Consider the following 121,896-nt stretch of genomic DNA (forward strand, 5'->3'; position numbering starts at 1 on the left):
GCTTCCAAAAGGAATTCACCATTCCAGGAGCAGCTCAGGGCTGCAAGCACCACCTTGAAAGGCACATTTTGGCCGAGGTGATGAGGGAATTCTGCAGAGCTGTGAGTTGGCCTTCAAGGGTGGCTAGTACCTTGAGGGTAGATGAACCACAATTCAGAAAGCCAAAGCGCTTTGAAAGCCGAGTTTTTTATAGACCTGGTGGCAGCCTCATGGGGCAGCAAAACCTTTTTTGTCATTTTTCCTATACAAGGTCACTGAGAATCCTGCATTTTGTCATGTGACAATCAAAAGACATTGAACACAGCATTGTGGGGACAACACATATGTCAGAAAGTGACTTGGGGGCGGGGGAGACAGAAGCCAGAAATGGGTATCAGGGTGCCCCAGGAGGAGGGGCCCCAGTGAGGGGCTCCAGGAGAGCAGAAGTGAAGGGAGGAGGGGACGCCGAGGCCCATCAAGTGCCGCCTACCTTGGAGGCCGCAGGCGCTGCACATGGCAGCAAACACCGAGGACTCCATCTCAATGTTGCGGACGCCGGCTGCATAGGCTGCCTCCAGATACGCCTGCTTGTCCTTCTCCGTGTAGGAGCAGAGAGCCCCATCCAGACGGCCTTGCCCTGAGGCACACATGGAGACATGAGAACCACATGCATGTGAGAAGCTCCTACAACACATCAGCGCCACTGATGCCCAGAAGGACACAGGGACAAGCAAGACCCAGCCAGGTCCTGCCTAGGTCCACTCAAACTGGTCATTACAACCACTCTGGGAGAAGTGCAACTGAGACAGCAGCCTGGCAAGTGGAAACGCCAGCCCACAGTGAGAAGGCAGGCTCAGGGGACGGACCAGGGTTCCCTGGCTGAAAGATGCCTCCTGGTATCCGCTGCCTCACCTTCATAGAAGTCCAAGGTGCACATGGTGTTCCCCACCACTGTGGTGAACTCGCTCAGCTCTGCAGAACACAGCAACAGCTCCTGCACCAGCTTCTTGTTAAGGTCCGTTTTCCGGATGACCCGCTTCCCCAGGACAATCTGCTCAAACTCTGCCTTGAAGCAGGTATCCACTGCCTGCTCTGTTATGACCACAGTGCCGGGCTCCAGACCTGAGGAAAAAAGCAGACATCGAGATATGCAGGGTGTAAAACGAAGTAAAATAAAAGCAGGGCAGTCAGGGAGCACACAGCAGAGCATATAGAAGAAAGAAGCAGATCCACCCACACATCCAAACACGAAGCATCCAGTACTGTTCTCAAATACACAGTGACCCATTTTCCCATTCAAGCTATGAAAGTAATTAATGCATGATCATTATGGACACTATGGAAGAGAAAGGCACAAAAAACAAAATAGAGGGCTGGGTGCAGTGGCCCACACCTGTAATCCCAAGCACTTTGGGAGGCCAAGATGAGCAGATCACCTGAGGTCAGGAGTTCAAGACCAGCCTGGCCAACATGGTGAGACCTCCATCTCTACTAAAAATACAAAAATTAGCCAGGCATTGTGCCGGGTGTCTGTAATCCCAGCTACTTGGGAGGCTGAGGTGGGAGAATCACTTGAACCCAGGAGGCGGAGGTTGCAGTGAGCCAAGATCACGCCACTGCACTCCAGCATGGGCAAAAAGAGCAAACTCCATTTCCAAAAAAAAAAGAATAAAATAAAAATGGCCAGGAACCTTCAAGTACTTTGTCCCATATTTCTTGCTTCCATTCACTGCGATTTCCCACTGTCATCTGTCACTGAACCATATACCATGATGTGTTTCATTGATCCCTGTTTCATACCTTGTTAATATTAAGATTTCAGGCAAATACTTGAAAAGTAAACCAGCAAAAGGCAGACTAGAACAGTATAATGAAGACCCACACCCTAAACCCAGGTGAGCTATGACCAACTCCTGACCTACCTGGCCTTCCTCTCAGATTGATGCATTATTAGGGTCCAGTTTCTATGTTCTGGGCGTGCCTTCCTGGAGTAGTTTCCTGTTTGTGGGGACATTACTCTGCTCCTTATTCTTTGTGTTATAATAATTTTAGATGGGATTTGACCATTGTTACGGACCTAGACTGAATGCTGCTTTCCCCCTCAAAATTCATAGGCGATTTTGAAATCCTAACCCCAAAGGTGATGGTTTTAGGCAGCAGGGCCTTTGGGAGGTGATTAGGTCATGAGGGTGGAGCCTGCATGAGTGGGATTAGTGCCCTTATAAAAGGGACCCCGGAGAGCTGCCTGCCCCTTCTGCCATGTGAGGACACAGGGAGAAAACAGAGCTCTATGAATCCGAAAGTTAGCCCTCACCAGACACCAAGTTTGCTGACTCCTTGAGCTTGGACTTCACAGCCTCCAGACTATGAGATAAATTCCTATTGTTTATAAGCCACCCAGTCAATGGCATCTTGTCTATCAACCTGCAGGGACTAAGATAACTATGATCCATTTCTGATACTTATTTTAATGCAAAATTGGTTTTCCTAAACATGTGGGAGGGAACAAGAAGTCAGATCTTTTCCAGAGCTCCCAAGTCAGTTGTTTTCATGAAACATTAAAAAACATGGCCGATTGCAAAGACCTTTGCTTTGCTCCCCACATGTATCTGAACTCCTCTTTCCATTGCAACTCCTGCGGCTGTTCTGGGCAATTCAGAGTCTCCTTGCAGCAGCTTCTCCCAGCACTGGGGCTGGAGCTAGAGGAGAGCTTGGCTGATGCCTTGGTGAACCCACAGGGCCTGGAGTGTTCCAGCCCCTTGGAATTCCAGCATCACTCACATTGGGATGCACAGGCCCCCTCCAGTGTCAGCTGCCATCTTCACCATGTCCCCCTGCACCTTCCTAGGAGTGCCTGGGACTCTTGTTTTCAGGTCTGTCCATCGCCTTGAGCTTCCCCCGAGCAGCTGCCAACACAACCAGATCCTGAGGCTTTTTGTCTCCATCCATTCATACTTTGGGGTTTGTGAGGATAGCGCATCACCTTTTATTATCAACTGTGTCCAGGGGTTTTTGGTTTTGCACCCTAGTTGCTCTTTCCATTTTTATAGAGCAATTGAGGAAAATTCAAAATCTATACTACTCCCTCCAGAATTATCTGATCATTGTTTTAAAAATCACTCCAGAGCAAGAACTCAAGAACCATTCACTAGAGTTCCTGGCAGAGGCCAGCATGCTATGCACAGCTGTGAGTGTCAGGTGGGCAGCAGTGGAGACTAAGCCTGCAGGACCGAGACAGCTCATGGCCGTTGGTGTGTTGTCCTACGGACAATTTCGCTAAACTTGGAATTGCGGTCAAACAAACACAGAGTTTATGCATCAATCTCTCTATATAACAAAAATAAAAGAGACAAGATAACATATTCAAAAGATTTGGGTCTAAAGCAAGGCCCCTTTCAAGATCAGGACACTTAAATTCTAGAATTGCTATAAATCGTAGATAGTCCAGGCCCTAGACAGCCCGGAACAAGTACACACGGGCCTGGCCAGCAGCGTCAAAGCTCAACTTTTTCTGGGGCACATGCAGGCTTCTTCCCTGAGCTCTGAACACCTCGGTGGGGGCAGGAATCACTAGAACCCAGTTTTTAGCAGAAAGAATGGCACAGAGTTGGAACCCCAGAGAGCAAGACCACGTATTTAAAACAAACCTGCCTAACAGACTTTGGCTTACAATTCAACAATTTGTTAGCTTTTGCTTTCTCATTAAATCTCATTCTTTCTTTGCCATGTTTGTGGGGGTTTCTGTTTGTTTGCTTGTTGTTGTTGTTGTTGAGATGGAGTCTCGCTCTGTTGCCAGGCTGGAGTGCAGTGGCGCGATCTTGGCTCACTGCAACCTCCGCCTCCCGGGTTCAAGCGATTCTCCTGCCTCAGCCTCCAGAGCAGCTGGGACTACAGACGCACACTACCACGCCCAGCTAATCTTTGGTATTTTAGTAGAGACGGGGTTTCACCATGTTGGCCAGGATGATCTTGTGATCCACCCGCCTCGGCCTCCCAACGTGCTGGGATTACAGGTGTGAGCCACCACGCCCGGCCAACCATCTTTGTTTTTTAAACACAAAAAAAAATGTCCCTGTTGAGGACAGGGATATTTTAAGCTAATTTAAGGACACTTATCTGAGTTTCATACTGCGCCTCTCTCTTCCCCCCTTTGATTTTCCTGTGGCTTTTCTCATAAGGTGCTTCAAATCCCTGCAGGATTAGGGAGGAGGAAAAGTAAGCAAAGGAAAGAAGAGAATGAAGAAGAAGGGGGATTAGAAAGAATAAGAGAGAATCAAGCAGACAAGAAGGCACAAATTGTGTAACCACAAAAGGATGAGTTTCCCCCATATGCATGGTGTGGTGCCCTTCTGCTGCCTAGCTCTAGGGTGCGGGTTGGGAGAACAGGTTGGACAAAAACAACAAAACAAGCTTCTTTTCACACCTCCTGTTAACAAGCTTCCCTTGAACAAAGCCAAGAAAGGAACTCTTCGTCTCTAATCCCACACCATGTAGAAGCTGCCTCGGCATGCCCCAGTCCCTCATCCATTCATAGGGCAAGAGGCCCCTCTGCAGACCTTACCTATCCCACCAGAAGTGCCAATGCGGATGATAGTGACGTTGGAGCACCGGGCATAGTACAGCAGCTTTATGAGCTCATGCAACATGATTGAGATAGAAGGAATGCCCATACCGTGCTGGAACCAGGGAGAAACACCCGTGTTAAGCCAAGGTTGTGACTTTGTCAATGTTGTGGTTGATGTTTCATGTGATGTAATTCAATCTAACATGCCCATTGACATAGTGATGAAAGATAAACTTTTTAAATATAAACTTAAGAAGTAGTAACACTTTGGGAAACTTTAAAGTGTATGCAAAGCTGTCAAAGACAAAATCCCATTTGATCGACACAATTTGTCAAATAGGTAACAGCTGAGGACCCAGGGGCTCAGCAGGGAAGCAGCAGTCTGCTATTGCCAGGTAACAAACAGCTCCTTCTAGCATTTGAAGCCCTGCATAAATACCCACCCTATTCTCCAACACCCCACCACAGGTTAAAGTTTTATCTCCTTTCTCTTTTCTCCCTACACCCTCTGCTTCAGACAAACTAAGTAATCAGCTGGTTCCTCAGCCCACTGGACAGAGGATGCCTTGCTGATCTTGTCTGCCGGTGCCTTTTCCTCTCTTTGCGGTCTCTGCATACCTCCTTCTCCTGCTCTCCTCTTCAGAGCACCCCCGCTACTGTCACAACTTCCATGATGCCTCTCCCTGGATGGACTCAGCACTTTCCAGGGGCTGTTCCTGTGGCAGAGCCATACAGTGGAGGCATCCCTACTAGAATCGGTCACGGAGCCTTACACATAGGAAAGCCTTGCACAAATTATCAGTAACTGAATAATGTCTTGGCTCCCCGATGTGTTCTAGTTGGTTGACATAGCTAGAGTCATCAGCTGACTGGAGAGGTAGGGGTGCACATCTCAACAAAAGGGGTTCCCTTTCCTTACTCTGCAGCTGTTCATTTATATTGCTCCTGACAAAATCAAAACGGAAAAATGAAAAGAATTCTATGGTAGAATCTAGAGATTTCTGTGTTCACCATGCTCATTGCTAAATCAAAATGTGTTTTGAAGTAACTCACTGTGAGATGGCAGAGGGGATTAGAGGCCTGGTACTTTGAGGCTCTCCTTCCATCCTGCTCCAGGCAGGGCACCCCCTACTGTCCCTCCTCTATACCCCAAGCACCCTAACTCCCTGCACCTGCCACCCTCACACTGTGTAGACAGACAGCGGTGTATATGCATTTGTGTACTTAGTCGCCCCTGGAGACTGAGCGTCAAGGACGATAGCCTGGGTTCAATAATCTCTGAATCCCAGCTACTGTGGGCTCACCCTGCTCCCAACCATTTACAGTAAACAGGTGTTAGGGGACCAGCTGTCTGTGTGTGCAGAGGGGTGGGGCACAGGGGGTTGCAAAGCCTAGAGAATGAGCACGAGGGAAGGCAGGTACTCACACTGACAGACAGCACCGGTCCTACTTTATACATGGCATAGCGGTCAGTTCCCGCACAGATGTTGGGATAGTCTCTACCTGGGCAGTCAAGGCCCAGCTCTGCACCAACACACCTGATGAAGGCTTTCATCCGGGAGGGGCTTCCACCAACACACACAAACTGCAGCCAGAGAAGAGAGACCCCCATTAGTGCACTGTCTATAGCAGAGGTCCTCAAGTGGGGCCCCTAGACCAGCAACATCAGTATTACCAACGAACTTGCTAAAAATGTAAGTTCACTGGCCTCACCAGGACCTGCTGAATCTAAGGGGCCCAGTAATCTGCTTTAACAAGGCCCCCTGGTGAGTGCTCAGGGTGGGTGGCCAAGCATCATAAGGCAGTCAGCTCCACAAACGCAGGAATCCAGACCGTTGCTCTCTCTGAGGAGGTAATTCCTGTGCATCCTCGGCCTCCCTCCGTCATGTAGAAGGCGGCTTGTGGAGACAGCCTGGGTTTGAAACAGAGGGAGCAACTCCTCACTGTCCCTCTGTGTTACCAGGGCCCCACAAAATGGGCTACTGATCGCTCTCTCGCCTGGTTACTTGAGTGCCAAACAGCCAATGCTTGAGAAGAGCCAGCCGAAGCCTAGAGGAGGCTCAGGTAGTGATAGCTATTCTGGGTGGGTCTCTCTCAGAGAAGTAAAAACTTTAATTTGCAGAACATCCTGTAAGAAAATGTTGGTTTTGAAAAAAAAAAAAATTTTTTAAGTGAGTAAGTTTTTAAAGAGTTTGAAGATGGCTGGGCACAGTGGCTCACGCCTGTAATCCCAGCACTTTGGGAGTGGGCAGGCAGATCACCTGAGGTCAGGAGTTCCAGACCAGCCTGCCCAACATGGTAAAACCCCATCTCTACTAAAAAATACAAAAATTAGCTAGGCATGGTGGCAGGAGCCTACAATCCCAACTACTCAGGAGGCTGAGGCAGGAGAATCGCTTGAACCCGGGAGGGGGAGGTTGCAGTGAGCTGAGATCACACCACTGTACTCCAGCCTGGGCAGTGAGACTCCAGCTCAAAAAATTTAAAAAAAGAGTTTGAAGATAAAAGAAAAGAATTATTAATTATTCTCTAAACATAAAACAGAAAATTCTACAGCCTGGAATAAAAATCACTATGGATTAACTTAGTAGGATGAATGAAATTTTAATGAATTAAAAGCACATGGAAAGTTGTCCACAGTTTGAAACCAACACTATCAAAGAACAGGATGATTGATAAGACATAACACTATTGTTTAATTATGATCCCATGTAGCAGCACTGGATTCTAGCGTCCTGGTATATTTTGATTTTTAATTCTATATGTCAGTTCATCTTTATCCATTAGACATTTCAAAGTCCTATGTTAAGATAAATCAGAACTAAGGGACTTAAGACTTTGTAGAAAAAATTAACTGGAAGCTGCATGAAGCAAAATAAGACATTAAAGGCAATTAACTAAACAGAATATCAATATGTATCTTATATTACAAACAAGATACAATGACCTTTATTTACTACCCTTTGCTTCCCTAGGAAATTTTTACATCTTTCTCTTCTCTCAATGAAGCATTAGGAAGTTTATTTTACATATAGTTTCAAATACATAGTCATGCCCCATGTAACGATGTTTTGGTAAGCAAGGAATCACATATACACAACAGTGGTCCCAGAAAATTATATAATATCATGATTTTACTGTAGTTTTTCTATGTTTAGATATGTATAGATACACAAATGCTTATCACTGTGTTACAACTGCCTACAGTATTCAGGACACTCACATGCTATAGAGGTTTGTAGCCTAGAGGCATATGGCCCAGGCAAGCAGTAGGCTCTACCACCTAGGTTTGTGTGGTTACGCTCTATGTTGTCCACACAATGATGAAATACCTAAGGCTGCATTTCTCGGACCGTATTTCCAGCATTAGGCAATGCATGACTGCACTAAATTTGCAAAAGATGAATTAGGGAACAATTTGGCACTACTTAGTATAGTTTTACTTGCTAGTTCACATACTTGAAAGTTAAAAATTTGCAAAAACTTGATAAACATTATGTCTTCATAAACCTGTCAGCTGTGGCCTCTCAAGCATTTGTGGGTTGGTCTACCTGCATAATATAGGGGGAGGCTGATCTTCAGACAAATTCCAAGGTGTCAACACCTGGCCTCTTACCTTCACATCTCCAAACAAGGCTGGGAAATTGTGTCTGCTAGTGGTGAGATTGAAATGATAGAGGATATCTTCTTTCATTTTTGCTATGTTTGGATTTAAAAGTCTGACGGGGCAATCACTGTTAAAAAACAAGAAAGTGGAAGGCTTATAGAACATCAGTGCCCGATAGCCGGCGTTATCACAGAAGTGCCCTATGTCAGACACGAGGCTCATGGTGGGAGAAAGACAGCGCCAGATCCCAGAGATAAGACAACCCCAACATTGCCAAGGTCCCCACTTGCCTCCCCTTGTTCTTCCCCCTCTTAACCCCTGTTGCTCCCATGGCTCTGTTTGGAGGGCAATAGGGATGAAATCAGAAGAGCACACAAAAGTACGCAGAGGGAAATGTTCGATCTACCCATACAAGGAGTAGGGAGTATAGCCAGTTGCTCCTCTAATCGAGTTCATTCAATGTATAAACTTGAATTTATTTTAAAACTACTACGTTTACCATAGAAAACATGAACAGAAATAGAAGGAAAAACAACCTCTAATCCTACCTCCCAGAGATAACCTTTCCAATCTGCATACCTTCAATTTGTTTTTGTTTTTGTTACACTAGCTACCACTTCTCCAGCACAATATCCAATAGGAGTGACAAGATAAGACATCTGTTTATCTGCTAGAAAATGTGCTCGTGGCGCATGCTGGTCTAGAGCAAGCATCAGCAAACTTTTCTTCATGAAAGGCCAGATAATAAATACATGTGGTTTTGCAGGCTGCATGATTTCCGCTACTTCTCAAGTCCACGGTAGGCATGTGAAAGCAACTACAGACAGCACACAAATGAGTGAGTGCGGCTGTGTTCCAATAAAACCTTCCTTACAAAACAAATGCCCCAGGTCTAGATGAGTCCCTCAAGCCTGTCAAAGTCCCTTAGAGCCAGCCTCAAACATAGCTCCTTCAACAATGTATGCCTTCTGAGTCCTAGAGATGGGTGGGCTCGCTTACAGGAAACAGAGGCAGACATGGGACGCTGATGTCAGAGCAATTGGGGACTTCTTTTTCTTCCTTCTGAGTCTGACTTTCTGCCCTGAACCCCCTGGTCATGTCTCCTCCTCAATCCAACTCATGAGAAAAGAAAAAGGTACAAGAAAGGCAGGGTCTCAGCTGCCACGGATTTGGAAATAACTGTTAAATAAGGGATGCACCCCCTTCACAGACATTGTCCATTCTCTCCCTACACGATGCTTGTTACACCTTATCTATATTTTAATACTGATATACATAATTAATGTAATAACTTTATCTCCAGCAACAAAAATTTCTGGAGGCCATGACCACATCTTATGTGTCTCTGAATCCCACGTAACACACCACAGACAAGAAAAATAAGGTTGAGATGGTCCCAGCCTGTTTTATATTTATTTTATCTATCAAATCCCTATTTCTAGCTGGCACTCATCAACAGCAGACACCCAGGCTCCAAACACACTGATGGCCTATACCTGACTGCTTCCTCCTTTCATGCCTGTCAAATGTTCCTTCCCGTCAATTCCCCTAGAGTGGGGCCCAGGTGAGCTCACACCTGAACATTTCAGAAAGGCTGACACAGAAAACATAAGTACAAAGGGTTATACACAGAGACAGGGAGATCTTTGTATAAGGGGACAGGGGGCTAGGTGACTGTCTCCTGTATGGGCAGGCAGGGACTGTGCTGACTACACTAGTGAATCTGCTGAAAACCCTGCTCAGGAAGGCATAGCAGTCTGCCTGAAGTACAGAGCCACACCCGCCTGCCCCTAAGCCCACCTCTTCCTGACAAGCTATGGGGGGGGTCTCCAGAATCAGGGTTCATTCTACTCTGGGATGTGGGGCAAGGCCATTTTTCAAGGGACCAAATCTAGAATCACGTGTGGTAGGGACCATCCTTGAACTTTTCTCAGAAAGCCTTTTTGATCTCTAGGCCAATCTGAAATTCTGATGATCTGCACACCCCACAGTATTTTAGGATCCTTCAGTGACAACTATTTTTCACGTAAGTAACATTTCCATTCTCCTCCTTCAGGACGTTACAAATACACAGAGTACAACATAGAAGGGCTAAGAGTCATGCTTCAAAATAACAAAACAGGATGTGATTAAGACAACTTTGTCACATATTTCAAAATAAAATACTTGTCTTTTCTCCTTGATTCTGAGAAATGAAGAAGAAGGAAATAGGGTGTAACCGTGAAGACAGGCAATGATTTTAAAACATGAAAATTTGGCCAGGTGCAGTGGCTCACTCCTGTAATCCCAGTACTTTAGGAGGCCAACGCGGGCGGATCACTTGAGCCCAGGAGTTCAAGACCAGCCAGGGCAACATGGTGAAACCCTGACTCTACAGAAAATGCAAAAATTAGCCAGGCATGGTGGCATGCACCTGTAGTCCCACCTCCCTGGGAGGCTGATGTGGGAGGATCACCTGAGCCCAGGAGGTTGAGGCTGCAGTGAGCCCTGATCACACCACTGCACTCCAGCCTAGGTAACAGAGTTAGACTGTCTAAAAATAAAAAATAAAGTAAAATTTAAAAAGTAAATTTAACATGTACCATAATGAACCAGTAGATGCCCCAATTTATTTTTTGAAGGATTTTAAAATAACAAGTCAGACATACTACTTGGAAAAAAATATTTCTCTAGTCTACACATAATTTCAAGTGACTTTATTCTGCTTTATTCTATCACTTTATTCATCTAGTAAATATTCATTGAGCATCTACTATGTAAAAGAAATATATGAAATGAAAGAAATGAAAACTGTCTGGGTGCGGTGGCTCATGCCTTTAATCCCAGCAGTTTGGGAGGCTGAGGCGGGTAGATCACTTGAGCCCAGAAGTTTGAGATCAGCTTGGACAACATAGTGAAACCCTGTCTCTATGAAAAATACAAAAATTAGCCAGGTGTGGTGGTGCATGCCTGTAGTCCCAGCTACTCAGGAGGCTGAGGTGAGAGGATCACTTGAGCCCAGGAGGCGGAGGTTGCAGTGAGCTGAGATCACACCTTGGCACTCCAGCCTGGGTAACAGGGAGAAACCCTGTCTCAATAAAAGAAAAAAAGGAAAAAAAAGAAAGAAATGAAAACTGGCTTCTGATTCCAGGAGTTTATCAGCAGGGAAGAGAAAGTAGTATCAACCTTTATATAAACTTGCCCAAATAGCTTAGGACCAGCACATGTGGAGACAAGAAGAGATTGAGATGGGTGAGACACGGGGGCCTGAGGTACTGGGGAAGGGGAAGTGGGAGGGCTCCAGAAAATGCTGGCTGAATCTCGCACCAGCCAAGCATCCTGTGCTGGGTGTACTGAACATAAAGATGAGTAAGATCCAGTTCCACTCATGGAAGGCTTTCGACTTGGGGTAGAAATGAAATTATTAATAGCTAGCACATATCAATTCATTTAATACTCTCAGTATAAACTAAGTATCATCAGTAACCCCATTCAAAGTCCAATGTCACATCCTTCCTAAGAGACTGTACTCCTGAGCTCTACACCTGACTGCCTTTCAGCAAGTGGAACATGATTAGCAAATAGCTGACGATAAAACAAGGGAGGGTAAAATAATTACTGAAGAGAGGAAAGGGGAGGAAGCCCTCACTGAGTTGCCTGGCACTTGGTGTGCCGGCCCTGTTTTCTCCAGCCTTCATTTCCACCACTCCCCTCCACCCCCACCAGCCTCCTACTGGGCCTCAACCTCAAGCCATGGCAGGAGGAGGAAGGAGGGGAGCTCCAGAAACTGGGGACAAGGCATTTTGGCTGTCAATGACTGAAAATACCAGGAATACTATTAGTTCAACATGTCCTAAGAATCAAGAGCTGAGACTCCAGCGCCCGACCCCGGAGGTCTTTAACCATCTAATTTACGAACCTCCTGAGTCATTAATCCCTCCAGGCTTCAGTCTCTTTCACAAGCATCAAATGTGTTAATATATGTCAAGTCCTTAGAAAAATGTGTGGCACAACATATGCTCTATAAAAACCCAACCCCACCCAACCCAACCTGGAATGAAATGGAGCCTTACTTGTGACTTTCAGGTTTCTCTGCATTGGCTCCTGTGGCCGCCATTCCGTCAACTGAGGCAGGACCCTAAGGAAAAAAAATCACAGAATGGAGTGAATCCACTCAGTAGAAACCAAGGTCGCACAGAGCCCCACTAGTATGTAGAAAGTCAGTGCAATGAAGTGGAATTCCTTACACACCTGATGTAAGTGTGTGAATTGTGTGAGAAATAGAGAGAGAGGAGAGTGTGTATGTGTGTTTATAGCATTGCTAGTTTCAGAGAGGAGGTGCTGAAAATGTGCCAAAAGCCTAAGTGGACAGGCACCTCACACCTCCAGAGAACCTGTCCCCTTTATGCCTATAAACCCAGCACTTTGGGAGGCCAAGGCAGGTGGAGATCATGAGTTCAAGATCAGCCTGTCCAATACAGTGAAACACCATCTCTTCTAAAAATACAAAAATTAGCCAGGTGTGGTGGCAGGCGCCTGTAATCCCAGCTACTCTCAGGAGGCTAAGGGAGGACAGTCGCTTGAACCTGGGAGGCAGAGGTTGCAGAGTGACACTCCGTCTCAAAAAACAAAACAAAACAAAACAAGAACCTGTCCCTTATTTCCAGTTTCCCAGCCCAGCAAGTCAAGACTCACTGACCCAACACACCACACCTCTCTGCCTCCCTTTTCTTTTTTTAATAGAGACGGAGTCTCACTCTGTCACCCAGGCTGGAGTGCAGTGGTGCCATCTCAGCTCACTGCAACCTCCGCCTCCCAGGTTCAAGCAATTCTTCTGCCTCAGCCTCCCGAGTAGCTGAGACTACAGACACACGCCACCACGTTCAGCTAATTTTTGTATTTTTAATAGAAACGGGGTTTCACCATGTTGGCCAGGCTGTTCTCGAACTGCTGACCTCAGGTGATCCACCCGCCTCGGCCTCCCAAAGTGCTGGGATTACAGGTGTGAGCCACCGCGCCCGGCCTCTGCCTCACTTTTCTAGAATCTCAGATACTCTTCTCCCCGGGAAGAATTGGGTCAAAGATGGGGAAAAGGTATCAGCTCCAGGGGGAGCAGCGGGGACAGGGGACCACCATAGGAGGGAGACGGACTGAGGCTGACCTGAGTCAGCCCACGGCCCCACCTCCACTGCAAAGCCCCATGAAGGAAAACGTGGCGAACCTGCAGTTATTCTACTAGGGGTCAGTAGTCAGAAACCCCCAAGACCACTTCTCTGTGTGGAGAAGGGCAGGGTTTTGCCAGAGCTCTTTGAAGGAGGGTGAGACTCACGTTTTGAACTCAGTTAATAAAGCAACAAATCCCCGAATGCCCTGTAATGGCCAGGCCCCAACTCCCTGGAAAGTCTTGTAGAGTGGGCAGGATTCATGCTGAGAGGAGGAGAGTGAAGCACTGTGTCTATGGGATGATCCAAGGCTCATAAAGACATCAGTAGGAGTCTGTGAAGTGGAGCTGCTTTCCTGAGGTCAAGCCAGTTGTTTCCACACGGTTCTCACCTTCATAACTCAGCAGTCTCTTGTCACCAAGCTAAAACCCAAAAGGTCCCTTTTTTGGAGAATGGGATTTATTATTACCATAATATAGTGATCATTTCCATCAAATTTTGAATGCCAGGGAAAACTACAGTTGTTGGGTGTGGAGAAAAATGTTCCCTCCAGTTGCTGCCTTAAATCTCTCCACCAGGCTTTCATTCTCCCTTAGCATTTACACAACACTTCTTTGGAAATCTCAGCCTACTGCAGTCCAGCTAAGGAGAGCTAAGAAGGGGAATAAGGTGTGGTGTTGTTGACTTTTTTTTTTTAATTCAACACTTTATTTTTCATTTTTTAGAAACAGGGGGCCATGCACAGTGGCCCACGCCCCTAATCTCAGTACTTTGGGAGGCCAAGGAGGCCAGATCACTTGAGGTCAGGAGTTCAAGACCAGCCTGGCCAACATGGTGAAACTCCATCTCTACTAAAAATGCAAAAAAGTAGCTGGATGTGGTGGCGCATGCCTGGAATCCCAGCTAATCAGGAGGCTGAGGCTGGAGAATCGCTGGAACCCAGGAGATGAAGGTTGCAGTGAGTTGAGATCATGCCACTGCACTCCAGCCTGGGTGAAAGAGCAAGACTCTGTCTCAAAAAAAAAAAAAAAAAAAGAAACGGGGTCTCACTCTGTTACCCAGGCTGGAGTGAAGTGGTGCGATCACAGCTCACTGTCGCCTCAAATTACTGGGCTCAAGTGATCCTTCCACCTCAGCCTCCGAGTAGCTGGAATTATAGGCATGAGTCACAACACCAGTGTGAAGGGAATGAGTTTTAAAAGAGGTATCACACCTTGGCCCCCAGTTCACCAGGGGCCAAATGAAGGACAGTGTAGGGATGAAGCTTCATGAATAGGCAGAGCTACCTCTCCCTACACATGTGGAAGCAGGAGAGAGAAGCCAGGGCAGTGCTTCTCATCAAAAGGCACTACAGGAGGATCCTGGGGCGTTGGCATCTGGTCATGATTTCAGGCCTTCTTCAGGATCCATTAAGCAGACCTACCGACTGAGGGAAGGAGGGTTTAGGGTCAGGCAGAGTCCTGATCCCCAGGGCCAGTTTCTGTCGGGCAGGAACATTCCCCCATAAGAGTGGCTCCTCTGAACAATGTGCCCTCTTACAACCTCCCCTAAAACTCTGCCCCCTCCAGGCTGCTATTTTTGTCTTTAGAGGTAGGGAGCTAATGGGAGGGAATAGCCCCCCAAGTGAACTGGGCAGGGGAAGAGCTAAGAGGTGAGCTCCCTTGGGCCAGCAGCTGAGAACATCCCACTGAATCAGAGACTGCTGAGTGGCCCCCGGAAAGCTCTCCAGAGAGAATCCAACCCCATTTGTAGAAAAGGAAACCAAGCCAAAGACAGAACTTCCCGTCTGGCCTTGTAGAGTAAGGATGTTTCTCTCTAGGTTTGGTTGCTTTTCTTTACTCTGAACCAGAGAAACCAAGGCCACATCAGCAGAGAAATCAGTTCCCTTGTCCAGTCACTGCCTTCCGCTGGCTCCTTCCTAGTGGGCTCCAGGACCAGCCTCACTCTCTCTTTCCCTTTGCAATCTTAGTACCTGCAGGATCCCCCCTCCTGGGTGTGAGTGTCCCAAGAACTAACTTCTCTCCACTTTTCAGCCCTGCACTCAGGGAGGCTCTATTTAACCACACCCATGTAGGCAGAGAAAGTTGCAGATGTCTGCAGTGCTCCAGTGGAAAAGACCCTGGTGTTGAGGAAGATGTCAGACTGCGCTGATTTTAGAAAACCTTTCTCCTAACATTGTACCACAATGTTCTGCAACTTCTGTAAGGAAATGAAATTCAGTCTCTCAACAAGTCTTCTCTCACCTCTCTAGAAAGCCATGCTCTTCGCTCCCCTCCCCACATAACAGGAGAGTTTTGCTGGTTTCACCTGGGCTACAAATTCTACCTCCCAGGGAAATCCTAAACCTGGCTTAGGATTTGGCTCCCCAAGGAAGAGCCTTTTTGGTGATCACCTGGGGCTCCCTACCTATTACCAGCCAGATCCATCTTACTTAAAAAAAAAAAAAAAAACTGAAGATGTTTTTGATTTTTTTTTTTAGTTTTAACCCGTTAAACTCAGATTGGTAAGTTACTTGCATAAAAGCTTAGCTTGTAAACATTTAAAATACTTTTTTGAATGAACATATTTCAAAAGCAAATGTGTGTGAGAGAGAGGAGATGGAAGAAGAATGTTTGTTGTTTATCTTTAGGGAAGAGGAAAACCTAGAAGTTTCATTTTCTGTTATATATTTGATTTTTGGTTTTTGGGTTTTTTTGTTTGTTTGTTTTTACAATAAGTTTGCATTAATTTTAAGATCAGTAAAGTCAACAAAATTCCACTTTGACAAAAAGCCCATGTAAAGAAACACTAATTTATCCTTCTTAAATGAAACATGAATGGCCCACCAGTGCTAAAAGTATTGGAACCAAGAATATAATTTGTGCTCGATAAACCTGTGCTGAATTAAAACGGTCTGCTGTGATGAGGTTTAATGCAGAAGACTAGAAGGTCAGGGTAGCCTCTGAAAAAAGAAATAATGTAAGAGCAGCTGAGAAGTGGGGAAAGCTTGGGCCAAAATGCAGATGGGCAAACAAACTGAAAGGCGGGAGAGACAAAGGCCTGCCCTGGGAATGGCTCAGCAGCACTTGTAGAAATCCAGAGTAAGACATTCTTTCTATTCAAGGAAGTCACAAAGTTTTTTAAAGACCCGCGGTGACAGCCAATGAATGGAACCAATGGTCTTTTTAACCAGAAGACCCCAGGAAGGTAGAAAATGAGCCAAGGAAAGGCCAGGCAGGGGACAGTGGGGAAAGGAAACAGGGATGGAGAATCAGAGAGGGAAGTGCAGAGACAGGTCACCCAGGCGCCTGGAAACTGCCTCTATGGCCTTCACGGGAAACGGCCTCTTTCTACTCCGGATCCCAGACTGTGTTTCTTTGAAACTGACCGTCAGAGGAGAGCGGCTGGAGGCGGACAGACGTCTGCAGTGGGAGGCGCTCCAGGCGTTCCAGGCAGGGGCAGGAAGGCTGCCGGCGAGTCACCCGCGACCGCGAGTCACCTCACCAAGCCCTGAATTGGGACAGGAGACGAGACGTGTCGACGAGCTGCGGAGTTCCTCGCTTCTCTGGGCCCTACCAGGTCCAAGAACAGGTTGCCATATAAAAGAATCGTAAAGGAACCCCCTTCCCCCTGCAAATTATGTCATATAACGCATATGCCTGTTAAGTTTCTCTGCGGAGCTGCCAGATAACTCGATGTCAATATTTTATGCGGTAACATTTTGTTAAATGTTGACTCGATGGCCACTTGACTCCATCTGAACTCTGAAAGCTCGCGTAACAATCATCCTCCAAATGAAATTTTACCCCCTTCTCCCTTTAAAAGGCGGTGGGGACAAAACATCACTTCGTCACTGAAGCCACCAACTCCTTCCTCTTATCTGGGGCTCCCAGCATAGTTCTAGGGGTTCCCGCACTCCCCGCCCGGGATTGGGCTGCGAGAAGCGCCCGCCTGCGCCCTGCGGGACCTGACCCTGCCGGCTCTGCCTCCACCCTTGCTGCCCCTCGGCCCGGTGGGCTCCCCGCCCGGAGCCCCGCGCGCTCCGTCGCCGGGACGTGGGAGAGGTAGGCACGGGTGGACCCGAGGAAGCACATCCCGCCCGCGCGCTTCCCCCCACGCCCACCTCGCTCCGCACACACCAGCCCCAGAACCTCCCGGCCGCGCGCCCGCCGGGCCGCTCTCTGCTCCTTCCCTGAAGCTGACAGCCAAGGTGCACCAGAGCCTCCGTCACCGCCCCTACAAGTAAATGGGCACGTGGCCAAGGCAGGGGACGGGCTAGCCTCCTGGGAAGAGAGAACGGCGGGAGCCCGGCCCCGGGCGACTCACCACTCGGCCTGCGCAGAGACCCGCTACACCCGCGGCGCCATCCTCGCACTGCGACACCGGCGACAAACACAATGCTCCAGGGCCGGACGAAGGGACGGCTCTCGGGAGGCTCGCGGGACGGCGGGGAGCGGATCTCTGCGCCGGACCACTCGAATGGGAACCACTTGCGAGGTGAATCTCATAGGGAGACTGCGAGCGGCCCCACCCTGCCCGGGGGTTACCGCTTGGCTCCCGCCCCGCCTGCCCTGGGCCGGCGAACTCAGCTGACCGCATCCTGGGCCATCCCGCAGACAAGCCCCGCCCGCCCCCACCTTCCTCTGCCCCTCTGGCCCCGCCTCCCCCACCGCCCTCCCCTCCCCCCTCCCGCGAAGGTCCCGGGAGCCTCCGCCCGCAATTGCTTCTTCCCTCTGCAGAGCAGTTGGGCAATTGTTAAGAACCAGCAGCCAGTTCTGTTACTCATTAAACAGCCCCTACTACAGAGGAAATCTCCTTACCCACGTGGTCCTAGTCTGGGGCGGAGGAAACCGGGCTAGAAGCGGCTCTAGGACTAACCCAAGGTCACGCCGCCGGGCAGGATCCCCGGTCTGTCTGTCTGGAGGTGGCCCCGCGGCTGGGACCAGCGGAGAGAAATGACAACGTGGAACCAGCCCTGGCCCAGTGGTCGGGAATGTGGAGCTGGCACTGTCACTGTGTGTACCCTGGAACTCTCTGGACGGCCTCGGCTTCCCCCCTGGGGAGTTTCTCTGGGACCTTCCTGATCCTGGGAGTTCCCGCTTGCTGTGGCAAAGCCAGGAGCTCGCCCGAGGAGGGGAAGTGACTCATTCATTTAGAGTCGCAGCTAAGTGGCAGAACTGCCTCAAACCGGCGCTGCACTCTGACCCCCAGCGGCCAGACCTGCCTGCCCCCGACCGGTGCTCACTCTCCGTCTCAGGCGTCTTTCCTGGTCCTCTCCCTGCTTCCCGAACGCGCACTCTGGTGAGAGCACAGAGCCTGGGAAAGAAGACGACCTAGCGGCCCGGGCAGCCCAGCACTTCTGTTACTTGCTTCCTAAAGGGAACTCCAGTTCCTGAGAAAACATGGGGTTGGGCTGGGAGTGGTGGGTCACGCCTGTAATCCCAGCACTTTGGAAGGCCGAGGCGGAAGGATCACCTGAGGTCAGGAGTTCAAGACCAGCCTGCCCAACGTGGTGAAACCCCGTCTCTACTAAAAATGCAAAAAATTAGCTGGACGTGGTGTCGCGTGCCTGTAATCCCAGCTACTAGGCAGGCTGAGGCAGGATAATTGCTTGAACCCAGCGGAGGATGCAGTGAGCCGAGATCGCGCCATTGCACTCCATACTGGGTGACAAGAGTGAAACACACAAACAAATCAAGGAAGGAATGAAGGGTTTTGTTGAAAATGAAAGTACGGCCAGGTGCAGTGGCTCACACCTGTAATCCCAGCACTTTGGGAGGCCGAGGCGGGTGGATTACAAAGTCAGGAGTTCAAGACCAGCCTGACCAAGATGGTGAAACCCCGTCTCTACTAAAAGTAAAAAAAAAAAAAAAAAAACCTAGCCAGGCACAGTGGCAGGTGCCTGTAATTCCAGCTACTTGGGAGGCTGAGGCAGGAGAACCACTTGAACCTGGGCAGCAGAGGTTGCAGTGAGCTGAGATTGTGCCACTGCATTCCAGCCTTGGTGACACGGTGACATGCCATCTCAAAAAAAAAAAAAGTAAATGAAAGTACACTCCACAGTGTGGGAGCGGGCCTGAGCGTAGGGGCTCAAAGTCCCCATTCCAGAATTTTGGGGAGTTTCAATATCCTCTGCTTGGGGCACACGCTATGTAAATGAAAGGGATGATGCAAAGTTACAAAGTCATTTACCTGGCCTACGCAGAGGCTATTTCCTGTCATAGCTAAAGTGTGAATCGGCCTTATGTTCCCTGCCTCCAGACCCTATTTTCCTGCCTCAGACTGAAGACTGAAACTGGCCTGGTTAGGAAGTTGGCTCTTCTCTCTCTCTGAAGGTAGATTAACAACTTAGTTTTAGTTTTGTTACCAGAAAAGGGTCCCAATCCAGACCCCAAGAGAATGTTCTTGGATCTTGCGCAAGAAAGAATTTGGGGCCAGGGTGAGTCCACAGAGTAAAGTGAAAGAAGCAAGCTTATTGAGAAAGTAAAGGAATAAAAGAATGGCAATTCCACGGGCAGGGCAGCCTCTAGGGCTGCTGGTTGGCTATTTTTATGGTTATTTCTTGATCATATACTAAATAAGGGTGGATTATTCATGAGTTTTCTAGGAATTCTTCCTTTTAGAACATATAGGGTAACTTCTAAATGTTGCCATTCTATTTATAAACTGTCATGGTGCTGGTAGGAGTGTCGTTTAGCATGAGAATGCATTGTAATTAGCGAATAATGAGCAATGAGGATGACCAGAGGTAGTTTTCCTCACCTTGCTAGTTTTTGGCAGGTTTTGGCCAGTTTTGGCTGGCTTCTTTACTGCATCCTGTTTCATCAGCAAAGTCTTTGTAACCTGTATCTTGTGACACCAGCCTGCCAACCTCCTATTTCATCCTGTGACTAAGGATGCCTAACCTCCTGGGAATGCACTCCAGCAGATCTCAGCCTCATTTTACCCAACTCCTATTCAAGATGAAGAGTCTGTGAGTCGACCCCTTCTGACATATTTCCTGACTCTACAACTCTTAGGATTAAGTGTTCCATTGTAAAAGGGAAGGGGGAATAACCAAATAACTCACCCCTTTCTTGGAAAACTCAGGAATAATCCACCCCTTGCTTAGCACATATTCAAGAATAATCATAAAAAGTACCCACCAGTAGCCCTTGGGGATGCTCGGCCTATGAAGTAGCCACTCTTTTATTCCCTTCCTTTCTTAATAAACTTGCTTTTACTTTTCTTTGTGGACTCACCCCAAATTCTTTCTTGTACAAGATCCAAGAACTTTCTCTAGGGGTCAGGATCAGGACCCCTTTCCAGTAAGTTTGGTGACCTGGAACTTTAGCATGGGTGACTTTATTTTTATTTTTATTTTTAGTCTTGTCTTTTGGGGCCTAGGGCAAGAGCTTAGTCCAAAACAATGGCCTCCTATAATTTGTGTTTAACATTTGTCAGGTTAAAACCTTGTCAGTGTGACAAACTGGAAACAAAATTGTGTTGGGCCACTACTAAACCACACCCAAAATACCTGTGTCATCAATGTTTGCAAGCAGAGAGCAAATGCAGCCCACCAATGGCCACCTGGACCAGCAGCTGCTAGAGGCAGGAAAGTCTGGAAGAGACCCAGGGCTTGCAGGCTCAGCCAGGATTCCCCTGCTCCTCAACAGGGTCTTTGGGCTCTTTCAGAGATGCAGTTGGCCCTGAGCTCTGAGAGGTGGGGAGGGAAGGGGCTGAGAGGCTGAAGGCCAGGCCACACCAGGTAGTGACACCCCACTGCCCTTCAGGTTTCCCAAATCTAAATAACTTCAAACTATCTGAAATTCTCCCAAAGCTAATGTGTCTACCTAAAAGAAAGATGAGACAAAATTAACATAGAGAGTTTATTTGTGCCCAGGTTGAGGACTGTAGCCCAGGACACACTTCCAAGTTGCCGTGGGGAGTGCTCCAAGAACAAAAAGGAGGCTCAAGTTTTTAAAGAAAAAAGAACAACTCAGGAGATGGGGCGATTGCAGAGTTGTCAGGAATCCTCATTGGTTTACAGAAATAACATTGGTTAGTGATTGGCTACACAGTGTTGAACTATAGGGTGGATGGCATCTTATGGCTAATTGGCCTCAGTTAGTCTAGAGCCACAAAGCAAGTGGCTTCAAGAGGTAACCATTTAGCTGAAAGGAGAGTGAGCCATGACTGCTGTTCCGTTCTAAATGTTCTCTGGGCCTGATAATTTAAAGGCTCACCTTCCTCAGGAAAAGAAATGTGTTTGTTGTTTGTTTGTTTGTTTTCTTTCTCAGATGATATTTTAGAGATAGTAGCTGAGGCTTCTTCTCTGTTTGTCCTCACTTCCCAATTGCTCATGCAATTGCTCTTTTCTTTCCAACCCAGCAGCCATACAGATTTCTAGAACACCCCTCAGAGAGGGCAGAAATTGAGCCGCAGTGTTTTCTAAACAGCTGCCTGGTCCATTCGTGGGTCATGAAACCCATGTGGTGGGTCACAGGTAGCATTTTCATTGTCGGTGAGACAGAATGGAGTGGAAAAGCCTCTGCCTGCTTTCCACACCGGAGCACGTACTTTTGTCGCACGAACTATGACTCAGACACCACAAACCCAGACCAGGCCCCCAGGTCAGAAGTTGACTCCCCTGAGGCCTGTGGTGAGACTACAGCATTACTCAGACCCCTGAGATCTCAAATTCTTGCCAAAATACAAAAAGTGAGATTCTTCCCGCCAACTCTCACTCATCATATAGAGCTACTCAGTCCACTGACCCACCCCCAGCTCAGAGAGGCTCACAGTGGCAGGCCCACTCCCCTGGCAGCCGAGTCCAGTCTGATGAGCCATCACTTTCCCAGGTTGCTGGCCCTAGTTGTCAACAAAGAGAGTCAAACTCTGTAAAATATTTGAAGAGATTTATTCTAAGCCAAATGTGAGTGACCATGGCCCGTGACACAGCCCTCAGGAGGTTCTAAGGACATGTGCCTAAGGCGGTCAGGGTGCAGCTTGGTTTTATACGTTTTAGGGATGCATGAGACAGCAATCAAATACATTTAAGAAATACATTGGTTTGGTCCAGAAAGGCGGGACAACTCAAAGCGGGGTAGGGGGCAGGGTTCAAGGCTATAGGTAAATTTAGACATTTTCTGGTTTACAATTGGTTGAGTTTGTCTAAAGACCTGGATTGATAGAAAGGAAATGTCCAGGTTAAAACAAAAGATTGTGGAGACCAAGGTTCTTTGAAGTCTTATAGTGGCTGCCCTTAGAGACAATAGATGACAAATGTTTCCTATTCAGATCTTTAATAAAAGGTGCTAGACACTTAGTTAATCTCTCTTTTTTTTTTTTTTTTTTTGAGATGGAGTCTCACACTCTTGCCCCGGCTGGAGTGCAGTGGCGCGATCTCGGCTCACTGAAAGCTCTGCCTCCCAGGTTCACGCCATTCTCCTGCCTCAGCCTCCCGAGTAGCTGGGACTACAGGCACCCGCCACCACACCCGGCTAATTTGTGTATTTTTAGTAGGGACAGGGTTTCACCGTGTTAGCCAGGATGGTCTCGATCTCCTGACCTTGTGATCCACCCGCCTCGGCCTCCCAAAGTGCTGGGATTACAGGCGTGAGCCACCCCGCCCGGCCAGTTAATCTCTTTAAAATCGGGAGAGCCTGGAAGAAAAAGCTCTAGCTATGTTAATAGAGATTTTTTACAGATGCAAATTTCCCCCACAAAGGACAGCTTTGCAGGGCCATTTCAAGATATGGCAAAGAAACATGTTTTGGGATAAAATATTTTTATTTTCTTCCCTGTCTCGTAATGTTATGCCAGAGTCAGGTTGGAAAGTAAGTCACGATATATAGGGTTAAATAAATCCCATCTCATGAGAATTCATCGTTTATAGGGCATGACTCCCCAGACCCCTTAGATAAGAATTTGGGCAAGATAAAAAAAATGTCAGAGCTTAGTCCTCACAGTCAATGGCTAGCCTCCAAGGAAGTGGAGGATTCCCACAGGATTCCAGCTGCCCGGAGGCTTCACAGGCATATCCATGTTTACAGAAAAGATACAGGCCATGAGATATTTATACAAAACACTTAGGAGTCACAGCCAGCTACCCAACGGATGCCAATGGCTGACTGGTTCTTGCCCTCTCAGTCTTCACCTTTAGGAGAGGTGGTGCTGGCAGGATGTGGCATTTCTCATGCAGGGCCTCTGGAACCATCTAATCTAGGAAACACCCTTGTCTCATGCCTTGCTGCCACACAGCTCCATTTGCTCTCCAGTTTTCCAGAAAGGCTTCTACCTGACTGGTTTTGCTCTAAACCACTATCTCGGACTGAAATTCTTCACAAATTCCACCCAGGAATAATAAGGGTTCATTTCTGAACTGGACTCAGCATGCCATATGACCCATGGAGATATTTTCCTCATGAGATTTGACACAGGGGTCATTGGCCATGCCGCAACCTAGCTGATGACTGGGCAAGTTACCAAAAACCATCTGAGCCAGCCTCCTCGTCTACCCAAGGGAATAATATGGTTCTGCAGGATGGTTGGGGTCAGGGAAAAATGTATTCAAATTAGCAAATTCTTGCCAAAATATAAAAAGTGAGATTCTTCCCGCCAACTCTCACTCATCATATAGAACTACTCAGTGCCGCATGTGTACATATGTAACAAACCTGCATGTTGTGCACATGTACCCTAAAACTTAAAGTATAATAATAATAAAATTAAAAAAAAAAAAGAAGGCTTTTCTGGTTCATTGTTCTGTTTGTTATTCTGCTGCTTATGTTTAGAAAACATGCAGAGAGCTAGGAGGAGGCATTCTTGGAGCCGCCTTGTTAGAAAAATGAAGTCTGATGCCTTGCTTTCACAATGGCTGGTAAGCGTATAGTTTTAATCTACTATTGTTTCCTTATGCTTGCTATGTCACATGCCAGGTAAAGCTATTTGCTCCCTCTTCTCACTGTATCCCATTTGTACCCCTAGGTAGGAGAATGTGGTCGGAAAATGAGGTGCCACTGGTGATCAGACATCATCACTTTTCTAGTGACTGTCAGTTTAGTTTTGCCCTACAGTTGTCTTGATTTCCGGCTAGGTAATGAGTGTGACATATCTTTAAGGTTTGGGTGTGTCAATGTACTGGAGACAGAAAATTGACTCACTAATTAAACCGTAGCCTGAAACTTGTGTGTTCAATACAGGCCTGCAATTTCCTTTACCTAGGCTTCGTCTCAGGTATTCTTCATCGTAAAGGTGATATTGCTATTGTATCACTATGATTCATGGTGTTAGGACACCAAATTCCTCATTACGTCTTTATTTTAAACTTCTAAACTAGTATAGCTCCTAGGATTAAAAGGATTGCAGATTTTTAATTTTTTTAAAAAGAGGCAGTATTTATGTGTACCCGGTAGGGGAGAGAACAAGCATAAGGAAAAATGAATAAATTGGGGCTGTACTGTTACCAGCCATTTTGAAGACAAGGTAAAGCTTTTTCATTTTTCTGATGAGGCAGCTCTGGGAATGCATTATCTTGGTTCCCTGCATGTTTTCTGGGCATGGGAAGCAGCATAACAAACAGAACAAAGGAGCAGAAAGCTTTCTATTTCTTACCCCATGCAATTGTTTGATTTTGAGATTTGAGCTAGGTATTTCAAGGACTGCCATTAACCAGCTATGTAACCTGGTGTTAACTGTTAAGTTTTGCTCACTTCAAATTTGCTTTTGTTTCTCCAAAACGTTTTGCACATTTATAAGATAAATAAAAATCAGCATTTTTAGAAGGCAGCTGTGATCACCACTCTACCACCAACGCCACTAAAATCAGTATTCTTGATTACCTGCTGGAAATAAAAATGTAATTGCTAAAATACTCAGTATAAGTTAAGTGATACATTACAAGTAAAGACCTAGCATGTGTTAAGTTTCAAGTTTCACTTAATGTTCTTAATAAAATAATGGTAATTTGAATTCTCTACAAATATGTTCAGCCTATAATATTCTAATTTACAGATGCTTGAGAACACATAATATTTTTGATTAACTTAATGTCAAACTATTATCCTACCTTGTAAATAGCATAGAAATTTTAACTATAGTCTTTAAAAAATCAAATTTCATTGGTAGGGAAGTGTAAATGTATGGTTTTTTTTAAAACACAACATTAAAAGGTTGAGGTTATAACTTTCATAAAGATGAAATCACTATTTAAAGGCTGCACATACACTGATTATTATTGTTTGTTTGTCTTAGAAGATGTATCTTTAAATTGCTGGAAGACATCATGAATATTTTCATTGCTAATTATTGGTAAAGTCTTTAGTATATGTCAGTTCTGTTTGTGTGGGTGTGGTTGCTGTAGTGCGGCTTAAAAAAAAACAATGCTTCATATCAGTGAAAGCTCTTCTTTGGTTTAATTTGGGTTGTGGTTATATTGCCTTTTCATATCATGTGAGCTGATTGCAAGGGGTTAACCCAAAATGAGCCACTTCACTTAAAATTATTCTATATGTTAGTTTGTGAATTCTGTTGTTGGTATTTAAACGTATATCACAGTTTAATCATATCACATAAAGTTGTGATTTCAGGAATACTTTATATTTCTCTTGCTGTTTTTGCTTGTGACAATTGACTAGTCCACCACATAGAATTTCTTAGTCTTTCTAACACTAGGTGAACATTTGAACTGACCAGATGATTTTATGGAAAGAGCATGAGACAACGGAAGTCAAATCTCTATTCTATACCTTGCTTTGCCCCTTTCTGGCTACAGGAGCCTCAGAAGTCATTCAGAGATGCAGCAAAGTGCAGGGGATCCAACCATTGATTGCTGAATTTGAGTCTTACTTTTGTCATTTATTATTAGCTGTGTGACAGCTGGTAAATTAACTTAATCTGTCTGTCTCTGTGTTTTCATTTGTAAATGGTATTAATATTAGTGCCTCTCCCCCAGGGTTCTTAAGAAGATTAAAGCAGTTGATATTTGTAAAGTACTTAGAATATTGCCTGTTCAGCTAATTATTTAATAACATTTTAAAGTGATGTGACCTCATTACATCTGATGTCTACAAACAGTACTTTGAGTTTGAGAATTGTTATCATTTTAAGTGTTTTCTGCCTTTGTTCTCAATACATCTTGAAATTATTAAACTTCGACTGGTGAAAAAAAAAAAGAACTATTCAGTGCCCTGAGATACCTTCTATATTGCTGCTTTTTTAAAAACTTCAGGTTGGTTAAATCTTACATCTATGTTGTCATAGATCAGCAGTCCTCAATTTTTTTGGCAGATATTTTTTCTACAGACGTGGGGGTATGGGGGCAATGGTTTCAGGGTGATTCAAGCACAGTTCATTTATTGCTAATTTATTTCTATTACATTGTAATATATAATGAAATATTAAATAATTATGCAATCCATTATCATGTAGAATCAATGGGAGCCCTGAGCTTGTTTTCCTGCAACTAGACAGTCCCATCTGGGGGTGATGGGAGATAGTGACAGATCATCAGGCATTAGATTTTCATAAGGAGTGTACAACCTAGATCCCTCACATGCACGGTTCACAATAGGGTTCATGCTCCTATGAGAATCTAATGCTGCCCCTGATCTGACAGAAGGCAGAGCTTGGGTGATAACATGAGCAATGAAAAGTGGCCATAAATACACACGAACCTTTGCTCATTCACCCCCTGCTCACCTCCTGGTGTGCAGCCCAGTTCCTAACAGGCCATGCACTGGTTCTGGTCCATGGCCCAGGGATTGGGGACCCCTGGCAGAGATGACCCTTAAAGGCGTGGTGATATAAATTACTAAGGGGTTCACTGTTCATTTTCTGGAAGTGCTGGAATCCAACTTAGGAAGCCAAAAAGCATGTGGTGTGGAAATGTCCAGGAGTCTGTGAGAGGACAAGTGCTGTCAGATCATCCAGGTGCCTTGAGCTGTCCCCACGGGTTCCTTTCCTGCTCTCTGAACATGTCCTGCTGCTGCTCCACGCCTTTCCACTCAGTGTTCACTCACCTTGCAGGCATCTTCTCTTCCTTCCTCATTTAGGTCTCAACGTAAAGGTCATCTCCCAGATAGCCTTCCCTGAACCCCAGTTCTTCTAGAGCCCTATTCCTGAAATTCTAGCCCATTGACCCCTGCATTTTTTAAATTGCATTTTAATTGATTATGAAGTTTTAAGGAATAACACAGAGGGATCCCTTGTAGTCCTTACCTGGTTTCCCTCAAAGGTAATGTCTTGAAAAACTATAGGAGGGTGTCACACCCAGGATATGGCATTAACATAATCCACCAATCTTCAGATTTCCTGTTTTTCTTGTACTCATTTTTTGCTAGATTTAGTTCTATACAATTCTGTCACAGTGAGGCCAGGCATGGTGGCTCACACCTGTAATCCCAGCACTTTGGGAGGCGAAGGCAGGCAGATCACAAGGTCAGGAGATCAAGACCATCTTGGCTAACACGGTGAAACCCTGTCTCTACTAAAAATACAAAAAAAAAATTAGCCAGACGTGATGGTGGGTGCCTGTAGTCCCAGCTACTCGGGAGGCTGAGGCAGGAGAATGGCCTGAACCCAGAAGGCAGAGCTTGCAGTGAGCCGAGATCACGCCACTGTACTCCAGTCTGGATGACAGAGCGAGACTCTGTCTCAAGGAAAAAAAAAAAAAAAATTCTGTCACAGTGTGATACCATCGCAGTCAAGATCCTCAGCAGTTTCAGGATTTCTCATTTGGTATTTTATAGCTCACCCATCTCACCCCCAATTCCCCTTCACCCACTCCAACCCTAAGCCTGGCATCCACTAATCTGTCTTCCATTCCTAAAATTTTACCATTTCATGAATGTTACATACATGGAAACATACAGTGTGTAACCTTTTGGAATTGGCTTTTTTCACTCCATATAACTCCTCAGACATTCACCCATGTTATGTGTATCGGTAGTTCATTCCTTTTTATTGCTGAGCCATATTCCATGGTGTGATGTGCCATAGTTTAACGACTCACTTGTTGAAAGACATCCAGGCTGTTTTCAGTGTTAGGCTATTAAGAATAAAGCTGGCAAGAAATTTCATGTATGCAATTACCATACAACTCAGCAACAACTTTTCTTCCCTCTTGGATAAATGCCCAGAGTGCACTTGCTGAGTGGTATGGTAATTGCATGTTTAGTTCTATAAGAAGTTGCCCAACTATTTTTCAGAGTGGCTATAATGTTTTATATCTGTTATCTAACTGAAATAGAGTCCACTCCCCTGGCATGGGAAGACCAGTTATCCACACTGAGGTTTGTAGGCACCAAGTAAGGAGCATCAGCCAGCTCACACTTAAGTCCTGAGCTCCCTCATGCCTGTCAGCTAAGGGTTTTGTTTTGTTTTGTTTTGTTTTGCTTTGCTTTGTTTTGTTTTGTTTTGTTTTTGTTTTGAGACAGTCTTGCTTTGTCACCCAGGCTGGAGTGATGGCTCAATCTCAGCTAACTGCAGCCTCCGCCTCCTGGGTTCAAGCAATTCTCCTGCCTCATCCTCCAGAGTAGCTGGGACTACAGGTGCCCACCACCATGCGGGGCTAATTTTTGTATTTTTAGTAGAGACAGGGTTTCACCATGTTGGACAGGCTGGCCTCAAACTCCTGACCTCAGGTGATCTGCCCGCTTTGGCCTCCCAAAGTGCTAGGATTACAAGCCACCACACCCGGCCAGGTAAGGGGTTTTTAAGGTAGGGGTAATTTCAGGAAAGCACACGCTGCAGGAAAAATTTTAAATCAATACATGGAGGTCACACATTGGTTTTGGCCTAAAGGATGGGCTATGAAATGGGGGCTTTCCGGTCACAGGTTAATTCAGAGATATTCTGATTTCCAACTGGCTAGAGAAGAGAAGCTTTGTTTTAAAATTTGGGGTCAGCAAAGAATGTTACTTCTGGCTCATGGCTGTGACTTCCTCCAGACCCCTCAGTAAGAAATTTAGAATGAAGAATGATAGTCAAGAGTTCAGTCCCCAGTTCCCCTTATCTGAGGTCTATGTGCTAGCAGATCCATTTGGTAGGGGTCTGGGTTCCTGAAAAACAACTCAGGGACATATGTGAAGCTATTATCTTTACCTTCTATAGGGGAACCAAACATCCTGTGATTCTAGCTTCCTCGGCTATTGTTCTAAGCTACTATTACCTTCTTGCTTATCAGGTTGCTTATGTACTTCTCAGGGCTAGCTACGTGCCTAGAATTTCCCTTGAAGAAACTCAGGATTTTCCTTTATTGCTATGCTTGAAGGGTGGGAGACCTGCAGGTCCCTAAGAGTGGTATCCTTGGTCCATCTCACATTCCCACAAGCAATTTATGAGAGATCCAGGTTCTTTGCATCCTCACCAGTATTTAATGTTGTCATTTTTTTAAATTTTAGAGATTCTGATAGATGTGCAGTGATGTTTCAATGTCTCCTTGTGGTCTTAATTTGCCTTTACTGGTGGCTAATGATGTTGAGCTTTTTTTTTTGAGATGGAGTCTCACTCTGTCATCCAGGCTGGAGTGCAGTGGCGAGATCTCAGCTCACTGCAAGCTCTGCCTCCCAGGTTCATGCCATTCTCCTGCCACAGCCTCCTGAGTAGCTGGGACTATAGGCGCCCACCACCATGCCTGGCTAATTTTTTGTATTTTTAGTAGAGACAGGGTTTCACCATGTTAGCCAGGATGGTCTCGATCTCCTGACCTCGTGATCCGCCTGCCTCAGCCTCCCAAACTGCTGGTATTACAGGCGTAAGCCATTGCGCCTAGCCGATATTGAGCATCTTTTGATGCTTATTGACATCTGTATATCTGTTGTGGTGAAATATTTGTTCATGTCTTTTCCCCATTTTCTAATTGAATGGTTTGGGTTTTCTGTTGATGTTGTTGTTGTTATTCTTGTTGAGATTTGAGAGTTCTTTGTATATTCTACATATCAGTCTTTTGTTGAGTATATGTTTGCAAATATTTTTTCCCTGTTTTAGTTTGTCATTTTATCCTCTTCATATATTTGAGCTGTCATAGAGCATTTTTTAAAATTTTCAATTTTTTTTTTTTGAGACAAAGTTACTGTGTTGCCCAGGCTGGAGTACAGTGGCGTGATCTTAGCTCACTGCAACCTCCGCCTCCTGGGTTCTAGCTATTCTCCTGCCCCAGCCTCCAGAGTAACTAAGAATACAGGTGCCCGCCACCATGCCTGGCTAATTTTTATATTTTTAGTAGAATCAGTGTTTCACCATGTTGGCCAGGCTGGTCTTGAACTCCTGACCTCAAGTGATCCACCTGCCTTGGCCTCCCAAAGTGCTGGAATTACAGGCGTGAGCCACTGTGCCTGGCCTTAATTTTCAATTTGATTTTAATTTTTAATTCATATATCATCCCTTTTGTGAATTGTGCTTTTGTTGTCAAGACTCTCTTCCCAGCCCTAGATCCTGAAAATTTCATTTTATGTTTTTTTCTAAAAGTTTAATAGTTTTCTACTTTACAGTTAAGTTTATGGTCTGTTTTTAGGTGTGATGGTTGGGTGAAGATTATTTTTATTTTATTTTTTTTTGCCTGTGTATATCCAGTTGCTATAGGACCATTCATTTAAAAGGCTATCCTTCTCCATTGAATTGCTTTGGCATTTTGTCAGAGTTTAGTTGAGCTTATTTGTGTGGGTCTGTTTCTGGGTTTTCTATTCTGTTCCAGTCGTGTATGTGTCTGTCCCTCTTCTGTCGATATTGTACTCTTTTCTTCACCGTACTAGGCTTTAATATAGAGTAGAGTGATTTTCCTGTTAGATTCTTCTTTGTTAAGATGTTAAGCTATTCCAAGGCCTATCCCTTTCCATATGCTTTTTTTTTTTTTTGAGACAGGGTCTTGCTCTGTCTTCCAGACTGGAGTACAGCGGTGTGATCATGGCTCACTGCAGCCTTCACTTCCTGGGCTTAAGTAATCCATCTGCTTCAGGCTCACATGTAGCTGGGACCACAGGTGTGTGCCACCATGCCCAGCTAATTTTTTAATTTTTTTATACAGACAGGATTTCACCATGTTTCTCAGACTGGTCTCAAACTCCTGGGCTCAAGTGATCCTCCCATCTCAGCCTCTCAAAGTGCTGGGATTACAGGTGTGAGCCACTACACCCAGCTCGTACAAATTTTAGAACACACACATCTATGTCTGCGAAAAAATAAAATAAAACAAAACATACTGGGATTCTGATAGAGATTGTATTAAGCCTATAGATCAATTTGGGTAGTGACTAAGCCTCTCTTTTTTTGACCAAGCTTGAGTCAGATTCCTCTGAGTCCCCTTTCTGACTAGAACCTGATCTGTCCTTAGTCCCTAGTCTATGTCCACTTAGTTGAGTTTTAGCAATAATCCTGCTGAGTTAATTTAGCAAAAGTCCCCTATGCTTGATATCTGATCAGATTTCTAATTCTTTGCCCTAGATACCTTATCACCTTGCCTTGTCTTCAGCAAGTAGGTTGATTCAGTTTAGCCAGAATCCCCTTAGCCTAGATGTTTCCTCTTAGTAATTTTCTATCTACTGACCCTGTACAGCTCCTTGGCTGTAAATTCCCACTTATCCTTGTATTAGGAGTTGAACCCAGCTGTAACACCTGATGGGTTCGTCCCAGCTGTTGCACAGACAAAACCAGTTCACTGAGACCACGGTATTGCAGTAAAGAAAGAGTTTAATTAAAGCAAGGCAGCTGAGCAGAAGGACTGGGGTTATCACTCAAATCAGTCTGAAAACTCAGAGATGAGTTTTTATAGATAACTTGGTGGGCAGGGGGCTAGGGAATCGGTGCTGCTGATTGAAAAATTGAGCCAGCCTCTGGGTGTGGGCTACATGCCTGGTAGAGCCATGAGTCATGGCTCCAGATGAAGTCAGCTGGTTGCCAGAAGGCAAAAATCTGAAAACCATCTCAAAAGACCAATCTTAGGTTCTACAATAGTGATGTTATCTACAGGAGCAATTGGTGAAGTCACCAATCTTGTGACCTCTGGCCACATGACTCCTGGGAAGTAAAGAATTATAGAAACGGTGCCTACATTTTAGCAGATTTCAGGTCCCTCCCATGATCCTAATTCCATGGCATTTCACTAATTTTGAGTCCCTGAGCAAGGAGGGGCTTAGTTTTAGGGAAGTGCTATTGTTATCCTTGTTTCCAGCTTACACTATAAACTAAATTCCTCCTGTGGTTAGCTTGGCCTATGTGCAGGAATGAGTGAAGACAGTCAGCCTGTGAGACTAGAAGCAAGATGTTGTCAGCCATATTAGATTTCTCTCACTGTCATATTTGTTTGCAAATATGCTTTCACAATCTCTCTCTCCTACTGTAAAAACCCATCACAGTGGTGCCTATATCTATTGCAAAAGTCCTGAATAAAACCTCTCTACTATCTTTAATAAGTGTCATGAATAATATTTTTCTTTAACAGTAGAAAAGACATGTTTACTATGATGCACCTTCTAATCCACACAGTATGTCTCTCTATATATGTAAGTCTTTTAAAAACTTTTTCATCAGCATTTTGTAATTTTCAACAGGCAGGTCCTGTACACATAATGTTAAGTGTATACCTAAGCAGTCCATTATCTTTGGAGTGATCATAAATGGCATTGTGTTTTAAATTTTCAATTCTTATATCTTCATTGTTGTATATAGAAGAGTGATTTATTTGTATGTCTGGGTTTTTTAAACTGCAACATTACTGGACTCACTTATTAGTTCTAAGGGTGTTTCTGTAGATTCTTTGGGAATTCTTACATAGACAGTCATCTCATTTACAAATAGAGACAGTTTTATTTCTTCCTTTCCCACCTGTATGGCTTTTATTTTGTTTTTTTCCCTTGCTTCAATGGCTAGGCCTTCCAGTACTGTGATGAATAAGAAGGGTGAGAGTGGACATCCTTGCTTTGTTTCTGGTCATTGGAGGAAAGCAGCATTTCATCTTTCACTATTAAATATGTTAACTGTAGGGTTTTTTGTGGATGTTCTTTATCAAATTGAGGTAGTCCCTCTTGATTCCTAATTTGCTAAGAGCTTTTATCATACATAGATGCTGAATTTTGCCAAATGATCTGTGTGAATTTATAGAATCATGTGATTTTTCTCTTTAGCATATTTACATGGCAAACTACACTAAACTAACTGGTTTTTGAACGTTGAACCACCTTGCATACCTGTAATAGATTTCACTTGGTAATTGGATATAATTATTTTTACACATTCTTGAATTCTGTTTGCTAATATTTTCTTGAAGATTTTAAAATCTAAATTTATAAGAAATATTGGTCTGCAGTCTTCCTCTTCTATGCTGTGCTCATCTCATTTGGGCGTCAAGATAATACTGGCCTCATGAAATAAGTTGAAAACGGTTCTCTCCTCTTTTAATTTCTAAAAGAAATTGTGTAAAATTGGCGTTAATTCTTGAAACATTTGGTTGAATTTCCCATTGAAACCATGTGGAAAACCTCCAAGTTGTGAGGAATTATGAATTCAATTTTTTGAATAGGTATAGAACAATTCAAGCAGTGTATTTCATCTTGGTTGAGTTTTGGTAGTTTGTGATTTTTGAAGAATTCATTTATTTCTTATAAATCACTAGGTTTATGAAGGTAAAATTGGTCCTAGTGTTTTTTTCTACCATCTTTTTAATGGCTGTGATGTCTATTGTGGTATTCCCTATTTCATTATTGATATTGGTGTTCGTATCTTCTTTCTTTTTATTCTTATCAGTCTTGCTAGAGGTTTGTTGATTTTATTGATTTTTTTCAAGAACAAACTTTTGTTTCATTGATTTCCTCTATTGTTTTTCTATTTTCAACTTTATTGATTTCTGCTCTGAGCTTTATTGTTTCTTTTCTTCTGCTTTCTCTGGGCTTAGTTTGCTACTTTGTATAGTTTGTATACTTTGTATAGTTTGTATAGTTTTTTGAGGTGACAACCTAGAATATTGATTTGAAGCCTGTCTTCAATTCTAATATGGGCATAAATTTTCCTCTCAGCATTGCTTTAGCTGCATCACACAAATTTTGATGTAGAGTTATTCCTCAATTAGCGCTGGAGATACATTCTGAGAAATGCACCATTAGACAATTAGACAATTTCCTCATTGTAAAAACAGCACAGAGCGTACTTCTACAAACCTAGATGGTATACCTAACATATCTAGGCTGGGTTATATGGTATATCCTATTGTTCCTAGGCTACAATCCTGTACAGCATAGTGCTATGCTGAATAGCACAGTCAGTTGTAACACAATGGTAAGTATTAGTGTATCTAAACATATAATACACTGAAAATGTAATTAAAAATACAGTATTGTAGTCTTATAGGACCACAGTTGTATATGAGCTCTGTCATTGACAGAAACATTATTACATGGTACATGACCATTTTGTATTTTCATGTGTTGTAAGTGAAGTGAGTTTCTTATAAACAGCATATAGTTGGGTTGTAGTTTTCTGGTTTTTTGTGTGTTTTTTGTTTTGTTTGTTTGTTTGTTTTTTGAGATGGAGTCTCGCTCTGTCACCCAGGCTGGAGTGCAGTGGCACGAGGGAAAGTGCGTGCCTTTCTACTGCACATTGCACACCTTTGCACATGTAATATACACGGTGTAATATGTAATATACACTGTGCATTGTAATATGCACTGAGTAATATACAATAATATACACTGTGTAATATATTATACACTGTGTGTATGTAATGTAATATGTAATATACACTGTGATATACAGTTATGTAATATACTGTGCATTGCTATGTAATATACACTGTGCACTGTAATATACACTGTGCACTGTAATATACACTGTGCACTGTAATATACACTGTGCATTGTATGCTATGTAATATACACTGTGCATTGCCAAGCAGTTCGGACATTTATTCTTTTCTGCTTACTTCTCCCCTGTTGCCTTCTGTGTCCCACACCACCTCACCCCATGGCAGATGGCTGCCCAAAGCAGGTCTATCTCAAAAGAAATGATGGTGTTAGCTTTCCCTTGCACAACCTTGAGATATCAGAAAGCCTTTCTAGGTAACATCCTAAGTGGAGAGCTTGGTGTCCTTGTCCTGTAAACTACTTCAGCCCCAGGTCTGAGTGAGTGGAAAGAATAAGTGTTTTATACTCCACTGGCAAAGCACAAATACTGCACCAAATGAAAATAAAATTCTTTAAGTAAGGGTTTTCAAAAGGTGGCATCCAATTTGCATGTATCATATGGGGTAATGCAAAGGCTGGAACACAGTAAACCAAGAAAGGAAAGCGCATAAAGGTCCAGAGGTGGACAGACATCTGTCTGACACATGCTATGTGATAGCAGGGAAGTCACTTAACCTCTCTTGAGTTGCTGTAACTCAGCAGACCTCCAACATTTTGGTCTCAGGACCCCTTTACACTCTTAAGAATCACTGAAGACTTCAAAGAAATGTGTATGTAGGTATTTAGCTATTGATATTTATTATATTAGAAATTAAAACGAATATATTTAGCCTATTTACTTATTAATTTATTTTAAAGTAACAATAATTAACCCATTATATTAGTGTAAATGACATGTATATGAAACATAACTATATCTTTACAAAACAAAAAAACTGTGAGGAGTGGCATAATTCTGCATTTTTGCCAATTCCTTCACGATCCAGCTTAATAGAGACAGTTGAATTCTCAGGTCTGCTTCTGCATTTAATCTGAAATAGAATCATATGTCATATAGTACAGTAAACACTGCTGAATATAGGGAGAAAATAAGAGAAAGAGATAAATACAGTTTTTAAATTATTATGAAAATTGTTCTGACCTAGCAGACTCCTGAACAGGTCTTGGGTATTCCCAAGTACCCTTGGGAACATGCTCTGAGAACCGCTGTTTTATCTAAAAAGTGGATCTGAATCCTACTTTCCCTTGAAGGGTTGCAGGTAGCTCACACTCCAGATGGCACCTGGTGTCTTAACTCGCGGTCGCCATCGTGTACAGATTAAACTCTCACCAGGGCGTTTAGACTGGGATGGCAGAGACCCAAGTGTCAAGTTTCATGAATTTTGACTCCCTTTTCTCAGAACTGGAAGAAGACCTAGCAATGCTGTTGTCCTTCCCACTTGACTGAGAGATGGGGAGCTTGCAGCTGTAGCCTGGCCCCACATAACTGATGACGTGCTTCTCAGTGTCCATGCTGAGTATTGCTTGTGTATGGTGTGAAGTACGGATCGAATTTTCTTTTTCTCTTTTTATCTATCGAAATGGCTGTATACTTGTCCCATGTATTAAAAACTTTATTTTCTCGGTCGATATGCGATGCCACCTTCATTATACACATATTTACCTATGTCTGTAGTTGTATTATTTTTTCATCTTTTCCACTGATCTGTTTGTCATTCATGTGCCAGAACCACACTGTTTTATTATGAAGGCTTTTTGGTATGTTTTACTTTTTAGTAGGCCTAGTAGATTTTCCTTTTTAACTGTTTTCATAGATTTAACTGTTTCATAGATTTAACTGTTTTAGTAGATTTTCCTTTTTAACTGTTTAGTAGATTTTCCTTTTTAACTGTTTTCATTCTATTCTTGCATATTTTCTTTTATGTAGGGATTTTTTTTTTTTTTTTTTTTTTTTTGACAGGGAGTCTCACTCTCTCGCCCAGGCTGGAGTGCAATGGCACGATCTCTGCTCACTGCAACCTCCTTCCAGGTTCAAGCGATTCTCCTGCCTCAGCCTCCTGAGTAGCTGGGATTACAGGCGCCTGCCACTATGCCTGGCTAATTTTTGTACTTTTAGTAGAGACGGGGTTTCATCATGTTAATCAGGCTGGTCTCGAACTCCTGACCTTAGGTGATCCACCCACCTTGGCCTCCCAAAGTGCTGGGATTATAGGTGTGAGCCACCAAGCCTGGCCTCTGTAGGGATTTTAGTATTGACTTTAAAAGGGTTATTCATATTTTTATTGGGATTGTGTTAAATTTATAAATTAACTGGCATCCTTATAATGTTGCTATCCTGGCTAAAGCAAGGGATGTCTAGTTCAAGACTACTTTTGTGTCTTCTGGAGTGTTTTAAAATTTTTTCTCATGTAGATTTTGCTTGTTGATAAATTTATTCCCAAATATTTAGTCTACTTTTTTGTTACTGTAAATGGAATTTTCTCTACCATTTTATCATCTAAATGGTCATTGTTTGTGTATACAAAACTTGCATTATGTTGCATACCATAAATATATATGATTTTGTCAATTAAAAAATTTATATTGCAGATTTCTGCATATTGATCTTATATGCCAATAACACTGGTTTATCTTACAGTCTGAGTTAGTTTTGTTATTTATTTTTTAGGGTTTTCCAGATATACTGTGTTATAATTTTTAAAAGATACTCGGGTTTTTTCTTCGGTTTTTGGCACACAACTTCTAAAAACTGTGGAATCTCCAGAGTGAAAAAGAGTGTCATTTATACGATAATGAGATGCCTTTTTTGGTTAGGAGCCCTTAGATTAGCTTCAGGATTAGGAAAAACCAAGGTACAGTTAAAGGGTTAGAACTTCAGACTATTCTTTCACCATGAATGGTTTTGACACCCTTGTTTAAAATCAACTGACTATAGGCATATGGCGTTATTTCTGGATGCTCAGTTCTATGCCATTGGTGTATATGTCTCTCCTTAAGCCAGTACCACTCTGCCTCCATTAGTATAGCATTAAGTGTGTAGATTGTTTGGAGGAGTGTTGCCATCTTAATATTAAGTCTTCCAATCCATGACCCCAGATGTCTCTGGATTTACTCTGTATTCTTCAATTTCTTTTAGTAACGTTTTGTAGTTTTCAGTGTATAAGTCTCCTCCTCGTTTAAATTTATTTCTAAGTATTTTATTCTTTTTGATACTATTGAAAATGGAAATGTTTTCTTAATTTCCTTTTCAGATTGTGCATTGTTGGAGTATAGAAATGCAAGTGATTTTTGTGCATTGATTTTGTATGCTGCAACTTTGCTGAATTCATTTATTGGCCATAGGCCATATAATAGGTGTGTGTGTCTGTGTGTGTATGTGTATTCTTTAGGATTTTCTGTATACTGCACTGTATAAGATCATTCCATCTGTCTCAGTTTGTTCCTGCTGCTATAACAAAATACCTTAGACTTCTTAATTAATAAACAACAGAAATTTATTGCTCACTATTCTGGAAGTTGGGAAGTCCAAGATCAAGGGGCCAGCAGATTCAGTGTCTGGTGAGGAGTCACTGTCTGCTTCAAATATGGTGGCTTCTTGCTTCATCTTCAAATGGCAGAAGCGGCAAACAGGTTCTCTCAAGCCTCTTCTATAAGGGCACTAATCTCATTTATGAGGACTCTGCCCTCATGACCTAATGACTTCCTGAAGTCCCCACCTCTAAATACTGTCTTAATTGGGAATTTGGAGTAGGGAGACACCAACACTCAAACTGTAGAACCATTTGGAAATAGAGATGATTCTACTTACTTCTTTATTTCCAGTTGGTATGCCTTTTTTTTTTCCTTCCCTAATTGCAGTGCATTGTTGAAATAGAAGTGACAAAAGCAGGCTTTTTTTTTTTTTTTTTTTTTTTTGAGATGTGGTCTCGCTCTGTCCCCAGGCTGGAGTGCAGTGGGCGATCTCATCTTACTGCAACCTCCACCTTCCGAGTTCAAGCAAGTCTCCTGCCTCAGCCTCCCAAGTAGCTTGGACTACAGGCGCCCAGCCACCATGCCTGGCTAATTTTTTATTATTTTTAGTAGAGATGGGTTTCACCGTGTTGCCCAGGCTGGTTTCAAACTCCTGAGCTTAGGCAACCCACTCTCCTCAGCCTCCCAAAGTGCTAGGATTACGGGCGTGAGCCACAGCACCCAGCCAAAAGCAGGCATTTTTATCTGGTTCTTGATCTTAGAAGGAAAGCTTTCAGCCTTTCATCATTGATTTTGATATTAACTGCAGGTTTTTCATAAATGTCCTTTATCAGGTTAAGGAAGTGCCCTTCAATTCCTGGTATGTTGAGTGTTTACCATGATATTGGATATATTGCGGATGTATGCTATATATACATTTCTGGATGAATTTAGATGATTATGTTTTTTTTTTCCTTTCATTCCCTCAATGTGGTTGATTAATTTAGCGAGCCTTGCATTCTTAGGATACATCCCACTTGGTCATGATATTTAATTATTTTAATATGCTAGTGGATTCAGTTTGACAGTATTTTGTTAAAGATTTTTGCATCTATATTCATAAGGAATATTGGATAGTAATTTTCTTTTTTTGCAATGTCCTTTATCTGACTTTGGGATGAAAGTAATGCTGGCCTCATGTGTTAGGAAGTACTCCTTCCTTTACGATTTTTAGAAGAGCTGGAGAAAGATTGTTGTTCATAACTGGTAATTAGTGAAGACTACTTCCTTTATTGGGAAGTTTTTGATTACTGGGTCAGTATCTTTAATTTTTATAGATCTGTTCATATTTTCTTATTTCTTCTTGAGTCACTTTTTGTAATATGAGTGTTCTAAGAATTTGCCCATTCATCTTGGTTATCTAATTCTATTGGAGTACGGTTGTTCATAGTGTTATAATCCTTTTTAATTTCTTTAATGTTGGTAGCAATGTCTTTACTTTCATTTCTTTTTTTTGGTAATATGAATTTTCTCTCTTTCTTTCTTCATCATTCTAGCTAACAGTTTGTCAGCTTTGTTAATCTATTCGCAGAACCAACTTTGGTTTCACTGAGTCTGTATTTTTTCCTATTCTCTATTTTGTTGACTTCTGCTTTAATCTTCATCATTCCCTTCCTTCTGCTAGCTTTGGGTTCAGTTTGTTCTTATTATAGTTCCTCAAAATGTAAAGGTAGCTTACTGATTTGAGATCTTTATTCTTTTTTCATGTATTTGTTTACATTAAAAAAATACAACATATAAAAACTTTAAAAAAAAACTTACGGGATGCAGTGAAAGCAGTGGTCAGGAGTTATGAATTTCTAAATTTATAATGAAAATTTCTAAATTGTCTAAATTTATAATGAAAATTTCTAAATTGTCTAAATTTATAATGAAAATTTCTAAATTGTCTAAATTTATAATTTCTGACCATTGCTTTCACTGCATCCCATAAGTGTTTTTTTGTTTTTTGTTTTTGTTTTCTGTTTTCTTTTTGTCTGTCACCCAGGTTGGAGTGCAGTGGCGCAATCTCGGCTCACTGCAACCTCTGCCTCCTGGGTTCAAGCGATTCTCTTGCCTCAGCCTCCGCAGTAGTTGGTATTACAGGCATGCACTGCCGTGCCCAGCTGATTTTTGTATTCTTAGTAGGGATTTTACCATGTTGGCCAGGCTTGCCTTAACTCCTGATCTCAGGTGATCCACCCACTTCGGCTTCTCAAAGTGCTGGGATTAAGGCATGAGCCACTGAGCCTGGCCCCCATAAGTTTTTATATCCTGTGCTCTTGTTTCATTCATCTCAAACTATTTCCTAATTTCCCTGTGATGTCTTCTTTGACCAACTGGTCACTTACATATGTGCTGTTTAATTTCCACATATTTGTGAAATTTCCAGTTTTTCTGTTATTAATTTCTGGTTTCAGTCCATTGTGGCTGGAGAAGATACGTTGTATGATGTCCATCTTGCTAGATTTCTTGAGGCTTATTTTGTTGCCTAATGTATGCTCTGTCCTGAAGAATGTTCCAAGTACACATGAGAAGAATTTGCATTCTGCTGTAGTTAGGTGTAGTGCTCTGTATATATGTGTTAGGTCTAGTTCTCATAGGTCCTTACTAGGAGTATTTTTATTATATTTATTTTTAGAAATTTTGTAATTTAGGTTAGTACTTTCTCTTTCATCAAGGGCATTAAATATAAGTTGTGCAGGTTTTCAAAAATTTCCTGGTGGGAATTTTTTTAAGTTTATTGATTTTGTGATTAATTTCCAGATTTATTGAGCTGTGGTCAGAGTAGTATTTGCACATTTCTACATTGTTGTGTCCCAGTATAACAACTATTTATGTGAATATTCTGTGCATGCATTTGAAGGTATACATTCTATTATCGCATCTTAACTTTTGATATATATCCGTAAGACTTATCATATTGATTACACTGCTTAGGCCTTCTATAACCTTTCTTAACTTTTTCTGGTTGATCTGAATTGCACTGAGAGTGATGTGTTAAAGTATCCTATTAGTAGTTGACTCCTTGCATTTCCTGTAGTTCCTGCCTCATAAAAGTGGTCTCTGTTATACTTGATACTTAGATATTCATAACTGTACTGTCTTTTCCGTGACTTTGGCTTTTAGTATTAAAAAGTTCTTTATTTGTCTCATGTAATGTTTATTGCTTGAATTTTACTTTGTATGACATAAATATTGCTACCTGAGTTTTCTATTATTTCTATTTTCCTGGTATGCCTTTGCTCATCATTTCATTTTTAGCCTTTCTGAATCCTTTGTTTCAGCTGTGTCTCATGTCTCCAGCATATGACATTTGTGTCTTGCTTTGTAAACCAAAATGAAAATATTTTAACAGATGCGTTAAGCTCGTTTACATTTATTGATATGACTTACAGGTGTAGTCTTAATTTAGTCACATTATTGTAATTATTATGAGTATTATATTTACTATTTTTCTTTCTGTAATGTTTTATTTGTTTTTATTTTTTTAACTTATGTCTTTCTTAGTGCCCTTATTTCTGTTTTATTTTATTTATTTTATTTTATTTATTTATTTCTTATTTAATTTTTTACTATCTGTTTTGTGAGTTTCTAATGGTATTCTTTGAGTACTGTGTATGATGTATCCACCAAAGGGTTTATTTTAGATTTATCTTCTCCTTTTCTAAAATTTTAGTTATGTTATTTCTGGTTTGTCAGAACATAGAACATTTATATATTACTCTCTCATGTTTTCCCCGCTTTTATTTTAGTTTTAGGTCCATAATTAACTATATTAAGTGCTCATCAGTGGTCCTTTTGCTGAATTTTCTTCAGTCATTTTTAGCTGAGTCAGTCTCATCCTCTAGCTGCTGCTTCAGAAAAGGCTCATTCTTACAAGTTTGAAACTGTTCTACTATAGCCTTGATACTTGAGGGACAGTTTGGCTTGGTTGATATGTTCTTTCACTGAATTTCTTGAAAATGCTACTTCAGTGTTGCCTTGCATGTTGCTTTTGAGAAATCTTATGCTGGATAATTTTGCTTGACCTTGTAAATTATTAGATCTTTAGAGACCTGGGGATATTTTATTTACAATAAAATCTTACAATTTATTAGGGTATGTCTTGACATTGTTACAGATAAGTTTTCCTGGTACATTGTGGATCTTTCCAATAGGTGGATTCAAGTATTATTTCTGAAATATTTTCTTGAGTTACAGTTATAAATATTAGTTCTGTTCCATTGTGTATAGCTTTTTCCTTCTTCAGAAAATCCAATTGTACATATGTTTAATCTTCTTTCATTGTCTTCCATTTCAACAAATTTCCCACTAATCCTATTTCATCACATTTTCACTCTCTTCGCTCTTTTCTTTCTTTTCTTCAATGACCCATGTTACATTTTTATTGGAATCTGTTCTCCTTGGGGCATCTTACAGTATTTATTTCTGATAGAATTTTTCTTTTGATTCTTTTTCTTCTTGAAATTAAATAAACTCACATTTTATTTGTTCTTTTTTTTTACAGGATGGAATTAATTTCTGTTCTTAGTTTTTAAATTTCCAAGCCAGAGTATATGTTTGTTGTTATTGTCTATACATTTTTAAAATCTCTAAATGCTTGCTTGAGAAGTGTTGCAATAGAGGTGTTTCACTGTTAACTTCTTGGAGAAAATTTTTATCAGCCGAAATATTTTTATTCTCAGTTTTTGCCTTTGTCTTATTGTACTCTTAATAGATAAAGACTTCTAATATATTTTATTTTGTGAATAGAGTTGGCTATTGGGATGATTTATACAATTCAAATGTGCCATCTTCTATCAGTAGTGAGATGTAAAGATTTTTTTCTTGAGTGGCTGTTTTCATAGGTACAGGGGAGGGATGGTGCGTCCTTCCATTTTTTTTTTGGCTTACTGTTGTTTGATAGAATCTTCCATTTTCTCCACTTCGATTTCCCCTTCACCATGCATTTTTACTATGTTCCCACATAATTGGGACTTTTCCTTCTGCAAGTAGTTTTACCTCCACCCTCGCTTCTCCTTCTGGAGTCTTTCTGGGTCCTCCCTCATCTTCAGTAAAGTGTGTGGTGGGAGCTATAGAAATGACTCTGCTGGAAGTTTATGTTTGTCTATTTACAGGTCATTTTAAGCTTATGGTGTCCTTCCTTTTCTAATTGTGCTGAAGAAATGGGCCATTGGTGGTTGTCTTTATATTATAGATGTACAAAGATTGGTACATCTGCTCAATTTGATTAATTGATCTGCTCAATTTTTAAATGATGTGTGGGGAGATTTAGCTTAGATGGTTATAATTATCTAAACTACTAGAAAGTCCCCAAGATGCAGTTTTAAAATAATTGTACATCTATAGTTCATGAGGAAAGGAATAGCTACATATTAATACATAATGGATAGTTTCAAAGAAATTAGGATATTCTTGGGTAGAAAAGTTGTACTTTATTGCAAATCTTTTAGTAACCCCATAAAAACATGGCACATTCAAAACAAAATCTTTTAATTCAAAATTGCATTGACCCAGGTTATAGGGCAGTATGTCTCAAAGGAGGGTTCATGTCTTACCACCTGAAGAGCTTGCTACTGAATCAGAATTTCTGTGGCACATTATTGTACTTGTTAAAACTGCACAGACAGCCTCTTTATTGTTTCACAAAGAGCTCCCACATGCAATCTAAACTAAGAGTGTGAGAGCCTGTCAAAGCTGCTGAGCTTTGCTCTCTAAGGACAAAAAGACTTGAAAATATTTTTTCCTCCTTATTTTCATTTTTAGTATAAGTGCTGCTGAGGTGAGCACCCTTATTTTCATTTTTAAATGTTACTAATGCTGATTTGTCCTTTAGACCTAAGTTGATCTGTTGTTTTTTAATCTTTAACTCAAGGGATGTGATATAACCACTTGTATATCCCATCATTTAGCACTGCAGACAGCAAACCCAACACTTTCTGCTTTATAAAAGTATTTGTTTATTTATTTATTTATTTATGAGACAGGGTCTCGCTATGCTGCTCAGGCTGGACTTGAACTCCTGGGCTCAAGCAATAGTCTCTACTCAGCCTCTATCTAGCTGGGACTATAGGCATGTGCCACTATGCCCAACCTGCTTTTTTTACACTGTAATTTTTATTTTTTTTATGACATGTAGGGCATTATCTTATTTATTTTTTTTTTATTTTTAATAGACTTTTTGGGTCAGTTTTAGGATCACGGCAAAATTGAGCAGAAAGAAGAGAGTTCCCATATTCCTTTTCCTCTCAGCACTCACAGCCTGTCCTACCATCAACACCTGGAACAGCAGTGATACATTTGTTACAACTGATGAACCCATATTGAGACACCATTATCACCCAAAGTTCATAGTTTATAGTAAGGCTTACTCTTGGTGTTATAAATTCTGTGGGTTTGGACAAATTTATAATGATATATTTCCACCGTTGTAGCATTATATAGAGAGTAGTTTAACTGGCCTAAAATTCCTCTGTGCTGTATCTATTCGTTCCTCCTCCCTAATCTCCGTCTATCAGTGATAGTTTTACTGCAGCCATAGTTTTACCATTCCCACCATGCCATATAGTTGGAATTGCACAGAATAGCAAAAGCTATCACAAAAGACTCTATAAAACTGCAACCTTGAACAAAGGGTATTGCAACCATACGTTAAAAAAATACTTCTGTGAGGACATCTGTTCAGCCACTGCCTGTTCAAACCTGGACTGGCATCACCCTCATTATTGATCATTATAGTCAACGATAATTATGTCAAAACAATTATGTAATTCTCCCTATTTTTGTCTTCCTTGACCTCCACGAATATGTGCGCAGTTTACTATATGTGCATGGTTTACTATATTTCCATTGAATTGCCTCATTCCCAGATAAATACCATTTGCTTTCAGACAGCCTCTCTGCTTGTTGTTTAGGTCGACACTGGCTACTGTAGGTGGAGCCTAAATTTGATCACTGATCCTTACTCCAAATTTTGTCCCCATTTTTCCTAAACCACAGGTTTCTGTTACTATAATAATCTAAACAGAGAATTGAAGCGTTCTACACTATTGATATCTGTTCCTGATGACTTTTTTTTAAGGTGGGGGTGTCTGGGAATGAGGTAAGGAAGGAAGAGAATATAGAGAAAGGAAGAGAATAGGAAAGGGAAAAAACAAACTTCTTACTATAATTGTATATTATTTTTATTCAATGCATACAGCCATTTGCATTTTTTACACATTGCATACATTCTCCCGTAGCATATCAGTTTGATCAATGAATACAAATATATATGCTCGATTAAGTATCTCATATAGAGAACTAATTTGAAACTTAAATTTTAGGTAAGCAAATGCATGATAAGTTTATTCTGGGAAAGAAGCTAAAATATCTGTGGCTTTATTTGGCTTTTTGAAAACATTCCCACATAAAATTATTATTTTACTAATCAATTAATGTAGAAAACATAGAACTATATTTTTAAGCTAATTACTTAAATATAAACAATTTAACATTTATAAAACAAGGTAATTCAGTTTGAGTATTAAAAAGTTTTTGTTAATTCTACTAAATTAAATATTAAAACAGCATATTTTTACTTAAACGTTTATACAAAATAACAAATGTTTAATATTTTGAATATCAGTTTGTGAAAAAATAGCAAAAATTTAAAAACAGCAAATGTTACAATGTTTTCTATTAAATGTTTATAAATTCATGGCATAATAAATTAAAATATTTTTCTTAACATAAACTGTATCACCATATTCTGGAATTAAATTTTTTTGTCACTCGAAATGATTTCTATGAAGACTACAATACCAAATATTGGAAAAGGCTTAACGCCTGTTCTGTAAGTTTTCTCTAGTTAAGAATCCAGTAGCAATGCCCGCTAAGAGTGGTTCATACAGTAGGAGGAGCAAGTGATTGGTTCTGAGACACTGGGACATCACCAGGCCAGCAGGGCAGAGGGTACCAGAGGCCTTAGCTGTGTTTGTTAGCCATGTGTTTCACATCCCAGAGAAATGCAAGAAACAAAAACCAACACCTGCCCCTTCTATGCAGCAATGTCAATCTGCTGCAAGGTAAATTATTCAATGAGAGTCTATATTAATAAAATGCAAAAAGAGCCTCAGAAATATAGCTATAATACAGTCATGTCATACTTGGCCATTTAAAAATTATCCTAAATACATACTGCATCAGGATTTATTTGAGCTCTGCTGGTGTTGATGCAGATACAGATTCTTCTGGGCCTATAACACAAAGTAAATAAATGAGTAGACAAAGATGACATTTTCTGTAAATTAAAAAATATTAATTTTAAATACAAGAAAACACATAGTTCTGTACCTATTAATAAGGATTATTTCTGAGTCTACATAAAAATTGAGCTTATGATCCTGGCATAAATCTTACATTGGAAACACAAGACTACAACTTTTGCACTGGTAGACTAGAAGAGAATGCCCCATTGGAAACAGTTCAATTCATGAGTTTTGCCTGTGTATGGTGGAAGGTTTCTGCTGACATAAGCACACTGATAAGAATTATTAAATAAATAGTATGAGCACAGCCTGGGCAAGGCAAGTAGGGAAGAGGGGCAACTCAGGCTGTCTGTCAGCCTCGGCATGGCACGTGTCCCTGCTCCCAGGCCTTTTGCAATCTTCATTAATGTTGACCCTCTCAAAGTACAGTAGTGTACCAGTTTCCTAATGCCCAGCTTTAGGGCATGTCAAAACATCTAGGACAGCTGAAAAAAATTGCAATAAAGAAATAATAATAATCTTGTGTCTCATGGAGGGAAAGAAATATTAAGAAGAAGCCTTAGGCTGGGCGTGGTGGCTCACACCTATAAACCCAACACTGTGGGAGGCTGAAGTGGGTGGATTGCTTGAGCTTGGGAGTTCAAGACCAGCCTGGGCAACATTGTGAAACCTCGTCCCTAAAAAAATACAAAAATTAGCCAGGCATAGTAGCATGCACCTGTAGTCCCAGCTGCTCGGGAGGCTGAGGCAGAAGGATCACTTGAACCCAGGATGTCAAGGCTGTAGTGAGCCATGCTTGCACCACTACACTCCAGGCCCGGCAACAGAGCAAGACCCTGTCTCAAAAAAATAAAATAAAATAAAATAAGAAGCCTTGACAAGATTAGTCTCCAGAAAGTTATAGCAACACACTCTAAGTGGAGAGATGTCTAGTTGGAAGGAAAAAAGGCACTTTCTAAATTGCCTATTGCTTATAAAGTTAAAACCATGATGGACAGCAGGGGAAATAGGAAAAAAGAAGAGGAAATGAAATACAGGAAGGAAAATAGTGGTCAGACTGACAGTGGAGAGGGTGTGGTTGTCAAAAACTCTAGCACTAGCCTTGGCATCAGAGATACTGAGAGGTGGGAGCAGGCATTTCATAGTGACCCCCGCCTCAGCTATCCAGAAACTAAGCAGAGCAGATCCTCTTCTCCACATGACGATTCTTCCAGCTCTTAGGGGCTATGCTGCTTATTTAGGCTTTCATTAATTTGAAACGTTAAAAGGTTTCTTCAAAATTAAACAGATCTTGCTGATAATATAAACACAAAGATTACATCACACCTGCAATATAAAGTTTATACATTTATATGAATGCCAAACGATCGTCCCTTGATCAGGTAATATGTAATATTTTGTCAATGGTGAAGTAAATTCTATCTTCTTAAGACAATGCAGAATAATAAATGCTTATCATATCTTATGAAGGTGATCTTCTGTACCTGCTGCATTTGTATATTCAACTTGAGGTCCTAAAGAAGAATAATCTAAGCCCAAGGTTAGCAGAAGGAAAGACAGAAAAGATAAAAAATGTAAGAGTAGTATTTTTATTGTAAACAAAATTGACAAATATTTAGCTAGACTAAGAGAGAAAAAAAAGAAAAGACTGAAAAAAATAAGAAAAGAAAGGAGACCTTGCAACTGATACTGCAAAACACAAAGGATCACAAAGGACGACTGTGAAGGATTATACACCAATGCATTGGATAGTCTAGAGGAAATGGATACATTCCTAGAATCATACAATCCACCAAAGCTGAATCATGGAGAAATAGAAAATTTGAACAGTCTAAGAATGAGTATGGAGATTTAATCAGTTAAAAAAAAAAAAAAAACAAAAAACTCTCCCATCAAAGAAAAGCCCAGGACATAATGGCTTCACTGGTGAATTCTACCAAACATGTAAAGGAAGAACTCATACTAACCCTTCTCAAGCTGTTCCAAAAAAATTGAAAAGGAAGGAACACTTCCAAACTCATTTTATGAGGCCAGCATTACCCTGATACCAAAGTCAGACAAGGACACTATAAGAAAAAAAAATTATAGGCCAATTCCCCTGATAAAAATAGATGCAAAAATTCACAACAAAATACTAGCAAACCAAATTCAATAGCACATTAAAAAGATCATAAACCATGATCATGTGGAATTTATCCCTGCTAAGCAAGGATGGTTCAACATATGCAAATCATTAAATGTGATATACCACATTAACAGAATGAAGGACAAAAACCATATGATCACCGTAATAGATGCAGGAAAAGTGCTTGACAAAGTTCAACATACTTTTATGATAAAAACTCTCAACAAATTAAGCATAGAGGAAACGTACCTCAACACAATAAAGACCATACATGAGAAGCCCACAGCTAATATGATATTCACCAGTGAAAGCGGAAGGCTTTTTTTCTAAGATCAGGAGAAATACAAGGGTGCTCACTATCACCATTTCTATTTGACTAAGTACCTGAAGTCTTAGCCAGAGCAATTAGGCATGAAAAATAAATAGAAATCATTCAGATTATAAAGAGACAAGTGAAATATTCTGTTTGGTGACAATGTGATCTTATATATAGAAAGCCCTAAAGACTCCACCAAAAAATTGTGAAAACTGATAAACAAATTCAGTAAAGTTGCAGGCTACAAAATCAACAGACAAAAATTGGTAGCATTCTATATACTAACAACAAATGATCTGAAAAAGAAAGTAAGGAAACAATCCCATTCTCAATAGCATTAAAAAATACTTGGGAGTAAATTTAGCCAAGGAGGTGAAAGACTTGTACACTGAAAACTATAAAACATGGATGAAATAAATTGAAGAAGACACAAATAAATGGAAACATAGCCTACGTACATGGATCAGAATAATTAATACTGTCAAAATGTCCATACTATCCAAAACAATCTACAGATTCAATGCAATCCCTATCAAAATTCCAATGACATTTTCACATATTTTCTAGAAAATAAATCCTAGAATTTGTAGGGAACCACAAAAGGCTCTGAATAGCCAAACCAATCTTGAGCAAACAGAAAAAAAAAAAATAACAGATATATGGAATCATGCTATCTGATTTCAAAATATATTGCAAAGCTAGAGTAAGCAAAACAGCATGATACTGGCATAAAAATGGAAGTATAGATCAATGGATAGAGCCAAGAAATAAACCCACACATTAACAGTCAATTAATTTTCAACAAAGGTGCCAAGAACACACAATGAGGGAAACGACAGTTTCTTCAATAAATGATGCTGGGTAAACTGAATATCCACATGCAGAGAAATAAAATTGGATCTTCATTTCATTTAATATACTAAAATCAACTCAAAATAGATGAAGACTTAAACAAAAGGCCAGAAACTGTAAAACTGCTATAGGTTGAGTATCCTTTATCTGAAATCCTTGGGACCAGAAGTGTTTGGGATTTCAATTATTTTTAAATTTTGAAATATTTGCATACTTACTGGTTGAGCATCCCAAACCCAAAAATCCAAAATCCGAAATGTTCCAATGAGTATTTCCTTTGATTTCAGATTTTCAGATTTGGGATGCTAAACCTATAGAAAAAATATAGGGAAAAAGCTCCCCAGCATTGGTCTGGGCAATGATTTTTTGGACAGAACACCAAAAGCCTAGGTAACAAAAGGAAAAATAAGTGGGACTACCTTAAAAAGTTTCTGCAAGCAAAAGAAACAAACAACAAAATGAAAAGACAAGGCACAGAGCAGGAAAAAATATCTGGAAACCATACATCTGATAAGGGGTTAATATCCAAAATGTATAAGGAACTCAACTCACTAGCAAAAAAACAAATAATCCAATTTAAAAATGGGCAAAGGACTTGCATAGACATTTCTCAAAAGAAGACATGTAAATGGCCAACAGGTATATATAAAAAAGCTCAACATCACTATCATCAGGGAAATGCAATGAGATAGGGAAAACCACAATGAGATATCATCTCACACCTGTCAAAATGGCTATTACCAAAAAGATGAAAAGCAAGTGTTGATGATAATGTGGAGAAAAGGGATCCCTTACATACTGAAGGTGAAATGTAAATTAGAATAGCCATAATGGAAAACATTATGGAGTTTCCTTAAAAAACTAAAAATCGAATTCTCGTATGATATAGCAATCCCACTGCTGGGCATATATCAAAGGAAATGGAATCAGTGTGTCACAAAGCTACATCTGTGCTCCCAAATTTTCTGCAGCATTATTCACAATAGCCAAGCTATGGAATCAACCTCACTGTCCATGAACAGATGAATAAGGAAAAAAATGTGGTATACACACGATGGAACACTATTCAGCCTCTAAAAAAGAAGTAAATTCTGTCATTTGTGACAACATGGATGAACCTGGAGTACATTAGTCTAAGTAAAATAAGCCAGGTACAGAAAGACAAATACTGTATAATTGCACCATATATGGAATCTAAAACATTGAACTCATAGAAGTAGAATAGAATGTGTTACCAGGTGCTGGGGATGGGGCAGTAGTTGATGGGGTAAGAGGAGAAGTTGGTCAAAGGGTGCCAAGTTTCCCTTAGACAGGAGGAGTTAAGTTTTAATTATCTATTTCACAGCAAGGTGAATAAAGTTAATAATAATATATTGTATATTTCAAAATCATTAAAAGAACAGATTTTAAGTGTGATCACCACAAAAAAAGGATAAGTATTTGAGGTAATGGATATTTTAGTTACCTTGATTTAATGATGCCACAACTTCTACATATATCAAAACATCGCATTGTACCCCATAGTTATATACAATTATTATTTGTCAATTAAAAATAAAATAAAAAGTAAACTAAAAAATAAATTGGAGTCTCCGATGGCTTCTTACTTATCTTTTCCAGTATGACTCTCACATGAGGAGTAATGCAATGTGTGTCTATGAACTAAAGTATGTTTTTGCTTGTGTAACATGAATAAAAGAATAATAGGCCAGGCGCGGTAGCTCACGCCTGTAATCTCAGCACTTTGGGAGGCCGAGGCAGGCAGATCACGAGGTCAGGAGATCGAGACCATCCGGCTAAGGCGGTGAAACCCCGTCTCTACTAAAAATACAAAAAATTAGCCGGGCATGGTGGCGGGCGCCTGCAGTCCCAGCTACTCGGGAGGCTGAGGCACGAGAATGGCGTGAACCTGGGAGGCGGAGCTTGCAGTGAGCCGAGATCGCGCCACTTGCACTCCAGCCTGGGCGACAGAGCGAGACTCCGTCTCAAAAAAAAAAAAGAATAATAATCCTGTTGTAATTGTGTAAGTGATCCTCTTTTTGCTCTCCTTAAGTTTCTGGAACTCTGATTTTTTTAAAGCATACATGGCACAGGCTTTGTAGTCAGAATGCATGCAGTTTGGAGAAGGATATTCCAGGCTGCCTAGAGGCTGTAGTCTCAGATTGCAGGACTATGTCCATCGATTTTTTTGTGTAAGACTTTTTGTGTTTTGGTGCAGGTTGCTTTATAAATACTCACTTTGAGAAGACTCTGTAATAAAAAGTCCATTCGATGTTCAGGTTAATGAAACAGATCAAGTATTAAAAGAAGTCATAATTACTTAAAGATTTAATAATAATTCTGTATTACTTAAAACAGCAATAAGTCATAAAACACTCTTGACATTGTAAAGTTCAATAGGGCACTTTTTTTTTTTTTTTTTTGAGACAGAGTTTCCCTCTTGTTGCCCAGGCTGGAGTGCAATGGCACGATCACGGCTCACCGCAACCTCCGCCTCCTGGGCTCAAGTGATTGTCCTGCCTCAGCCTCCCGAGTAGCTGGGATTACAGGCATGTGCCACCACTCCCAGATAATTTTGCATTTTTAGTACAGACGGGGTTTCTCCATGTTGGTCAGGCTGGTCTCGAACTCCTGACCTCAGGTAATCTGCCTGCCTTGGCCTCCCAAAGTGCTGGGATTACAGGCATGAGCCACAGTGCTCAGCCAATAGGGCGCTTTTTAACAACACTGAATATGAACTTGTCACCGCCTCATCCTCCAGGATAATAAAGGAGAGAGTTGGCCAATAAGTGGCAGATCTTGCTCAACAAATACAGTAAGGAACAGGGTGTGGAATGGCAAGCGGTGACCTCACTTACAAATAACCACACCAAACACTTCAAATGTCTGAAGAGGTATAACACGCCATCTTTCCTCTTAATCAAAGAGCTCAAGCCTCAAGAGTAAAAACAGGTTTCCCAGAAGCAAATGGTCAATAATTAATAGAGCTATGGATACTGAACATAATGCTCAATAGGCTTTAAGATAGATGTGTTGAAAAAATAAGATGAATTATTTCTGTACTATTAAAAATAAAAATGAATGGCTGTGCACAGTGGCTCACACCTGTAATCTCAGTACTTTGCAAGGCAGAGGCAAAAGAATTGTTTGAGCCCGGGAGTTTGAGGCCAGCCAGGGCAATATAGTGAGGCCTTGTCTTTATGAAAAATAAAAAAATAGCTGGGTGTAGTGGTGCATGCCTATAGTCCCAGCTACTTGGGAGGCTGAGATGGGAGGATCGCTTGAGCCCAGGAGGTCGAGGCTACAGTCATCTGTGATTGTGCCACTTCACTCCAGCCAGGACAACAGAGTAAGACTCTGTCTCAAAAAATACATAAATAAAATAAAATATTATAATAAATAAAAACTAATATAGTACTTTGAACATCTAATTGTGGAGAAAGTTCTAAATTATTCAAAGCTTAAGACATGCCAATAATGGAGTAATTTTAAGTTTGAATTTTGACTTATTTTCAAAGCTTTTTAAGAAGTGATCTCAAAAAGTACCGGCTGCTTATGCAAAAGTCCTTTTAGCGTCAACATTTTTTGGATCTGGAAGATTAAAAGTTGATATTATTTGGTATATTATTTGTTTGTTATATCAAATGGACTATCAAAATTTTTGACAAATAAAAGAAAATGTAAAACCCCAAAAGTCATGACTTCCGCTATTCGTTTGAATAAAGAGGAAAGAGCGAAACATGTATTACTCTCTTGCTTATCTGTAACCTTAGTACTTCTGTGGGCGTTTTCACATGGTTTTTGGGTTACTCATTTCTCATTATGAGACGCATCATGTGATAAGAACGTCAGCTGCTGCATCACAATTAACCAAGCCTCCAGTAAACGCAGATGGCCACCTGTGCCTCACCTGGGGCGTCCTCAGGACCTTCAGGAGCCTCTGCGTCCTGGAGCCTGGCTGCATCCTGGGGACCTTCCAGGTCTCGTGGGGACTGAGACGACACTGATGCCCTGGAGGTCTTCGGGGTCCTCTTGTCTGTGTCAGCTCGCTGCTGCTGCAACCACTCATCCTTATATCCATTGCTAATGAGTTTGGAAAAATTGGTAGGTGAACTGTTTTTTTGACCAGGCCTTAAAAAGAGTAAAAGTAATGTGAAACTTAAGTACAAGGGTTAATGATAAAGCAGAAGCAGTATTCCATGAACACACCAAATAGGAGGTGTCACTGTCCCTTTAAACCTAACAAACCTCTCTCTCTCTGTCTCTCCCTCTCTCTTTCTCCTTCTACCTCTCTGCCCCTTTGTCTCTCCCTCTGCGTCTCTGTCTCACTGTCTCCATTTTTAAGCATAGCAAGTGCATGTCAAAGTATCCCTTGTACAGGGATGACAGCATGTTTAGTTCAGCTTCCAAAATCTTTCTTTGTGATAGTCAATTAAGAATTAGTAATAATTCTAGTATTTCACAGGGAAGCCTTCCTAAGAAAACACCATATCCTTCCTCATAGTAATGGATTGCTCAGAACTACCTTTAAAAACAAAACAAAACAACAACAACAACAACAAAAAGCCTGCTAGGTGCGGTGGCTCACGCCTATAATCCTAGCACTTTGGGAGGCCGAGGCAGGCAGCCATGAGGTCAAGAGATCGAAGCCATCCTGGCCATCCTGACCAACCTGGTGAAACCCTGTCTCTATGAAAAATACAAAAATTAGCTGGGCATGATGGCACACACCCGTAGTCCCAGCTACTTGGGAGGCGGAGGCAGGAGAATCACTTGAACCTGGGAGGAGGAGGTTGCAGTGAGCCAAGATCGCACCACTGCACTCCAGTCTGGGCAACAGAGTGAGACTCCGTCTCAAAAAAAAAAAAGAAAAAAGAGAAAAGAAAGAAAAGAGAGAGAGAAAGAAAAGAAAGAAAGAAATAAGAAAGAAAAGAAAAGAAAGAAAGAAGAAAGAAAAGGAAAAGAAAGAAAGGAAGAAAGAAAAGAAAGAAAGAAAGAAAGAAAAAGAAAGAAAAAAGAAAGAGGGAGAGAAAGAAAGAAAGAAAAAGAGAGAGAAAGAAAGGAAAGGAAAGGAAAGGAAGGAAGGAAGGAATGGAGGGAGTTGAGCACAGTAGCTCACACCTGTAATCCCAGCACTTTGGGAGGCCGAGGCAGGCAGATCACTTGAGGTCAGGAATTTGAGACCACTCTGGCCAACATGGTGAAATCCCATCTCTACTAAAAATACAAAAAATTAGCCAGGCATGGTGGCGGACACCTGTAGTCCCAGCTACTCAGGAGGCTGAGGCAGGAGAATGGTGTGAACCCAGGAGGTGGAGCTTGCAGCGAGTCAAGATTGTGCCACTGCATTCCAGCCTGGGCGACAGAGTGAGACTCTGTCTCAAAAAAAAAAAAAAAAAAAAAAATAGCCAGCTGTGGTGGCAGGCACCTATAGTCCTGCTGCTTGGGAGGCTGAGGCAGGAGAATCACTTGAACCTGAGAGATGGAGGCTGCTGTGAGCTGAGTTCGTACACCTGCACTCCAGCCTAGGCAACAGAGCAAGACTCCATCTCCAAAAAAGAGAAATGATTACTTTCTTACTCATTCTTTCTTGTTCTTATCAATGATTATCTGCTGCTATTTTACTCTCTTACACAGGTTTGTCTCCAGTCATTTCTTGATGTTAGCTTAGCCTTTCACCATCTACTGTGTCTTCACATATCTTATCCTGACCCACACTGAAGAGTGACAGGGCAGTTTGACGTGGTAGATGTAGTGTGAGCTTTCAGCTCGAGCAGTAGGAGCCCACCACCCGTTCTCTCTGAGCCTCCATCTCAGCACTTTGAGAGACAGAGGCAGGAGGATTGTTTGAGTGCAGGAGTTTGATACCAGCCTGGGTAACATAATGAGACCTTGTCTCTACAAAAAATAAAAAATTAGCTGGGTGTGGTGGTGCATGCATATAGCCCCAGCTACTTGGGAGGCTGAGGTGGGAGGATTTCTTGCACCCAGGAGGGGTTCAATCACTTTGTTATCAAGGCCATTCCTAATGCTTCATTTTCTCTCTCTCTTGCACATCTATAAATACATGTCTAGGTATACATATATACTTACATATATAAAAACACATATGAATACATGTATATTTCCCTCTCTATCAGTCTGAGCTTGGTGCTCTCATGGCATTTGTCACAATGCAATGTATCTGATTATTTTTTCCCCATTAGACAAGAAGCTGTTTGAAGAATTAGTCAGGTAATTAATAACATTTATCCTAGCATTAAACTTGGATTCTGGGAGAGTAAGAAAACACCTAAGGCCTCAGGGATTTCACTCTCCCAACTGGAGCATCAGCAAATGTCAGTGTGCCTGCTATATCTTCCAACTGGAAACAGAGCCAGCATGCTTACAAGGTGCGGACACCTCAGTTCAGGCCTTGGACACAGAAACGTCAGGACCTGGTGGCCCCTACATGCAGGACAAGCAGCCCCCGTGAACTGTGGTGAGGGTGGTATCTTGGGGGGGGTGGTGCTTCAGGCAGGGCACAGCCTGATGGAGAAGCAGAGCCTCCACACTGCCAACCTGCAGCAAGCGTGACCTGGAAAGGCAGATGTGTTCAATAGGGGCAAAATGACATTAGGAAGGAACAGAAACCACAGTGAAGAGGCGACAGGCACAGCCAGGCCAGGCCGCAGACAGGGCTTCGGGAAGTTGTGTGGATTCTGTCACTGGCGCAGTCATCACCCGATGAAAGACGGAAGGCCAAACCCAAACCCAGTCCAGACAGCGCGGGCGTAGCTCAAGTACTTACATGGGGGGGAAGGAGAGTCTACTTCCTGCAGGGTCCTTAGGGCCAAGTGGGGTGCCTGCTTTGCTCAGATACTTTGAGTCAATGGCTGGTAGCTTCAGCTGTGTGAGGAAATACACAAAACCCTGAGTTAGTGGAAAGCATTCAACAGCTAGAGAAGAAAACTCACTAAAGGTAGCAAAGGTACAAAGCTTGTAGACTGGACTTTCAATGTGGTCATTGTAAATGGTCACAATAAAATATAATTCAGCAATAATCTCATTCAACAAAATAGTTATGTAAAAGGGACTATCACTAACTCAAAAGCAGTTGCTATATTTGAGTAAAGATGCCATCTGCTCAGGAGGAAAAACAATGAACAACTAAGAGCCTGGTCCTGAAAGAACTTCCCACACCCAGATGAAAAGCACCTGTACGCTTTTGTAATAATCACCCAGAACTGGAAACAACCCAGATGTCCACCAACAAACGAATGGATAAACAAATTGTGTCATGATCAACCAATGAAACTCAGCAACAGAAACGAATGAACTACTGATACTCAGAACAGCACGGCCATGCGTAAGTAATGTAGATGCATAATGTAAATGCATTACACCACATGGGAGAAGCCAAGCAGGAAAGATGTCACGCCGTATGATTCCATTGATTTCACATTCTGGAAAAGGAAGTGTAAGAATTAAAGAAAGAGGAAAGAAACACGAAATGCGGCTTGGCAGTCAAAGACAGGTTTTCTTTAGTTAAAACCTGAGAGGTGCTCCTGGCCTATTGTGGTCAGGAGCACTTTCTCTTACAGACTAAAAGTATATATCAGTTTTGGGGTGAGGGGGCTTATCAGAAGCTTGGAATGTTTATGTGTGTGGAGAAGTTCATGGCTGGGTTGGAATCTCTCTGGGAGGAGGGGAGGCTATCTTGGGGCAGGTATCTTTCAGCCTGGAGGGGGGTTAACTCGGGCCTGGCATCTTCTTGGCTGGAGGGAGCTTATTTAGGGGCTGCCATGTCTCTGGTCAGGGAGGAGTTTGGAATGTTTCTGGTTGAAGATGTTACCTGTGGTTCATGGTCGTGTTGACCTTAGCCATTAGGCTGATGCCCCTTGGATTTAGGCAGTTTTTATTAAGGTGAACTTTTAGAATGAGAGGCTTGTCCAAGATGGTGATGCTCCTGCTCTGTCCGGAAGAACTATAAAGACTGAAAACAGATCGGGGCTTGCAAGGGGCAGGAGAGGGGCTGACTACAAAGAGGGGTAGAAATGCTGGGGGCAACAGAACTGCTATATGTTCCTTGATGGCTGTGGTGGTACACAAGGGACGCCTTAGTCAAAACCTGGAGAGCAGTTCTCTATAAAAGGTGGGTTTCGCTCTATGTAAATTATATCTTATTAAAAGAAATAGAAATACATGCTATGGGAAAACTGGAAAAAACAAAACCAAGCAAACAAAATCCACGGAGGTATTGCTAACAATTATAGGAAGAAAAGATGGCTATTCAAAAAAAGGAAAGAAGATCCCCCGATCACCCTGTAGGTGAGCAAGACCCCCCATGAATGCTGGTAACCAACAGGAAACACATGTGCCCTAAGTCTTGTCAAGTGTCCACCATGTGTCCCGTGTGGGGCCAGGGCACAGCTGAGGAAGCGCTTTGTCAGCTGGCCCACGCCCATGATGTGATCATCACTCATAGGTGACCTTCATACCAAAGTGGTGATGGTGTTGTCTTATTAGGGAAATCAGAGCCCATCCCGATGTGGTGCTCATCCCCTGCACCTTACCCGACACCATGTCCCTCTACCTGTTAAATACTCAGCAAGTGTGTCTTTAACCACCACCCCTTGTCATCCTATCTCCTTCCCCATAGTGAGGGGCTGGCTTCAGGAACTTTGTGCAGCCCCTAGCACACCTTTTGTAAATGGGTACTAACTTAAAAACCCCACTTGATTTGAGAGTGATACAGCATTTAGCATTTTAAGATTTCTGTAGATACGAGCTGTAGCCATGGTTAATATCCAAAGGTTCATTTATCACTAGAGATTGTAGCTCAGTGTAATTGGTCACTTGCACAACACTAAGAGATAGATCTGATTCTTAACATGGTCCATTTTGGCTGAGTGTCTATGGTAGTATGCACCTGTAGACCTAGCTACTCGGGAGGCTGTGGCAGGAGGAGCCCTTGAGCCCAGGAGTTCGAGGGTGTAGTGAGCTATGATAATGCTGCTGCACTTCAGCCTGGGTGACAGAGCGAGAACTTCTCTCTAAATAAAAAATAAAAATAAAAAACAAAAACAAAAAAACAACAATAAAAGTTCCAATGCCTTTGCACGGATCACGGAAACAACCCAAAATCTGAATCACAGCTGGACATGGAGATCTTAAAGAAAAAGCATGTGGCCCATTGCAGCCAGTTGACATTCCACTTGGTGTTCAGCTACTCAAGTCCCCAAAATAAACTGAGGGGTTTCCCTTCAAACCAAGATGTTGAGGCAACAGCCTAGGAATCAGGCATAAATAGTTCGCAACAACTTCCACCTACGCTGAGACACATCCAGTCTCTTCATTGTTCAAAATGATCACCCATCAGGTGACAACGGTGTTCACTCTTATTCTTAGTATCAAACACTATTGTTATTTGTAATGTGGACTTCACCGTTTCACTCACAAACCCCAACGTTGGAAGAACTGAGACTAATCTGAGACCTGGTGCTGATGCCCCGGGCAACACTGAGCCCTTGGCAGAGCTGAAGGCCTGGCTCTTGTTCCTTCCAGCACCAAGGAAAGGGGATAGAAGGGCCTCCTATCAAGACTTCTCAACAACAGAGCTGCCAATTCAAGATTGCTTCCAACTTTCTCCATTGCATTCTTAAAATACACATCCTCTGAAAAGGCTTCACTGCACGGCCAGTCACTCCTTTGTGATCAAATACACCACTGGGACTTCATACAGAAGAAGAGAATTCATCTTCTCTTCCTTTATTATCAACAAAGAGTATTCCAGAAAACTCTTAATACTTAAATAAATGAAAATATTCAGAAATGGGATGACTAAATATAAAATTCCTTTTCTATATTTGCCAGATAAGAAGTGTTATGCCAGTTTTCCTCTAGATAAGCATTAACTATCTATAAATCATTTAGCAAAAAAGAATCTTACCTCTTAAAGACATTATTCATAAAAAGAAAAAGAAAGACCATAGTATGGTGGCTGCTTGCCTTTTAGTAGATCCAAACTTAAAATACAGAGCACGTGGCCGATGCCACAAGCAACATAAGACACCACCAGCAGCTAACATCACAGCACTTAATTACTCGGGACCACAGAAGCAAAGCGGATGCAGTTGCCGTCTATTTATGGGCTCCCGTCACCTTTTTTTTCTCCTTTTCAAGTTCCTCAGCCTCTCTTTGCCAAACTGTTTTCATGTCGAAGTCGAAGGGCCCTCTTCTGGATGCATAGCTACCGTTGGCTTGATCGGGGTTAAATTCTTCATGAACCATGTAATCCGGCATGGAGACAGCCCGCACTCTGCAGGGACAGACAGCAGTTACAGCCTGGTGCTCAGAGCCATTTCCACTCCCTCCCTTCCTTCCATCTCCATCGCTGGCTCTCCCTTTCCCTCTCTCCTTCTGTCTCCCTCCCTCTCTCACTGTCTCCCTTCTTTCCTTTCTCCTCTCTCTCTCCCTCTCTCTCCCTCTCTTGCTCTCTTTCTCTCTTTTCCTCTTCTTCTTTCCCTCTCTTTCTCTCCCTCCCTTATTCTTTTCTCTTCCGTCTCTCTTGACATCAGCACTACCCATCTTCCTTGAAAACACAGATGGGCCCTTCCCTCCTGTGCCTGCTAAACAACACACCAACCCGTCCAGGGCCTGCATCCCAGGATCAGGAGGCCCACTCAGAAATCACAAGTTCTCAACGTTAGTAAAACGAGATGTACTAAAATATGAATTTATAAAACATACCTTATAAAATAATTATTTCTTTTAGAAAGCATCTACCACTTTGACCCCTTAAAATAGCTAAACACCCCTAAACATTTACCATTTAACATGTTCATTTAAAATAATAATAGCATGCTCTGTTTCCTGTTGGATGGTCATTTTTAATGTGGGTATTTAAACTAGCAACCAGTCTTCCCATACACACAGCGCATACAGGAGGGGCATCCAAAGGCACTGGAATGCTTCAGCCTTTCGATCCCTGAAGGTACCATCTGTACACATAACCAGGTTTGAACAGGGAAGAACACTGGATTCAAATTTGACGCGGCAGCACAAACCCCCCATGCAGTGTCTGAGGGGCTGCAGGGGCACCCCCATGTTCTGCTCCTCACTTGTACTTGTTCAGGGCCCCCGGATGCTGAAAAAAGGCCCCAGCTGCAAAGTGGGCATCAAGGGCAAGGTCGAGGAGTGAGGTCCTGGGCACCACTGCAGCAAAGCACCTGAAGGAGGTAGCTGGGGGCCTCTGAGAGAGCGAGTGAAGAGGCCAGGGAGCAGCGGTCAGAGGCTGGAAATGCAGGCTTAGAAGGTGGCCGCAGATACCCAGTAAGAGAAGCCACAAGCGTGGCTGAGCTTCTCAGGGAGCACAGGTGTGAGAAGCGGCACCTCTCCCCAGGCCTCCCACTTCTGATATGGTCTCGGCAGGAAAAAGCCCACAGAGACAGATAAGCGTTGAAAATAACAAAGGGAGGGACAATTAAAAAAAAAAGCGTGTTAAGTTGTAGCTCCTGGGTTCCCAGATTTTCAGTGAAGGAAGGATTTCTCCTGAGCTTCCCACTCTTCACATCCTCTGCCTGTCCCAGGATCTGGAGCAGGTGGTCTGTGGTCCAGAGGAGGACAAGTTCCCAGGAGGATGGAAAACACTGAAGGTCCCAGAAGTAGATCATCACTAGAAGGCTTGGACAATTGATAAGGACATATGGGGTGAGAGGAGACAGCAAAGGGACAGGGGTACCAACAGTCTGGAAGAAAAAAGCAGAAGGAAGGGAAGAAAAAGTCCATGTGGCAGTGTGGGTATGGGAGGAAGGGGCATGCCTGAGGTAAGGCTCTCCAGGAGCACCCCAGAGACATGAAGTGCCCCCACCTCCCCCCAGAATTAACCGTTGGCTCGGGGCACCCAGCTAGAGCAGGAGCCGCTCTCAGCTGCAAGAAGGTGCACAGCTGCTTAGAGTCCAGTAGCCGCAGGACTACTGGGCACCCCTCAGTCAGAGCTCAGGGTCAAGGGTGCTCAGGAAACCCATCCCTCCACATCTGCCTGGGGTACTCGGGCTCTACTCTCACCTGAGGCTACCTGCCCTGCTCTGTTCTTGCAAGCACAGGCAGCATTGCAAGAGTGCCCCCAGTCTCCTGCTTCCCCTTCTAAGACTTTCTCTTCTTGCTCAGTTCATCGACTTTGATGTAACCTCTGTTAGCACAGAGTATTCTTTTTTTTTTTTTTTTTTTTTTTTGAGATAGTCTTGCTCTGTCGCCGAGGCTGGAGTGCAGCGGTGCAATCTTAGCTCACTGCAACCTCCGCCTCCTGGGTTCAAGCAATTCTCCAGTCTCAGCCTCCCAAGTAGCTGGGACTACTGGCGTATACCACCACACCTGGCTAATTTTTGTATTTTTAGTAGAGATGGGGTTTCACCATATTGGTGAGGCTGGTCTCGAACTCCTGACCTCAAGTGATCCACCCACCTCGGTGTGAGCCACCCTGCATATTCATTTTAAACAACAGAGGGAACCAATCCTGAAGACAAAAGCTGCATTGTGACCATGGCAGAACATTCAATAACACCAGATAACCACTTGGAAATATATCTATGGTAGTCCTATTTTCACGCCAAAAAATGGGGAAATGGCCTGAAATGATTTTTCATTTTACCTCTCAATCCAAGAGAGGCGGTTTTGGAGATAAAGTTTGCATGTCCACAAATAGAAATTTCTTAGACATTTCAAATATTATGGGAACGATGGCTCCCCATAACTCAATATTGAACATAGAAATTTAGGATTTCATGTATTTCTAGCTTTACCTAGTGCCTTTTGTCTTTAATGAGAATCCCTTGGGATAGGCTGCTATTTCTACATCAGGAGGATGTGGTCAGTCCTACTGAGAGACAGGACTAGCTGGATTTCCTAGGCCGGCTAAGAATTCCTAAGCCTAGCTGGGGAAGGTGACCGCACCCACCTTTAAATATGGGGCTTGTAACTCAGCTCACACCCGACCAATCAGGTAGTAAAGAGAGCTCACTAAAATACCAACTAGGCTAAAAGTGGGAGGTAAAGAAATAGTCAATCGTCTATTGCCTGAGAGCACAGGGGGAGGGACAATGATCGGGATATAAACCCAGGCATTTGAGCCGGCAGTGGCAAACCCCTTTGGGTCCCCTCCCATTGTATGGGAGCTCTGTTTTCACTCTATTAAATCTTGCAGCTGCACACTCTTCTGGTCTGTGTTTCTTCCAGCTTGAGCTGAGCTTTTGCTCACCGTCCACCACTGCTGATCGCCTCCGTTGCAGACCCGTGGCTAATTTCCACCTCTCTGGATCCAGCACAGTGTCCGCTGCACTTCTGATCCAGCAAGGCACCCATTGACGCTCCCGATAGGGCTAGAGGCTCGCCATTGTTCCTGCGCAGCTAAGTGCCCGGGTTCTTCCTAATGGAGCTGAATACTACTCGCTGGGTTCCAAGGGTCTCTTCCGTGACCCACAGCTTCTAATAGAGCTACAACACTCACGCATGGCCCAAGGTTCCATTCTTTGGAATCCATGAGGCCAAGAACCCGAGGTCAGAGAACAAAAGGCTTGCCACCATCTTGAGAGCAGCTCACCACCATCTTGGCAGCAGCCGGCCACCATCTTGGGAGCTCTAAGAACAAAGACCCGCCAGTAACACTGCAGTGCAGTTTACCGAAAAGGATCCCAAAGACACACGACTCTAGGGTGGCACAAAATGCCACAGGTTTCCAGAACTCTGGTTTTCTGACAACTTAGGCTACATCCCTCAAAGAGCAGGCTATTGTAAAAGAGAACCCAAAGTTGTCATATCACATGCTTGCTATCAGTATTAGACATTTGTATTTTTAAAATCAAAATTGGGCTATTTTTTTCCTGTAAAGATAAACAAAAATGTGAGTGCTTTAAGATACTTACTCTTGCTGGCTGGCTGTCGGTGGCTTGCTGTGGTGGATATACCAGTCTGGCAGGGAGTAGGCCACCGGAGAGCCTTTCCTGGTCCCAGGGGCAAAGTGCTTCAACAAATCTCAAAGAGAAAATGACATGGCTGTGAGACACCCTGCCGCCCCTACACAGACGCACAGCATTGCCAGTGATAGGCTCAATTTACAAGGGGAACTGTAGGTCTCCCTGGGGTTGCCTCTGGGATCCAGGGGCTAACAGAGCATCTCTGATCCTCACTTGTCTCTGCACAGGCTGACAGGTGGGTGTCCTGCTTTGTGCTCAGGCAGGGACATCCTGTATGCCTCCCCACATCTCACTCTTTGCAGATCTGGACAGAGCTCCTGGTCTTGAGCTGCATCTATGCAGGCCAGCATCTACCAGTTCTGGGAGGGGGCCCATCCCTCCACTGCTCAGGTCTCCAGGGGCTGCACATGCTGGCTCCCTCATCCTCAGCTACCCCCACACCATTCTCCTAGCATAGGACAGTCTGACTGTCCTCTGCCACTGTGGAGCTGTCCCTAACCCCACCCCCACCATTTCCAGGAGAAGCCACACCTCCAGGTTTCCAGATGGGAAGTAGGATACAAGCCCCTAAAAGGTACCTGGGAGATTTCACAGTCACCTTGGAGCCAACCCTGAGAGGCACAGAGAGCACAGGCTCCTTCTCAGAGGCCCAGGCCAGCTCCAGACTCACCCACTTGTTTTCTAGCTCCCCACACTTCCCTCCCCTGGTTTCAAAAGGCAGGGAGTGGGAAGAACTTACTTTCCTGATCATAAGGAGAGTAAAATGATAACAGTGCCCGTGGCAGTAGCAGACAACTTTGGTTGACCTATTACTATCAGTAAGAAAAGTTTAACTTTTTTTTTTCTTTACTTTTAAAGCACTTTTCGTTGTTAAATGTTTCAGACTTACAGAAACATTGCAAGAATAGTATGAGTTCCCCTATTCCCTGACCTAGGCTCCCCAAACGATATTCTGCCACATTTGCTTTATGTTTTCTCTCTTTGTCTATCCCTGTCTCTCATTATTATTTTTGTTGTCATTATTGTTTTCAGAATCACTGGGTAGCGCGTTGCAGACACAATGCCCAGTCCTCCCCCTATACCTCAGCAGACGTTGTCAAAAGACATTCCTGACATAATCATGGCCACAATGATCACACTCAGGAAACTACTAGTGATGCAGTTCTTTTATCTGATTTACAGACATTCAGAGTTTGTCCCCTTAATGTTCTTTTAACCAACAGCAGGAGGAGGTGAATCTAAGAAAAAATGTCTAGGTCTTGTTCTCTGAGCGTCACACCTAGTCCCTCAAATTGTTTGGTCCAGGCTTTTTAATATTAAAGCAATGATGTCGCCATTTTGCTTCCCATTTTCTCTCTGACAATCCCCACAGGGGTAACAGCAGCTAAAGGGAAAAAAAGGTTAGTGTCTCTCCAAGCCACTGACCACAAGGCTGGCTCTGAGACATTTTAGATGTGGTCTTCCAACACTCTGATCAGTAATTTCTATTGAGCTCAAACAACTTAGTTTTTAGTATAGTTAAGCAGTACTTTCTCAATTAAATCATGTATCAAAATTTGGTCCTCATCAGCATCACACTGAAACTCATCTATGGTCTTCATTTTCTAAAACGTTTTCATACAAAGAACAAGCCGCAATGAGAATAAACAACAAAACCTTTTCACAAATTAGACAAGAATTGGTAGCGTGCAAAGAGAGATTCTCTCTTGGAGGCAACTTCCTGAGATTCTCTTTGTAATGAGAATATAAAGTGGGTGAGGGAAGGGTTGAATCATCACAAAGGCATTACTCAGAAGAAATATCCTACACAGGAAATTCTGTGGATTCGGCCTATTTATTCTAGCATCATAAAAATTAGCTCATCCCTGGAGATCATGCCCATCCCTACACCTAATTAACCTAGCTTTCCAAAGGCCCTAAGCTAAACATACAGGCTCTATAGTAATATTTTTATATGGAAGAAATTAGGAACAAACACCCCCCTCACCGCCCGCGAGGCTGCCACACTGAACAGGGCAGGAGGGGGCTCACCGGGCCTGCCACCTTGTTTCGCGAGTTTCACATATTCCGAATCTGTTTCTTTTATCCAGTATCTCCGAGTCCCAGGCAGGTTCTCGCTGTGCGAGTCTCCCAAATTGCTGAGACCTGGGATCTGGGACCCTGGTGGGGCATCCACGGCCTTCTCAGAGCGCTTCACTGGGACATGGTAATACCAATCTATAGAGGAGAGAGGCGGAGGGCCATGCTGTTGCTGTGTGTCAGGGTGGCCTCTAGGCCTCTACCAGAGTGTCTCTATGTAGACAACACCATCAGGCGGGGCAGTGCAAGCCACAGAGCCCATTAGCAAGGAAGAAAATGCCCTCTTCTGGGTTACTGACGTGAGTCATAACACCAGCCATGCAATCCAGTCTCTACTGCCCACCAAGATGCCACCACTGGCACCAATCGAGGGGAAAGCTGCTAGGGCTCAGCCTCTTTCATGGGTGCTTTCACTTCCCAGGGAGGTACTCAAGCCCCATGATGTCTCTGTCTCTCTCTCCTAATCCTCCATAAAAATAAGACAACTGTATTTCTGGTTATGTTGGGGAATATACATTCCTGAAAAATCCCAAATCACTTAAAACGTTATAGGTAAGCCTGTGGAATACATGGCTAAATGTTGACCAAGATTTGCTAAATTCAGTATGTTAAAAATACTGAAATCTAAGTTCTGTCACAGAAGTAACAGCCTGTTTGAACACATTTACCAATAGCACAAGAGTGAGAAGAGGCAGGACTGGGGAGTGGTCAAAGAGGCCTGTCCACCGAGCAGTGGCGCTCGAATCAGCTCAGCAGCCTCTCTCCATATGAGCGAGTACAGTGTGAGTTCCCCCATTCTCTCCACCCAGACTCCCCACGTGAGAGTTCATCTCACCTTGTCACTCTCTGTCTCCCTCTCTCCTTGTCCCTTTCATTATTATTAATATGTAATTACTGTTTTCAATCATAATGGCTTTGCTTATGCCTGAGGCCAAACAGGGCAGTGAAAGGTGACCAGAGGTCTAGGTGGTTTCCTGAAAAGTGGTGGAAACAGGTGACTTATGTGTCATGGAAAAACATCTCAGCTGGAGATTCAGAGATTCCTGAGGTGACTGGGTTTGGCTCCCTTGAGAAAGATCAAGTTGAAACACAGTGAGTGTAGATTGTGTGATTTCTATTGTCAAAGGTCCCACGAAGAAGCCAGGCACAATCAAGTGGAGGAAGAGAGCGGTTCTCTGTCCATCCTTCCTTCCTGATTGGAGCCCATGCAGAAAGGTGCTGTGGACAGAGGAGCTGAACATGGGCCTGGTGAAGCCATGAGGCTCCCTAAGGCCTTGAGCTGAGGGTATCCAGGACAGGCCCTGCAGGCTGGCTTGGGACCACCCAGGAGACTCCCTGGAGTCCTACTGGGAGTTTCTGTCAAGTGAGTTGGCAAAATCCCAGGGACCTGGAGTTATCAGTGTTTATTGATGACCCCACAGAGAGAAGAGATGTGGGGCACTCAGACAACTGAGGTTCTAGGTAACTATTTGAATCTGAAATTGATTAACCAGATGCCCAAATATAAGAAAAAAAAATCACACCTGATTGAAAACTTTAGAAACAAAACCCAGGAAGAATGTCAGATACAAAAGATGCAATTAACGTGACACAAGTGACTGGGTGTATTCAATAGCACTTATCAGAACGTACTGTCACAGGGGCAGTATGTTCAGAGTCTAACACAATATCCTCTTCTTGGGTAGGTATAATGTCTAATTTTATGTGTCAATTTGGCTGGACCATGGTACTCAGATATTGGTAAAGCATTATTTTAGCTGTGTCTATGAAGTTTTTTAGATGAAAATAACATTAAAAACAGTAGAATTTGAGTGAAGTAGACTGTCCTTTATAATGTGGGTGGGCTTCCTCCAATCAGAGTAAACCAAAAATAAAATTCTAAGCCCCCCCCGCCCCCCCACCCCCAGACAGCTGACTGAATGAATCCCCCCACTCAGCCAAGAGCGTTCCAAAGTAAACCTGAAAAATTAGTTCAGGCCATAACGGGAAGGCAGGCTGGACGTGCCTCCTTATACCCTCCTTCCTTTGGAATTCAGGCACAGCAGACCAGCATTATCATTAAAACAGAGATCTTAAGACTGAAAAAACAGACTCTTTGTGGCAGTCAGAGACCAAATTGCAACCTGACTCTAGTATAGCATCACATGACAGATAGCAAGTCCTGAAAGAAATTGAAATATTTTACCCCAATATAGATTTCTTTGACATAGTTTGAAATGGTCCTACAAAGCTGTCTCTTGTGGGGAAAATCTACATTCTGTAGAGAATCCCCTTCCTTTTCCAGCTCTTTTCCTGATCCAGGAGAGAATTAACTGAGCCTGACACTTTTTTAGGTCTGATAAGAGATGGTCACATCTACTCTCTCTGAAGTTGGCTACCTGGAGACTTCATCTGCATGACGAAAACCTTAGTCTCCACAACCCCTTATCTTAACCCAGTCACTCCTTTCTATCGATTCCGTGTCTTTGGATAATAACTTGCAACCAATTACCGATCAGAAAATCTTTAAATCCACCTATGACCTGGAACCACCCCCCGCCCACATACACACACACATACTTGGAGTTATCCCACCTTTTCAAACTGAATCAATGTATACCTTACATGTATTGATTGATGTCTTCCTATAACTTCTGTCCCCCCAAAATGTATAAAATCATGCTGTGACTCAACCATCTTGGGCACATATTCTCAAGACCTCCAGGGGCTGTGTCACAGGCCTTGGGCATTCATATTTGGCTTAGAATAAACCTCTTTAAATATTTTACAGAGTTTGACTCTTTTTGTGGGCAGTTAATTGAAAGTCTTTAGAGAAAAGAATGAGATTCCCCAGAAAGAGGAAATTCTTCCTCCAGACCACTCTGAAACTCAAACTGCAACATCAGCTCTTCCCTGGATCTCCAGCCTGCTGGTCTGCACTGCAAATTTCGAACCTTCCAGCCTCCACAATTATGTGAGCCAATTCCTTAAAACAAATCTCTCTCTCCCTATCTATCTATCTATCTATCTATCTATCTATCTATCTATCTATATGTATATAGAAAGATAGACATGGATATGCTGTTGGTTATGTTGGTTTGGAGAATGCTGACTAATACAGTAGATGCACAGGAAAATAGTACTGAATAAATTGATTCATGTAAGCACAGAGAAATAAGAAGTAACCATCCTTTAAAGCTAAAAGCTTAGACGTTGAATTTTTAATGGATGGTATTTAATACAGACAATCTTTTAAGTATGTAAAAGACATTAAATAGCTGAATCAACACTATATGGTTTTGAAAAGTAAAGAAAAAAATTGGAAAACGTTTAAAGAATTGCACAAAAGATCACAGAGAATCAATTTAAGAATGAATAAGAGAATTTAGCAGCTTCATACTCTGATCATATTCAGTTTAAATATTTTCTTTTTGAGAGAAGGCATTTGATTGTTGAATTATTTTTCTGCTCTGTGTTTTGATTACTAATTAATCCACAGAGAACAGTGTGTTTTCTACCTTCTTCTCATTACTGGAAGCTGTGGACAGGCACTGAACTCGAATCTGGTTGGCCATTTGTAAATGCATACAAAGGAGGCACTCAGAGAACAAGGGCCCCAATCAGTAAGAACCAACTGTGATCACCTCATGCACATGCACACGCACACACACACACACACACACACACACACACACAGAGGGTTAAAGGGACTAAGAGTTATCTCAGCTTTTATCATGCAAAAAATTGTTGGCACTTGTACGATATCAGTCATTTACTATCCTATAGATTTTTTGTATATATATAGCCTTCCCTGCCTTCTCGTTTGCCAAATATTAGTACTCTTATTTCATCAGTGAGGAAACACAGTCTGTGACAGTCTATGAGATGAACTGAAGATCCCCCAGCTCTTCTGGTCTCTAAGGCACAAGGCAGTGTGTTATATGTTCACATACCCGCAGGGGCACAGGCTCCTGCTTTAGGCTGCTGTGGCCTCACAGAACAGCTATGGAGCCACTTACGAAGTGTGTGACCTTAGGCAAATTACTCCAAACTCTATAAAATGGGGGTAATGTTACCTTGTAGGGTTGTTATGAGGTTAAATGAGTTAGTGTATATTAATATAAAGCACTTAGAACAGTGCCTGGCAGTTGTTAGTGTTCCTTAGTGCTGTTCATACAGACAAGGTCACTAGAAGGCACCCAGAAGTCACGTAAAGGCTCCAGAGCCCACTGGGAAAAGGCAAATCAGCCAGGCCTTCTGTGCCGTCCCCTTTCCAATCCCCAGCATGTCCACACTATCTTCAATAGTGATCACAAGGTAGAGCTCTGGGCTAGCAGCATGTTTAGAGTATGAAGAAGGGCCACATTTGGTTCACTTCTGAGCAGATGTGCTGGCTCCAGGGTGCTGGCTCCAGGGTGCCAACCAGCTGCAACTCGGCTGTCCCAGCTGATCCCCAGGACCCTCTTCTCTACCCTCTTACAGCCTTTCACAAATAATAAAGCAACAGCAAGAGAAAAAACAAAAAAAAACCCAGAAGACAGAATCTCAAGACTTCTTCCTTCCCCTCTCCTCCACTTCAAACCCTGGCACATAAGAAGACATGAACCTCACTGAATTCCTTTTCCTGAATCCAGACACTAAAACCAGAATGCATATTTAACTTGCTTGGGGTCTAAAGTAGGAGCAAGGGCTAGGGATTCAGTGAAATACCTAGGGGATTCTGCTAGAAAAGAAACTTCCCAGGTCAACATTCAGGAACGCAGTTGTGAGAGTTGTGTAGGGTTGAACTATGACAAAGAAAACTTCCAAGGGATCCTGTTGCTCCAGATTGAACCAAGATAGGTAGCCTTGGTTCTCTCTTGTTGAAAATAAAGAAAAACAAGACTCCCCCCACTCATATTTAAGTCTTGATTTCACACTCAGGCACAGGAGCAGTTTGTGGCTTTCTTTGACTTGTTAGTTTTATCACTTGGTCCTCCATAGTTCACACCCCCCTCCCGCCCACATAGAGGACGATGGGTCCACAGCGTGTCTAGCAAGCAGAGTGCACGCACCCAACTCTTTCTGGCCGGGACGCGCTCAGGGCGCACTCACCGCAGGGAGCGTAGCGGTGCGTGGCGCCCTGAAGTTCCTTGCTTGTGTTCCTCATGGTCAGGCGCTGCACGCTGCGGGAAAAGACAGATGCTGCCGGACCTGGTGTTCGCGGGTGCGCTGGACGCTGCCTGCTTGACCACCTGCCAGGAGCTGCAGCTGCAAAAGCAAAATCCGCGCGCCCCCTCTGGGTCGGTCTGTACGCCTCGACCTGACACGCCTGCAGGCGCCTTACAATTGCCTAGCGCTTGGCACGTCCATGCAGGGTATACAGCAGGGGGCATGTCCACGCCAGGTAAGCAGAAGGGAGCACATCACGCCGGTATACAGCAGGAACACACGCACGCCGGGTAGACGGTAGGGCACATCCACACAAGGTACACAGCAGGGACGTACGCACTCCGGGTACACAGGTGGGGCACATTCACGCGGGGTATTTAGCAGAGACACGTGCGAGCGGGACACACAGAGCGGGGGCACGTCACGCCGGGTATCCAGTACAGGCACGTCCACGCCAGGGACACAGCAAGTACAGAGAGGATAAACAACAGGTAACCAAGGGGCCGCGGGACTTGGGCCGGCTGGGAGATCCCGCCCTGTGCTCATCCCAACCCGGCGACAAGGTGGTCCCCTCCCTCCAGCCCCGACGCGCACTGCGCGCACTGCCCGCACTGCGAGCTCCGCACAATGGACAAGGCCGGGACCCCAGTGAGCGCCCCCATTGTCCTCCAGCCCGCTCAGGCTCACCAGCTCCCCGCGGGTCTCCGTGGGCGCTGCCCGCGGCGCCCGGCGTTGGAGTTTTTACACGGCTGGCGGGCTGCAGCCAACCAAACCCAAACTCCCAGAGCGCCGCGGAACCGCAACATCGGCGTCGCCAGGGCAACGGCTGAACGGCCAACCGGCGGGCGCGGCGGGAGCACTGGCAGCCAATAGGGGAAGCCTGAGGGGCAGCGGTGGGCCAATCAGGGCCGGAAGCGGAGCGCGGGCGCCGCCTGTCAACTGCCCATAGTCCAGAGCCGGACCAGGGCAGGGCAGCGCAGCGATGCCACGGGGAACCGGGCGGGACGCAGCGGGGGTGGGAGCAGGGCCTTACTGTTGCAGGGGTGTGGGGACGTGGGGGCGTGGGGGCGTGGGGACGTGGGGACGTGGGCGCAGGGCGAGAGTCAGGCCTCAGTCCTCCTCATGCCGCTCTGGCTGGGAACCACAGTTCCTGTAGAGCGGTCCAGAAAAATTGGGGACATGCATCATGTTTTCCAAATAAGTATAACTGTCTCACCCTAAAAACACAACAAAACAAAACACCCCACCAGTATACGAAAATAAAACAAAAATAATTTACTAATGAGATGCAGGAGTAATGATTCACTTAGTAAAGGAATCCTTAATTTTAGACAAATTTGCTTGCAAATTTCTCATCTAATGCATTTTTTTCAAGACTAATAAGTATTTGGAAATTGTGTGTCGATAATAAAATTATCATGTGAACATTCTTCCTTATATCTTATTTTTCGGGAATATTTCTGTTTTATAAGTTGAGAGACTTTTTTTAAAGCTCTTAATCATATTTATATGGAATCGTGTTTAGAACTCCAAACGCTTGGCTTAAGTGTGAACTTGTTGCCTGCCTGGATTTTGAGATCTACAGAAAGTACAATGAATATATTACCAATGGTGCTTCATGGGAATGAAGATTATCTATCTGGCATATGCTTGGTGAGGCCAATAGACACCAACAGCTATGGCACAGTTCAGTAGGAGACACTTTTGATACCCAGAAAGCCCTATACCACCCTGGCAAAAATAATAAGGGCTAATTGCCCAGTAGTAACCCCTTGTGAGAGTTTGAGAGGATAAGTTGATACAGAGAACATTCAAAGAAATTCTCTTGTTCCAACGACTGCAGCAACAGCTAGCAGCCTTGGTTTTCTCTTGTTAAAAATTTTTTTAAAAATCAAGACTTTTCATGATGGTGGGTATTTGACAACTTGAACTGAACATGAGTCTGTTTCTGTTACAAGAGTACAGCCTTAGAAATCTAGCAGGAGACAGATAATATCAGAATTGATTAAAGAGAAGATAGTTTTTGTGCAGGAATTAACTCTAATTCTGTGGTTTATCCTGCTCTAATATAATATCATAATGAATTCCAAGCATCTTCAGTGGTCCAGTCATGAGTAATCAAGACTTCATACTGCAATGTCAAATGTTTGTTCCACTGCATATACAGGCTCTTAGGTTATTGCCAAGCATGACAAATGCTTTTGTTTGTGCAAGTCACAGCATCCTCTAGCTACAGGATTGTATGGTCAAGAGAAGGTTATTTATTTAGAGACAGAGCCTTGCTCTGTCACCCAGGCTGGAGTGCAGTGGGGCGATCTTGGCTCACTGCAACCTCCACCTCCTAGGTTCAAGCAATTCTCCTTTCTCAGCCTCCGGTGTAGCTGGGATTACAGGCACGTGCTACCACGCCTGCCTAATTTTTGTATTTTTAGTACACATGGGGTTTCACCATGTTGGCCAGGCTGGTCTCATACTCCTGACCTCGTGATCCACCTGCCTCGGCCTCACAAAGTGCTGGGATTACAGGCATGGGCCACCATGCCTGGTCAAGAAGGTTATTCTTTTTTTAAAAAAAATTGATCATAATAACTGGAGCTGTCATGACCAAAGAGCATCTCTATTCTCCGTTGGATTAATGAAAGAGTACAGCATTCATCCAAGTTGATAACCTTCTTGACTGGCTGAAATCATAAGTTCAGTGATAATAAAGTGTTATCATTCCTTAGAAGAAACTTTTTATTTTATTTTATTTTATTTTATTTTATTTTTTTTTTTGAGACAGGATATTGCTCTGTCATCCAGGCTGAAAGGCATTAGTGTGATCATGGCTCAGTGAAGCTTTGAACTCTTAATCTCAAGAGATCCTCCCACCTTAGCTTCCTGAGTAATTAGGACTCCAGGCCCACACCACCACATCTAGCTAATTTTTAAATTTTTTGTAGAGACAATGGTCTTGCTATGTTGCCCAGGCTGGTCTCCAATTCCTGGCCTCAAGAGATGTTCCTGCCTCAGCCTCCCAAAGCACTGGGGCTCTAGGCATGAGCCACCACACCTGGCCAACTTTTGACTTTTGCAGTGTGATCGAAATTACAAATATTTGCAAACCAGATCAGATAAGAATGTAGGTAATGATGCCATGCAAATTAAAACATGATACAAGAATAATTTATTTATAATAAGAATATCTCAATGTCTTTATTTTCTATACTTTACGACATAATCATCTTTCTACCACATAATGGCCCTCAGTATTTAGAAAGATCCAACATTCTCTGACATATATTTTCACTTTATGCGTAATTTTTTCACTTTACTTGTAGATATGCAGATAATCTGCTTATGAGCATTTTGAGAAGAGGAAAAATGTATTTGAGTACAAATTCTGATTTTTCAAAGCCCTCTGGCCCTTCCTTCCTGCCTGGCCTCTGTTGGTTTACCCATGTTGTTGGCTGAAGCTAGTTTATTTAAACTTTCAGGACACATCTTCCGTTTGTGCTTTTCCATCTCTCCACTTCTGCCCTGCCTTGTTACTGTCTGTTCCAATCTCAAGCAGCTGAAAGCCCTTGTATAATTCCCCTCTCCAACCTTCACCTCTGTGAGCTCAGTCTTTCCCTCTAGAACATACAACATACTCTCACCAGAGTTCCACCAACTGGAAGGGCTTTTACATTTTGTGCTTTTTTCTGATAATCTGAGTAATTTAAAGACAAGCTTTCCTTTTTTGATATATATTTATGTATTTCAATGTTATATAGCAGTTTGGGTTTTCAGCCTCGTTGGAGAAACAAGATCATCTTCTCTTCTTCACACAGGAAAGAGACTGGATTTCTTTGACTCTGCAGTGCTCTGCATGTTAAAATAATGGCCTTTTTCTTTGGTTGAAATTTTTAATGCACATTTTGGATTTTTTCCAACTTTATTGAGATATAATTAACAAACAAAACTTCTATGTTTCAGTTGTACATGTTAGTTTTATACACATGTACGTTGTGAAATAATTACTACAATCAAGCTAATTGACATATTCATCATCTCACTTAGTTACCTTTGTGTATGCGTATGTGGGGTAAGAACACTTGAGATCTACTCTCAACACATTTCAAGTATACAATACAATATTGCTAACTGTAGTCAGCATGCTGTACATTAGATCCCCAGAATGTATTCCTCTCGTAACTGAAACTGCACCTTTTGACCAACATCTCCCCATTCCCACTCCCTCTGCCCATCAGCCACTGGCAACTCCCATTCTACTCTTTGCTTCTACAAATTTGACTTTTTAGGCTCCACATATAAATTAGGTCATACAGTATTCACCTATCTGTGTCTGATTTATTTCACTTAGCATAATGTCCTCCAGGCTCATTCATGTGGACACAAATGACACAATTTCCTACTTTTTATGGCTGAATAATATTCCATTCTCTTTCTCTCCCCCCACCACCACCACCCACCCACCATGTGTGTGTGTGCGTGTGTGTGTGTGTGCATAAATCACATTCACTCATCCATCAATAAACACTTGGGTTGTTTTTATATCTTGACTTGTAAATAGTGATACAATGAACATGGAAGTGCAAATAATCTCTTCAACACACTGATTTTATTTCCTTTGGATATATATACCCGGAAGTGGGATTGCTGAATCATAAGGTAGTTCTATTTTTAATTTTTTAAGGTACTTCCATTCTGTTTTTCATAATGAGTATACCAATTTACATCCCACCAACAGTATACAAGGGTTACATTTTCTCTGCATTCTTGCCTACACTTATCTTTATATATTTTTGTTTGTTTGTTTGTTTTAAGATTAACAATTTCTTTAAAATATGGGGTCTGGCTATGTTGCCCAGGCTGGTCTCAAACTCCTGAGCTCAAGCAGTGCTCCTGCCTCAGCCTCCCGAGTAGCTGGGATTACAGGCGTGTACCACTTTGTGCAACACCAGCTGTTTATCTTTTTTATAATAGCCATCCTAACAGCTGTGAGGTGATATCTCATTGTTGTTTTGATTTACATTTCCCTGATGATTAATGATGTTGAGTAGCTTTTCATATGCCTGTTGGCAATGTGTATGTCTTCTTTGGAAAAAAATGTCTATTTAGGACCTTTGCCAACTTCTAAATTCAGTTATTTGTTTTCTTCCTATTAAGTTCCTTTGCTGTGCAAAAGCTTTTTGGTTTTTGGTTTGATGGAGTTCCACTTATTTATTTTTGCATGTGCTTTTGATGTCATATTTAAAAAGTCATTGTCAAGACCAATGTCAAGGAGATTTTTCCTGGTTTTCTTCTAGGAATTTTATGGTTAGAAGTCTTATGTTTAAGTCTTTTATCTATTTCAAGGTAATATTTGGGTATGGTGTAAGATAACTGTCCAATTTAATTCTTTTGCATGTGAATATCTACTTTTCTCAGCACCATTCATTGAAGAGACTACAGTGTCCTTTCCTTATTGTGTACACCTGACAAACTTATCAATGATTACTTGGCTGTATATGTGCAGATTTATTCTTGAAAAATACACATAGACTTTGACCCAGAAGTTCCTCCTCTGGGTATATATCCTTAAAGACATATTCACACATATGGATAATAACTTCAATACAAGATTACTATTGCACATTATTTTAAATATCAAACTGCCCATCAATATGAGACAGGCTAAATAGCCTATGGCCCATTCACCCAGTGAAACACTATTCAATCATAAATGAATGAGGAAGATTATCTCAAACAATCAAAAAAACTTCCAAGATACATGTTTAAGGGAAAGAAGCAAGATGCAGAGCACAGTTTATAGTAAGCTACCATTAGGAATGTGGAGAGATAAATATACATATAAAATATTACATATATAAGACAATGTCACATACTGCACATGTGTATCACATCTTTGAAAGGAAATACTATAAATGGTAGCATAGATGCTAGGAGAGAGGGGAACCAATAGCTAGAAGGCAGATGCCGGGTGGAAAGGCCATATTTGCTGTGTACCATTTTGTAACTTTCAAATTTTGGACCAGTAGGTAAAAAAGTAGAAACTTGGGGGTTTCTTGGTATAAATCTAAGCTTTCAGAAAATAAATAGTAAATTGAAAAATAACACTTACAAATTCACCCAGAAATCAGCATAAGTAAAAAGAGAAAAAAGCAAAAACAAATATGAAGGAGCAGTTGAATTATATGGAAGGCAAAAGGGAGACACAAGTGTCAATAGGTGGACCATTCTAAGAAAATTGAGGCAGTGGCAGAGAAGCAATATTTGAAGCTCCGATGGCTGAAAAATAGTCCAGAACTAAAAAAACACACAAGTGCCCAAACTGAAAAGACTCTCTGAGTTATAAGTGAGGAAAAACAAAAACTAGTATCAAACCTGGAAACACTAAACTACAACTGGAAAATATGGATAAACAGAAAGTCTTAAAAACTACCTGAGAAATTGCCAAAAAAAAAAGAGAAATGAAGATCAGACAGAATTCTCATCAGCAACAATCAATCCACAAGGCCATGGAGTAGTATCTCCAAAGTGCTGAGAGTGAAATGACTGTCATCGTAGAATTTATGCCCCAAATAAACCAGCTCATCCTTCCACCTAACTATTCCGTTTCTAGGTGTATGTTTAGAAAAACCTTGTGATGTGCATATAACAACATGCAATGAGCATTATTCCTTGCCAAAAAAAACTGAAAACAACCTAAGTATACATTTACAGAAGGATGGGTAAATGAATTGTGATGTATGTATAATGAAATACCATAGAGCAATTAAAATAAGTGGAGTTAATATCTCAAGATAAATAATGTTGTAAGAAAACCTAGAGTGGCATAACATTTAGTTTATGTTTTAAGCATGAAAACAGTATTATTTATAGATACAGATTTACATAGTAAAGTATCAACAATAATGAGAATAGAGTACATCAATTTTCAGGTTGTAGTTATCTGTGGAAAATAAGAGTGCTGAGATTCAGGGATACTTGGGGGTCTACTATTATATTTCTGATATTTTCTTTATTAGAAAAGCACTGAAGCAAACACAGCAGAACATCCAGATTTGCTATAGAAAAGCAGTAGGTACATGGGGGGGCCTTTGTATTATTCAGTGGGTTTGACATATGGTACAATTAGGCCCTTGAAGCAGAAAGGTGGATGCGTGTCCTTGCCCTGGCTGGGTGTGGTGGCCATCTGCATTATGAGGTGTCACGGAGGATGATGCAACAGAAGACTCAGAAGCTTTTCAAAATTCCCTCTTCAAGAAAAAACACCCGTGGAGGAAGAAGACATTAAACAAAACAAATTTAAAAACTGTATGTATAGCTTCACGTTTTTCATAAAATAGAAATGAGGACAAATGTTGCTCTTCATCCTACCAGCTGTTTATTCTTTGGTAGGGGATCATGAGTGGAAAAACAAAGGCAAGAAGGGCTGCCATGTTGTTTAGACGTTGCTCTGAAGACGCCAGCCGTAGCGCCAGTGGCAATGCTTTGTTATCAGAGGACGAAAACCCTGATGCGAATGGGTAGGTAAACATGGCAGAACGGTGTGCCTGAAATCGTAGGTTTTATGTGTCACATCTGTCACTTGTGTCTGTTCATCTGTTACCTGTTACCCGACAGACAGTGTTTTCCCCCTTTATAGAGAAAATCATTTTCAACAGTTTCCTTTGAAGGTTTCTCTTGATCACAGTCTTACACTTGATCACAATACTTCTATGTCAACAGTATCTGGATTAATAACAGCAGACTGGGGAGAAGGATTAAGAAAGGAGAGCCACCCTCTTTAAAAGAATGAGCCACAGCAGCAGGAACTTAAAACCTTCCAGATAATTCACTTTTTTTTTTTTTTTTTTTTTTGTCATTGGGCTAGCTTGTATAGTCTTGGTGGCATGCAGAGCTTAGCACCGGGCTCAGGACTCTGGGAACAGACTGGCATTTATTACATTCTTGGGTGATAATTGACTAAAGACTCGGGTAGGGGATGCACATTTTGAGTGAATCACCCTGTTTCCTCTAGTGAGAACATATGTGGGGATTATTATAGCAGGGAATCCGAAGACCCTAAACCTATTTACAAACGCCCTGCCCATGTGCTGCCTGCTGGGAAAACAAAAACTACAAGTAATGAAATAACCTTCCTATTGGTAACAATGAAGCACTTGCACAGAACAAAACTGTCAATAAAAATAAAAGGAATGCTACAAAGTTATTAGTACAAGTAGAGCAGCATTTCAAAATCACAGTAATAATAAAATATGCTTGCCCCAAATGGCAGAATCCCACTGGCTGGGCAAAGGCACCGAAGGAATTTTGCAATGCAGAGCCTGGCAGCCAGTTTTCTAGTGGAAAACAAAAAACAAAAAACACTGGAGTTAATCTTTGGTAAATATGGTAATGTGATAATTTTCACTTAATGCAGCCCACCAAAAGAGCTCTTGCAGACCATAATTGACCTATGAACAACTTTTTTTATACAGTGGACCCCCTACCACTCTCCACATCTCCAATAATAGTTAAAAGGAAGAGGTTCCAGAATACACTTCCCTGGAGGGGAAGAGAGTTAAGAAAATTCTCTTCTTAGTTGGTTTCCACACTGTCACACTCTTGGATGGCTAATAGGCATGACTGCTTTATGTAGGGGAGATAAGCTACTTAAAGATTCTGTACTGGGAGAATTAGGTGGCCCACTCTAGTGAATACAGTTAATGAACGGTCCATCTTAATGTGATTTTTCTTATGTTTTAAGTAGAAATTTTTAGTTTGCCAACTTGTAATACTTTATCCAGAAGTTTATAGCCTTCACGTTAGATTAATGTGATCATTTTAGCTTCCCTCCCCATCCACACTTTAGGGCTTTTTAAAAGGTTAGATGTGAAAAGGTTGTCATTACAACCACTTTGTAAAACTGAGCAAAATCTACTGCAACAGATTATGCATGTATCCTATGACCCAGCAATGTCTCTCTTGAAAATATACTTAAATAAAATACATACTTGTCTTCATCAGAAACCATGTACAAGAATGTTCATAGCTGCATTGCTTGTAGTAATATTTATAACTGCATTGTTTATCATAGCCCCAAACACCCATCAATGTTAGGATAGATACCCACATGATATATTCACACAATGAAATACTATACAGTTGTAAGAATGAATGAACCACAACTATACACAACAGCACAGTTGACTCTCACAGACTTAAGACTGGGAACAGGAGGCAGACAGATAGAGCCCATACCCGCATGGGTCCATTTATAGATGGTTCAAACCCAGACAAACCTACTTAATGGGGATAGAGCCCAGGAGAGCAGGTACCTTCGGAGGTGGGAGGTATAGGGTTGATGAGGGCATAAGATGGGCTTCTGATGGGCTTGGTATATTCATCTGCTCAGGCTGCAATAATAAATACCACAGACTGGGTGGCTGAAACAACAGAAATTTATTTTCTCACAGTTTTGGAGGCTGGGAAGTCCAAGGTTCCAGCTGATTTGGTCTCTAGTGAGGGCTCTCTTCCTGGACTGCCTTCTCACTGTGTCCCCATGTGACCTTTCTTCTGACTGCACAAAGAGAGAAAAAGTTCTGGTCTCTCTTCCACCTCTTCTAAGGACAACAATCCTGCTAGTTTAGAGTCTCACTCATAACCTCTTTTACCCTTAATTAGCAATTAAAGACCCTATCTCTGAATACAGTAACAATGAGGGTAGAGCTTCAACAAATGAATGTGTGTGTGTGTGTGTGTGTGTGTGTGTGTGTGTGTGTGTGTGTGTGTGTGTGTTGGGGGATGGGGTGCAATTCAGTCCACAGAACTGAGTATGCTCAATTTCCAGTCCTGGGGTGAGGTTTCATGGACGTGTTCATTCTGTGAGGCATCACTGGGCTGTACAATTATACAGAAAAGAGCACAAATCATATTTGTATAGCATACTGTAGTTCAACACAGAGTAGGAAAAAAGGTCATGGTGACTTTAAAGAATTTTATCAGATATTTGTTAACTGTCATAGTTCTTTAGCTTAGTACAGAATTTCCATAAAATAAGAACCTGATTTTTCTTTTTTTTTCTATTTTCGTAGCTAGTTCTACATTTGAGACCTCCAGAAAACTGCCTTTGTTTTTTTCTTATAAGTATTTTAAGAATATAAATAGACATATACTAGCATAAGCATTGCATATGTGAAAGTAAGAGGCATGACTATATGTATGTGCACTCATATATGCTGGTGAGTGTGTATCATCACTAAAATGATCTTCTCTCAATTTAAAAAATAGTGGATTGGAAATTAAAGTAATTCATAGACTCAACCTAGATTAAGCAAGAATGAAAATAAGTAAGTTTGTTGACTGGAGTGTAGTGGCCAAAGTCCAAGTTAAATGCATGATGTTGTTAAATTCTTTTTCTAATCATTGTTTTTATTCTTTTAGGGTAACTCGATCATGGAAGATTATTCTAAGTACAATGCTCACACTGACTTTTCTTCTTGTAGGTAAGTCTTCCTAAGTAATGATCCTTAAAACCATTCCACAGGATATGTCTGCCTGGTGAGAGAGATCTCAACGGAATGACTCATATTTGTAAATAAATGCCACGGAAAGTGCTGGAGGTGACCTGCACATTCTCAAAGCTTTTTCATTTGTTTTTTATTTCTGATTGTAAAGGTAATATTGGCTTTTTAATAGAAAATTTAGAAAGGACCTTTTTCTTTTAGAATTGTGGTTTGCTTTTTGCAAATTTTTTAGTCACAGATGTTGCTTTAAAGTTAAGAATTTCTAATATATTTATTGCAAACATACATTTTACGTTTTCTAAATTTAGGTGACTTCACTTGGGAGGTTTTGACAACCAGAGACTCTTGCTCATCACACAGTTCCCAAATAAATTACTGCAGAATGTGCAGTTTGTAGTTTCATATCGGGAAACATCACCATCCACCACCCCCAGCACACTGGAAAATTGTTCTTTAATATATTCACAACTTAAGGCATGGATCTCCCATTAAAATAAGTTTCAACCCAGTTATTGTTATAAAAAAGATCATATAGCATGTGATCTTTCTTATCTGCCTTCTTTCACTTAGGATAATGTTTTTAAGGTTCATCCATATCCTAGCATGTGTCAGTTCCTCATTCCTTTTTGTAGCTAAATAATATTTCATTGTATGTATATACCTCATTTTGCTTATCCATTTATCTATTCATGGACATTTAGAGTGCTTTTATCTTTTGGCTATTGTGAATAGTGATGCTGTGCGTAAGTGTGTATGTGTGCTTATTTGAACACCTGTTCTCAATTCTTTCAAGTATATACATAGGAATGAGATCTCTGGGGAGGAACCACCAGACTGTTTTCCTCAATGGCTGCACTATTTTACATTCCCACAAGCAGTGTAGGAGGACTGCTATAGTTTGGATATCTGTCCTCCCAAACCTCATGTTGAAATTTGACCCCCAATGTTGCAGGTGGGGGCCTAATGGAAGGCATTTGGGTCATGAGGGCAGATTCCTCATGAATCACTCGGTTCCATCCTTAAAGTAATGAGTTGTCACTCTATTAGTTCCTGTGGGAGCTAATTGTTAAAAAGAACCTGACTTCTCCCAGCTCTCTCTTGCTCCCTCTCTCACCATGTGATCTCTGCACATGCCGGCTCCTCTTTGCCTTCCACTATGAGTGGAAGCAGCCAGAGACCCTCACCAGCTGTAGATGCTGGTGCCATGCTTTTTGTACAGCCTATGGAACTGTGAGCCAAATAAACCTCTTTTCTTTATAAATTTCCCAACCTCAGATATTCCTTTACAGCAACACAAATGGATTAAAACAAGAAGTCCAATTTCTCTACATTTCCACTATCATTTTTTTCCTTGTTTTTTTATTACAGCCACCTGATGGATGAAAAGTCGTGTTTCATCATGGTTTCATCATGATTTCTCTAATGACTAATGATGTCAAGCATCTTTTTATGTGTTTATTGACCATTTGTATGTGTTCCTTGGAGACATGTCCATTAAAGTCTTTTGCTCATTTTTGATTGGTTGTTTGTCCTTTTGTTGTTGAGTTGGAAGAGTTTTTTTTATATATTCTAGATACCAAACCCTTCTCAGATATATCACTTGAAAACATTTCTTTCATTCTAGGTTGTATTTGCACTTTCTTTGATACACAAATGTTTGTAATTTTGAGGGTGTCATATCGAAGAATCCATTGCCGAATCTTTTTTAAAGAGTTTTGTGGTTTTAGCTCTTATAATATTTAGGTAACTGACCCATTTTGAGTTCATTTTTGTATATGATGCAAGGGATCCCACTTCATTTTTCGGCATGTGGAAAGCCTGTTGTCCCAGGACCATTTGCTAAAAATATTACTCTTTCCCTACAGGAATCTTTGAATGTCTTGTCCTCTGTTCCAAAAAGTGAATTGGCTGTAGTTGAATGGGTTTATTTCTGGATATTCTAGCCCATTAGTCTGTATGTCTATCATTATCCAGTATCATGCTGTTGGGATTTTGACAAAGATTACTTTGAATCTGTGGACAGCTTTAGGTAGTGTTGCCATCTTAGCAGTAGTAAATCTTCCAATTCATGAACACAAGTTGTCCTTCCATTTATTTAGGTCTTCTTTAATTTCTTTCAGCCATGTTTTATAAATTTCAGTTTTGATTCTAAAGTAAATCTCTTGTAAGCAGCATATAGTTGAATCATGTTTTTAAATTCATTCTGCCATCCTCTGCCTTTTGATTGGAAAGTTTAATCCATTTTCATTTACATTAATTACTAATAAGGAATGATTTACTTCTGCCATTTTTCTATTTTTTGGAAAATCTATATCTTATACCTTTTTTGTTCTTTATTTCCTTCTTTACTGCCTTCTTTTCTGTTTAATTGCTTTGTTGTAGAGCACTGTTTTGATTCTGTTCTGTTTCATTTTGTGTATGTTTTTTAGATATTTTCTTAGTGGTTACCATGGGGATTTCAACTAAGACCCTACATTTATAACAATATAGTTTAAATTTATACCAAATTAACTTTAATAGAATACACATACTCTGCTCCTATTCAGCTCTGCTCCTCTTTTTCTTCCTCCTTATGATCTGTATTCACTGGGATTTACTCCTCTTTATGTTGTCAAAAATTACATCTTTACACATTGGGTACCCATAAACATAGATTTATAATTATGCTTTATAAATTTGTCTTTTAAATTATGAAAGAAATAAAAGAAGGAGTTACAAACCCAAAACAATAATACTGGTTTCATATTTACCTCTCTGTTACCTTTACTGGAGATTTTGATTGCTTCATGTGGTCTTGAGTTACTCTCTAATGTCCTTTCACTGCAGCCTAAAGGAATCCCTTTAGCACTTCCTGAAGGGCTGGTCTAGTCATAGAGACACCATGAGCTTTTCTTTATCTTGGAATATGTTAATTTTTTCTTCAGTTGGGAGAATAGTTTTCTCATATAGAGAATTCTTTTCTTTCAGCACTTTAAATATGTCATCCCACTGTCTTCTGGCCTCCATAGTTTCTGAAGAAAAAATCAGGTGATAATCCAACAAAGACTTCCTTCTATATAACAAGGCATTGCTCTCTTTCTGCTTTCAAGATTATCTCTGTGTTTTTGTCTTTCAACAGTTTGATTATAATAGGTTTCAGCATGAGTCTTTTTAAGTTTGTCTTACTTGAAGTTTGTTGAGTTTCTTGGATGTGTAGATTCATGGCTTTTTATCAACTTTGGAACTTTTTCAGCCATTATTTCTTTAAATATTCTTTTTCTTATTTAAAATTTTAAAATTTTTAATTTTTTGTGGGTACATAGTATATATACTTACGGGGTACCTGAGGTGTTTTGATACAGGCATGCAATGTGAAATAATCATATCATGAAGGATGGGGTATCCATCCCCTCAAGCATTTATCCTTTGTGTTGCAAACAATCCAAATACAATCTTTTAGTTATTTTAAGATGTACAATTAAGTAATTTTTTACTGTAGTCACCCATTGTGTTGTCAAATAGTAGGTCTTATTTATTCTTTCTATTTTTTGTACCTATTAACCATCCTCACCTCCTCCGTCTTCAGCACTACCCTCACCAGCTTCTGGTAATCATCATTTTACTCTCTATGTTCATTAGTTTAATTGTTTTAATTTTTAGCTCCCACAAATAAGTGAGAACATGTGATATTTGTCTTTCTATTAATGGCTTATTTCACTGAACATAATGATCTCCAGTTCCATCCATGTTGTTGCAAATGACATTATCTCATTCTTTTTTATGGCTGAATAATACACCATTGTGAATATGTACATTTTTTTAATCCATTTATCTGCTGATGGACACTTAGTTTGCTTCCAAATCTTAGCTATTGTGAACAATGCTGCAACAAATGGGAGTGCAGATATCTCTTTGATATACTGATGTCCTTTATTTTGTGTATATGCCCAACAGTAGGACTGCTGGATCATATATTAGCTCTGTTTATCATTTTTTGAAGATTCTCCAAACTATTCTGCAGAGTAGTTGTACTAATTTACATTCCCACCAACAGTGTATGAGGGTTCTCTTCTCTCCACATCCTCTCCAGCATTTGTTATTGCCTGTCTTTTGGGTATAAGCCATTTTAACTTAGGCGAGATAACATCTCATTGTAGTGTTGATTTTCATTTCTCTGACAATCAATGAAACTGGCACATTTTCATATGCCTCTTTGCCATTTGTGTGTCTTCTTCTGAGAGATGTTTATTTGAATCTTTGGCCTATTTTTTTTATTACATTATTTAGGGTTTTTTTCCCCCCTATAGAGAGTTGTTTGAGCTTCTTATATATTCTTCTTCTTAATCCCTTGTCAGATGGGTAGTTTGTAAATATTTTCTCCCATTCTGTGGGTTGTCTTTTCACTTTGTTGATTGTATCACTTGCTGTCAGAAGCTTTTTAGCTGTGATCCCATTTGTCCATTTTTGCTTTTGTTGCCTGTGCTTGTGGGGTACTGCTCAAGAAATTTTTGCCCAGACCAATGACCTGGAGATTGTCCCCCAATGTTTTGTTATAGTTGTTTCATAGTCTAAAGTCTTAGATTTAAGCCTTTAATCCATTTTGATTTGATTTTTGTATATGGCAGGAGATAGGGGTCTAGTTTCATTCTTCTGCATATGAATATCTAGTTTTCCCAGCACCATTTATTGAAGAGACCATGATTTCCCCAGCATATGTTCTTGGCATATTTGTTGAAAATGAGTTCTCTGTAGGGGTTCTCTATTCTGTTTCATCAGCCTATCTCTCTCTTTTTATGCCAGTACTCTGCAGTTTTGGTTACTAAGCTCTGTAGTATAGTTTGAAGTCAGGTAATGTGATTCCTCCAATTTTCTTCTTTTTGCTTAGAATAGCTGTGACTATTTGGGGTCTTTTGTGGTTCCATATAAATTTTAGGAGCTTTTTTTCTATTTCTGTGAAGAATGTCACTGGTATTTTAATAGGGATTGCATTGAATATGTAGATTGCTTTGGGTAGTATGGACATTTAGCAATATTGATCTTCTAATTCATGGACATTTAGCAATATTGATCTTCTAATTCATGAACATGAGCTATCTACTTTTTGTTTCCCCTTCAATTTCTTTCATCAATGTTTTATAGTTTTCGTTGTAGAGATCTTTCACTTCTTTGGTTAATTCCTAGGTATTTAATTTTATTTGTGGCTATGGTAAATGGGATTATTAATTTTTCAGATTCTTCACTGTTGGTATATAGAAATGCTACTGATTTTTGTACATTGACTTTGTATCCTACAACACTGCTAAATTTGTTTATCAGTGTGGAGTCTTTAGGTTTTTTTCCTAATATAAGATCATATCATCAGCAAGCAAGGATAATTTAACTTCTTTCATTGCAGTTTGGATGCCCTTTATTTCTTTCTCTCGTCTGGTTGCTCTAGCTAGGACTTCCAGTACTATGTTGAATAGCAGTGGTGAAAGTGAGCAAACTTGTTGTGTTCCAGGTCTTTGAGGAAAGGCTTTCAGTTTGTTTCCATTCAGTGTGATACCAGCTGTGGATCTGTCTGTCATTCATGGCTTTTATTACATTGAGGTATGTTCCTTCTATACCCAGTTTTTTTAGGGTTTTTATCATGGAGAAATGTTGAATTTTACCCAAATGCCTTTTCAGCATCAGTTGAAAACCATTACATGGTTTTTATCCTTCGTTCTGTTGATACGGTGTATCACATTGATTGATTTGCGTATGTTGAACCATCCTTGCATCCCAGGGATAAATCCCACTCGGTCATGATGAATGATCTTTCTAATGTATTATGGAATTCAGTTTGCTGGTATTTTGTTAAGGGCTTTTGCATCAATATTCATCAGAGACATTGGCCTGTAGTTTTCTTTTTTTCTTTCTTTCTTTTTTTTTTTTTTTTCATGTGTCTTTGTCTGGTTTTCATATCAGGGTAATACTGGCCTTGTAGAATGAGTTTAGAAGTATTCTTTCCTCGTCTCTTTTTCAGAATAGTTTGCATAAGGTTGGTATTAGCTCTTCTTTAAATGTGTGATAGAATTCAGCAGTGAAGCCATGGGGTCCCAGGCTTTTCTTTACTGGGGGATTTTTTATTATGGCTTCAATCTCATTGCTTTTTATTGGTCTGTTCAGGTTTTGAATTTCTTTCTGGTTCAGTCTTGGTAAGTTGTATGTGTCTAGTAATTTGTCCATTTCTTCTAGATTTTCCAATTTATTGGCATACAGTTGTTCATAGTAGCTACTAATGATCCTTTACATTTGTGCAGTACCAGTTTTAATGTATTCTTTATTATTTTTAATTTCATTTGTATCTTCTCTTTTTTTTGTTAATCTGGCTAAAGGTTTGTCAGTTTCATTTAATTTTTCTAAAAACCTTTGTTCCATTGATCTTTTGTATTGTTTACTTCATTTCAATTTTATTTCTACTCTGATCTTTATTATTTCTTTTCTTCTACTCATTTTGGGTTTGGTTTCCTCTTGCTTTTCTAGTTCTTTAAGGTACATCATTACATCATTTATAGGATGTTTTTCCTCTTTTTCAATATAGGCACTTAGAATTATAATCTTCCCTCTTAGTACTGCTTTTGCTGTATCCCATAGGTTTTATTTATTTCTTCATTTCTTTCTGCCCCTTTCTCTCTCTCTCCTCTTTCTGAGACTGCCACAATGCATATGTTGATCCACTTCATGGTGTCTGATAGGTCTCTTGGGCTCTGTTCACTTTTTCACTTTTTTCTTTCTGTTCACAGACTCAATAATTTCAATAGCTTTATCTTTAAGTTAACTGATTCTTTCATCTGCCTGCTTAAATCAACTGTTGAGCCCTTCTGGTAAGTTCTTCATTTTAGTTATTCCTATTTCAGCTTCAGAGTTTATATTTGGTTTCTTTCATAATTTATTTTTATCAATATTCTCATTTTATCCATACATAATCTTCCTGGTTTCCTGTAGTTCTTTGTCCATGGTTTCCTTTAGTTTTTGAACATACGTAGAACAGCTGATTTAAAGTTTTTCTCTCGTAATTCCAATGTCAGATTCCTCAGGGATGGTTTCTGCCATTTTCTCCTTTTGAATAGGACATACTTTCCTGTTTCATTGTATGCCATGTGATTTTGTAAATTAAGCATTTTAATATTATAATGTAATAACTCTAGAATTCAGATTTCCCTTTTCCCCAGGGTTTGCCTGCTGTTGCATGTCGAGGGCTGCAATCACTTGTTTGTTTAGTAACATTTTCAAACTTTTTTTTTTTTTTTTTTGAGACGGAATCTCACTCTGTCGCCAGGCTGGAGTGCAGTGGCGTGATCTTGGCTCACTGCAACCTCCGCCTACTGGGTTCAAGCATTTCTCCTGCCTCAGCCTCCTGAGTAGCTGGGACTACAGGCAAGCCACCACCACACCCAGCTAATTTTTGTACTTTTAGTAGAGACGGGGTTTCACCATGCTGGCCAGAATGGTCTCGATCTCTTGACCCTGTGACCCACCCACCTCAGCCTCCCAAAACTATTTTGGAAGACTGTATTTCTTGTCGTATATGTTTACTATTCCACTATCTCAGTGGTTAGCCACTGATTTCTCACATATTTCCTTGAATTCCTGGATCCAGAGAGAGAGAGAGACAGACAGAAACAGAGACAGAGACAGAGACAGAGAGATTACTCTCTCAGTCTTTGCAGCTTGGCTCTAAGCTGGGACACTCCTTCAAGACTAAGCCAGGCCACCTAAAACTCTGCCTTAGTCTTCATCTCCTGCTTATACACAATCTACAGATCCACCAGAGGTGCAACCCAGTTGCACCTCTTCTTGAGGTCATTTATGAACATGCGTCCAGTCCTAGAAATGTACATTACATTCTCTGTTTCCTAGTATATGATGCAGCAGTCCTTCTGAGCCCTTTTTCCAGCAAGAGACTGCCTCTTTATTCATTGGCTTTTGGGTCTGTCTGCCACTTCCATCATCTACTGTCTTTTGTCCCAGTTGGGCTTTGGCAGTATGTCTTTGAAGTCTTTCAATAGATATTGCCACTTCCTAGAAAGCTATGGGGGTGGAATAAACCCAGGTCAGCTTCTGTGCCATCCCCTCAGGGAACCACTAGATGAGTCAAAAAACATTGCCATGGTATTTTAAGAACAAGGTCTATATTAAAGGAATGTGAAATGCTGTCCCTATAGCTGCCACCACCAGGTTAGGAAATGGAAGACAGTAGTCAGGTAAACAAAAATGCCACATGCTCTGTTTCTAGAAACTAGCCCCCCTATCCTTAGTTATCTGGTTGCTGTAGGTTTTGGATTAGATTCCAGAGTTCCAAAACAGTTGATTCTGTCAATCTTTACTAGCTATATTGTTCATATGGAGGCCTGATTTTTTGTGTGTACTCTTCCACCATTTTCCATGATGTCACCCAAGGATCTGATATTCTTAAGAGTATACATATCTTCATGTTTAGGGAAATTCTTATGAATAAATGTAAAATATTTTATGTTTCCAGAGAAACTCTTTAATCAGAGTTTGTCTTTTCTTTAACAGGACTCCTAAATTATCAGTGGCTTAAAGAAACAGATGTTCTTCAGAAATCCAGACAGTTATATGCCATAATTGCAGAATATGGTTCAAGGCTTTATAAATATCAGGTGATATTTTGTTAAGTCATTTTGTATATCACTCATTTAAAGTTTAATATGCTACAAGGCTAGTTCAACTTTCAATATGTTATCTTTGTTTTATATGAGAATATCTAATAAAATTAATGTAGGAAATGGAATTCTATTAAGTGGATTCTGTGGTTTGAATGTGACCACCAAACCTCATGTTGAAATTTAATTGCCATTGTAACAGTGTTCAGAGGTAAGACCTTTAAGAAGTGATTGGGTCATAAGAGCTCTGAATTAATGCCATTATCATTGGAGTGGGATAGTCAACCGAAGAGTGGGCTCCTAATAAAAGGATGAGTTTGGCCCCATTTCTCTCTCTGTCTCACAAGTTCCTGTGCCCTTTCACCCTTCTGCCATGGTAGAACCTTCATCACGTGCCAGTGCCATGCTCTCAGATTTCCAAGCATCCAGAACTGTGAACCAAACAAACTTCTGTTGTTTATAAATTACCCAGGCTGTTGTATTCTGTTATAGCAGCAGAAAACAGACTAAGACAATAGTTTTATAGCTATGAGGTCCTAAAAATTCTCCACATTTCCCCAAGAGAATCTCAAGCACAAATAAAATGGCAAATAAACCTTTATCATCAACTTCTGCCTGACACTGCCTGACACTGGACAGGAGTATGGCACTTCCCTTTGTCCTGAAGCTAGTCAGATCTAAGTGGGCTTAGACTGAGGCCAGTCACTGAATGTCCTCTTTCTGATCCACCCCACCCCCAGCATTCCAGAATAAGCCTTGTCCATTCTATGCTCAGAAACTCAGAAGATTGGAGGGAGGAGGGTGGCAGTGTAACCACCCAAAGGGTTCACCTTGCCCATTGCCTTGACAGAGCCAATTTATCAAGACAGGGGAATTGCAATGGAGAAAGATTAATTCACGCAGAGCCAGATGTGTGGGAGACTGGAGTTTTATTATTACTCAAATTAGTGTCCCCGAGCATTTGAGGATCAGAGTTTTTAAAGATATTTTGGCAGGTAGGGGCTTGGGAAGTGGGGAGTGCTGATTAGTCAGGTTGGAGATGGAATCATAGAGAGTCAAAGTGAGGTTTTCTTGCTTTCTTCTGTTCCTGGGTGGGCTGACAGAACTGGTTGAGTCAGATTACTGGCCTGGGTGGTATCAGCTGATCCATCTAGTGCAGGGTCTGCAAAATATCTCAAGCACTGATCTTAGGCCTTACAATAGTGATGTTATCCCCAGGAACAATTTGGGGAGGTTCAGACTCTTGGAGCCAGGGTCTGCATGACCCCTAAACTGTAATTTCCAATCTTGTAGCTAATGTGTTAGTCCTAAAAAGGCAGACTGGTCTCCAAGCAAGAAGGGGGTCTTTTCAGGAAAGGACTGTTACCAATTTTGTTTCAGAGTCAAACCATGAATTGAATTCCTTCCCAAAGTTAGTTTGGCCTACTCCCAGGAATGAACAAGGACAGCTTAAAGGTTAGAAGCATGATGGAGTCGGATAGGTCTTGTCTCTTTCACCATCATAATTCCCTCAGTTATCATTTTTGCAAAGGTGGTTTCAGCAGGAGCTATGACCAGGTCACTGCTGCTCTGTGGGAAGATGGACAGACATATTGACCTGTCTCCACCAGTATGCTGATCTTTTAACCCATAGTGACTTCAGTGACCCAGTCAGTGGCCCTGGGCCTGACTGATCAGATTCATACTTCATACCCTTTTTGCTCAGGGCCTCTGAAATCTTCTGCTTCCCAGTTCCTCCAGCAACTGCCTCATTCCAATGTGTCTTGCCATGTGAAGTCCCTAAAGAGAGGGGAGACTGCACTTGTATGATGCCCACAGCATTCCAGTCCAGTGAGGAAGCCTCCTTGGAGGTTCATAGGTTGATGCCCGGGATAACTCCCATCTCAAAGGTGCTACTCAGTCTGCATAGGCTGAGAATCTGTGAGACTCCAGTCTTAGACAAAAGCACAGCCACCTGGAAACCCCACAGAGAGGGCAGCCTCAGATAGCTCCTAGTCCATGAGGTCCTCACATCAAAGACTAAGACCAAGTCCATGGGAGCTGAAGCTGGATAGTTAGGTCATCACCAGAAAAGCAGAGATGAGCATGCAGAATGGTCAGTGGTGGCTCCAACTATTGCCAATTTGTGCCTAAGCTTCGTTGTGATGGTTAATTTTGTGTGTCAGTTTGGCTAGGCCATGGCGCCCAGATGTTTGGCCAAGCACCAGTCTAGATATTGCAGTGAAGGTATTTTTTAGATGTGATTAATATCTAAATCTATAGACTAAGTACAGAAGACTACCCTCTACAATGTGGGTTGGTCTCACAGTCATTTTAAAGTCTTAAGAACAAAGACTGAGATCCCCCAAGAAAGAAGAAATTTTGTCTCCAAATAGCCTTCAGAGTTGAGCTGTAACATCAACTCTTCCCTGGTTCTCCAGCCTGCCAGCCTTCCCTGAAAACTTCAGATTTAGCCCCTACAATCGTTTAAGCCAATTCCTCAAAATAAATCTCTCTCTATATATATACATTGGCTTGGTTCCATTTCTCTAGGGAACCCTGACTAATACACTCGTAAGTTTATCTGGCAGCTTCTGTTAGTGCCTGAATATTGGGTGCCCCTTTGCCCACAGTCTTCTGCTGCAGATCTTTGCAGGGATGGTTTCTTTCTGAAATTCCAGCTAGCTCAAATGTCTCCTCATTAGACAGGCTTCTGTGACCACACAAACCACCTGTGACAATATCCAGGTGTAGGTGCATCCTAGTTTGTACCCCTGCTTTATCTTAGACACTCATCGATTTCTTTACCAGCTCTCTTCTTGCCTTCTTCCCTTTTAACTAAAATGTAATGATCAAGGAGCTTGTCTAGAGCCTAGAAGAGTCTCCAGGTAAATGGAGGCTTAATAAATATACACATTAACAAATAAATAAATAAATTATCTGAGATTAATCACATTTTTAAAAGGCATCCTTCCCTTCTACCTTCTGATTTTAGACTAACCAGCATACTCAACAGCAAATTCAACCCTTTAAAAATGTCTAGCCAGCCCAACACAGTGGCTCATTCCTGTAATCCCAGCACTTTGGGCAGGTGAGGTGGGCAGATCGCTTGGCTCCAGGAGTTCAAGAGCAGCCTGAACATCAAAAAATTAGCCGGACATGGTGGCATATGCCTGTAGTCCCAGCTACTCTGGAAGCTGAGGTGGCAGGATCACTTGAGCCTGGGAGGTTGAGGCTGCAGTCAGCTGTGCTTGTGCCACTGCACTCCAGCCTGGGTGATAAAGCAAGACTCTGTCTCAAAATATAAAATAAAATGACTATGGCCATGTTTCTAAGGACAGTATTTTTCATGAGGTTGAGGTTGAGCTGTGATCATTTAATTTTTGACCAGTGTTAACTTGGTTTTCACACAGACAAGAGCACTGTCAGAAACCACTGGAGATTGATTTTAACTTATTTCTACATGAGTTCTTTATAAATCCCAAGCTACATGAAGCAGATGCTGTTTCTCAGTCTCCTGAGCTCAAGCGATTACAGGCGTGAAACGCTGCACTCAGCCAGTAATAGATTTTAAATATGCTCCCTTGCCTTTAGATATTATTTTATAATGACATGTAATGGATGATAAAATATTCCAATGAATAATATTTTCAATGAATACTTATTTCTAAACAATTGGATTGTCTCTAATTTTTTAAATATTATAAACAGAAACATCCTATGGCTTAATCAATTTGCCTCTCCTTGATTACTTAGGATAAACTCTTAAAAGAAAAATAAGTAAAGAATATTTATAATTTTTAGGTGACCTTGTTTTCATATTGAATCCTAATGATTTGATATTACTTTTCAAAAAGCTGGATATATCACCCCATATTCCACCATGGAGAAGAGGATAATGGTAATAGTTATGCATCAGAAGGGATCCTAAGAACACTAAATATATATTACACTTTATCCTCGAAGTGACCTTTCAGTAAGAGTATTACTAAATCCATTTGTAGATTAGGAAGCTGGATCAGCACAATGAAGGAAGGCAGCCTGTGGTCACACCACTGCATATTCCAGAGCTGAAATGATCCTCCCCGAGGACCCAGATTTTGTTGAGACTGGGCCTGCCATTCAGACTAACACTTTGCTCACTGCTACACTGAGAACAAAATTTTATTGTCACATGCCACTTTCAAAGCACCAGCACAGTCTTAATCCATTTGTGCTGTTGTAACAAAATGCCATAGACTAGGTAGCTTATAAAGAACAGAAATGTCTTTCTCACAGTTCTGGAGGCTGTGAAGTCCAAGATCAAGGCATGAGCATTCTATGTTTAATGAGAGCTTTCTTGTGTCTTCACATGGTAGAAGGTCAAAGGGCGAAAAGGACCTAAACTACTTCCTTCAAGCTTTTTATTAAAAGCACTAATCCTATTCACGTGGGTGGTACCTTCATGACTTAATCACTCCCCAAAAGACCCTACCTCTTAACACCACCACAATGAGGATTAAGTTTCAACATAAATTTTGGAAGAAACATAGATATTCAAGCCATAGTGATCACAGTTGTGAGTTCAAGACCAATGACTTCGAATTACTTACTCCAATATTTAATTGGTTTCTATCTTAAACCTATATTAAGCAGCAAGCTTAGTTATTTACCCAGGGCACAGTCTGCAATCACTATAGTTTGTAGGATTCACCTTGAAGTTACATGGTTTAAAGTTAGATATCTTATGGGACTTCATTGAGAAAAAAAATTTTAATGACCATGTCAGAAATGTGTTAACACATCATTGAATTTATCTGGTTCAAATTACTAGAGCCATGTTCCAAGGCATAAAGCTTTGGGTCTCAGTCAACATTATCTGAAGAAAAAAAAAAAAAACTAAACAAAAAACAAGTAAAACTGGGCTTTGCCCATGGCTATTTCTTTGCCAGCCTCTACCTGAAGCCTTCGTATCTCAGAAGGCTGTAAATTGACAGCACATGCAGACAGACCCTACCCTAATCCATGCTTAGGATGAGGCACAGGGACTTTGTTGCTGAAAACAATATCCCTGGTGGCTGTGTCCTCTTAATGAGTGCTCTGGACATTTTCACATCTGATGAGGCTTTCCCTGACATAGGCTTTGTCATGAGGCCAACAGCCTACAGGGAGGGATGTTTTAGGAAGGTTCCTAGGACACCGAACCCCCATCTCATTGCCAGAAATGTTGCAGAAAGATAATCAACTATACACAAAGTAGCCTTTATAACACTTTTGATTTTCTTTTTCCACATTGTGGATGTGGTAAATTTTGGTCATTGGCCTGCCCCCTCTCCCACCCATTTGGTTGCTGTGATGCTCTGAAACAAATTTATAGCCCACAGCTAATAACTTTTAAGAATTTCAGACACGAGTAGGTTCCAACCTCATCCTTCTTGCATTATCTTACTTTTCCAATCTTTATTTTATCTTCGCTTTCACTTCCTCACTTACTGTTTTGTCCTACATGTTCTTATTCTATACATGTTCCTATAGTAGAACTTGCCTGAAATGCTTTTGGGAATGAAGCAAAATAAAAATGTTTTTTAAATTGTGAAATATTTTATTTTTCAAGGAACTCTCAAGTTCATTTATCAGCAAATTAATTGAGGAGTATTTTCTGTATGTTATTTTAAGGCTAGAACAGAAAAAAGAAACAAATTGAAAACACTGTTCCTACTGACAGGGAACTTGCTCAAACAGAATGCGAAAAACTAGAAGTGAGAATATCTACCAATGATAAGCTCCCAAATTCACATCCTTGTCAAAATAAAAATGTTGAGGAGAACGTATAAGAAGTGTAATTGTTCAGAATAAAAGCAAGGCAATATTTTTCTATGTGCCTCACTACATTCCATTCTGACATCATTATCACACATGACACAATAACATCACTCAAGACACAACACATTTATAGTGTGTAGCACTATTTTGGGCAGAGCGAACTGATAAAAAGCCAGTCTTTGAAACAGAAAAGCAGGCTAATTACTGGATAAAGATGGAGCATTATTTCCCAGATAACACATTGATGGTCACTGTAGGAGGTTGAAAGGTGATCCCCAAAAAGATATGTCTACCTCCTGACCCCCAGAACCTGTGAATGTGACCTTTATTTGGGAAAAAGGTATTTGCAGATGTAATTAAGGTTCTTGAGATCAAATCATCCTAGATTACTCAGATGGGTCCTAAATACAGTGACAGGGATCTCTTTAGGAGACTTACAGAGGAGAGAGACACAGACAGGAGAAAAGGAGACCACGTAAAGGCAGAGGCAGAGACTAGAGTGACACAGCCACAAGCCTAGGAATGCCCAGAGCCACCAGAAGTTAGAAAAGGCAAGAAACAGAATCTCCCTGAGGACCTACAGAGGAGTGTAACCATGAGGACACGTTGACCTCACACTTCTGACCTCCAGAACAGTGACAGAATAAATTTCCATTGTTTCAAGCCACCCCGTTTATGGTCATGTGTGTCAAGAGCCCCAGGAAACTCACAGGGTCCCTTTGAGTTCTCTGTTGGGTGTCTGAAGTGTGAGCTTTGTTGCTACAAGAAAGTGATCCTTAAAGGCAGAGGTGTCTGCTTCCCAACCTGGCAGGAAGAGTATGTGGATGAGACAAATTTCTGGAAACTGCTGCGGGAATCCTCCAAGATATAAGTTTAATCCCAAGGGAATTGATTGCTTGGGTCAGACTTCGTTTTCACACTTGATCATTCCTCCACTCTGATCTACATTTTCTTGGCACATAGTCAAAGATAGTGCCTCTTAATTGATAAACCACTTGAGTAAAACATGTCAGGGTAGGGGAGTTCCAGATGTAAAGAAAGGATGTCAGGAGCCATCCCTCGATGGGTATTGTTGACTATTTTTCCTGGAATTCTCTGGGGAAGAGATCACCCTTTTACATTTGTCCCCTTCTCACCAGCTTGTCCACTCAGTTGCTGGCTTCTGAGCCCTTCAAGATTGGTGCCCCAAGGTGCTCTCTTTTGCCCTCCTTTCTCTGTTGGTAATATTATTGACCTTCTCCAACCATGTTGGAATAGGGGCTGTGCATGTGTCCATATGTGAGTGTGCATGTGTGCATATGTGAGTATGCATGTGTGCATATGAGCATGTGCATATGTGTGTACGAGCGTGTGTATGTGGAGTGTGTGTGTTTGTGTGTGTGTGTCTCATGCTGGGTAAAGGCAGATGGGAAGAGAGTGCAGGGCTTTGGACGCTCCCAGGCTAATGACTTGCAGGGCATTTGAAATGTGAGCACCCAACCACCGTCATCTGTGGCAGGGCCTGGAAGACACACAGCAGGATGAGCTAAGGGACACAGAGGTGCTGGCCACCGGGACCCAAGGTCTTCTCAGTGACAGGAAGAGGCGGCTAGGCCACTCCCCCATTCCAGGTGAGGAACAGGCAGCACAGTAGCCCAGTACTGTAGACCAGAGTGCTGCCTGCATTCCAGCATCCTCTATCTCCCCGGTGTTTATGTTTTCACTGACCACCTCCATAGCAGAAAGTCCTCTGAAGCCACATGTTGTGTCCAAACAGTAACTTTACCTTTTCTTGGTTTCTTGTCTTGGTTTGGGCACCACCAAGACCATTCGTACCAGAGACTATCTATACCAGACATGTCACCAGTGTTAGATAAATTTCTGCAATTTTCTGATTGTGATTGCCAATCTAGCCCAAAAGTAATCACATTCCTTTCTTATTTGTAAATGGGAGTCCCCCTCCTTGTTCAGGGACAAGCCCGAAGAGCTCAGCATGGCCCTCTAACGTCGCCATGTGCTCCTTGGGTTTTTCCACATCCACCAGGGGCGCCTCTCCCCCTTGTCTTCCCTTCCTCTTCCCTCTATTTTTTCCTCTTCCAACCTCCCTCTCAGACTGTGTTCAGGCCTTTACAGTCTTAAGAAATAGGAAATGATGTTCCCATCCAAGAGCTCCTGTTGAATGTCACTCATTAAATAGATTTGCATTACCTCATCTCTTTCAAATACATTCATGATGTACAGGTGAGGCTGGGAAAGAGGCGGGCCTCTCAGAGGATGCTCCTGAGTTCCAGCCAGCACATCTGTATATCAGGAGTCAACGTGCTATTTATTTCCCTTTTCTGAGAAAAAAAAAAAAACTCTATTTGAATAAGCAGAATTCAGAATGATTTATCTTTTTCTGTTGTTTTCAGGCCAGACTTCATATGCCTAAAGAGCAACTGGAACTTTTAAAGTGAGTGCAGTTTTTTGCTATGTGCCTCTTTTTGGTGTGGTTTCAAATACTGAAATGTTTTCGTACAGAAAAGTATAAGAAAGAAAAGTTACTCCCTGAAATAACTCAAAATTTCACTCCCAGAAATAACTATTATTAATATTTAATGACATCATTCCTAGCATTTCTCTATATATATATGCAGATGGAAAGAAAGGAGGAAGAAAAAGAAAAAAAGGAGATAGAAAAGATTAAAGGGTTAGAGGTGAGTTAATCTACACATGCTGTATTTAGTATTAAAAATAGTACATTTATTGTTATTTGGATTTATCAGAAGAAGGAAACAACGAAATAAAAATTGCCTTCTCTCACTTGTGCATATACATAATTTAAAATTTTAAACACCAAACAGTAACATCTGTAGTACTTTAGAAAATTAATTGCCCTTTTATATATTTCTATTTCTATGGAGCATTCCTTGACAAAATACACACTGAGGTGTGCTTTCCATGTCATTTATGATAACTAAAAATGGATAAGAAAATGGATAAGAAAACGGATAAGAAAAATGTATAAGAAAAATAAGCCAATGGTTAAATACATTGGAATATATTCATGAAATGAAGAATTATAAAGCCATTTAAATAATTTTAAAATAGTTTTTAATGATTTGAAAGTGTAGTGGAGACACAAAATTATAAATATTATTTCTATTTTCTTACTAATTTTTTGCATGGAATAAAAACTGGTAGAAAGTCATTAAAATTTAACAGTGTTTATTTCTTCTAAATGCTTGGTTTTTTCCCAATTTTAAACATGTATTGTTTTATAAATGGGGAAAAATACCAGATAAGTAGTGCTTATACTTTTTCAGCATAAAGAAATACCTATTCGCTTGACATTTTCTTATTCTCTCTACTAGTAATTTTCAAACTGTAAACATAGAAAACCCATTCTTGGGAAGTAAAATCTTGCATGCTCAGGCCATCAAACTGGTAACCAGTCACTGCCCACTGGCTGGATCCACCAGCACTCCTTGCCCAAGGCACATCCACCGAACTCAGGCTACAGTTCGAGAGCCACTGCTCTGTACTACACTGGAAATGCAAGGTGTTCCTTATTGGAAGGAGGGTACCAGTGGGATTTAGGATTCACCTGTGTGACATTACCCAGCTGGGGGACCAGCAAGGTTGATTGAGCCTTGCCTGCCCTGTGCAGAGCCCGGCCAAGCACTAGGACACCCTCAGCCATGTGACCCCTGGACGTCCTTGGTTTTTTTTTAGTGAAGAGTGATGCTTTAGAGAAATGGGCACGCTCTGCTCTTCCCTCACTCAAGAATGTATATCTTCAACAATATAAAGCACCTCATCACGTGGCGGGTGGAGCCCAGCAACAGCTGATAACAGGAGCTTTACATTTTCTTCCTCTCATGCTGAGGTTCTCCCTTTACAGGAAGGAAAGCCAGACTCTGGAAAACAATTTTCGTCAAATTCTATTTTTGATCGAACAAATAGATGTCCTGAAGGCATTGCTTAGAGATATGAAGGATGGTACAGACAATAATCACAACTGGAACACCCATGGAGACCCTGTGGAGGACCCAGACCACACAGAGGTCCTGGATGAGGCAAGGCGGGTTGGGCAGGGTGGGGTGGTGGTTAGTGAGGATGTCCAGGCTGACGGGAAGTGAGTATGTCCTTCCGATGTCACATCTGCTTCTTCTCCCAGTGGGAAGTCCAGTGCTGACTGATACTTGGTTTGTGTACAGAAACCCAGTGTTTCATAAATGCTGTGTCACAGAGAAGACATTCTATTGCATATGACTTACTTCATGCTAAAATAAATAACTGTTCTATTTTCTAGTAAAAAAAAAAAAGAAAGAAAGAAAGAAGGAACAGTCTCTGAGCTTTATACACAAATACCTTAAATAGCAAAAGATTTGCATTCATCATCTTCATAGCTAACACAGTTAGTCTAGTCAGCATCAGATTCAGGCAAAACTGTGTTGGAAACCATGAGCTCTATTTTGCTTCTTTCTCTTCTGCTGTCATTACTACCTTCTTTTTCTTCCCTAATGTCTATTTTTTGAAATGCACAGCAATCTGACACGGACCACCTGCCGCCCTCCAGGCCCCATTTCATCCTTGTCACTGTGAAGGTGTTACGTTTAGACATCTTGAACTTGAACTGTTATGCCTGCTTAGGGTGCTTTTGGTTTTGATTGTTTGTTTGGTTGGTTTTTAGAATGAGATCATCCTTCAGAACCCAATATTAATTAGAGTGGGTGAAAAATGTCTAATATAAACAATCATGTAGTCTGTGTAAACTGCCTTGATTCCCAAATAACTCTAGAATGTTCAAGTCTTCTTTTTTAAAAAAGCTATGCATGTTTATTATAGAAAAGTTGGAAATTACAGAAAAGCAAAAAGGAATTGTTAAATACCATTAAATCCCACCCTCCACAGAATCACTGTGAACACTAGATTTAGTCCTCATCCCTGACTGGGGGGAAGAGGAAGCTTGCTTGTTCTTTTTTTTTTTTTTTTTTTTTATACTTTAAGTTTTAGGGTACATGTGCACAATGTGCAGGTTAGTTACATATGTATACATGTGCCATGCTGGTGTGCTGCACCCATTAACTCGTCATTTAGCATTAGTTATATCTCCTAATGCTATCCCTCCCCCCTCCCCCCACCCCACAACAGTCCCCAGAATGTGATGTTCCCCTTCCTGTGTCCATGTGTTCTCATTGTTCAATTCCCATCTATGAGTGAGAACATGCAGTGTTTGGATTTTTGTCCTTGCAATAGTTTACTGAGAATGACGATTTCCAATTTCATCCATGTCCCTACAAAGGACATGAACTCATCATTTTTTTATGGCTGCATAGTATTCCATGGTATATATATGCCACATTTTCCCTTACTGCTAACCACAGGACACTAATGAGGGACAGAACAGAGTAGGTCACAGCACAACCTCATTTCACACCTCACTAGGAGAGCATGGTGATGCAGTGATTAAGGCTTCAGAAGGGACCCTAGGTCCACCATGCTGTGTGACCTTGTGGGAGTCCCTGAACAAACCTTAGCTTTATACTTGTGATAGTTTACTGAGAATGATGATTTCCAATTTCATCCATGTCCCTACAAAGGACATGAACTCATCATTTTTTATGGCTGCATAGTATTCCATGGTGTATATATGCCACATTTTCTCTTACTGCTAACCACAGGACACTAATGAGGGACGGAACAGAGTAGGTCACAGCACAACCTCATTTCACATCTCACTAGGAGAGCACGGTGATGCAGTGATTAAGGCTTCAGAAGGGACCCCAGGTCCACCATGCTGTGTGACCTTGTGGGAGTCCCTGAACAAACCTTGGCTTTATTTACATCGTATCCCTGAGAAGGACACTCCCAACAGCTGTGAAGATGTCAGTCCTGATCCATGCACAGTGCCTGGCTCAGAGTGCAGCTGATAGGTGCTTACTGCTATTCTAATTTTGCAAATTAGGTGCAAATCAATAAAACGAATGGTCAGAACTCAAGCAGTTGGCAGACATTGTTAACAGAAAACTGTTTCTAAAATTTCTACAGGAAATGTCAAACTTGGTCAATTATGTACTTAAAAAGTTGAGAGAAGACCAAGTCCAGATGGCTGATTATGCCCTGAAGTCGGCCGGTGAGTACAGAAAAAGTGAAAAGAGGAACATTAAAAAAAAGAATGCTTCAGGAGTGTCTTTATCCTCTACATTTGTTTATGAGGAAAACATATTTATCTGGTCACTTGAGAGGGGGGAAATTAATCAATTTAGATAATAAAGAAGAGAATAGAAATAGTTGTCACTGATTGCTTTCTGAGTGCAAATGTTCCAGGGAACAAAGCCTGTGCAACTTCATTAACAAGCATCTAAAAGAACCACCAAGAAAGCCAAGATGCCACAGTGAAGTTGTGGAAGGCACAAAATATTAGGACATTTTATATTATTATATACTAAAATGACTTATGATAACCAATCTAAATGCATTATTAGGGATTAAATGACAGAGTTTAAAGGTTATATATAATGTTCCTAATATCTTCCAATTAAAATTAATTCTTAAGGGCTAAGGCTATGAATCATTAACCTTAATCTTCTCTACCATGCCCTGCCTATAATAGTCTATGAAAAATATGTGTTCAGTGAACAATGTGGAAGGAAAGAAGAAAGGGACAGAAGGAGAACAGAAATATAAAACACACAGTAATGCTAATTTTAATCAATTGATAGTCAAATTTATGCCAGGGAAATAAATTTCCAGCTTGCGTGAACTAGAGAGCATTTGGAACAGCATGATTACTCAATCTTGTGAGCATGTGTTTTTGAGAGAGTGAGTTAGAGGGCAGAACTTTCCCAAACCTGATTCCCTAAAGCATGAGTGTTGGGACAAGATGGGAGAGGAACCATAGTTGTGTTTTTTGTTTGTTTGTTTGTTTGTTTTGGTCTTGGCATTCTGATACACTTTTTTAATGCTTTCTTCTTTGTATTGATGTATTTATATCAATTGATTTGGAAGTATTTACAACTTCCATTTTGAAAAGCCTATGATGATGAATGTAGGTGCAGGAGTAGCACATGTAGAGTGAGGAAACGAAGGAAATGCTCAGGCTTCTCTGTAACCATAGATGTGGAAACAAATGTCAGCTCTGTTTTGGCCAAGATGGAGAAAGCCTCTTAAGTCCCTTCCAACTGATTACAATGAAAAAAAAAATCTGGACAAAATTCAAAGAGCAACTACCTGAGTGGGCTGAAAAGTAAACAAAGCCGGCAGTTGGTAGAGGGGAACCAAAAACTGCAGATGTGAGCCCTGTGGGAGTTTCTTTTTTCTTTTATTTCTCTTGCAGCCTAGGCTGAGGCAGGCAGCAATTACAGAGCTGCAAACGTGGCAGCAAGGTGGGCAGCTAAATCTGTGAGAGAAGCCCCATTTTTCTAGCAAAAGTCGCAGAATAAAGTAGTCCTGTGGGCCAGAGAGTGTGGGGAGAAAGCCTGGGAAGGCAAAGCTGGAGAGAAGATGCTTGCTCCCCTTCTGGCCTCACCTCTCAGCTGCCCATTCATGGGAACAGACCCAAAACAGCAAAGTGGAGGCTTTGAGAATTTGGCAATGATGTAAACTATGGCTCAAGTCTTGGACTAACCCCTGAGTGGTACATGGACATGACAGGCCTGTAGTAAAGGTTTTGAGGACTGAATTGAGATTGCAACCACCATCCATAAAAGGAGGGAGGACTGACATTTCTGGGCTGATTGATGAAGCAAATGAAAGCATTCCCTAGTGGATTGTTATAGGACTCAGAGTCTTAGGATATAATATTCAATATGTCTAGGGTACAAATCACAATTACTTGGCATGCAAACTCCTAGGGAAATAAGACCAACTTCCAAGGGAAAAGACAACAAATGCCAACCCCATCATGACACAGATGTTGGAACTGTCACACAAAGACTTGAAGCAGCTAGCATAATTATGCTTTACGAGGTGAAAGTAAGTACACTTGAAATGAATGAAAAGATACCCGTTCTCAGCCAAGAGAATAAAAAGAACCAGATGGAATTTTAGAACTGAAAAATACAAGATCTAAAATAAAATTTGACTATATATGCTTAATAATAGAAAAAGAAAAACAGAGAAAAAAAGTAGTGAAGTCACTCCTATTCAACACAGTATTAGAAGTCCTGGCCGGGGCAATCATGCAAGAGAAAGAAATATAGGGCATCCAAATAGAAAGAGAGGAAGTCAGACTATCCCTGTTTGCAGACAACATAATCCTATATCTAGAAAACCTCATGGCCTCAGCCCGAAAGCTTGTTAAGCTGATAAACAACTTCAGCAAAGTCTCAGCATACAAAATCAATGTGCAAAAATCACTAGCATTCCTATACACCAACAAAAGTCAAGCCAAGAGCCAAATCAGTAATGAACTCCCATTCACAATTGCCACAAAAAGAATAAAATACCTAGGAATACAGCAATTTTGGAGGTGAAAGATCTCTACAAAGAGAACTACAAACCATTGCTTAAAGAAATCAGAGATGATACAAACAAATGGAAAAACATCTCATGTGCATGAATAGAATCAATATCATTAAAATGGCCATACTGCCTAAAGCAATTTATAGATTCAATGCTATTCTTATTAAACTACCATTGACATTCTTCACAGAACTAGATAAAACTATTTTAAAATTCATATGAAATCAAAAATAACAAGGGCAATCCTAAGCAAAAAGAACAAAGCTGGAGGCATCACATTACCTAACTTCAAGCTATACTACAGAGCTACAGTAACCAAAACAGCATGGTACTGGTACAAAAAGAGACACACAGACCAATGGAACAGAATACAGAACCCAGAAATAAGGCCACACACTTACAACTATCTAATATTCTACCAATCTGACAAAAACAAACATTGCAGAAAGTATTCCTATTCAATGAATGGTGCTGGAATAACTGGCTAGCCATATGCAGAAGACTGAAATTGGACCCCTTCCATACACCATATACAAAAATTAACTCAAAATGGAATATAGACTTAAATGTAAAAGCCAAAACTACAAAAAAAACAAAAAACAAAAAAAACCCTGGAAGACAACCTAGGTATTGCCTATAAATTCACTCCTATTCAACACAGTATTAGAAGTCCTGGCCAGGGCAATTAGGCAAGAAAAAGAAATAAAGCACATCCCAATAGGAAGAGAGGTAGTCAAACTATACTTGTTTGCAGACAACATAATCCTATATCTAGAAAACCCCATAGTCTCAGCCTGAAAGTTGTATGTACCATTCAGGACATAGACATGGGCACAGATATCATGACAAAGACATCAAAAGCAATTGCAACAAAAGTAAGAATTGGCAAATGGGATCTAATTAAACTAAAGAACTCTGCACAGAAAAAGAAACTGTCAACGGAGTAAACAGACAACCTACAGAATGGAAGGAAATTTTTGCAAACTCTGTATCCAACAATGGTCTAATACCCAGCATCTATAAGGAACTTATACAAATTTACAAGAAAACAAAACAACCCCGTTAAAAAGTGGGCAAAGGACATGAACAGACACTTTTCAAAAGAAGACCCGCATATGGCCAAGAATCATTTGAAAAAAATCTCAGCATCACTGATCATAAGAGAAATGCAAATCAAAACCACAATGAGATAACATCTCACACCAGTCAGAATGGCTATTATCAAAAAGTCAAAAACTAACAGATACTGGCAAGGTTGTGGAGAAAAAGGAATGGTTATACACTGTTGGTGGGAGTGTAAATTATTTCAACCACTGCAAAAGACAGTATGGTGATTCCTCAAAGACCTAAAAACAAAAATACCATTCAAACCAGCAAACCCATTACTGGGATATCCAGAGGAATGTAAATTGTTCTGTTATAAAGACATATGCATGCATGTGTTCACTGTAGCACTATTCACAATAGAAAAGCCATGGAACCAACCTAAATGCCCATCAATGATAGACTGGATAAAGAAAATGTTGTACATAGACACTATGGAATACTATGCAGCCATAAAAAAGAACAAGATCATATCCTTTGCGGGGACATGGATGAAACTGGAGGCCATTATCCTTAGCACACTAACACAGGAATAGAAAACCAAAAACACATGTTCTCACTTATAAGGGGGAGCTAAATGATGAGAACACATAAACACATAGAGGGGAACAACACATACTGGGGCCTATTGGAGGATGAAGGGTGAGAGAAGGGAGAGGATCAGGAAAAATAAGTAATGGACACTAGGCTTAACACCTGGGTGACAAAATAATCTGTACAACAAATCCCCATGACCCAAGTTTTTCTATGTAACAAACCTGCACATGTACCCCGAACTTAAAAATTAAAAATAAAGAAGTAGTGAAGTTGAAGATAGATCAAAAGAAATTATGCAATTCAAAGAATGAAAAAATGTTTGAAAAGAATGAAAAAATGTTTGAAAAAAATGCAAACAGAACTTCAGAAACCTATAGGACACTATAAAAAGGTATAATATTCTTATCCTTGTAGTCTCAGAGGGAGATGAAGAAGAGACCAATGTAGGACAATAATCTAAAGAAGTAATAGCTAAAAACATCTCAAACTCAATTTAAAAAAAAAAAAACAAACCATAAATTTACAGATTCAAAAAGCATGGCAAATCAGAAACAAGATAAATTCAAGGAAAATGACATCCAGACACATCATAGTTAAATTGCTCAAAATCAAAGATGAAGAAAAATATTTGAAAGAAGCTAAAAAAAAACTACGCATTATTACAGATTTCTTACCAGAAGTTAAAGAGACCAGAAGAGAAGGAAACTACATGTTTAAAGTGCTGAAGGAAAGGATCTAGCGATGCAGAATTATAGATCCAGTGAAAATATCTTTCAGGAATGAAGGCAAAATGAAGACATTTTTAGATGGAGAAAAACTAAGAAAATCCTCTGCCAATGAATCTGCTAAAGGAAGTTCTTCAGCTCAATAGAAATGACACCAAAAAGAAACTCGGGACTTAAAGAATGAAGAAAGAGCAACAGCCTCATCTGTGAGTAAAGATGAGGTGGCCCGGCACAGTGGCTCATGCCTTGTAATTCCAGCACTTTGGGAGGCCGAGGCGGGTGGATCACCTGAGGTCAGGAGTTCCAGACTAGCCTGGCCAACGTGGTGAAATCCTGTCTCTACTAAAAAGAGAAAAATTAGCCGGGCGTGGTGGCGCATGCCTGTAATTCCAGCTACTCCGGAGGCTGAGGCAGGAGAATAGCTTCAACCCAGGAGGCGGAGGTTGCGGTGAGCGGAGATCATGCCACTGCTCTCCAGCCTGGGTGAGGAGAGCGAAACTCCATCTCAAAACAACAACAACAAAAGATGAGGTAATTTTCTTTCTTTAAGTACTTTAAAATATGTATGGCTGTTGAAAGGAAAAAATGTATGGCATTGTCTGGGCGTGGAGGGCTAATATATGTAAATTTAATACTATGACAACCATAAAGGAAAAGTCAGTGAGTGAGATTTAATGGGCATTTATAAATGTAAAGATTTTATATGAATGATAAAAAGTTAACTCTTAAACTATGAGCTGCTAGGTATGTGCGTTGTAATCATGAGAACAATTACTTAAAAATACAGAGACATCCAAAAGCTAATAGAGAAATCAAAATGGAGACCAGGCACGTGGTTCACGCCTATAATCCTGGCACTTTGGGAGGCCGAGGCAGGCAGATCAATTGAGGTCAGGAGTTCGAGACCAGCCTGGCCAACCTGGTGAAACCCCGGCTCTACTAAAAATACAAAACAGCCAGGCGCGGTGGTGCACGCCTGTAATCCCTGCTACTCAGGAGGCTGAGGCAGGATAATCGCTTGAATCCGCGAGGTGAGGCGGAGATTGCAGTGAGCTGAGATTGCGCCATTGCACTCCAGCCTGGGCCCCAGAGCGAGACTCAGTTTCAAAAAAAATAAAAAATAAATAAAAAATTTCAACTAATATTAAAAAAAGACAGGAAAGGGAAATGAAGAAAAACTGGGAGAGAGAGAGAGTAAGAAAGGCAGAGGATGGGGGAAAAGGCATGCAAATTAGAAAGGAAGAAATAAAAATGGCTCTATTCAGAGACAACATGATTGCTTATGTAGAAAAACCACCAAAAAAATCTACTAGAGTAAGTGAGGTTTACAAGTTCAAGGGTATATATACAATTTCTATATACTAATAATAGAAAATTAGAGAATATTTAAAAGCAACACTATTCATAAATGCAGTAAAAAACATAAAATACTTAGGTATAAGACTAACAAAATGTGGGAACTGAGAGCTAAAAACTAAAAAACAATAATGAAATAAATAAAAAAAGATTTAAATAAATGGACAAGTATACCACGTTTATGGATTAGAAGACTCAATACCATTAAGATGACAATACTGTCCAACTTTTCTGTGGATTCAATATAATCCTAATCAAAATCTCAGCAGGATTATTTGTAGAAATTGACAACCGTTTTCAAAATGTATGTGGAATGGTGAAGGAACTAGAAGAGCCAAATTTGTTTTGGGAAAAAAAGAGCCAAAGTTGGAGAACTCACACTACCTGATTTTAAGGCTTACTATAAGTTTACAGTAATCAAGAGCATGTGGTATTCGTGAAATCAATGGAACAATACAAAAAGTCTAGAAGTAGGTCACACCTGTGGTGAATAGATTTTTGAAAAAGGAAAAAAGGCAAGTCAGTGGTGTTGGAACAGGTGGACATTCATATGCAAAAATAAAAAAAAAACCTTGGCCCAAAACCCACGATCTATAAAAATTAACCCCAAATGGGTCACAGTCTTAAATATAAAGCTTACAGCTAGAAAAAAAAAATAAGAGAAATTTTTTAGAGTTAGAAAAACTTTTCTTGGCCGGGTGTGGTGGCTCACACCTATAATCCCAGCACTTTGGGAGGCCGAGGCGGGCGGATCACCTGAGGTCAGAAGTTTGAGACCAGCCTGACCAATATGGAGAAACCCTGTCTCTACTAAAAATACAAAATTAGCCAGGCATGGTAGCGCATGTCTGTAATCCCAGCTACTCGGGAGGCTGAGGCAGGAGAAGCGCTTGAACCCGGGAGGTGGAGGTTGCAGTGAGCCGAGATCGTGCCATTGCACTCCAGCCTGGGCAAGAAGAGTGAACTCCATCTCAAAAAAAAAAAAAGAAAAAGGAAAAGTTTTCTTAAACACAACATCAAAAACTATGATTGTAAAAGGAAAATAATGGATAATATGGGCTTCATCAAAATTAATTTCTACTCTGCCAAAACACAGTTACGAGAATGAAAAGACAAGTTACAGGCTGGGAGAGAATATTTGGATACCACACACATTCTTGAATCCAGAATTTATAAAAAACTGTCAAGCCTCAATTAAGCAAACAGACAACCAGACAAAAAATAGGCAAAAGGTTTGGAAGACACTTCATTAAAGAAGATAAATGCATGTCAAAAAAGTATTTGAAAAAATGCCTTACATTATTATTCATTAGTGAAATGTCAATTAAAACCTCACTGTTATATCATTACACACCTATTAGAATGCCAAACAAAACAAAACTGACCATACTAAGTGCTGGCAACCGCATGAACCAAATGGACCTCACATACACTGTGGGTGAGAATGTAACATGGCACAGCCACTCTGGCAAAGTTTGACAATTTCTTATGAAGTTCAATATAACACCTTATTGACCTAGCAATCCCACTTCTATACATTTATCTAAGATAAATTGAAACATGTTCACATCAAAACTTGCCAAGAATGTCTATAGCACCTGTATTCATAATCACCAAAATTGAGAATAACCCAAAGTCCATCAACAAAGACTAACAGATGCATTCATACAATGGAATATTAACCTGCTGTCAATAAAAGGAATGAACTTCTGATACTCATTCCAACATTCATAAATCTCAAATGCATTGGCTAAATGAAAGTAGCCTTAGTGAAAAGGCTACATACTGTGACTGACTACAAGAGAGCAGCAAAAGAAATGTCCAGAATAGGTAAATCTACAGGGACAGAAAATAGATTAATAATTGCCAAGGCTTGGGGAGAGAGGTTGAGGGAAATGGGGAATGACAGCTAACCACTATGGGTTCCTTTTGGGGATGACTAAATGTTCTAAAATTGATTGTGGTGGCCATGCAACTCTAAGAATATAATACAAAACCCTGAATCATACACTGTAAATGAGTGAATTGTATAGGATGTGAATTACATCTTAATAAAGCGGATTTAAATTTTTTTAATGAATGAGAAAATGAATAAATATGAATTATTTTCAAAATTCCACAACACTAAAATTTTAATTTTTTTCTGGAAAGGATTATGGAGATGGGGTATTCGGTCCCCACATTAGCAGGTGAAAATGTAGATTCTGTCCAGCCAGCTGGTCGAGTAGGAATAGTGAGCGGGCAGTCAGAATCAGCCTTCAAAAACGAAGTACACATAGGGTTTCCAGATAAAATGAAGGGAGCCCAGTTACATTTAAATTTCAGACAAATAGCAAATAATCTTTTAGTATAAATGTATCCCAAATATTGTATGGGACATGACTACTACTAAAAAATTATTCTTTGTTTACCTGAAATTCAAATTTAAATGGCTGTCTTGTATTTTTATTTGCCAAATCTGGCAACTCTAGGAACTCAATTACTACTTCAAAAAGTGTGTCATCTTAGAAAAAGTATGGATAATCAGCTGGGTGTGGTGGCTCACGCCTGTAATCCCAGCACTTTAGGAGGCCAAGGTGGGTAGATCACTAGGTCAAGAGATCGAGACCATCCTGGCCAACATGGTGAAACCCCGTCTCTACTAAAAATACAAAAACTTAGCCAGCGTGGTGGCGGGCACCTGTAGCCCCAGCTACTTGGGAGGCTGAGGCAGGAGAATCACTTGAACCCAGGCGGCGGAGGTTGCAGTGAGCCGAGATTGCGCCACTGCACTCCAGCCTGGTGACAGAGTGAGACACTGTCTCAAAAAAAAAAAAAAAAGGAAGGAAAGAAAAAGTATGGATAATCAGATATTTGATGAGGCACATGTATTTTTAGTGTTGTGGTGTGTTATGCAAATGCAATTTGTAAAAGCAATTTGCATTTTCTTTATTTATTCTGTATAAAATACATTTTGCTTCTAAAATGAAGTAACTTGAAGGGATAATGTTTGATGAGTATATTTCATATTTCTTTGATTAAAATTGAGTTCAATGAATCTGCATAATTGCTACAAATGTAACTTGAAGGACATTTGGAGCATTGTTGGTTTTCTGCTTTTTTTGTTATTGAGTGAATGGGAGTGACAGGAAGTCTCATTTATCACATGAGCTGTTAAAATATAAAGATCTGTATACCTTTTTAGGTGATACAGAATCCATATAATATTCTCATCTCTAATTTACTTGCCTCAAAATTCAATTTTTTTATCATACATTTTGTGAAACTGAACAGAACTAGTTTTCTTCAAAATGACAAAATTTCAATGGTAGTGAAAACTGTCATACTTTTCCTATCAATTCCTGAGTATGAATTTTACCTCGCTTATAATTTGCCCAGTAATATTTTTCTAGAGACATTGTTAAAATTCAAATGATGTGTTTTGAATTGGGTATGTTGTTTCTTTATTTTTAAACTTACTTTATAATTTTAGGAGCCTCCATCATTGAAGCTGGGACCTCAGAAAGTTATAAAAATAATAAAGCAAAATTGTACTGGCATGGGATAGGTTTCCTAAATCATGAAATGCCTCCAGATATTATTCTTCAGGTAAAGCTAAATTAAGAATCACTTATTTCTATTTTAGAATTTTGTTCTTATTATTTATCATGAAAATGTTAATTTTAAAAATGGAGGCAATATAAGAGTGTCTGAACTTGTTACAGAACCTAAATCATCTCATTACATTTTTTATAGTCAGTACACTGCATGAATTATGTCTTATTTTATGGTCAGTAAACTATGATTAATTATTTACTTATTTATCATTTTGAGATTAGTAAACTAGATTATTTTATTTTCAAGTAAAACATATACATTCCATATCTTTTCTGTAAGTTGATTCTGTGACCATCCTTTTCCATTGAAAACTTCAGTCATTCAACAAACATTTGTTGAAAGTACTTGTCTCCTAAGTGCCAGTACTGTACTATGTTAAGTGCTATTCAGACCACATGTTCTTAAGTCTAATTATAACAGGAGAAATCTCCAAGTAAGATCCCCACCAAACTTTTCAGTTACATTCTAAAGGCAGTAGCCATCAATAGACAGCAGAGCACCTCTCAACTTTGATCCATACACCTGAAGTTAGTTGCAAATTTAGAACTTCCAGGGGTAAAACCCATTGATCTTATTCCAGGCTGTAGTTTATATATACAAAGTAGCAGACCTCATTTTTCTTCTCTAACACCATAACCACCACCACCACCCCCATCTCCATCAACACCCTCATCTTCATCACCACCACCAGCACCATCTTTCTTCATCACAACCTCCATGTCCATCACCATCACCACCATCACTGCCACCACAGCCACCATCACTGCCACCACCACCACCTCACCATCTTTCTTCGTCACCACCCCCATGTCCATCATCATCACCACCACCACTACCACTGTCACCACCACCACCACCATCACTGCCACCACCACCACTACCTTCATCACCACCATCACCACTACCACTTCAATTATCACCATCACTATCACCACCACCACCATTACTACCATCACCATTACCTCTACCATCACCTTTTTAGGTGATACTATCGCCATGACCCCCATTGCCAACACCATCACCACTACCACTACCACCATCACTGTCACCTCCACCGCCACCATTATTACCACCATCATCACCACAATGATCACCATCATCATCCTCACTACCACCATCACTAGCCTTACCAGCACCACCACTCATGCCCTTTAGCTGCCTTATAACAGCTTACAGTCTAGTTAGAGCAATGAAAGAAAACATGCTCATACGATAAAGGGCTCTGATTGATATAAGCATACAGTGCTCTGGAAGAACAACCACACTAGAGGTGCCTTGGGAGTTTTCCTATTAGATAGGCATAAGAGAGATCTGCAGTCAATAGTGATTAGCTGACTAGTATTGTGGGAATGGATTCACATAACTAGTTAAGAGATTAATTCAGTGTTTTCTTTCTAGCCGGATGTCTACCCTGGAAAGTGCTGGGCTTTTCCAGGTTCCCAGGGTCATACCCTAATCAAGCTTGCTACAAAGATCATACCAACTGCTGTTACCATGGAGCACATCTCAGAGAAGGTGTCTCCCTCAGGAAACATCTACAGTGCACCCAAGGAATTTTCTGTCTATGTAAGAAGCTATCTAAATTTGTCATTCAGATTGGCCTGATAGAAGGTGGTTGGCTAGGAATTAGGGGCTGTCCTCTGAACTAGGACAGATAACTAGTGTGTCACTTATTTCCTGGACTTCTGCTTTCTCACCTACAAAGAGAGAGAGTTGGACCAAATGATTTCTATTATTCAATTTTTTTTACTTTTATCAAAGTTATACATGTACAAGTAAAAATAAAATATTTCCATAAAGTTTGTAAAGAAACAGTAATTCCTTGTCCCACTTCTCCACATCTCCAATTCTCATTATCCCAAAGCTTCTATTTGCAACAATTTTAGATGTTTATTTAGGCACTTGCCTCCATGTTGGCTTTTGCCATTATTTCCTGATTTTTCAGTTTTGATTATGACATCCTCTCATGGAAAATGAAGATTAGCTCTTTTCCATGGCACTTCCATCTTCCCAACATGTTTATGTCTTAATTTAAAAAACAAAACAGGTTTCTGGAGATGTAATTCCCATAACAATTAATTCACTCATTTAAAATACACCCTTCAGTGGTTTTTAGTATATTCACAGAGTTGTGTATCCATTACCATAATCGATTTTAGAACATTTTTCTTACCCTAAAAAGAAACCCCATACCCCTTAGCCGTCACCTCCCATTCCTATAGTGTACTCCTCCAGCCCCTGGCAACCACTAATCTACTTTGTCTCAATAAATTTACGTACTCTATACATTTCATATAAATTGAATCATTTATAATGTGTGATCTTTTGTGAATGGCTTCTTTAACTTAGCATACTGTTTTCAAGGTTCATTTATGATGTAGTATGTCTCAATATTTCATTTATTTTTTATTGCTGAATAACATTTCATTGTATAGATATATGACATTTTATTTATCTATTCATCAGTTGATGGACATTTGAATTATTTTCTTTTTTTTCGTCATTATGTATAATGCTTCAACAAACATTCATGTACAAGTTTTTGTGTGGACGTGAGTTTTTGTTTTCCTTGGGTGTATACCTAAGACTGGAATTCCTAGATAGCATGGTAAATGTAGGTTTAACATTTGAGGCACTGCTAGAAGACTGTATTATCTTTTTGTTCAAGCAATACTCAATGTTTTCACAGTGACTATGTGAACAAAACAGCTCTCAGTTGAGCTATTTAGTGTACTTAAATACTACTTTCTTCCATTTTTTTAAATGTTTCTGAGTGTAATAATTGCTTTACTTTTTTTTTTTTTTCTTGAGACAGGGTCTCAGCTCTGTTGCCCAGGTTGGAGTACAATCACAGCTCACTGCAACTTCAAACTCGTGGGATTGTTTTTTAAATGTTTTAGTAGAGATAAGGGTCTTACTATGTTGCCCAGGCTGGTCTCAAACTCCAGGGCTCAGGGGATCCTCCCGCCTTGGCCTCCCACAGTGCTGGGATTACAGACGTGAGCCACTGGTGCCCAGCCTATTTTTCTTTAATTTGCTTAGTTTTCTGTACTCCTATTACTAAAACTTTCCCAAATTCTTCTTCAGAAGCACAAATATTCCCCCATTATGTTGATTCACATCAGATAATTTATAAATTTCTTCCTTTCTTCATTCCTTCCTTCATTTTCTTTTCATTTCTGTTCTTTTCTTCCCCCCCCGCCCCCCCCAGAGAGATCCCTCTGGCGCCCTCAGCATTTTGCTCCAGCCTTGTTAGGTAGGCCTGATGCACAAAGGACAATAGGGTAATAGTGGAGAGAGGGTCAGCAGGAAAACATGTGAACAAATGTCTCTGCATCATAAGGTAAAGAAAAAAGTGTTGTGCTTTTGATGTGCATGTACATAAACATCTCAATGCCTTAAAGAGCAGTATTGCTGCCAGCATGTCTCACCTCCAGCCCTAAGGCGGTTTTCTATCTCAGTAGATGGGATATACAATCGGGTTTTACACCGAGACATTCCATTGCCCAGGGACAAGCAGGAGACAGATGCCTTCCCCTGATCTCAGCGCAAAGAGGCCTTCCTCTTTTACTAATCCTTCTCAGCACAGACCTTTTACGGGTGTCGGGCTGGGGGATGGTCAGGTCTTTCCCTTCCCATGAGGCCATATTTCAGACGATCACATAGGGAGAAACCTTGGACAATACCTGGCTTTCCTAGGCAGAAGTCCCTGTGGCCTTCTGCAGTGTTTTGTGTCCCTGGGTACTTGAGAGTAGGGAGTGGTGATGACTTTTAACAAGCATGCTGCCTTCAAGCGTTTGTTTAACAAAGCACATCCTACATAGCCCTTAATCCATTTAACCTTGAGTTGACACAGCACATGTTTGGAGCACAGGGTTGGGGTAGGGTTATAAATTAACAGCATCTCAAGGCAAAGAGTTTTTCTTAGTACAGAACAGAATGGAGTCTCTTATGCCTACTTCTTTCTACATAGAGACAGTAACAGTCTGATCTCTCTTTCTTTTCCCCACATACATATGTAATTATGAGTACATTATGTAACCATGATGTATCCAACTCTTTTAATAACAATGTTATAGTTTGATATTAATATTTTTATTATAAAATGATTTAACAAATGTACTCTTTATTTTGCTGTGTTATTATAATTTAAGGAACCTAACAATAAACTTTAGATTCACAAAATAAATTAGTTTGCACCAGTGCATTCTCCTCTCACAAATCTTCAATTTGAAGGGTAGAGAAGAAGAATAAAAAGCACAAGAGAAATTGCATACAAAGAAAAAAATCAGTGTTTTTGTCAGTCAACAGGAGCTTACTTTTCAGAGGAAATTATCTGTGTGATCCAAATCTGGCAATTGGCTTATGTTTATCTCATTTTGGTAAACATCAGTTCAGTATGGCGACCCATTTTTATTTTATTCAAAGTATGCTTATTGCAAATAGAGTTATCAGGCCAAAGTTAATGTTGGGATTTGCTCTGTATGTATGTATCTGTCTTTCATCTATAAGCTGTTTATCTATCAATCATCTATCTTTCATCTATCTTCTATCTATCTATGGAACTATCTATCTCTCTCTCTATCTATCTATCTATGTGTCCATCCATCCTCTATCCTTCTAATCAGTCCCGTGATCAGCCTTTGGCCTCATTGGCCCCTTGTTAAATGCCCTCTGGGTGTATAGGTTAGTACTGGCGTGATCACAGTAACGTGCCCCTGGTGGACACACAGAGATATCTGGTGAATTGTTGGTTCTTTTTGAAAACGCAACTGCATCCATTCATTACAATCTCTATATCTGTTGCTTTCTTTATAGGGCATCACAAAAAAATGTGAAGGAGAAGAAATTTTCCTAGGTCAGTTTATATATAACAAAACAGGAACCACCGTTCAAACATTTGAACTCCAGGTAATGCGTACTCTGGGAAATGATATGAGTAGCTCTATCACTGGGAGAAATTTGTTGGGATTGCTTCATGTAAAGTGATGTATGAGAATAATTATGACAAAAGCATGAGTTACACAAGGCTTATCTGATCTTCAATTCTTAGTTCGAAATGCTTACAAGGATTTTAATGCAAAAGACAGACAAATGCAAAAGCAGTTTCTAAGTCAAATTCTTCCTCATCTGCTATCACTTTTTTATAATATATGTATTTAATTTCTCAGTTCTTTCTCAACTATTCCATTCCCTGAATACTATTAAGTGTAATAGTTACTACCTCACTTTGCTTGAGTATAGGGGAGGAAGATGATGGTACAATATGAAGTGGACAGAGGCAGAGAGAAGCTCAAAGGAAGAGAGGATAAAGATTTAATATCAGATAATACAAGTAAAACTCCTAACCCAGTGGGGGAAAATATCAACTCTTAGCTTATAAATCCCCTGAAACTCACCAAGGCAAATGAAATATATCCTCATTTTTTTAATTAGCCACAGGGAGTAACTGAAGAGATGTAGAAGACATTTTATATCATGTAAAAACAAGTGTTTTATGACACTTTTTGGCCAAATAGTGAGAAAATAAAGGTAAAACAATACATATATGTTAGAAATGAGCATATTTGTAGAGTTTCATATTTGATTATGTATTCATATGCATTTGGGCTCATATTATCTGTTCTTATAGTTGGCTTCATAGTTCTGGTTTTTAGACAACAAGCTCTCTCGCCCCTGCTCCTCGGCACAGCCAGCAAGGAGTGTGGAGGGGAGAAACAGCGGAACAGAGAGGTCACTTGGTCGCCATATTATCCTCCTCTCCCCTCTGCTTATCTTTTCATAAGCTCTTTATTCCAGTAGCTTATTTTCTCATTCATTAGACTGATATTTGAAAATAGTTATGTTAGAAAAGAAAAAGTATATAGGCCGGGCGTGGTGGCTCACACCTGTAGTCCCATCACTTTTGGAGGCCTAGGCAGGTAAATCGCTTGAGCCCTGGAGTTCAAGACCAGCCTGGGCAACATGGCAAAACCCTGTCTCTACAAAAAATTAATAAATTAGCTAGGTGTGGTGGCGTGTGCCTGTAGTTCCAGCTACTCCGGGGTCTGAGCTGGGAGGATGGCTTGAGCCCAGGAGGTAGAGGTGGCAATGAGCCATGATCATGCCACTGCATTCCAGACTGTGTGACAGAGCCAGATCCTATCTCGAAAAAAAAAAGTATATAATTTAAAATTATATCAGTATTCATTGGGATTCTTTGAGATGAATTTCTTTATAAGGCATTGATTTTCTTTTCTTTATTTTCAGCATGCAGTGTCTGAATATTTATTATGTGTGAAACTTAATATCTTTAGCAACTGGGGACACCCGAAGTATACTTGTTTATATCGATTCAGGGTCCACGGCACACCAGGCAAGCATATCTAGAAGAGTTGGTACAGAAGGCCATGCCACATGTCCAGAATATTCAAGAATGCTTATTCTCTTAGATGATACCGCACCCATAGGAATTGAGAATTGGGAGTAGGAAGAAAACCTCAAAGTGGTTCATACTTGCCTGTAAAAAGTAAATGCATTTTATTAATAAAAAATATGGAAGTAAATTAAATATCCTTGTCATAGTTTAGTCTTTAAGGATGCTTCATGCTGTTAGAACATTGAAAACTCATTTTGTATTTAGAAGAAGATAGTCTCATCATCAGTCTTTCCAATAATAGCATCTTTGCCTTCACTGATTCATTTATTTACAACAGGCATGGATGTCCACTATCACTACTATCACTTAGTGCTGATCTGGAGGCACTGGTCAGCGCAATTAGATAGGAAACCAGTAATTTTTAAATTGGAGGTAAAAATTAGTGAGGAGTTCTGACCATGACCATTTGCAGATAATTTGATGAAGTCCTTGAAATGCAATAGAGTCCGTTTCAAAAGAATTAGAAACAAGGAAAAACTGTTGTAAGTTCATGGATGCAAAATTCCCATATAAAAATCAATATCATTCATAAAAACAACAGGGTATAACTTACAAAATCCATTATTATCTTTAGATAATAAACATCAAATAAAAGAAGAAAGTAAAATATCTATGTGAAAAAATCCCAAACAGCAGTGAATGACTAAAAGAAGACTTAAGGCCAGGCGCAGTGGCTCATAACTGTAATCTTAGCACTTTGGGAGGCCAAGGGTTGGGGGATCACTTGAGCCCAGGAGTTTGAGACCAGTCTGGGCAACACAGCAAGACCCCATCCCTACAAAAAATTTAAAAATTAGCCAGACGTCTTGGCACATGCCTGTAGTTGCAGCTACTCAGGAGACAGGTGGGAGGATCACTTGAGCCCGGGAGGTTGAAGCTTCAAGTGAGCTGTGTTCGAGCCACTACGCTCCAGCCTGGCGACCCTGTCTGGAAAAAAAAAAAGAAGACTTCAGTAAAATAAATGGAAAAATAGATATACCATATACTGTATCCTTCAATGGGAAAACTCAACTATCAAGATGTCAATTCTAAGTTAATTTATAAATGTAACTTGATCTCAGTTAAAAAGCAGAAAAATATGGCCTTTATGAGACAGTTATGAGATATTAAAGAATTATCGTTAAAAAAAAAAATTTGGGCTGGGCATGGTGGCTCACACCTATCATCTCAGCACTTTGGGAGGCCAAGGTAGAAGGACTGCTTGACTCCAGGAGTTCAAGATGAGCCTGGGCAACATAGTGAGACCCTGTCTCTATTAAAAATAAAAAAATTAGCTGGGCATGGCAGTGCACACCTGCAGTTCCAGCTACTTGGGAGGCTGAGGTGGGAGGATCACTTGAGCCCAAGAATTTGAGGCTGCAGTGAACCATGATCACTGCACTCCTGCCTGGGCGGCAGAGCAAGACCCTGTCTGAGAAAAATAAATTATAGGTGTCTGTATGATAATGGTACTAAAATGATGCTTTAAAAATAAATCTTAACTTTTTATTTACATATTTAAATATTTAAAGTTGAAATGATATATGTGGGATCTTTTCCATAATAACATAAGAGGAAGAAATGGATAAGAAAATTCATGAAAAAGATTGGCCATGAAATGATCATTGAACTTGAATGCTGCCAGTCCATGGAGCTTCATTATATTATTCTGTCTAGATTTATAAATGTTTGATATTTTCAATTGAAAAGTTTTTTAAAAATTAAGACACGTATATATTTTAAAAAACCCAAAGGGGGGTATGTTTTAAATAAAATTGATTCTAAAGTTCATATGGAAATAGAAACTTAGCAAAAAGACAGCCAGAAAAATCTCTGAAAAAAAATCAACAAAAAGAAATAGCTCTATGACATAGGTATAAAACAATAGTTAAAACTGTATGATACTGGCAAACAGATAGACCAATGGAACAGACTGCCGAGGCCAGCTTGGTCGGGGAGACCCTAACCCAGCGGCGCTAGAGGAATTAAAGACACACACACAGAAACATAAAGGTGTGAATTGGGAAATCAGGGGTCTCACAGCCTTCAGAACTGAGAGCCCCGAACAGAGATTTACCCACGTATTTATTAACAGCAAGCCAGTCATTAGCATTGTTTCTATAGATCTTAAATTAACTAAAAGTATCCCTTATGGGGAACGAAGGGATGGGCTGAATTAAAGGAATAAGTTGGGCTAGTTAAGGGCAGCAGGAGCATGTCCTTAAGGCACAGATAGCTGATGCTATCGTTTGTGGCTTAAGAATGCCTTTAAGCAGTTTTCCGCCCTGGGCTGGCCAGGTGTTCCTTGCGCTCATTCCGGTAAGCCCACCACCTTCCAGCGTGGGCGTTATGGCCATCATGAACATGTCACAGTGCTGCAGAGGTTTTGTTTATGGCCAGTTTTGGGGCCACTTTATGGCCAGATTTTGGGGGTCCTGTTCCCGACAACAGACAAACAAGTCCAAAAATATACTTACATGTATGTGGAAGTTGGGTGTATGATAATGGTAGCATCTCAAAAGAGTATAGGGGAAAAAAACAAATGGCTTGGGACAATTATCCAGTCATTAAGAAAATAAAATTCCATCCATATTTCTCACTTTACAATATGACAAACTCCCAGTATGGTAAAATATATACAAGTAGGTAATAAAACCATAAAAATATTAACAAGGAAACTTGGGATAATTCCTGTATGGTATCGAATAGACGAAGGTCTTTCTAAATATGACTCAAAATTTAGAAGCCACAAAAGAAAAAAAATTCTACTATATAAAAATCAAGAACCTCTGCATGGCCAACAAAACTTAAAATGGAAAAAATATTCACAATTGACATTATAAGGACCAATCTTTCCAATATATACACAGTCCCAAGAAAGCAATTATAATATCAATAACCCAATAGAAAAATGGCCAGTAAACAGATCATCTAGAGACGCATATGAAAGATATTCAAGCTTATTTACTTAAGAAAAATGGCAAAAATTATACTGTACCATGTTTCACTGATGAAATTAGAAAGATTCAAAAGTTTGATAATGTTTTATTCCAAGGCTTTGGGGAAACAGGATCTCTCACACGTTGCTGGAAGAAATGCAAATAGGTATAACATTTACGGAGGGAACTTGGCCTATCTATAAAAATTGAGATGAATATATCCTTTGACTGAAAAACTTACCATGTGCAAAATGCCATATATAAAATGTTATTCATCAGCAATATTTCCCAGGAGGAAATAAGGGGGTGCAGAAGGGTAGGGATGAACCTCTCCCTCCTTTGCCGCTTTAGCTTTAGGTGGTAAATAAACATGCTCTGTAACCTCTTCTGTTACTTCGCTTTACTCTCCTTCCTTTTCCACTATAAAGCATTCCTACTTCTCTGCCTGCATTTGAGTCTCTGCCGAAATGCAAGTGATGATGGCTGACTCTGAATAAATAGGCTTTGCCTGTTCCATTTGGTTGGTCTTCATTTATTTCCACACTATCAATTGTTTTCCTGAAGGTCAAGTGTAAATAGAGCTGGTCCAGTCAGCAGGAGCATGTGGGTCACTGGACACTCAGCAATCCAGTGATGCAGATTCTCATCAAGAGTGTGAGGTAGGGCATGCCATGGCCAACATTGCCAATTCTATCTGTCACCATCTTTAAAATGGGAATAATAGGCCGAGCATGGTGGCTCACACCTGTAATCCCAGCACTTTGGGAGGCTGAAGCAGGCAGCTCACCTGAT

The 121,896-nt window shown here is 41.0% G+C and overlaps 3 protein-coding genes across 19 annotated transcripts in view; 1 reads left to right on the plus strand and 2 right to left on the minus strand.

The window, feature by feature from the left end:
* UPP1 (uridine phosphorylase 1) overlaps window positions 1-18,634 on the minus strand; it is a 19,081-nt gene extending 447 nt beyond the window's left edge. Inside the window, exons 1-8 of one of the 10 annotated variants that reach the window (XM_054495369.2) lie at window positions 18,091-18,634; window positions 16,659-16,842; window positions 12,203-12,267; window positions 8,160-8,277; window positions 5,970-6,128; window positions 4,541-4,655; window positions 892-1,101; window positions 470-616 (exon numbers count right to left, since the gene is read on the minus strand). In XM_054495369.2, coding sequence (XP_054351344.1) covers window positions 470-616; window positions 892-1,101; window positions 4,541-4,655; window positions 5,970-6,128; window positions 8,160-8,277; window positions 12,203-12,246 — 793 coding nt within the window. In that variant the 5' untranslated portion in view covers window positions 12,247-12,267; window positions 16,659-16,842; window positions 18,091-18,634. Of the gene's footprint in view, window positions 1-469; window positions 617-891; window positions 4,171-4,540; window positions 4,656-5,969; window positions 6,129-8,159; window positions 8,278-12,202; window positions 12,268-16,658; window positions 16,843-17,393; window positions 17,510-17,596; window positions 17,916-18,090 lie in introns of those variants that run through there. The other 9 variants (XM_054495368.2, XM_063667320.1, XM_054495370.2 and 6 more) reach the window with 9 other exon arrangements.
* A 17,114-nt stretch (window positions 18,635-35,748) lies between these two features.
* On the minus strand, window positions 35,749-71,968 carry C6H7orf57 (chromosome 6 C7orf57 homolog). 5 transcript variants are annotated; one of them, XM_054495377.1, is made up of 9 exons: window positions 71,803-71,915; window positions 71,059-71,214; window positions 65,938-66,123; window positions 63,856-63,964; window positions 60,098-60,254; window positions 56,745-56,842; window positions 53,865-54,037; window positions 46,592-46,649; window positions 35,749-35,951 (listed from the first exon to the last, which is right to left on the minus strand). In XM_054495377.1, the coding sequence occupies exons 2-8, from the start codon at window positions 71,111-71,113 to the stop codon at window positions 46,603-46,605; spliced, it is 825 nt and encodes a 274-aa protein (XP_054351352.1). In that variant the 5' UTR covers window positions 71,114-71,214; window positions 71,803-71,915; the 3' UTR covers window positions 35,749-35,951; window positions 46,592-46,602. The 5 variants fall into 5 exon arrangements, with proteins under 5 accessions (XP_054351352.1, XP_054351350.1, XP_054351349.1 ...); XM_054495375.2 differs by having other exon boundaries at window positions 53,865-54,085; window positions 71,803-71,900; XM_054495374.2 differs by lacking the exon at window positions 35,749-35,951 and having other exon boundaries at window positions 45,575-46,649; window positions 53,865-54,085; window positions 71,803-71,968.
* Window positions 71,969-78,318: 6,350 nt separating this feature from the next.
* On the plus strand, window positions 78,319-118,318 carry SUN3 (Sad1 and UNC84 domain containing 3). Of its 4 annotated transcripts, none has more exons than XM_054495379.1 (11): window positions 78,319-78,417; window positions 78,502-78,629; window positions 81,529-81,590; window positions 90,135-90,238; window positions 98,413-98,453; window positions 99,885-100,047; window positions 102,035-102,119; window positions 111,644-111,759; window positions 113,167-113,334; window positions 116,587-116,679; window positions 118,018-118,318. In XM_054495379.1, exons 2-11 carry the CDS (start codon window positions 78,508-78,510, stop codon window positions 118,135-118,137), a joined length of 1,074 nt encoding a protein of 357 aa, XP_054351354.1. In that variant the 5' UTR covers window positions 78,319-78,417; window positions 78,502-78,507; the 3' UTR covers window positions 118,138-118,318. The 4 variants fall into 4 exon arrangements, with proteins under 4 accessions (XP_054351354.1, XP_054351353.1, XP_054351355.1 ...); XM_054495378.1 differs by having other exon boundaries at window positions 99,885-100,059; window positions 118,018-118,315; XM_054495380.1 differs by having other exon boundaries at window positions 78,333-78,417; window positions 99,885-100,059; window positions 118,107-118,315.
* Window positions 118,319-121,896: the final 3,578 nt, after the last annotated feature.

This window comes from Pongo pygmaeus, chromosome 6 (genome assembly GCF_028885625.2).
Source record: "Pongo pygmaeus isolate AG05252 chromosome 6, NHGRI_mPonPyg2-v2.0_pri, whole genome shotgun sequence".
In the NCBI taxonomy this organism is placed as follows: Eukaryota; Metazoa; Chordata; class Mammalia; order Primates; family Hominidae; genus Pongo; species Pongo pygmaeus.

What these genes read in the sequence shown, in the direction of transcription:
- C6H7orf57 (XM_054495375.2), bottom strand. Translation starts at nt 71,113, where the DNA reads ATGAGGAACACAAGCAAGGAACTTCAGGGCGCCACGCACCGCTACGCT. An exon ending in GAAACAAGGTGGCAGGCCCG is followed by an intron (nt 63,965 to 65,937) that starts GTGAGCCCCCTC and finishes TTTCTCTTTGAG; the next exon opens with ATTTGTTGAAGCACTTTGCC. An exon ending in AGGTCCTGAGGACGCCCCAG is followed by an intron (nt 46,650 to 53,864) that starts GTGAGGCACAGG and finishes TTTGTGTTATAG; the next exon opens with GCCCAGAAGAATCTGTATCT.
- SUN3 (XM_054495378.1), top strand. Translation starts at nt 78,508, where the DNA reads ATGAGTGGAAAAACAAAGGCAAGAAGGGCTGCCATGTTGTTTAGACGT. An exon ending in GAAAACCCTGATGCGAATGG is followed by an intron (nt 78,630 to 81,528) that starts GTAGGTAAACAT and finishes TTATTCTTTTAG; the next exon opens with GGTAACTCGATCATGGAAGA. An exon ending in TTCAAACATTTGAACTCCAG is followed by an intron (nt 116,680 to 118,017) that starts GTAATGCGTACT and finishes CTTTATTTTCAG; the next exon opens with CATGCAGTGTCTGAATATTT.